The sequence below is a fragment of the Columba livia genome, chromosome 4 (assembly GCF_036013475.1).
Source record: "Columba livia isolate bColLiv1 breed racing homer chromosome 4, bColLiv1.pat.W.v2, whole genome shotgun sequence".
In the NCBI taxonomy this organism is placed as follows: domain Eukaryota; kingdom Metazoa; phylum Chordata; class Aves; order Columbiformes; family Columbidae; genus Columba; species Columba livia.
This window is the reverse complement of record NC_088605.1, coordinates 31,297,354-31,441,532: the sequence shown is the minus strand read 5'-3', so window position 1 is coordinate 31,441,532 and position 144,179 is coordinate 31,297,354. Positions and strand designations below refer to the sequence as shown.

Here is a 144,179-nt window from a genome sequence, read left to right as displayed (position 1 = left end):
GCTTAAGCAACATGAATGAGACTGTTGTTTGATTTATATATCTTTAATATCTCCTGCATTTATCAGTTGTTATTTTAAATTAAATGGGATGGAATGCATCTACATTCAGGGTGAATTCAGAGTTTATTTGAGCTATCACAACCAACATATGATTGGATCTTGTAGGAATTTATTGTCAAACAAGTGTATAAAATTTTAAATTTTGTAGAGATTAAGAGGAGACAGATTAAGAGGAGATATCAAATCTGAAAAGAACTAATTTTCTTCTCAAATGAGAGCAATAGGCCTGGAAACTCTTTTTTTTTTTTTTTTTTTTTTTTTTTTTTTTTTTAATAGTCCATCTGACATTTTGAGTAGAGCTTCACAAACTTGGCTTATACATCTAATCTCCAGCCTCTATCAACATCAACTTATGTAAGATCAAAATGTGAGAGTAGACAGCAACACAAAATGATAGGGTAGATGCCCTGAGCCAGCTCCTCGTCATGTTTAATATATAGTATTTTTTAAATTGCTCATCTTTGGATTTCAGTCCTGATTTCCATATATTGCCATATGATCTCACTGTTATCACCTACACTACTAAGGTCTGTATCAGAAAGGAGAGGTGGGATCCTTCTGTTCAGGTATTGATCTTCTTCCAGAAAGAAGGATACTTTGCATATGAAATTGTTCCATATTTCCATATCTTGCATTTATGCAATTGTTAATTATTTCCTGTGACAAGTGCAAAGAAAAGTGTTCTATTGAATTATTTTCCAGAGCACTTTTTCTGGCTTATCAACATCATTTTTTATTTCCAGTTTTGCACTCCAGAAGTACTTTCAGCGTGGGATAATTTTTCAAAGTAACAGATGATAAAATCTGAATATATAATTTATTATCCAAATATTAATAAAAAATAGTAAATGATATTTAGACCAAAAATGGATCAAATCAACTCTCTCTGTATGTCTTTTCAGATAAATGAATACATAATAATTGTACAACCTTTTTACAAGATGATTGACTGTTTAAAAGTAGATTCATGCAGTTGTTATACTCATTGCCTATGGAAATACAGCATGTGAATGCATAAAAAATCTTGCATATATAAAGATATCCCTCATCTGTTGTCTCTGTTCCATATTGGGTCAGGAAATCAGGCTGGGCTCACCTCAGCTATTTTGTATGTCTGAGGAAGGATCTCTCTTTAAGAAGCAGTGGTACTTTGAGGGTATCAGCCATTGCTTTGGAGGCTCAGGAGAATCTGTCAGGATCCCAGACTCCTTATTCACACTTTCAGTGATGTGTAATCTGATCTGTCCCTCATCCATCACCTTTCCCCATTGATTCCACCCCCCTCAAAAAAAAATTGGTGGTGGCTATTATTATACTTGTAGCTTCTCTTTAAACTGCTTACACAAGTAGCATTTTTTTTCTCCTAAAAGAGACTTGTCTGTAAATCTATCTGCCCTTTTGTGGACTAATGAAATCTTTCAAATCCTCTTTAGACTCTTCTCTGTGAGTTTGTTGAAGGCAATAACCTCAGGATTCAGAAGTGAATTTCATTAAGCTCTAGGAACCTGAAGCTATCTTGACTTTATTTAGGCATTCTATTTTCTGTTATTTTTCTACCTGTTGTCACAGCCAGGCTGAAGCTGGCAGCTAGGTTTTGCTGGTCTCAGAGGACATGACACATACGAGACAACCAAGCAATCAGGCCCAGTCAGCATCAGTTTATGAAAGGCAGGTCCTGTTTGACCAATCTAATCTCCTTCTGTGACAAGGTAACCCATCCAGTACATGAGGCAAAGGCTGTGGTTGTTGAGTATGTAGACTTCAACAAAGGCTTTGACACTGTTTCCCACAGCATTCTCCTGGAGAAGCTGGCAGCTCATGGCTGGATGGGTGTAGTCTGCAATGGATAAAGAACTGGCTGTAGGGCCAGACCCGAAGAGTTGTGGTGAATGGAGTTAAATCCAGTTGGTGGCCAGTCATGGGTGATGTTCCCCAGCGCTCAGTATCGGTGCCAGTTCTGATTAATCTCTTTATCAATGATCTAGGTGAGGGCATTGAGTGCATCCTTAGTAAGTTTGCAGACAACACGAAGTTGGGTTGGGAGTGTTGATCTATTTGAGGGTAGGAAGGCTCTACAGAGGGATCTGGACCGACTGGATCATTGGGCTGAGGCCAGTTATATGCGGTTTAACAAGGTCAAGTACCAGGTCCTGCACCTGAGTCACAACAACCCCATGGAGCACTTCAGGCTGACAGAAGAGTAACTGGAAAGTTGCCTGGCAGAAAAGGATCTGGGGCTGTTGATTGACAGCTGGCTGAGTATGAGCCAGCAGTGTGCCCAGGTGGACAAAAAGGCCAACAGCATCATGCCTTGTATCAGGGATGGTATGGCCAGCAGGACTAGAGAAGTGATTGTGCCACTGTATTTGGCCCTGGTGGAGCCCCACCTTGAATATTGTGTCCAGTTTTGGGCCTTTCATCATAAGAAAGACATTGAGGTAAGAGAGAGAGTGCAGAGGAGGGTGACAAAGCTGGTGAGGGGCCTGGACCACAAGGCTTATGAAAAGCGGCTGAGGGAGCTGGGGCTGTTTAGCCTGGAGAGAGGGAGGCTGAGGGAAGATCTTATTGCTCTTTACAACTATTTGGAAGGAGGCTGTAGCATGGAGGGTGTTGGTCTCTTCTCCCAAGTAGCAAGTGATAGGACAAGATGAAATGGCCTCAGGTTGCACCAGGGAAGGTTCAGATTGGATATTAGGAAAAAAATTCTTCATGGAAAGGGTTGTCAAGCATTGGAACAGGCTGCCCAGGGAAGTGGTAGAGTCACCATCCCTGGAGGTGTCTGAATGGCATTTAGACAAAGTTCTTAAGGACATGGTTTAGTGCTAGAGTTAGGTTATGGTTGGACTCAATGATCCTGAGAGTCTCTTCCAACCAAAATGATTCTATGATTCTATGACTATCCATTCTCTGTACCTCTCTCCCCACTCCAGCATGTGCACGGTTTTAATAGCAAAGCAGAACTGGAGATGAAAAAGATCATCTATTTTATCTTTCTGTAGATCAGAGGCATGTCATTTAGTGACCCTGATCTGGAGTTCTGTGTTTCATCAAGAGGTAATGTGACAGTGACGAACAGTTTGAGTACTGATACTCCTAGAGGTGTGTGTTATCTGGAGAGGTATTGGATCATGCATTGAAGCTTGGCCACCTACTCAACCTTCCCTTTGTACTGGTGAGCGGAAGTTGGAAGCTACCAAGATGTGGGAAGAGAATGAACTTCTTCTCTGTGCAATAAAGTAAGCACATTTCAGGTATTTAAAATCCATATAAATGACTACTTTGATATCTCTATTGCCTGGTGTAGCTCTACATCTTCTCAAGCATGGGAAAAATGTATTTTTCACTTAGTGGATTACTGTTTCTTATATGTTTTTCCTGTACTTTTTCAACTTCAAAAGCATGGGAACATAAGCAAAAACAATAATTTCATACCAGAAAATGTTAAACACTGAGATTAAAGGCTTTAAAATGTTTAAAGTTACCAACCATCTGCATAATTCTTATCTGTAAAATTGGAAGAGATGTGCACTGAGTGCACTTTTTAGCTATCTTTGTGCAGAGTTTGCCTAATAGGATACTGCATTCATAGGGTGCTCATCCTCCAAATGTCCAGCATATAGTTCACTTATAGGCATTTTAAAATTGGAAGCCATAAATAACATAATGGCTGTCAAGAATATGAAATGTAATTTCAGCTGAAATTTCAGTTATTATAACTCCAGGAGTGGTGTTAAGGCCTGTTGAAATATAGAAAACAGTCAGAAAGCTCAGATTAAAATTCTAGGAGGACTAAGAAGAGAAATGTTCTGAAAATAGAGCTGGAGGTTTAGTATAAAGTCTTGAGATTTATCCATTTTTAATACAGTGTATGAGCAATGAAAAGTTCATAAGGAAACAATAAGCTTTTTTTCCAGCTGGAGACTCCTTGGAGTGAACTGCTGGTGAGCCTCTAAATATTATTGATGCTCGGAATGAGGAATGTGCTCTAACACTGAGAGGTACCATTGGGACCGGAAAAAATGGCTTGGAAAGGCTTTTGCTGTAAGTGCTGTTTCTGATCTAGTGTGTGCTCCTGCTGGATCCAGGAGGACATGGAGGACTGGAGATCACAGAAGCTTAAACAAACCAAATGTTGGTATCTCTAGCACTCTGCTTATGTGATTGTCGTTTTTTTTTTTTTTTTTTGCCTCTCTCTCTCTCCTAAACTCCCATGAAATTCCAAAGAGACAGAATTAAAAATTAATGCTAAAACTGTGAAAAGAAATACAGGTCATAGATTTGTAGCTTATGTACAGTAATAACTTTTCAAGACTACTTTTTTCTCCTTTATAGAATAAATATTTTCAAAAACCACAGAGTTCAGAAGAGAAACTTAATGGGAGGAACAACAGTTAATTAAGACCATGAGAGAAAATGACTAATACAATATATGAAATTAACTTTGAGGTGGGCTACAAACAAAGGCACATTATGCTATTACCTGAATTGATTTTTTTCATAAAAAAAAAAGGTGTGTAGAGGGGTTAGTCAATGAGTCGTTTTTTGACTGTGCACTGTCTTTTCAGAAAATAACAGAAAACAGTAATTTTACAAGAAAATTACTGTTATATTCTTCCTTTCTTTTGGGCTCTCAAGGACTAATTTCTATGTATCTGTCTTGTAAAAGTATTAAAAAAAATCCTAATGCTTATTACATTCATAACCTCCCTGCCCTCCTACTCTTGAAAACAACATGATTTTGTTATTCTTACTATTTTCTAGGGATTTTCAGTGGAATTCCAACAGTAGAAGAAATTAAGTACTCACTAGATATTCCTTTCTTGACAACAGATTTCCACATTGTCGGTGTGTATTGGAAGACCTTGCGTTACTGCATCTAGTCTTTCTGAAAGTAATTTCACAAAACAAATACCACTTCTATTCATCAATTTCTAGGGCACACACCATCAAAATGCATAGAAAGGCTAGGGTCTCCTGACTTATGCCAGGTTATGCAAAAAACTACTGCAGAGACTAGAAGATGATAGCAGCAGTATCAGTCAAAGTGTGAAACAAAGGATCATTAAGGAAATCATTTACAGAAATGGGCATCTCTAGTCTATTACCCACAAATTGCTGCCAGGCACTCAATAGCTCTCTGTGAAAAAGAAGGCAAATCACTCACATGGATTTTTAGGAACAATTCATCTACAGTTCTTTAACAAAATTAGTCAAACCAAGAAGGCTGTGCTGCTTAAGATGAAAGATGAAAAAGACTCAATCTTGCTTTCTCTTTTGTCTCCCATTAGATTTTTTTTTTTTCTACACGCAAAATGTCCAGTTTTATGGGACAATCTGTTTACATTTCTACCCAATGCTTTTTCCACTTCCTCCAAAAAGAAATCTCGCATAGTTTTGGTATACTTAGCTATATAATATTTTTTGTTGTAGGGGGAAAATATTTAGATAGACACAAGGTACATGTAGTTTTTGAATACAATTAGTCTTTCACATTTGACCTGCTTCTCAAACTGTACTAATCTGTTCTCTTAACTTGTGAATAAAAAGTTTAGATATGGCTTATGCCTTGCTGAAATGGCGTAAAGAGAACTGTGACTGTGGTTCAGCTTAATGAAATTGAAATAGGTATAATGTGTCGGATGCTCGTAAAGCCTACTTGAGTCTGGTGTTTGATTTCTAATATGTAGCTGCAAAATGTTTTTTTTCCAAAATTTGATACTTGTTTATTTTTTCTTTTTCTTACAGGTCAATACAAAGGGAACCCCATTTTTAATATCTTTTAAATAAACTCACTCATCGGGAAAATTCATAGAAATAGCTTCACTAACCTGGGAAAAAGAAATTGAGGAAACCACTCATTTTTGTATCCAGTTTTGTATGTAAACAATAAAATTCCTATTACTGTACCTGGAAGACTCAATTCATGCTGCAAGTGTCTAGCAATTGTGGTTTTCAGCTCAAGTAGATAATGCTTACTCAGATAACTTACTGGATGATATTCATGGAACTTATAGTAAGTATTTCCTGGATTCACAAATTTTAATATTTGTACCACACCTAATACATATGTGAAGAAAGCTCATAAATCACAACAACAGAGGAAAGAAGAATTTCTAAGCGTTCATAGTCTGTGGGAGTTTTTTCAGGCATTGTGTGTGTCAGAGATCATCAAATTTTCTGAAGGTTTTCTCAGAAAAATGCATGTGTGAACATCATTCTGTGTGTACTCAAGAATTTAGTCTTTCTGGGCTATGCATGTTCTGTGCCCAAAGCTTCCTAGTCTTTAATGAATTTGATGTCACAAACTTGTCTGACCTGCTCTAAATAAGCATATCAACTGTACTGTGTGTACTAGTACACATATCTATACAAGTGCTGAAATCAACACATTAACTGTACAGTTGATGTGCTTAGAAAGAGGTATGTATAGATGAGCTGAAAAATTTCACTAAATTTAGCATTTAGACACTGAGTGGTGCAATAGGAGTAGCTTTGTGCTCTGCTGTCTCTCCTTCAATAGTTCCTCAAACAACTAACTCAACAGTCAGAGGGTAGCTGGACATACTGAAACAATGCTATGTTTATTTTATTATTTTTTTTTCTGCTCATTGTCTCATTCTCTTGTCTCCCTTACCCTCTATTTTTTTTTTTTTTTTTTAGTTTTGTTTTATTGTCATTCACTGTTTTGTCTGCTATGTCCCAACAGCATTTGAGTACTTATTCCATGGTCTTAGAGAAGACTTCACTTAAATTTATTTGACTCCAAAGTGACTATATTAATCCCCCCCTCAAATTTATCTCAGAGTCTTTGAACAAACTATTTATGTGTTTTTTTTTTTTTCCTAGATTTTCTTCTCAAATTTATAAATCTGTTTCAGCATAGTTTCTGAACTAAGCTAAACAAAAACACAGGCTATCCCATGGAAGAGAAAGCACCGGGTGATCTGAGAAAATAAAACAAAACCAGGAAAGTATCTGAGGAAAAACCCACTACATCACAAGCGTAGGAAAACAATTGTTTTCTATTGAAAACAATATTACTACATTCTTTTGTTCTGGTAGTACATTTCATCAAGACTAATATAATTTAAAAAAAACCCAAAAATGTTCTGAGTAAATGTCAGGAACACAGCATCTGGATTAGAGTCACCACAGAGAACCATGATTAGAAACACCAGTGCATCATTTAATGCTGCTGCAATATGGTGGACAGCATATTTCACATTCACTTTGTTTTGAAATGGTTGGAAAAATACAAAAGATTTCACTTCCCAAACCACGGGTATATAAAGAGATTAATAATAATCTTTCTTCATCAAGCTAAGACAACATAATTCCATCAGATCTTTTGAAAACCTGGAAACAAATTATTTACCTGTTTTGTCTTTACAGGCATCTAATAACTGTTTGGCTTGAATCTTGTCAAAGAAATGTATGAAATTAGACAAAGTCTCTTAACTGTATTTTTTCTCTTTTTTTTCTTCCTAGGGAATACTCTGACTTCTTCGAGTCTTGTTTACTCTAGTCTGTCCAGGCTAAAGCTGTAGGTGAATTAACTTTGCAATCTAGTCAGGTCTCCAAAAGTTAGGAAGAGAAGGATGAATGCACTGTCTGTTTTTCCTGGAAAACCAGGGATTATTGTTGTACCCCATGAAACAGAGCTCTGTACTTATAAAAGCTATTACAGCTTAGCATGTGTTTAATGGCCCCAGACACATCTGTGATTTTCACTACCCATTTAAATCAGTTCAGGATCAGACATGCTCTGGGATGAGTGTCATCTGTATTTTTGTACTTACGTAGTATGAACGTTAAGCAGTCTGCATCCTTTCTATGCTCGCATTTTGAAATATTTTCCTCTTTACATCTTTTAAAATAACCATTGCCAGTGCCTATCGTTGGGGCTTGTGAAAATATTGACTCAATCATGTATGATTTCCTCCAGCCATTTTCTGATGTTTCATGTTCCAGAGGTTTTAAATGAAGCCTCTTGATATTTCTGTCCAGTGACAATTTGTACAAATAATTTTGTCAATCTGGTTTTCTGCATCTTTTATTATGTCAGTATTACCTACTTTCCTACGCTTGTGATGTAGTGGGTTTTTCCTCAGATACTTTCCTGGTTTTGTTTTATTTTCTCAGATCACCCAATGCTTTCTCTTCCATGGGATAGCCTGTGTTTTTGTTTAGCTTATCTCCAGATCCCAGAATGTATCAATACATTTATCATGAACATTGAAATTATCTTGATTTTGAAAAATGGTTGTTCTACTGATGTCAGTAAATCTCTATGTCAATGTAAGGTAGAGTAGAATGAAATACTTTTTTTTTTTTTTGTGGTAGTGAGATAGAATATTCTGTTTATTCGTTATTTCCATCTATATGACAGTTCTAACCATTGCAAAATAAAGTATTTCAAGGAAGTAACTGATCTTAGTTACTTCTATTGATTATTTCTAACTGTGCACTGAACACTTAAATACATAGCAGGCTAACAAAGTGACTGTTTAATTCAAAATTTGGAGAATACATTTCTAAATATCTTATTCTGAATGTCAGTGACTACTCCAATGGATATTTAAGGATTTCATTGTCATGAGTGGATGTGTGAAACTGTTTGCAATTAGGTTGCTCTTACAGCATTTGAATAGGTGATAAAATACATAGTGTTGTTGTATTTGTGAAGATTGAGGACACAGGCAAAACAAAGTCTGCAGGGAAAGGTACCTCTGACTGCACATCTCATCAACCATATTGTGTTTCTTTATTCTGGGTATACCTACTGGACAGAAAAAAATCTAAGAAAATTATTTTGCTAGCATCACTAATCAGCTCTCAAGAGAGACTTATATTTAAAGCCTCAAAAATTATTTGGTAACAAACTTACCAGCTGTAAATTTAAATGAGCAAAATGCTTTGCACTGATAAATTAATGCCTTTTTTTTTTTTTTTTTTTAATAAAGCATAACTATTAACTTGTTAAAAGTAATAACAATCCATGAAGGCTCATTGAGCCCTTACATGAAGGAAGAAATGTATTTGAATTCTCCTTGGGTAATTTGAAACAGTCCAGTAAAATTCACAGTCAGGTTATCTACAGATCCAAATACTTTTTCACAGTATTGAAGCAGAATGTCAGTGCATTAAAGATGACTTGATGTTGCATCCACTGTATCCTTGCATATTTAAAATAGAAGAATAAGCTTTTCTTCCAGCCTGCATTTGTTTGACTACATTTTCTGGACCTTCAATATTATGATAGGGTTGTTAGGAAATATATGATAGGGTTGTTAGGAAATATTCTCCAATACTCGAACTTAGAGTATGGCTGTTATCAGAGTAAAATGTGGTAAAAACAGTATTGTAATGTTACCATGTTCTGCATTTTGGTGTTCATTAAAATGAAATACTCATTCAGTCAGCAGGCAGTAGTTAAATTCTGTTTCCTGCTAAACTTGTGTTTCCTACTAAGCCCTGAATACTCCATGGGCTAAATGTGTTTTCAATGCTTCCTGATATTGTATGTTTCTGACACTAGTTCTTTAAAATAACCTTTGAAAGGTGGATGAATTCCACAACATATCTGAAGTAATGGTACAAGCGTTGTTAGTGCTCAAGGTTTATAAATGATGAGTTGCTCTTTTGTGAGGCTTACATACAGTCCAGCAATGGTAGGTCTGCATGGAGTTTTTGAGAAATGTGTGTTAAAAATAGAAAAATACATTTTAGTAGTTCATTGCCTGTTTAAAATAGGGAAACATATTACAGCTTCTGCTGATGAATATGGGTAGCGCATAAAATGTCAGATATCCAGACCATTACACAGTCCAAATGAACTTACCTTCCTTGAACTAATTTATTGAGAGGGGCACATTTATTTTACTATTCTGTATTTTGTGGCGTAATCAGTTTAAAAAAAAAAATAAAATATCTGCAGTCATTGCAGCTCTTTGGCATGTAACACAGATAATAGAAACCAATTGACAAAAAGATGTGCATCAAGTCTTAGCCACCAAGTAATTTTTCTCAATTATTTTCTTGGCAAGATAAATATGTTTTTCTATGCAAAACTTGATCTTGTATTTAATTATCCCTGTAGATACATTACATCGATAAGGTTTTAATTAAGAAGTTGTCTGGTTATCTCTTCAGCAATCTGTTTTGAAATAGGATTGTAACTGCTAGGTAATAAAGACTCTGTTTGTGATATTTCAACTCTAATTTAAAGTAAATTTTCCTGTTCCCATCTTTAGCCTTCTCATCTCCCAGAAGTTGCCACCAGAAAGCTTATGACAAGTTATTTTGACTTGTTAGTTTGGTAATGAACCTAAGGTCTTGGAGATTAGATTACAGCAACAGCATAAGTTGTTGGACTCATATATCCATAGATTTGTTAAATAATAAATGCATTGTAAAAATCCTCTCAGATTTTTCTTATTTGTGTAAAATAAGTAAGTGCAAGATATATTTTTACTATACTTAATATATAATTACATATAAATAATTTAAATTGTTTTTAAATTTCTTATTAAATCACCATAATATATGGGTAGAATATCAAGTTAAAATGTTGGTAACTTCTAATATATATATATATATATATATATTTAATCAGTAGTGTCATATACAAAGAATGCTACGAGGATTTTACAGTAAAAATAAATGTATTCTTTCTTTTGGTAATCAGTCCTTATGTGCTCTGAACCACAGTAAATAGCAGTGAATAAAAATGAAGGCCATCTCTTTCTCAGAACAATCTGAAAAGTGATCTGAGATGCCCAAACCAATGATGAAGTTCTGAGGCAGTCAATAGTGTTAAAACTACCAAGCACATGAATTGCATATCCTTTTTGAATCTCTATTTATTTATACCTCAGAGGGTGATCTGCAATGCTCTTATAAATTCTGTTATCAGCAGTACTAACAATACATCACGCTGATGGAGTTCCAGCTTAAATGCTTGAATTTATACTTCAAGTTGTGACTTCATTTAGGATAAGTTATAACCCAAGTAATTGCCTCTTCTCTTTGACATCATTTTTTAAACTCTAAATTAAAATGCTTATCTTCTTTTAAATGAACTAACACTTGGTTGGGTAAATTTTTTTTAAAATGTTTTTGTGCTGCTGAAAGATGGTGAATTCAGGCAGAAGTTTTTAAAAATCAACTTCGTTATTGTTCCTTCAGTCATCTACTGCTCAATATAATTTGCTTTTTGCTGCCAACAGCAGTATTTCTGTGTTTATTTAGTCACTGTTCCTAGGAAAGCCTTACTCTCTGAAACCTTTTTTAACATATAAACTTTACAAGGCAAGACAGATTGTTACAAGGGAGTTCATCAGCTACTGTAATTTTTCTGTAGTTCCCTGGTATCAGATCAGTGTAGCAATTATTCAAAGTCAGCACAAAGCAGAGTTGTGGCTCTACGTACACACCTGTATTGATTTAGGAGTGTGTGAGCCCCAGGGCAATAAAGCAAATCTATATATTTAGCTAATGAAGTATATAAAATAGGCATCAAAAGAGATGTTCCTACATTCTAATGACGCTTCTCATCCACCATCCATCACAACTGTATGCAAACTGCTTTTCTTCTCATTTTTTTTACTCCAAACCTTTGCAGAGATTATTTATTTGTTGTATGAGAAGAAAAAACTATTTCTTTGCAATGGACAGTTTCTTATAGTAATCACCAACAGTTAGAGCACAACTACGCGGCTTCTTATGGCAGCATGTCAGAAGGTGGAACTGTTTCTTAATTCTTCTTGCGCATTTTATTTGCTGCCTGATGTTGCTGTACCTCAGGATATGTTTCAGTTACTAATGGAAACACTGACAAAACTGGACTAAATTATCCTAACTCACGTTGTCTACAGCAGTCTCTTAAAATTATGCATTGAATTGCTTATCATATGTCTTATGCTTTGGAGGAAGTTTATATATATTGCTCTAATTAACATTGATCTTGTTTCTGATGTACTGAGCTCTCTGTGGAGTTTATAGTCTCTTGAGCTCTGTCCAGGGAATTAGAGGTGCACATAGTCCAATTAAATATTTAATCAAAGCCTTAAGAATGTACTTTCTCCTAATTCACTTGCTACAAATTGGAGTTTAGTCTTTACCTGAACAAGAGAATATGGAAAAAAATACTGTGAAAGAGAATGACAGTATCTTTTCTGATATGTATTCCCTGAGTACCTGTGATCTAAGGATAGAATCAAGACAGAGGTTTAAGTCTTCAATTACAGATTTCCCTCCTATATAAATGTAGTCAGCATAAATTGTGGAAGAACCAAATGTGAGTCAGTACCACTATATGCAATAATACATATATATGTAAAAAGATCTCTATTGCTTTGAAGTGTGTGCTGACTTGTGCTTATATGGCGCAGAAACATGCATGCAGAGACGGAAACACAGGGAAATCAATGAGCTGTCCTCTGTCAGCTTGATGGGTGCTGGTGCTAGGATTTGGAATGATGAGAAGTAATACATTAAGACAAGTGAGGTATAAATATTTTTGTTAAGTGGGTTTCTGTTATTAAGTGTCAAAGAAAAGGCTCAGAATTAGTACATGGAACTTATTTTTCACTACATAATTTCTGATTAATTGCACAAAGCCAACATTTATTTCCAGTCACATATGTACAAGTATACTGCAGGCTATGCAGGAATAGAAGGAATATTGCAGTGACCTAGGCATACCTCTAAATGCAGCTATATCACTTCAATAATGAGGATTGTGTCCATGTTACCACTATGAATTCTCATTTCTGTGGCTATTCATTCAGCACAATGGAAAACAGGTTAAGAAAAGACTGAAAAGTGCTGAACATTACTAGTGAACTTTAAGTTGCACATTGCTTATAAAGAGAACTCTGCATTCTGTGGTAGGTATCAAGGCTTCTTAAGCAGTGAGTGAGTGTGGGGGTCAGTTAGATGCCATGGGATGTAAAACAAAACAGTCAGTATGATGAAAAGGATAATGTCTAACATGCTAAATAGGAGGGAAAAAATGATGCAAGATGCATTGTATAACTTTTTGGGCATCCAGCTTCACGATGAAAGGAGTTAGCTCAGATTTTTCAGGGCAGACCCTTCTCCAGGATTTGTGCACCAAGACCCTTTACAAACCTTGATTATCCAGGTGATGTGTGTGCATCCTTTCTTTTATACCTTGTTGTGAAGTTTGCATTCTTTTTTGTTTTAGCTTCCACATATTCTTTGCCTGACAATGTTCAAGCCAGCCTTTCATAACCACCATAGTTTAGTCTGTTCTGGAAAGTGAGAACTTCTAGTTTTTTAGTTACTTCCACTAAAGCTGTTCAGTTTTGCATACAATAACAAGACAACTGCTGAATTGAAGGGAAAGCTTGGGTCACTAAGTACAGATCTCCTGGGTTGTAGCCACAGCCACCTCACACTATCACTTGAAGTCGTTCAGCCTCTGTCTCAAATCTGATCAAGGTTTTGAATCTAAAACCTCCTGCAAATGTTCTAGCACCTCACTTGTCTGATGCTTGCAAAGTAATAAACATCTAACCAAAGTATATTTTGCTGAATTCAACAAAGCATAGGAAGTGAAGAGTAGATCTTTAGCTGTGCTGTGTTTAAGGCTTGGACTTCTATAGGAGTGCACTAGTATACTTTGAATAGGCCAGGTCTGAGGGCCATAGGGTAGATCTGGTTTTGGGATCTCAGAGGCATTTGGTGTGAAACTGATATGAAGCTTCTCAGTGCTAACTGTTCTAAGATGCTGCTGGATGTGATGCAAATATATGTGGAGGTGAGACACATTGAACTCAAGCAGTCCTGAGAAACCTGCTCTGACTGACCCTGCTTGAACTGGGGGGTTGTTCTCAAGATGTTCTCGAGAGGTCCCTTCCAATCTAAATGATTTTGTGATTCTTCCTTCTAAAAAAAGCAGGAAGGCATTTTGTCAACATGTATTTTAGAGTGGGATGAATCTTGCCCTAAAGAGACCTGCCTCAGAATTCCTGCAAATACTAGATTAGCTATCTAATTCTGAGAAAATACCATGTCAGGAAGCATGCTGATTAAATGGAATTGTTTGAGGGACTGTGGTTTTTTAGATTTTAGTACTTAAGTTTTGTTTTGTGAAGGAAGAGATCTTATTCTTTAGGAGTGTGTTATTCTGAAGGCAGAATAAATTGGAGCTTCTATTATTTCTGCATAGTGAAAAACAGTTTTGGTTCTTCTACTGTACTTTTAACTCAGTGATTTTTATTTTAAAATATTTTACTGGCTGCTACTTTGTAATATATACTATAGGCCTTAGGTAACTGAAGGATGAAGAGAAAATGATTTATTAGACTGAAAAATATTCCTAGTATACAAAGGCAACCAGATGATTTAAATAAGTGTATGATGTTACTTAGGAGGCAAACTTTCATTTTATATGTAAGGATAGCAAAAGATCCATTATAGAGTTGTGGGTTAATGAAGTATATGCGAATCATTCTATTACTAGTCTGCAACTCAGTAGACCACTCAGTCCTCACTAAAGGTAACATTACAGTGGTAAAGGCAGAAATGAGACAAATAGACAGAGGAAAGATTGACTCATGTCTTCAGTTCATTTTTTAATCAAACTTTGAACAATGCCTTACCTTACTGATAAAAATTACCAACTCTTTCTCTGGTGGGAATATTAAAATCTATGCTTTCTTTAGTTCCAGTATTCTTTCCACATTCAATGATCTTAGGTTGCAATGATGACATGATGAATATAATACATTAACTAACAATAAAACAGGTACATACTATCTATGTGGAATGTTAGCTGATGTCAGAAACATGGTGTCTGATAGACTTTTTTTTGGTGTGTGCATGTGTGCGGTGTGGTGTGTTTTTTGTTTTTTTTTTTTTTTTTTTTTTATTTGACTCTCAGATAGTTAACAGTACCTTAATGTGTGCTTTTAAGTAATAGAAAAGGAACAAGAGAACAGACAAACTGTCACTATGAGTCTTACTTCTTGTATAAGCCTCCTCTCTTCAGCTTATCTTTCCAAACTTTCTTACCCTGGCAGATATACAGATGATGTTAAACCTGGTCATGAAGATTAATCAAATTTGATGATTTCTCAACCCTGTAACAGAGATTCTGAAAGATTAGGAAGGTGATGCCAAGATGGATATGCATGAATTGATTCAAATAGAAATGCTTATTATGAGAAACTTCACCAAAACACCTGTGAACCATAGTCTACCTTCATGTCATAAAGTTCAAAGTAATTGTAAACTTGTACATGATGCCTGAAAAATGAGAACTGTAAGTGAATACACAGTGCTTTTAGTGATTTTGCTATCCAGTTCTTCATAGCTGTTGATATCAGGTTTTACTATGACCTAGTTAAAGATAACAGAGGAGTAATTTTCTTTAGTGATTTTTTAAAATTATTTTTTAATTCAAGTGTTAGCATCTATCCTTTGCTGTACCCAACATGCAAACTTAACAGATGTTGAAAAAAATGAAACACAATACACAAGCAATCCCACATGACGACATTCAAATATTAAAATACAGTTTGTAAGATACAGAAAATGATATTAATAAATCAGGACAATAAAATATATCACACTCCAAGACTGAATGGAAACCCTGAAGTGTTAATTGCTCATGTCTAAGAACAGGAGAGCAAAGGTAAGGAAAAGAAACTGATAAGGCTAGAAATAGCGATGGACTGTTATAAGGGGTCTAAGTATTTAGAGGTTCATCAGGTCCTTAAAAAGGAACATGCCTCATATTTCAGAGGTGACTTTGAAGTAAAGCCAAGTAGAAACATTTTCTAGCAAGTAATATGGAGTATACATTTGTACTTGCACTTACTATTGTTATTGTTATTTTTCTGGTTTGGGGGTCTTTTTTATAGTTAGATGACTGCACATTTTGGAAGCAATTTGTTAGAACTGAAAGGAGCAGGAAGTATCATTAAAATGCCTTTAGCAAACCACACACAGCAGGTGAGGATAATCCATCCATCCATTCATCATTTCAATACCATGTCTAATGGTATTGTCTAGCTCTTCAAGCTGTTTGACAAGCAAACAATATATCAGCTTCTCAGCCTAGGCACTTTCAAAGCAAATTTTCTAACCCCATAAGCAATATCCACAGTGGAAAATCACCAGATTCAGTAACATTTCTGTTGTGATTTTGAGGTAACAAGACTTGCAGAAAGAAACTAGAAATGTATTTTAGCTGATATTTTGCATGCAGTCGTTTTAAGAGGACCTCTTCATATGTATTTTTTTTCCTTCACAATTTTCTCAAGAAAATAGCACCTAAAAAGTAAATGAGAGTGTCATTGTTTTGCTTATAGTTGAGAAATTACTTATTTTTGGGTTTGTTTTCCAAAGCATTGGGAGAGAGCAAATGTTTGTTTCCTCTGAAGAACAATGACATGGTTTTACTGAAAGAATCAATTAAAAACCACAAAGGCTACTGCATTGGTCTAAACTGTCTGCTGGTATTGATTTTTGAGAGGAGATGAGCCTTACAAGTGCTAGGTAATCGTGTCAATTATACTGATAAGGAGAGCAGTACAGTGTCTTGGTCATATGATCAGGAGAAATCATGGGCTACCAGAATCATCACAGTAAGGCTTTACCTTTATTAAACTTTCAATCATTGTCTTAATAACAGCTTTGTAGATTCATTTTTAAACCTATTAACCTTTTTTTCCTAGCTTCTTATAACTAAAAGCTGGTTACTTAGTGACTAGCATATAGAGAATTTAGATGTGCATAACCTGTTTCTGCAACTTTCATCCTTCTCTCAGGGAGAGGAAATAGGATCCTTTTGCAATCTTAATGAGTGAAATGTGCATGGTCTTATGTGCCACTGTAAGTGAACTGATTTTGCGCACTGAAACTTTTGCTCAGCTAGAGGTGAGGTCCATCCTCAATTCTGTCTAGCAATTTCCTGCACTTGTGAAAGAAACCCGTGAAATCACATCAGTTTATTGCAGAAAACAGGGCTTAAAACTGAGACCTTGCTCAAAGGCAGGTTGAACTGTATTTGTGATAGGTATTTGTCCAACTTCCTCCTGAAAAATATCCAGTGATGCAGATTCCACAGTCTCTTCCAGTATGTAATTTGTCTTACTACTGAAAAGCATTTTCTTAGTATTGAAAAGGTTTAAATATCCAACTAAACCTTCCTCCCTACAGTTTAATGGAAGTTTCTCTACTGATTTCTCATGCTTGCATATCTGAAAACCACTATCACGTTTTTAATCTTCGAAGAGAGCTTAGTCTTCTGTAACTAGAATTTCAAAACTCTTTCAGTCTGTTTTCATAGGTTATATATTCTACAGCATTGATCATCCTCACCACTCATCTGTGCTACCACCACTTGATTTGTATCCTTCAGTTTCTGTGGCCAGACTCAAAATTTTGTTAGCCTATGCTTATAAGCCTTCAGCTGAATAGCAGGAGTGTTATTTTACTCTTTAAAATGGTGTTTCTATTTGTATGTACGTGTTTTAGCAGCCTGACGTTCTTGATTCATGCTCACATTATGATTCACTGTATCTCCCTTGCATCCACAGGGTGTGGAATTTAGCCTCAATCCTTAGTAAACCGCGTCTTTTTCTAGGTACCTTCTCTCTCCCAGTGTATTGTCTGGTTTGAATCCTAATTAATCCTGTTGTCTGCTGTGCTTGCTGCTGCTTTCAGCTTGCAAATTTAATGCATGTACTCTTCCATTCAAATCATTAAAGAAGATGTTGAATAGTACCTGAAGCAGGACAGACCCCTGAAAAACCTTGCTTTGTGTATTTCTCCATTTGACAGTGAAATAGTTATGACTCTTCCTGGGAAATATTTTTATTCCATTTATTTTACCCCATCTTGTTTTATGAGCATGTTATGTTAAACAAATGTCAAAAACCTGGATAAAGCCAAAATACCTTCTTCCTGTTACATTTGCCCCTCTACCAAATCCTCCAGCTCTCCTGCAGAAATAAGTGACATCAGTTTAACAGATTTTATCTTTGATAGTGAGCATCTCTCTTTTCTTTCTAGTACTTACAAATGATTTTTAGATTTTTTTGGACAGTATTTTCTCAAGAAATTATATTTAACTGGTCTATAATTCTTTTGCTCTTACCCACTTTTGCTGCATTTTAAGGATAGTCCAAATAATTTTCTGGTCTTCTGGAGCCCTTTTGCCCTTTACTAGTTCTCAAAAATAAAACTGAGATTGACTCCTCCAGTTCTTAGTGTTGTAGGCTGAATTTCATCAGCACTTCGTAATCAACTGAGAATCGCTTGCCGGTTCTATCCCTTTTATAACCTGCTTCTTGCTCACAACTGATGCTAGTTGTCAGCAGATTCAATCTTTAACAGATATTTGCTGGAAGATTTTGCATTCTTGGTGGTGTCTGTCAATTACATTTGCTTCTAATTTCATTTCCTGTTTGCTATTGATGTGTTTGTGGAATATTTTTCCTGCTACCTTTTTTGTCTCTTGTCTTTTGTAGCTGATTTTGTGTAATAGCTTGTGACTCTTTTTCTCTTACAGTAGAGAGCAAGCTTTATTCAGAGATTTGTACTTCTCCTCTAGTCTGCATTCAGACTACAGAGTCCTCTGGTTGTGTGGTGCAGGCTTCCTGATGAGACATCACTCCAGCAGCTGGAGAAGCTGTTAGTCTCACCAGAGGGCACAGTATCTTGGCATTCAGCCCTTCAGTGCAGTAGAGTCCCGGTGGGGCTTACCTGACTGCAATGGAGAAGAAAAACATTTATAGCAGAAAAGACTGTTTTTTTGTTGTTGTTGTTGTTGTTTCTACACATAGAAAAAACAGAAAGAAAATGAAATAAGAAAATAAATTTAGTGAGAAAATGGATGCTTGCATTTAATTGATCCCACTGAATCATTTTGTTTAGTTATTTAGAAATCTTCACGTATTGATTCCTCCCAGGTAATAATTTAGCAATAAACATTAACTCTTCAGTACATGAATAGTAGTGTACTCTCTGTTTTCCAAGCTGGGTAATTCTGAGTAGCCACATTAATATTTCTGAAACTGTATGAGAAATCAATTTTGAAAAAGGGATGAAAAAATTGTATCTTTTATGACCTCTTTCTAAGATATTTTTCAACTGTATGGATTCCATTCAGTGACTTTGAATTAGTTGACAATATATAGCTTTATTTGCACTAATTTATGGTTTGAAAATCTTAGCATGAAATTATGAATACAGTTTACTTCTTCAATATGAGTAAATGTTTATGCTTTCAGTATTGAGATACATTTGTTATGTTAAATAAATATATTTAATAAGCACAACAGTCATTTAATCACTGAATAAATACAGAAATATTTTCAATACCCAGCTCATAAAAATGTAGCTAGAAAAAGAAGTGCATAGTGAAACAAAAGCTTGGTGCTTTAAAATTCACCAGTATGAAATCCTCAAGATATAATCTTTATTTGTTATATCATTCCTGTGGATTTATGAACCCTGAAGTTAGATAGTTTTAGTCTTTATGTATTACCTGAATGCAAAATTGGTCAAAGTTGACCTGTTTGTTGTAGAAGCTAAAGTAATGGAAGAAGAAAAAAAGACTAAATCTGACATGTATGAGTACTGCTGTTTTTTCGTACTGTTGAAAGCTGTATTGCTTGTAACAGTACCTAATACTGAAGTATTTTTCACATTTCATCTGTCATCAAAGCAATTATATTCTTGACTTTTTCCAGTGCTTCAGCCAACAGAACATTCTCCCAAGAGAGATGGATTTGCTTTGAGGACCATCAGAAAATTCAGTGCTTATTTGACAAGACTTTGTAAATACATACAGTCCTGGAACTGAGAATTTTTTCATATCACAGAATATCAACTTAAAACATTAAGGAGAGACACGAGAGGAAAAGAGTTCATGGAGGCAGTGTTTGCTTGCAGCTGAAACGTCCAGAGCAGTGATAGCTTTGGGTAGCAACTCTTTAAGTCACCCCTGTCTATATCACTGACAATTCTGCCAGGGAGATCTCACTCCCAGTTTGCTGGTAGTGAAGACATTGCAATGCAGCTTTACTCTTGCCACAAGCCCTGTGGAGACTCTAGTGCAAATTCAACCTACTGCTTGTCTTTGGAGGCAAACAGGGAGTTCTCTGTTCTCTGTCACTGCTGAGCGCTTATCTTCAAATTGCCTCCTGGTGGTAATTGCAGCAGACACGTGGTGCTTGAGAGTGCACTGAGGAGGGATGGGCTGTTGCTTCTGCCCCCTTCACCATAGTGGAAGTAGAATGTTGGAAGTGGCATAGAAATTACATGAATGTTTTCAGCCTTGTGTTGCTAGTGTTGCCCTTGCTGCTTTGCCAAAAGCACTAACGCTCATTTCTTCTCAGAGGTGTACAGCCAAAGTGACAAACATGGCTGCTTAAGATTTGTGTTAAGAAAAAACGAAATGTTTACTGTATAGTTTAAGTAATGTGGATAAAGCAGAGAGGAATTGGTCCTTAGTAAAGAGTTACACTATAAAGCAATGAGATTCAACAGGAATTTTTATCAAACCATCACGAAATTGCTTTGTAAAATATATATGTTTCTGTTTTATTGCTTTCTGGCCTCTATCATCAGAATATCTTCCAAGCATCTACTCAAAGTATGGCTACTAAGGTAGCTTTAATGTGTGTGGCTTCAGTACTTGCAGAAGAACCAACGTCTCAGAACTGTGATTTCATTCACTGCAATGCAAAATTTATAGTAGCTGCCTCCTGGTCTCCTTTCTCTGCAGCTTCTGGACAGTATAAAGAGTGGATGTGCCAGCCTACCAGCTGGGGCATGTGTGTGTGTGTGCATGAAAAAACTATTATAAAGGAAGTGGTGAGAACATGAAGTCTTCAGTTGTGATTGTGGAGATTTTATTTCTTATTTTATTCTTTTGTCTGGATCAAGTAAATTGTATTTTACTGACAGGTTGTAGTGTGTGTGGTTTGTTTGTGTGGTGTTTTTTTTTTTTTTTCTAAATCCAAAATTTGGGTATTTGGTACTTAAAAGAAATAAAGATATGATGGACCCTCCCCCCCCCCCCTTTTTTTTTTTCCTGGACTGTATACTTGTCTGACAAATAGGAAAATTAAAAGATGAATCTGGAAGTAATGCTAAAAGAGCAGCACAAAAACTACATAGTAATTAAATTTTATTTGGATCCTTAGGGCAAAGTAGACACAAGTGCGTTTTGTTCTGTGCTTTAACTTACACATTCCACCTCTGTAATTGCTTAAATCCTATGAAAAGTACTTTTTAAAATGAGGAGCTAGAAATGATTATCACTTCCTCTCCTGAATAGAGTTTTGTTAAAAAGAACAGAAGGGGAAAAAAACCTGAACCCAACTCCTCACCAAGTTTAATTTCTTGTGTCCCTACTGCTCATTGCCAGTACGGCTACTGTTCAGGCTGTATTTTAAGCCTGTGCCTGCAGACCTGCCATTCAAATTTAGCATTTACCAATGGTTACTGCAGAGTGGTATCTCAGATTCCTTCTGAGTTTTCCTATGCTTATCTCAAATACCTCTCAGCATGAGTAAATTATAACTTTTAATGTTGAAACTAGAGTTCAGCTTGAAAGGTGAAGCTGGCAATTTATATGGAAGTTGCTTAGTAATTTTTGTGTTTTCCGATTGGCTTAGGCTATTTCACATCATCAAACAGGACAATCTTTCTCTGTAGAATTAATTTTGAGAGACTTTTGAAGAGACATGAGATGTATTTTAGCTGAGCTGTCTTATCCAGCTTGGAAAAAAGAACAGCTCTCTGTTTATTTAAATCTGGTCATCTATTTGAACATGATCTGCTTTTGTTATCTGCTGCAGTTCTCATGAGGACATTTAATTTATTAATAAATGTAAGTATTTTCATTATCTTCTGATTTTCATATTGAAAATGTTTGTTTTGCTGAAAATTGAATTTTCCTGCTCATGGAATGGATTGAGGAAAGCTGTATAGTGTGCTGATGAAGGGAGATGTTAAGACTATAAATCTGGAAAAAGGTTAAGCCTTCTTCATATTCCTCTACTTTGACTTCAGACGGAAACAGTTTTGGATTGCAGTAAGGTCCATGCTGTCATTCTCTTCAGTTTTGTGGCTGCATTATATCTTTTTTTTTTTTGGTAGCGTGAGGCAAAGGTCAAGAGCCTCTTTATTTGACAAGTTTATCTTGAGATTTTATCTAAGCACAACTATATGCATCCCTGATACTGTCATGCAATTAAGAAAGAATTTTAAATTGCTAAATGGTTTTAGGTTGTTATAAGGTGTGATGCTGTTGTGCCTTCACCTTCTGTCATGGCACTAAAGGGACAATGGCATAGCAAAGGTGGCTAAGTGGAGGCTTTTAGTAAGCAGATAGCTGTTTACCATAAAGTATATGTCCCAGCCAAAATAGACTCTTTCTAGGATACATTAACTCTCATGACTTCTAAGGGGAAGTCTGCAGCAATATTCCACTCTTTAAATTGTCTGTCCTTTTCGATGTTCTGACTCTGGTCTTAGCATAACGTTTTTCTCTAAAACTGTGCAGAATTACTGTGGTCTGATTCTTACGGATGTTGACTTTGAGCTGTATCTAATTTCAGATCAGTCCAGGCTGTGTTCCTGACAAAGGGATCTTCACTGAATTGGTCAAACTGTGCCATGTTCCAAACAGGAGAGATTGCAGAATGTTTTCCATTTGTGACCAGCTGTGTCCTCACTACCAGGAGACAAACGTGACAGAGAGCAACACCTCCTTTTCCTTTATGTCAAAGGGCTTTCTTAGCCCAGGAAGAGTTCTCTGGTCCTTTGTGGACTTCATATAAATTCTCCATGGCAAAGAGTCTCTAATATCTGTAGATATTTGGCTACATGTTGTGGCTTAGTGGTTATTTGTATCTTTACAAGCATAGGGGCTGTTTCACAAATGGTAGAGAAGTGCTTTCTAGAAATGGAGCCCCAAAGATGGGTTTGGTTTATTGACATATTTTTATTTTCCTTCTGCCATGTGCAGACCCTTTCCAAGTACAGAAGTACACTTTCATTTCAGAGAAATGTTCTTTCTTTCTGTACTGGAACAGATCAAAATGTTCAAAGTATCTCAGTAAAATGACAAAAACAAATAGCGCCTTTTATTTCCTGGTGATAAAGTGTGATCTAAACTAGGATCACCATTAAAAACACGTAATTAGTGCAACAATTAGAATTTAGAGCAACAGATGGCTTATTACTTAAAATCCTGTTTCACAAATCGGACTGGGAGTGTTAAAAGGCAGTAATCACCACACTTTAATGTTATTTGGCTGTAAAATCTGTTTAAAGTCACAATCTTGTTAACAGTATCTGGAGAGATGGTTATGAATTAAGAAAAGTGAAAGATCTGCGTATTGTGTTAAATATACATGCAATTGCTTCCTGTAGTCTAAACAGAGCATAGTATGTAGAATTACATGGTTAGAAGCAGGCTTGTTGCTCCATGTCTTCTCCAGTAACCCACAAGCTCCATCCATTATGAAATGTAGATCTGAAGAATTGCCTAACAAAATAGTCCTGGGGTTGAGCAGACAGATGGCACAAGACTAACAGAGAATGCATGGTGGCACTGCAGTGGTGGGGTTGATCCACCAGCCGCTGATCACCTCTCTTCCGAGGGACGCAGACTCCTGTGTCTTGGCCAAGCATGTCTGGAACATAGAAGACCCCAGTTTGCTTCCCTGCTCCAAAATAAGGTCATGTGTCCTTCTGATGAAGTGGCACTGCTAGCTCTGAAGTGTGCACGTGTACCTTTAGGCTTTCACGAGAACCTGTATCATGGACTGAAAAAGCTTCCTGATTTAGATGAGATGATTTTTTGTTTTTAATCTTTTCAATTTTTTTGATCAAATGTCATTAAAACCTAATATTCTTCTCCAGCTTCTTTTTGTCCTAACAGTATTCTTTACAAGAGCATAAAAATTACAAAACTGTTAATAGTCTCTCTAACAAGTAAAAAAAAACCCAAAGCTAGAAAATGCTGCAATTCTCTAATTCATCATAGGTGAAGCCATAAACTATCCATCAGAGCAGAGTTCAAGGAAAATCTGAAATTCAGCTTTTTGCAGCATGCACTTTACTCTTGAGTTAGGGGTCAGGGAGAAAAAATAAAATGAAATTGCAGTTGTATAACTTTTCCTCCCTATTTTGTGTTTTGAATTAAACTAGTTGGCTGTATGATTATAGAAACTGGACAGCAGTAACATTTTGGTTTGTTTTTATAGCCGCAAAAAAGAATATTTCAAGGTGCTCAGTGGGATAAGAAATATCTGAAACTCCTATGTGGAGAGAAAAATCTGTCTTTACAGATGAACTCAGAATTAATTCCACTCTGCTGCTTCTGTATAATGTTTTTGATTCTCAGAGGGCTGTATATGAGAAACAAAAGGCAGATCCTCACAATAAGTTTTTTCTTTTTTTTTTTTTTTTCCTCATTCCCCCCCCCGCCCCACTTCTCATTTTGGTGCCCAGCTGGTCTGCATTTCAGAAAGTGAAAGATGTAATGTGTTGAAACATGAACTAATTCTTCTCTAGGATTTGCTTAGCCAGGTCTGTCCACAAGGAATTGAACTGTCAGTAACCTAAAGTGCAGTTCAAACCACTGTGCAGACATTATACATCTTACTGTTGCTTTTTCAGCCAAGAGAGGCAGTGCTGAGTTCACTCCTACCTCTAGTTCCTACAGCAGGAAGTGTAAAACCAGGCAATAGGTTTTTGCCTTCATGCCTACTGGCTAAATGTTTCCAGGAGCACTGGAGTGGAGCAGCCATGAGGCTGGATAAGCCCTGGCTTGGGGGTGGTGGCAGCAGCAAAATACCTGTTGTCTACACCAGGTCCAGGAAAATCCGGGTGTTTGCCACTGCTTACTTGGGGAGAAGGGTAAGAGGAGTAGATCAGTGATCATTCTTCAGTGAACTTTTAATCCCGTGTTCTGGCTTCTGTCATTCCCAGTCCTCCTCATCCCTCTCTAGTGGTGGTGGCAGAAGCAAGCCCAGTCTCCTAACTTTTGGCTCTTCTCATCTTAGTTTCAGCCTCTCATTCCTGGGGTAACATTATGACACTGCAAGTAAATCTCACTAGCTTTGGCTCAGCGTTTCCTGCATTATAATGCAAGGTTCTTATTGGACTTGCAGTATGAGCGAAGAAATTTTTTTCCTGTTAACTTCACTTTCTCTGTTGTGTAAGATCAATATTGGCTATTCGTACTGACTTTGCTGTGGGTCTGTGCAAAGTATTTTATATGCCTCATGGAAAGACTGGAACTTAGATCTCATCTAAGCATAAAAATAAATTTATTTTAAAAAGACCACTACCAATAAATAAAGCATTGGTCAATTACTGAAGAAAATTTTGTTTAAAATGGAGTAAAATAATTGGTTCTAACATTGGTGAAGCAGCATTTTTATTGTTCTTGTGTGTTTTCTACAAAATCTTATATTGTGAAAAAATGTCAGCAGGTGTTTTATTGATAGAGAATCAGATGAAACCACAGACTTTTTTTTTTTTTTTTTTTTTTTTTCAGGTTAAAAACATATGGTGAGTGTAATTTAAATCCTATGGAAGTCTATTCACATATGGAGCCTGGCTTGATTTACAGGATGTATTCTGTAGCTGCTTTACAAATTTTGTACTCATTTTTCATGGTTAATAGCCATATGCTTCTACTGCATTTTAGGACTATGTGGGCTCCATCTGGTGGCTAATTGAACACCTGACATTCCTTGTTACTTGCTAATTAAGGAATCTTTGTAGACTAATCAATGACATACCTGACTGGTAGAATGTGAGTTCAAAAAGAAAGGAGGATAGCTTTTCAGAAATGTCTGACTAGTTATTTGACTCTTCAAAGGGGGTGGCACGAAGGCACAAGTGAATTCTTGCCTTTTAACTGATTTTCCAGGTAAAATTAGGAGTGACATGGTCTGGAGCAAAAGTTTTATGAGGAGCAGCTGAGGGATCTGGGATTGTTTAGTCTGGAGAATAAGAGTCTCAGAGGGAGACCTTATCACTCTGTACCACCTGAAAGGAGTTGGTAGTGAGGTCGGTGCCAGTCTCCAGAGTAATGGGTGATAAGACAAGAGGAAATGAACTCAAGTTGCACCAGGGGAGGTTTAGATAGGATATTAGGAGAAATTTCTTCATGGAAAGGTGGTCAGGCTTTGGAACAGACTACCCAGGGAAGTAGTTGAGTCACCATCCCTGGAAGTGTTTAAAAGCTGTGTAGATGCAGTGCTTAGAGACACAGTTTAGTGATGAAATTGCCAGTGCTAGTTTAATGGTTGGCCTTGATGATCTTAAAGGCCTTTTCCAACCTAAATAATTCTATGATTCTACAATTCTATGGTGTCTGATCACAACAGAAGTATGTACCTAAAAAAAAATGAAATGCTTATTGGAAGGATAATGTTCTATAGAGTTAGTGAAATGTTCTGATTACAGAGGAAAAAATAAGAGTATATTTCATGAGCTTAGGATATATAAACTGAAGGGTGGTGTTAGATTTGGCCTGTTGTGAAATGTGAATGTCTATTGAATTCCAGCTGGTAAATGAAAATGGACATACCTATTTTTAATCTTGATTTTTTGTTCACAAGTTTCAACTAATTAATCTGACAGTAAAGCATGAGTTAAATTTATTGTTATTAATTATTATTTTATTAATTTTAAAGCCTATTGTCAAAATCAATAATGTAAAACGGTAGCCAAGTTATAACATAGACATTCATTAAAATGTAAAATATTAAGTATGAAATACACATTTGTTTTACAATGTTGAGATTTCCAGCATTCAGATGCTAGCAATCACCATGCTATATTTGTCAGTCTGACCCTGATTGTGAAGAATTTTCAAATCAGAATAAAAAAGACCTTGTCAGGGTTTGCTAGTACAGCTATCTCAACAGCATATAAAAGAAAAGCTGGAGTCAGTGTGGTGGAGGGCACAATAATTGCCTTCAGGTAACTTTTTACTGGAAATGTACTGAATGTTTATATGTTAAGGAGTGGCTTGTACCTTTGTCAGGAGTTTTCCATAGCTGGGAATTTTTCTTTCACTACCTGGCAGGACCAAGGGTTTATTTTACAGCTGTAATCTGTTGTCCAGTGTTGTACTGTTCCTGGTTGTGTTATGATTTAACTTCTGCCAAGGAACATAGAATAATTACTGCTATTTGATCTGTTCCCACTGGCCTAAGACTGTAGCTTGCTTTACGGACAGTGTTCTTAGTGAAATGGTAAGCTCTTTAAGGATGTTTCCTGTGGAGTTTTGGCTTTTTGGCTTGGGGGCAAGAGCGTAGTTTGACTTGAAAACTAGAGATTTGCTTGTCTCTCCTGTTGATACTACTATTTCACTTGAAAGAATACATTACTTATCGAACAGAGTGAAATTGTGAGAATGACCGTAATAGTATGGTTATATCACTCACCCTGGTGGTAAGACACCCAGATTCTTTGTTCTGAAGAATATTTATAGATATCTCTACAGCTTTGATAGATCTTGAGAAAGTTGTTTACTGCAGGATAGTCTAAAGGAATGATATTAAAATGTTCTTCTGGAGAGTGGAGGATAATATTAAACTGGATCTTTGTATATTTTACAAGAATTTAATTTTCATTCTCCAAGAGATTTTGAGAAGAAAAAAATCTAAAAAACTTTTCTTTTTGGATTTATCTTAGCTGATTTTTGTTATTTTTCAGTTTGGAAAACTGGTAAGATTTATATGCCTGTATCGTTAACTGTAAGTAGATATCCCTGTAAACAGGGTGCAGTCCATGTAGCAGGAGTACTCGGGGGACAAATTCCCAAAGTGACAAAATCTGTATCTGCAAGCACAAAACCAAAGCTTTGAACAGAGGCGAGCTGCAAGAAGAGGCCTGATGACATATGAGGACTAATATATCTATCACGCATATAAGCATGGTCCCAAAAGATCAATTATTTATCAGCTTTGCCTTACAAGACTATCAGTCATTAGACTAAGGAATAGCAGCTCTGTCTTTTAGACCAGCTGCATAACTGTTATCAACTTGACAGTGAAGACTGTAAAATAAAATAACAGGTATCTTTAGTCTCTTTGTGGGCATATATTTTCATTTTGATGTGTTCGGAATTTCAACACTTCACTTCAAGTATGCTTTTAAAAGTATTTAACATGCTAATTTGTATTCATACAGGTAAGCTGGTATTTACAAACTTTTTTGTAAAAAAGATGTAGAAAAGTGTTATTTTGATACAGGAATGGCACCATGCCTCAGAAATCATGGATGGTTTATTTGGTTGTCTCTGTGTAAGAAAGCATGCATTTGTCCTCATTCAACCCTCCCTCTGTCCCTCACTTTTCCCCCCTGCAGACATACACAGAAAGGTTGTTTCTATGGTAATGCGAAAAATAAATTAACAAACAGGAAGCACATATAGTTTCTGAACCGAGACATGCTCCCCTCTCACCTCAAATGAGAGATTCAAAACTTTATTCCTGTATGCAGATCTAGTTTACAAGAGAAACATCATCTTAAGGTTCTAATTTGTGTCCCTCATGTCTGTGTCACAGTCACTCACTTCTTATCTTGGTGGGGACTGCTCTGTTTTCAAGTAAAGATTCTTAATACTATGCATACAGTGCCCAGCACAGTGGGACCTCCTTGTTTTTTGATGGATACTGTTGCAGCCCAAATAGGAAATGGTTGTGAGAACACTTATTTTCTATGCAATCAGTTTGAATTTATAATCTTTTCAATGTTGGCTCATGCTATAGGGATTCAGCTAGACTTGAGAAAATATGGGATAATTCTTATGCAAATAATTCAATAAACTGCATATATTATTTACATAAATGTCCTGTTCAGTCTCGGGTATAATGTTTCAGACTTGTGACTGCATTCCTGAGTGGATGCTTAAAGAAAAAAAAAAAAAAACCTCACACTGACAAACCATTGGAATGAACAGAAATACAGTTAACTTTGGATCTCCATTTTCTGTACTTCTGTAATATAGTTAATGCTTTCTGAATCTCAATAGAAACTGTCCCTGCTGAGAGTGAAATTGGTGGCAAATGTAGAATACACAATGTATTTTTTTTCCTTGTTTTCCTTCTTTGCCGATGTGCAGAAATATTTAGCATAGATAAGAATAAAGTCTGGTTTATTTGATGCAGTTTTGTGATTGTTTGTGATGAAGGCACTAGTAGAAAAATGTGACAGGAAGTGTTTTATTTATCCTGTTTATGATGATATTTCACAATCATGATTCTTAAATATAAAAAAAAATCAGTCTTTGTATGCTAAGGAAATATGTACTTGTGTAAGGTACATAAAGATACCACAAATCAATTATGCTTAATTTAAAGTATATCTGTCATGAAAACTGAATTTATGATCCTCCTCCAACCCCCTAAGAGACCTGAGATTTGTTAAACGAGCACTAATCTTTGGCTTTTTGAAAGTGATGTGCTTATCAGATGCTTCCACTTTTCAGGTGTTCAGCTTGAAGGACTCTGTAGAGCCAGGTGTGACAGGGCTAGATGTTCAGCATTCTCTGAAGGTGAGATTCACTAGATACTTTCAAATTGCTCACTGAATTGCTCAAAATGACTAGTCAGTTCTTAAATGTGATGGCCATGGCCTTGCAGTTTATTTGAATTTAGGCCAAATACCAGTAAGAAGTGAATGAAGTTTTTCTGAAAAAAAGTACGCCAATTCCTCTTTCAGTCTATCAAAGAACAATGCTGTAAAACCACTGAAGCTTGAGACTTTTTCATTTGGAAATAGGCTGGATCACTTGATGCAATCATGTAGGCACTTCATGCGTAGTAGGAAAGGCTTTCCTTCAAGAAGATTCAGGAAACTTAGGAAAACAATAAAATAAGAAAAAGAACTCAAATATCCTGGAGAGCACAGCAGGTAGATAGGTGCATAATGATGGTTAAGTTATCAAAAAAGCTTTCTACTTTAAATAGTAAATGCAACGGGTGTTTCCAAGACTTCCCTTAAGAGGATGGGGGATAAAATGAACTCAAAACACCAGGAAGGTAAACATTTTGCAAGATGTGAGAAACTGACACTGCTGTGATTTCTCAGCTGAATGTAATTCAAAGAAAATTAATCCTCTTTAGCTCTTACATCTTTTATGAAGCTTACAACAGCAGGAAGGAAAAAAAAAAAAAGATAATTTAAAAATTGATAAGCATTAAAACTGCAGACTGCAAATGAATATGGGTAATAGCAGCAGATGCTTTGTTTCTGGTCAAGAGTCAGTCAGTTCTGATCTCTGTCTTCTTTACTGTCTGTATCTTTCACAGGTAATTTGCACTTTAAATGTTCTTCCCTATTTAGAACCATTTAAATGGGACACACTAGCATTTTTTACATGAACAGCTAAAAAGGGTTATTAAGGATGTTTTTTTTCATGATTTCTTTACAGTTCCTCTTTTGTCTTTACTTAGCTGAACAGTGTTCAGCATTTTATGTACCTGCCTTGTGAGGCTGAACTTTGGAGGGAATGTCTGGTATTTTCCTTTCTGTAATCTTGATTAATTTCCTCTCACTTCCTTCTTTTCTCTTTAATTCCCACAGTTTTTCCATGGACAATGTTTTTTTAAAATCAGTTCCTATCTTGTCTTACTTTGCTAACCTTAAGCTTGCCATGAATGATCCAGACCTGTACAGATAAATTTCAGTTGATGTTGATGGGAATGTAACTGTAAATTGTACTCTGTAGCTGAATGCAGAATATTGTGCCATGTCAGATGTTAGATGTAGCTGGGGTAATACCTGCCCATGTAGGCATCCAGATTTAATTACTGAAACATGGTTTTAAGCTTAAGCTACATGTGTCTTAAATTCTCTGCTGGTTTGAAAAGCAGCAACCATTTTCCTTAACAGGGAAGAGGTTTGTGACCCATTTGCCACTGGTGGTCCTCTGATTGCCCTGCCCTCTCCACTGGATGGTTTTCCCCTTGGGTTGTTCAGGTGTTTTTTGGGTGCTGAATCAGGTACAGATTATTCTTCTGTAACTGCAGTAGCCCTGGAGAACAGCATTCCTCAGGAATGACATCCACAGATGTATGAGTGTGAGAGGAAGGAGTTTTTTGAACACTTTAGCTTTTTCTATTTATTTTTTTCTAGTGGAAAAAAGAAAGGGAAACATTTGTTCTCTCTTTTCCACACTAAACTCAAGACTTCTTTAGTTCCAGTTACTGTGTTCTGATTGCTGTATGAAACTTACTTTCCAAATTTATTCTTAAATAAATTGCTATGGATACTCCCATGCTATTTAAATGAGCTTTTTCTTAGACCTCTTGACTTGGGAGTATGTAACATTAACTACGTTACAGAAATGTTGTTTTTGTCTCTCATCAATACCAAGTTTCTCAGTGTAGAGATTGGATCGATTGCAAATGAACATGTTAAGGCAAACATACCTCCCTGCTCAACTACCTCGTGATGTGGAACAAAAAGTTTAAAGAGTGAAATAACTAATTTTTAAGTATTCTGTATATTTGTTGCTTTTTAAACCACAAAAATATGGGCAGAGGTATTACCGTTATAAAATAGAGGCAAGTACCCAAGTCTAAGCTCTATAAAATTGCTAACTGATGAAATTGTTATGTCAATACCAGAATGTGGATTCAGAATAGCTTGTGAGAGTTACAGAACAGTGGACTTTACTTCAGCTCAGAGACTAGGAGAAGATGGTGACCAGGTCTTTCCACAAAAATTTGAAACCCTGAAACCTGAACTGGTTTTCAGTGTGTGCATTCACTGATATAACTGCAATAAGAAAAGGTTGCTTGAGCAAGAGTAAAGACATAATGTAATTTCCATGGTGAAATTTCCTATATTTTTAATGAGCCAATCTTTAAAACAAATAGCAGTCCTACTGAGTGTTTGTATATCAGAGCACCAGAGAATTAAACTGCAATTATAGAATGTGTGAAAATTTAGATTGTGACATAACTGTGCAGCATTATTGGAATATATTTAGATATTCTAAGTTATACCAGCTAAAGAATCTACCAGCATTCTAGAAGACTAAGAGAAAATTTTCTTTACAGTATGAAGAAGATATTATATGAAGAACTACTTTACTCCCCTTAACAAGTATCAAGCGAAATGACAACAGCACATCTGATATATTTTGATTTTTAGATATTTTTCTTAAAGGTTGAAAGTATCCATTTATGTCTTAAGTATGGAAAGCTGGGAAGAACAATTTTACTTACTAAAACATTTTATTTATGGAGGGATGTATATGACAGAGATGAGGACATGTTGCCTTAGGTATTTTAGGTCTGTAGGTGTCACCATCACGTTACGGCTTGGGTGGAAGAACAGACCCATTGTGTATATTTGCTTTCCTAGCTCAACATTTTCTTAGATAAATTAATAATTCAGTATCTCCAGGAAATAAAAGGCTCCCTCTTCAGATTCTACTATGATTTAGATTAAAGGCTCAATCCAGGGTCTTAATTTTTCACGTTAAAAGAAAAGTGGGATTATTGGCCTTTTGCCTACTCTCAAGTCTATTAGTGGTTTAATATTTCTCTTGAGGTTGGCTTATGGATACAGACAATGGAATAAGTAATTCTTTCAGTTGGCACTAGCACTAGGTGTGCTTCTAGCCTGATGGCCAAGATGGCTTTTTTGCCCCCTTCTCTCTTGAAAGGGCCATTTTGATAGGCACTGTTAGTTGCTGACTTTCTGGCTTCTGTAAGAATGGCTATATTCTGCCTCCCAAAGCTCTGGGACAAAAAAAAATGCCCAAATAGGGAATTTGTTATCTTCTGAAGTATTTGATGAAGTTCACATGTGAAATTCTGTTTCATCTTAATTTTATTTTATTTGATTTTGAGCTGAGCAAGCCTCGCAAAGTTGGATGGGGAAGAAAAGAGGACAATAATTTAAGTAGTGTTTTAAAGAAGGTGGCGTAAATTAAGGCAGCGGGATGCTCATGGCTCTGTTGTTTTCAGTGATTGTTACCATTTGTGGCAAAAAGAAATGTTGTATTACAGGAAGATAAACACATAAAAGATTAACAAGGTATAAATTTCTGAAGGCTATCTGACATGCAATGTTCATGAAATAAATGAGTTTTGAAAGCTATAGCTGGGTATCTGGAGTGTAGGTGTCCATGTCTATATAGCTGAGATGTGCAATTGCAACAGCCTAATTGTTTTGAGCTTTTAAAGTCAAAATTACAGCTTGCTTGAAATTTCGGCTTTGATTATTAACAACTGCAGAACCATAAACTGTATGGGCTTGAAAGGAAAAATTGAGTTAATTTGCATTTTGAAAGAAAATATTCAGCTATGTGTTTAAACTATGTAGATACCTTAGTCCCAGTCCCACACCCACTTGATGTGATTAACAGGGCACAGACCTGATGTAAATTGTGAACACCCTTACCATGAAGGGTGCCACCTCAGAGGCTTAGGGATCTTTTTTGAAACAGTTGTATAGGTAAGCTCTTCAAAAACATGAAAACTCTTAATTTTTATTATATTGTACAATTATTATATAATAGTACATATTATTGTATGTGAGAGGTTTTCTATTCCAGTATATTTCTATTAAATCTTTCAATTTTCTACTCAAGTTCTACTTGACTGTGAATATTTGTCTCTCCATATAGAACTGGTGTGGTCAAAATGGAATTAAAAATATTGTCAAATGTTTTTGAAACATTTTATTAAATGTTTGAGATTATGCTCTGTTATTCCCACTCTATGAGAAAAATAAGACCTTTTAATAAAATATACCTCATCACAAAGATATTTTATAGAGTGATTAGACGTCCAACTAAATTTCATGTTAATTCATATTAACATGAGTTAAAGATAAATTTTCAGTAGAGTAATATAGAATAACTTTTCAGTTCTTTGAAAGGTTTTTCAGGTTCAACAAGTTTGAGGATAGTTAAGTAGTAGGAACATGGTTGCTAATGTAAAATGGATAAGAAAATACTTTTTTTTAAAGACCATGTCTTTAACTGCTTGGGCTAGGAACCAACTAGTAATGTGTCAGATCCTTAATGATATTTTTAAAAGTTCTATAATTCTTTGTTTTCTTCAGGGTTGCACAAACGTACTCTGAGACTTTGATCTAAGTGGTATCACAAGTTTTCTCTAACAGGCCTGTTGAACAATATTATTGGCTATTAAAAATATCTTTTCTCTTTGATTCTCTGACTCTAGCTTTTGAATCTATGAATGGTAGAACTAATTTTGTTCTTGTCCTGCTATCGGTAACTGCAATAACTGGATGTACTATGCATAGTGCAGGACAAGGAGGCAGGGAGATGAGGGTGGGAGTGAGGAAACCTAGTGCTAATATTGTCTTCACATGTTCCCAGTCCTGTATGAAATCAAAACCAATGTACATATTAAAATAGCTTTAGTCTGACTTATACTCTATGAATAGTGTTATTTCAATACAAATTCTTCCTGCAGTGCCATTTTCTCTGGCACCTGCTGCTAATTAAAGATTATTGGAGAGACCTCCCTTGAGACAGTGCATGGATTTAATCTCATTTTGAAAAAGTTTATAGAAATCTAAGGAGTGTTTTGTAACTTATTGTATGTGTATTGGATGTTCGTTGACCTTTGCACATTTAAAATGTTTCACATAGTTGTCTCTGCTTGACTAGGTGATTTTTCAGTCATGTATTTAAGTAGATAGGTATTGTCATTTTGAAGTGCAATGGCCCTATTATCCTTTAATTCTTCATAAGGAGAAACAGTTGTCTCTTCTTTCAAACAAATGTTCCTTATGTGATGAAAGAAACAGAAACACATCAGGTAAGTTATTCACAATGGCAAGGTCATAGTAAGTTGTAAGACAAAATGCATGGTTCTTGGAAGAATAGAGAGTTTCATTTAAACTATGATATGCAATGAAGAAACCCCATTTTTTTACAGAATAGCAACTTGTTATGGTGCATGCAGAAAGTTAAGCCAAATGCTAGATAAGTTTCAAACAAAGAAATGATAAATGACTGTGGTATGAAAGTGGGAGAGCTAAGATAAGAAAAACAAAAAGGATGGACTTGATGTACAAAGTAATTTTTTTCCATTTTGGAAGAACTGAACACTGGGGTGAAATACAAAAAAAGGTAGAGAAAACTATAGATGAGCAGATGTAGTAAATTTAAACTTTGAGATCTGTTCATGGACTATCTCTGGAAGATGAATTTCACGCTTCAAATTTTATATACATTTTGCATTCTTATCTAAAGCACAGATTATAAGTGAAATGAAAAATAATGAATTTAAATAACACTTAACTGGGCCACTGATATTTCTTATTCATTGATTTGATTTCCACAATCTTTATAGAGCTTTTAATCTGGCAAATCTCTCACTAACTTTACAATTGTCTTTCTTTAGAATCTCACAAGCTGAATTGTCATAATTCTTAATGCAGTGGCTTAGACAAAGTTCATTAATTTATTTATTTTACTGATGTCTTCATTAATTGACTTTTTTTTTTTTTCCTGGTCAACTGAAGTCAGGTCTGTGAGGCTTCTCTGAGGTTTCATTATGGCTGAGAATAATTAGGAATTCTTTAGTAGGTAACATGAGTGTAAGAAATTTTGTTTTTCAGTGTTTTGCATTTTGACATTCGCTTAAACTAGCTTGAACATCTGCTGCCTGACTAGATAATATTTTGAATTCACTTTGCTAGGAGAGACACTGTCTTTACACAAATACAGGTAACTGAGGAACAACAGTTGAATGTAGCCAAGAGGTACAGAATGAAAGGAAATGTCTTCCATTTGTTGTTCATGATACATTGAAAAGTATGTTCTATAATTCTCTTTATAAAAAAAGATTGTTCTTAACATTGTGTCTGTCTGATTGCTGTGGATATGTTAGTTTATGGGACTGTTTAATGGAAATATACAGCACTCAGCATCTCAGTGAGGTATGTGCCTGAATCCATGAAGAATATTTTTAAGGTGAAACATATTAATGTAAGGGATTTTTTAAAGTTATGGCATAGTTTTGATTCACACAGAAAATTTTAAGAAAATTATAATTGTCTTTGATCTTCTTATTTTTAAACTAGTATTTCTTCTGTGTTGCCTTGCTCCCAAGGAGAATGCATGTGTGATATCTGAAATTAATTGCTTTAATAGGGTTTGAATTACAGTCCTCTCAAAAATTCATTATATATGATGCACGTGTTTGTGTCATTACATTTGGTGGACCAAATCTTGTGTACAAAGGAGTTAAAGCTGGTAATGGATTCACAGTTAAATTATCGGAGTAACATTCAAGTATGTTAGCTCTGCTTCTAGTTAAGGTGATAAGAACCAACATATTTCCATCTTGAATTTTATTATCACAACTTTTGTTGAAAATAATGTTTTCTAGTGATGTCCTGAGAACAGTAACATATGTTAGTTTATTCTAATATTTTAAAACATACTACAAAATTTTGTAATGTTCAACTTTTTGTAATGTTCAACTGCACCATGTTTTGAGCCTTAACATTCTTATTTACTTCAGCTTATTAGCAACTTTTGAAAGTAAATTTGCTCTGTTTTCACCAGTAGCCTAACGATCAGAGCAAATCATTTTGACTAGTGAAACTGCAATGTACTGTAGTTTTGAACAGATAGGAATATTTTTTTGAATCTGACATGTTAACAGACTGCAGAAGTTTAATAAGAATGTCACAATCAGTGAGTAATATTCTACTCTAACTGCAACATTCTGGAGTATATTACATAAAATTTCAAATTTATGCTTTATCACATATGGCATCCCGACTTGATTAATTTTCTTAGGGCATAGTGTATTAACTGGATAAGAAGAACCTAGGAAGATTTAAAGATAGTGTTATAAATGAAAGCATCTGCCATGATCAGCACTGGCTCTGAATTCTATAATTACTCGTGATTTAATAAAAAAATTTCATAACTTCAGTGGTGCAAAATTTTCCTTATAGTTTGTGTGTATGATTTTATTTGCTATGTGAAATTGTTGGGGCTAAAAAAGACAAAACAGATGAGATTAATTTTTGGGTGCATTTTGTCTGCATGTAATAATTCTGCTAATAGTTCACTATTTCAAAGAGATTTAGACAACCTACAGAGGAGATTTTAGCAAGGGAATAAGCCTTGTACAAAGTATCCACAATTCACGCTTAATTTACTGAATTTAGTGACTTAGTTTGAGGTTCAAAGTTACACAAGACAGAGTGCATCTTGTGTCATTCTCATTTTGATAAGAAATCATCTGACATTTTGAGAAATGATCTGCTCCGTAATCATAATCAGAATATATAAAAGCTCTGTGATATGGAATTGTTTTCTTATTCAAACTGGACTCCTATTCACAAGCTATTAACTGAGCTGTGAATTTCAGCTGATAAAGTCAGGCTGGGGTTTTTTTCATGAACTTGTCTTGAAGTATTGTAGTAAGCCATATCGGCAGGATGTTCAGGTGCACAGAATGTGAATTATCTTGGGAAAATGTGAATAAAATGAATAGCATTATTGTCCCTGTAATAAATGTTTTCCAAGGGTGATTCAGGCATTTGATTTTCTTAGGAGGTGGTGTTTAATATTGTTGTTATCTTGGAGAGTATAGTTACAGTATATCTGTGCACATCAGTCAATATAAACAGAGAACATATAATCACAGAATCATTTACTTTGGAAAAGACCTTTAAGATCACAGATTCCATCTCTTCACTTAACACTGCCAAGTCCACCACTAAACTATATCCCTAAGCACCACATCTACACATCTTTTAAACACATTCAGGGATGGTGATTTAACCACTTCACTGAGTAGCCTGTTCCAATGCCTGACAACCCTTTCCACGAAGAAATTTTTACTAATATCCAATCTAAACTGCCCCTGGCACAGCTTGAGGATGTTTCTTCTTGTTCTATCACTTTCTACTTGAGAGAAGAGATCAACACCCACCTCCATACAACCTCCTTTTTTAGGTAGTTGTAGAGAGTGGTAAGGTGTCCCATCAACCTCCTTTTCTCAAGGCTAAACAACCCCAGGTCCCTACGCTGCTTCTCATAAGGCTTGTTCTCTAGAACTTTCAACAGCTTCATTGCTGTTCTCTGAACTCTCTCCAGAATCTCAATGTTTTTCTTGTATTGAGGGTCCCAAAACTGAACACAGTATTGGAGGTGCGGTCTCACCAGTACTGAGAACAGGGGGATGATCACTGCCCTTTTCCTGCTGGTCACACTATTTCTGATACAAGCCATGGTGCTGTTGGTTTTTTTGGCTACCTGGGTACACTGCTAGCTCATGTTCAGATGGCTACTGACCAGCACCTCCAGGTCCTTTTCATTCAGGCACCTTTCCAGCCACTCTTCCTCAAGCCTGTAGGGGTTGTTATGATGCAAGTGAAGGACCCAACACTTAGCCTTGTTGAACCTCATACAATTTGCTTTGGCCCAATGATTCAGCCTGTTCAGATCCCTTGGTAGAGCTTTCCTACCCTTGAGCAGATCAACACTCCAACCCAACTTGGTGTAATCTGTAAGCTTACTGAGGGTGCACTCACTCCCCTCGTCCAGATTGTTGGTAAAGAAATTAAACAGAACTGGCCCCAGCAGAGTGTCTGGTATAAAGCTGAGATTTGAATCGACAGCTATTTGAGGCAGTCAAAGTAACTCCCAAGTTCAGCACAGTTTGAATCAGCTGCTTGCTTCCTCAAATATTTTGCCAGTGTTAAATATTTGCATAATCCAATGCAGTGCCCAAGTTACAGATTTGAAGGCCAGTTCAATACTCAGAGGTATAGGGCAATGGGAAATGTTAGACGATGCTGCACATCAGTAAAGATACAGGTGCTCCTTTGGCTTCCTGAATGTCACTGGGAGGATGAGATAACACTCCATCCCAAGGAGTTTCATTGAATCTCTGTGTTAGAAAGCAGCCACTCTATGTTCATTCTTCATCCTCACAGTCCTTCTGGAGATGCCATACTGTTTTCTAGAATTGTGAGGAATTTGTCTTTATAGTTCACTCTTGCATGGGTACCTTCACAATTGGGAAGTGATCTTCTATATACATGTGTCTGAACAGAGACCATCATTTGAATAACTGTCTATATTCTTTCATTTCCTTGCTTTCAGGTCACTTAAAAATTCCTATATTAATGTCATATTAGGTGATATCTTTCTAATGTCTTACTACTTTTTAAAATGCAGATCATGATGTGAAACATTAGCAGATTGTTGCGGTTGCAAGCAAACCTATCAAAGGAATTTTGGCAATGAACAAATTATTCAAAAAACTGTTTATTATTAATATGGACTTAATATATTTTTTCTAAGAACATAGGTAAGAATTAGCTTTAGCATTATGAAACTATTTTAACTGATGAGGTCTTCTTAGAAACAGTGTTAAAACTACAAGGCTGTATCAGCTGAATGAAGGAGTCAATCATCCATCAGTCTTTTGCTGATTTGACAAGAAATAATGCTGAATAGGTGGTGTAAGTAATACCCACTGTGAGTCAGAAGGACAATTACACAATTTATATGATCTAAATAAAGGAAATATAATGGCTCCTTAAACTGGAAAAATTGCTTTAGAGTCAGTGTGTGAAATTAACTTGTTAGATAGATGTATCCATTCCACTTTTGAAAGATCTAGTTTAACATCAATATATATTAAAAAAAGTTTCATATACAATTTCAAATTTCATATACATTTCAATCAATGATAAAATGAAAATATTTTCAAAGACATCAAAGATAAGCTTGATTTTTTTTTTCCCCAAATGTAGCTAAAATGTTCGCCAGCCTTCTGAAAGAAGACACTGAAGTGGTCTTCCAGCTTTCCTTATTCACTTTAAAGCAGAGATTCTTCAAGGCACAGTATAGGTCTGTGTACCCTGTTGAGGTACCTATAGAAAGGTGTGATTAAAAAAGGGAAATTGTGGTAGATTCCTATTACTTGGTAAAAGATTTTGCTTTCAATAACTTCAGTTTTTAAATGTCAAAAATTCTTCTTTCTTTCTTCTCCACAATTTGGAGCACACCAATCAAACTTAGCTGTACTCCTTTAACAGGATTGCTCTTCTGTTCCTTGTATCTGGCACACAGTTGTGAACCTTCATGCTGTTCACTTTTATCTGGTGTTTGTCAGATTAACTTTTGTACCTGGTGGTTTGTTGAATTATTTTCTGTCTCTCATCAGATTTGTTCTTTGGAAAGCATTAATATTTAATATGGTACACATACTGTTCCTATATAATAATTCTTCTAGAGGCATCTAAGTTTTTTTTTATTTATTCCAAGTAGATCTGTAGAAATCTCTGGTGAACAATGTCAGGGCTCTTCTAGGTCAACAATTTGCGAAGAGTCTTTCAAAACTCAATACAGATGTTTTATTTCCTTGTTGGTCTGAAGATGATAATTGGAAGAACTTCTGTGCTTTATATTTTTCTTGCTCAAAAATTATTTGGATTCTACAGAATAAATTGAATACACCATCAATTTACCTCCGTGATGTCCATTATGACTAAGAACTATAATGGATGATTGCTATTTTTAAAATTTTCCTGGGAACTAGAGATGTATCATTAGCCATTAAATGGTGAGAGCAATAGTATATCACTAATTCACTCAGATTTCTGGAGCAGTCTACGCAATACCACATGGAAATGTTTTAAAAATACCACTGAATTAAAATAATTGCAAATATCACTTTATATAGAATCAGACTAGGGGAATATTATCTATCAGTAGCAAATGTGATTATGACACATCAAGGGCAGATTTATGAGGCAAAAAGGGGAAATTTGGACACAGTAGAATTTTGAAATTATTTAAGAAGACAAATTTGACTATTGAAAAGACAGGACTACATACTCACCAAAGAAAAATGTTGCTAAGAGGCCCTTCCAATCTATCTAATGTTCCAATTTCCAACGTTGGAATTAGAAACTGTAAAGAATATAGAAAAATTACAAAAAGGGATATTAAATGGAAATTCATTTATATAAATCTTGCTGTAAGAATGGAGTATGGATGACCAAAGTTGATGGGACTATAGTAAAGAAGAAAAAAGTAAAAGAAAACAGGAACTCTAAGCATATGAATTAAAAAACCCAACCCAAACACCAAACCCAGACTCACAGTACCTTATCAGCAATTTTTTATGTTACTTATAAGAAATAAATGGTCGAATTATAAATGTAGTTATAAGAAAATACCATCAAGCAACTATTCTATTCTGCTTTTTTTGGTGACCACATCTTTATCACGTGAAGATGATGAAATTTTTCCCATTTCCAACCAAAAGATATGTAAAAAAAAGTAAATAAAGCTGTTCCTATATAATTCAGCATTCTGAAGAGTATGGGTTTACACTGTAGGAAAAGCATTTCCATAGCTATGCATTTCTTCCAATATAGAAGGAATAGTGAGTTTTAAAGGGCTAGTAAGTCCAGCTTGGAAAGATATCACCAGAATGAATGGCTGTTAATAGGTAAGTGACCCAAATTTATGTTAGACATTGCTTATGGAAGAACGATTAAGCAGCAGAATGAAGTATCAAGGAAAATATTGGACCTTACATTTTATTTATTCAAATCTGAACTGGATTCTTTTTTTTTCTGGAATGTAAGTCAGCTGAGGACAAGTTAAGCTTCAGTGAAATACAAATTACTGATTTCAGTAGCTGAGGCAAGCAGGTAAGATTCTTGAGTATCAAGTTTTGGTGACTCTCATAGTGTTTTTGTGACAGAGAAAAAAAGAATTGGCTTGATGTTTTCAGTCTTCCTGTGTGTCATTTATTGAATCTCTGTATTTTCTTTAGTATCAGATACAATTTAAAAGGTGATTTAGACACATTTACTGATACATCTCTTAGGTTTCTTTTTTTTCCAGTACAACCGTGTGAGCATTGTGCTTTACAAGCTGCTGTAGGTAAAGCATAGAACAGACAAGCATTCTGTGACACTCCTCAGACACTTTGGTTGTCCTGCAGTTTGTATGCAGGGCAGCACAACGGCTTAATGTGCAAATCCGATGTGGTTTTCCAGGCCTCCCTAATATCAACACTGCAGGATTGATTAGTATCTCTAATTTTAACAGAGCTGTTATCCAGTTGCTCATACAAAGCCAAAATATTCCTTTCAAAATAATGCATTCATTATCTTTGGTGTCCATTGATGTCCTAGATGCTAATAAAACTGCTGTTCTGCTCATGCAGATGACAAAGTGTTGTCTGTAGGGTGTTAAGCAAGCCCACCAAACATCAAAAAAGGCTTGTTGTGTTTCCAGAGGCTTTGGATCCATGCAGTAACAGGAAAAGAGGTCCAGTTCAACAAGACCTTGCACTTAGTGATTTCACACTAGGCTCTACAGTATTTATCTAAGAACTGCTAATTATAACTACTGGTGTAATATTGCCTGAGGTTTTTAAAACATAGTTTGGAAGAAATCTGAAATTTACACAGCATAAAAGGAAAACAAATCATTCTCCCCTCCTTCAGTTCTCCAATTCTGTACAAATTGTCTAACCAACAATACATCATTTCTCCTTGGTGTGAATTTAAGAAACAAACAATTGCAGGTCCTATAGAAAACTCATCAATTAAGATTTCAGAGAATAGTCCAATGTACTTCTGCAGTTTGACGAAGTAAGGAACTGCTTTCAATCTTCAATTATGTGGGCAGTCCTTATTCCCATGACTAATGTCAGTGAATTCAATGAATTGCTGAGCCAAATGTTATTTTAGTACGGAAGTATCATGTAGTAAAAGGCTCCGGAAAACGTATCACTAACTGAGGGACTGAAACTCTGCTATGTTGTGAACCAAAGATCCTACTAGCTGCAAAATGCATCAGCAATAAATAAGGTTTGAGGATGTAATTTATTTGATCCCTTTCTGTCATGTGTTATTGGAGTCTTTTGTTTTATGCTGCTGGTGTTTTGAAATTGTAGCAGATGATTATCATTACAGTGCATCCCAAAACATGTGTTACTGAATATCTATAAATTTCTCTTCTAATGTATTTCTACCGCCGCCATTATCATTGCAAAGATCTTAGTGTCAGTTTAGTTAATTGTAGAAGCTGAATGATGATGTCTATCTTCCAGTGAAGCAGAAGAAAATATGCGCTTGCATGCTGCTATTATTCAAATTGAATTTTCAAGCTGAACAGTAGAAAGTATGTAGTTCACAGCATTTTACATATGAGTTTAAACAAGGTGCTGAACTGTGACATCCAGAACAAAAAAAATTGTGTGACCAGGTTTCCTGAGCTTGTCATCTGAAATGCACTGGGCATTCTGAGACTATAAAGTGATGCAATATTATAACCAACGCTTTCATAGTGTCAGATTTTTTTTTCGGTCTTTGAAGTTATTTCTTGATGCACTGATGAACTCCTAATTTAGTCAATGTTGTGAAGGGAGCATGCCCAGTAGATTTTTCTGCCTTGCAGCATTAACCACCTATGTTGGTTTTCATGCTATTCTCTCACTGTTTTTTGCTTTCTTTCACAAGCACTGTGCACTGAAGGAATTAAAAGTAACTTTTAGATGTTATCTGTTATTTTTGTCCTGATTTTATACAGTCAGGCTTTATCTAAACTATGCGAGGAAATAAAATATTTTCTTTAGATTTGTGATATCTTTTGGATACCTTAAAGGGTTGTGATAAGTCTTCCTCTCCTTTTGGTCAAATCCAGAACTTGGTAGTGTTACTTTCAAATTATTTATCTCACAAACCAGCACTTCTTGAACACCATCTCCATACTGTATTCAAAATCTTGCTTTTCTCAGCTTTTTTTCATGTGGTTGGTAGTCTTCTACGAACAGGGACTTAAGTAATGCCAAAACACATATTCACACTGCGTTCTTTTTTTCAAGAGCGACCTGCCAGTAGATGCTACTTCTAGCTGGATCGGAAGAGAGAAACAATTATTTGCATGTTGGTGAAGAGAATACCTGAGGTAGTGGCTCTACATATACTAAGATAAAAATGCTAAGAAGACACTTATTCTCTGAGAGTAAGAGTTACTCTTACACAGTTCAAAACAGGTTGTATTTAATTCAGTTTTCTTGAAAAATAAAGAGTGAATCATCAATTCTGGATTGTAAACGTTGTTTATGATTTGATATTCTTAATCCCTGAAAATTATTCTAAGCAGCAAAACAAAAATACTATTTAGAAAGCTAGCTAAAAATCCATGAAAATTAATTCCTATTTTATTTTATTTTATTTTATTTTATTTTATTTTATTTTATTTTATTTTATTTTATTTTATTTTTTCTGTATCTTTAGTCCATTCATCCAGTTTCTGCAGCTGAAAAATTTTCAGTGTGTCAGCATGAAGACAAGTGTTGATTTAAGTATGTGTTCAGCTTGTACGTTGCTTGCTTGAAAACATAAACCTTGATCTTGCTTACACGTTAACCTCATTCATGACTGAGGTTTTTGCTAGTCAGAAGGGTCTCTTTTTGTAAGTTCATCACACTGGGAAGACAAAACTGGAGAGGTGGCTGATGTATGCAAGGGTACTCATTTGTATTTGCATTTTCCTAATTAACTAATCCTAATAAGGTAGGAGGAGGTACCTTCTTCCTGTCAAGACTAGCACAAGTGTAACATTTTTTTCAGTTTGTAAATGACAGAAGCATTTTGAGACTTTATTTTGATTGCCAGTTAGTTTTTGTGACAGTAATGGGACACTTACTGACTGACACCTTCAGAAGACCACCTTCATACCTTTGAACAATGTAAACTATTTTTCAATTGGGTGAACTCAGTGCGCTTTGGTATGCTGAAAGATTTTGCACTATTGCCTCTACAGCATTTTTTACTGTCATAGCTACAACTCAAAAGAGATGCTCAAACTAAAGCTTCCTCTTCATGGAAGAGAGGGTGTTTTTTAAAAGCCATTCTCCTTCGAAGCAGTTTGTGACTCTTTTACATCATTTGTTAGCGACAGGATTTGTCAGCCTGTTCTGTGTAGCTCACCATCTTGGACATGTGTTTCTGGAGAAGATGAAGGTTGTAATGACACTTTTAGTGATGATTTAGTTTATTTATTTAGGATGTGGCTGGTGATAGGTTTAAGTAATTCAGTGTAACAGCTAGCTACGTTGGGGTTTTTGTTGTTGTTGTTGTTGTTGTTTTTCTTTGTTGTTGTTTTGTTTTGTTTTGTTTGTTTAAATTGCTGCTGAATTTCTGGAACAGTACTAATTTTCCTAAGTAAAATGTACTTCCTTATTGAAATAAATAAAAATAAAAATAAATCCCCCCATCCCATTATGGAAGTGCAGGGTACACATATCTTAAGAGTGTAGAGACCAAGGATATATTGCATATACTAAACAAAACTAACATGGAAATTCCCCCATATATAAGTTGAGTGCAGATCTGATCAGATTCACATCTAAAGTTAGGGTATAAACACTGGAAGGTTATCTGTATGTGGTAACAAAACCTCTCCTACTATTGTACTCTAATCTGCTCCTGGAGAAGTAGCTGCTGGGTTGTTACTGCTTCTGAAGTAATTTATGCTATGTATAAATACTGTATAAATTATGCAGGGTAATGAAGTCCTCTCCTGGCTCCAGAATAAGTTATGAAACTTTTACACCTTTTTACCTTTGATATAACTCCAGTAGTCATCACTCATAGAAAGAAGATGCTTCAAAACAATGATGGAAGTTAGCCTTGGTTCGTTTATTTGCTCGTCTTTTTTCTGTTTGTTTGTTTCTTTAGAAAATGAGTAGCCCTGAAGTGTCTCTGAAAGCAAACCTAAGTGGATCATGCTTTCTGACAGCTGGCAGTTTATAATCAGAAATATTGTTCTTTGATGATGTATTCAATGTAATGCGTTATCCAAATGCTGTCTCCTTAGTGACATACTGCTGTAATGCATCATACTGTCATAATACATCAAAGCCTTCCTCACTTTGATGATGTCATATAACCATCAATGTGTTTTTGTGAACAAAAGAACAATGAGTCTATGTTAAAGTAGATGTGTAATTCCACTGTTTATGAACTGCCTGCAGATGCAGATGACACACAGTTACTACATATCTAATTTTTATTTGAAAAACAAGCTGCATAGTACTGTCAGTGGCTTTTAAAATTTATTTAAAAGTTTTGATCAAACTGCATTGACACGATGATTGGTACATCTACTCCTACTCCTTTTTTAACATGTCAGGTTTCTGTAAAATGCTGTTTGCCCCAGAGCTGGCCTAGATGTACTGCTGCATTGGGCTGTGCCAGTCCGCATTTTTTCAGTTACTTTGTTCTACACTCTGTAAGCTTATGAGAAAATTGTGCTTACCTTAAAGTGAACATATTGTATATTTCATACTTTCTCCTGTGTTCTTACAGTAATCATAACTGGATAATTGCTGCTCCTTAGACACAGTGTTGTAAGAGATGCAATCACATAAAATCTGTTAAGTGATTCTGTAATTATGTTACATTTATTGCCTTCACTGAGATGTAATATGAATATGCACAATCTTACTTTCCTTGATTAACTGTTTGACCAATATTGTTTCATAATCAATAGCTAAATTGAGAATAACTGGAATATTTTAAAAGACAATGGACAATATATTCTTCTTTTGGAAATCAGTATTCCAGTGGAGTAGTGGAGGAAAATGGGATTACAAGGTTGTAATGGGTAACTAGATGTACGTTGCTGTGCAGCTAAAGAAAAAGAAGTGAAAATATATGATAGGGTAGAGAATTTAAAACACGTTTGCTAAAGCAATCTATCATCACAGCATGGTTTCTGAAAAAAAAAAAATAGTAATAAAAAAGAACTAAACAAAACCAACATACCTTTTTATGAGGAAAAATAAGAAGAGGAGAGAAAGAAACTGCTCTTATCACTGAACCCATGTCTGAGTTTCTGTGAGAAGCTTGGGTCTGGGTTTTGTAAAGCTCTTAAATTGTTTAGAAGTTCCTGAATTAGACATTCCCTCTTTTTATTACTAATGAACTGTTCAGTCTGAAGTCTATCGGTACAAAAAGCAATTAGAGGACATGTTCTGGCAAGCTTTGGTGTTCTGTTTCCACTGGTCTGTGCTAACTTACCTCTGCTGACCTCTGTTGCCACGAGGAATCAGAATTAGAAAGAATAAAGTAGTATTTTAAGAAAATACTAATATAAGAAGGGGTACGTTTTATTGCATAACTTCCTGATTTTGGATTTAAAATTCAGTGTGCTGTAGTCTAATAGTATTACCTATGAGCAAGTCAAAGTCAAATCGGTGGTGCTTGGAACACTTTCTACAGCATACATGGAATTCATATGTGGAAATAGTAAAATAGGTAAAAAAGGGATGTTGGCACATCATAGATGTTGCCTGTTTAATATTTATACAGGACAAGGTCCTGGGTCTAAAAAAGATTCTTTTGGTAATTTTTCCTAGCTAAGGTGATGACTGTCCTGCTTTGCTTCATGTTTGTGAAATACTGTTTGCTGTTATTCATTAAAATGGTGTATATAGTCTTAGTGTGCTTTTTAAGACATTTTTTCTAGATTTATATCTGAAATAATTAGCTTGAATTTAGACTATTTCTATGATATCTGAAGCATGATATTCTTAATCTAGTATAATCATGACATTTGAAACAATGCAGAAAGTCTTTTACCAAGCAGTTTGCACTATTATTAAGGATAATACTTGCCACATGTAGCCAATTCCAAAAATCCCACTTTCAGTCACTGGTGATCTATATAAAAGGATTATTAAATGAACCATAGAATTGACACTTACTTTAGTGCTCTGTTTACACCAAAAGAAACATAAAAGAGGTGAGGCAATAGTGGCATTTTTTATAATCTATAGCACTTGTAATTGGCTTTAATTTCATTCAGGTTAAAACCATTATTTTAGTTGCACAAGTGTTACACCTGTATTTCTCATTTCTTTACTCAGTAACTGAGACTGTGATTTGTATCCAATTAAACTTGGTCTCTAATACCTAAAGATGTTTGAGTTTTGTTTGGATTATTATGTATCATGTCATTGGAACAATCTTGTGGAACTCACCTACTTTGAGACTTTATCAAGTTTTCAACAGTGGGGAGAGAAGACAAATGGATTCCATTTTTCACTCAGTGAAGATCATGTTATATTTCTTGTATTTTCTTTTTAAGCTTCCTGGTGGATATGGAGTAAAATAATTAATTTAATTTAATTTGTCTTCTAAGCCTTGTTCCTATGTATAAGTTTCTGTCATCATGTCCTTAAGGTTCAGCTGCTTTTCTCATTGATCTCTTCCACTCCATATATTTAAACAATCTTATATTGTTTCCCTTCATTTCTAGAACAATACTGTACTCACTGACAGTTTTACTTTCCTAATGAGAATTTAGAGAGTTTCTGCTTGGCTTCATCCTTGTCTCTTTAAAATTATGTATACTTAATTCTGTCATTCACTGTTGTGTAACAGAAGATATGCTGAGTCTCAGTAGGACTTCAGTGGTTATAAAATCCGATTGATCTTAAATTGATCTGATTGATCTTAAATACTTTATTGCTACACACATCCTGAAAGAGAACACATTCTCTGTTAAATCCTCTATTTTTTTTTTTCAAAATCCATATTAGTAATTTAATTAGCTTAACCAATTCTTTTCGTTAATGTCAATATCTTTCCAATATTACCTCTCTCAAATTTTAGTGATTGTTTTGTGTGCGTGTGCATCAAAAAATAGATGTATTTATTCAGCTATGTAACTTAGTAGTGTTTCTGAGCTCCAGTTATTGGAAAATGAAAGATAGTTAATGGACAATGTAAAAACATAAAGCTCAAGTACTTCTACAATAAAGGTCATATTGTGGAACAGCTATCTGCAAGCCAGTGAGCTATTTAAATTGTGTTTAATAGTAAATAATCAGATCACGTGGAGAATAGGGTATCACATACAGCTTCTGAAAGCTGCACAGTTTTAACCTTGAACTCAAAGTCAGGAAAACAGCTGTTCTGCTTGATCTCTGTTGTTCAGAAGCAGAAACATGGAAAGAAAACTTCATTATAATTTGTTCATCATATTGGTGATTAGCAATGATATAACCTGAACATCTAACAGGTTCACTATGTCTAAATAAGGAAAAGTTTGGATATTCACTCCTCAGGCTTCTAATTCCCTTTCAGGCTTTTTCCTAGAATGTACTGTCTGTGGGCAGAATACTGTCACAGTCAGTTCTTGCAGCAGACTTAATGTTCCTCAGTGTGGTCAAACGGTGGACATAAGAACTCGCCACCATTGTTTAAAACAGTCTCTAGAGATGAACTCCCTTTCCATAGGGGCCATAAACAGCTAGAGTATGAAAAGGAAAGAGCATATATACTTCTCCTTAAAATTCTCCCAAAGTCTGTCAATTTTATGAGTGGGAATTTCTGGGTCTGTGAGAGGTTACGTGGTGCAATTAGTAAGCCAGGTCATTTATCCTTGAGTTAGGTTCAGTTCCGGGTTTTTTTAAATGTTTATTCTGTCTGTTTGCACCATAGCATCTTTCACAGCTGTTTCAGATTTAGGCAGATCTCTGCTAATTTTTCTGTCTTTGTTCTGTTCTCCAGCTTCCACCTTTCCCTTAAAAGTGAAAAGGACCAGCATCAGAAGCTCCCTAGAAGCTTTCATAGTTAATATCACTGTAAATAATTAATTTAGCTTTCCTACAATCATTTTGTGCTTTCTGAGTGTGTTTTAATATCCTGGTTGCTAGCTGACCCTACAGATTCCCTGACTAGTTTCTTATTTGTGATGTATCGAAGGGATTCGTTTTGATTCCTCTAGAATAGTTACTTCCTAAATTGTCTTTTAACCATTCTCACCATGTTTTTACATTTCCTCTGCTGCATTTCATGATTTTCTGTTATCTTCATTTGCATGCAACCGCCGCACTTGCATCCTGCAACTTTCGTAATCCTGATATTCTCCTTCATTTAGCCTTTACTGAAGCCTTTTTCTAGTAAGTGAAATGCGCAGACACTGTGCTTCCACATGGTGTCCTTCAGTCACCTCTACACTGCTTCTCAGGGTTTAATTTTTCTAACTCCCCCTTAATCTAATTTTTATGATCTTCCTTATTTTCCATGGTTTCCCTTTTTGAAGATTAGCACATTTGGTCTTCGCTCCTAGAATCTGCTGCATGTAAGATTTTGTGATCACTGTTACAAAGCTGGCACTTTTAAATCACAGATTTGAAAGTGCTATGAGATTTTTAACTCAATTCCACATATCATGTAGATCCAAGTCAAGACTCACTAACCAGATCTTCTTTGATACAATCCTCAATAATATTTACAGGTTTTGTCTCTGCATGATGACGTCTTGACATGATATTTGTCCAGATTACAGAACAGTGGAAATTACTTGGCAGAATTTATTTCCCTTGGTGCCTCAGTGATTTTTCTAATCATATTGCCTATAGTGTGTGTGTGACATGGATGGTTCACTGATGATACAAACCTTGTATCATGTTTTTCAAATTTAGGCTTAGAATTTTACGCCATGCAGATTTTATGTTAGTTGATCAGTTGGTTAATTTGTTAGTTTGTTGTGATACTAAACTTCCTTTCAGACAGAGTATTACTGTTCCTATAGTTCAGGTTACTCTGTCTTTCCCGTATATTTTGTATTCTGTTCTCATACAGTTACATTGATTGTCTGACTTCCACGAGCTTCTGACATGTCTGGTATATTAAGATCTTAATTTGGATCACACATTCCAATTTCTCCATCTTATTTCTTAGGTTTCCAGCATTTACAAAGTGCCAGACATACTATTGATTAGTTACATTTCTTGGTACCCTTTTAAAATGGCAATCTGTTTGTTTCCTATTTCCATATTTGATTATTTCTATCCCCTGACCTACTGTCTTCATCTTTACAAATGTTATCTTAAACCCTGTGTAGTTCTGTGCCTGTCAGCTTTCCCTCACTCCTCAGTGTAAAGATCACTGTCAGCCCTGTTTATTTTAAGCATCAGCACCTTGGTTCCTTACAGCTGAGTTTGGATCCTTTCCTTATGTCCAGAAGTGCCCTCAGTTCCCGAAAAATGGAATAACCCTCCTTCTTACAAGTTCTGAAACTACATCTCCATCGCTGTTTCTGGGCATGTGTGTATACTAAAAACACTCTAGAGATGCTAGCAGAGACCCTGGTTGTCTTTCCCTGAACTCTTTATTTTATGTCTGAAATTTGGCTCTTACCTATTTGATTAATATACATGGAGAAAACAGGCTCTCCTCAGTGTTTCCAGGCTGGTTCATTTTGAGGTCTGTACCTTCTTGCCTAGTAGGTATATTTTCCTCTCTGGGCTTAGAAAACTCAGAAACCTATTTGCCTGAGAAAGGTGTCTTACATCAAAGCAAAGTCTTTTCTGCTTCCAGAAGACTCTTCTCAGTGCTGAGTGTTATCTGGCAGAAACGCCTGTGCCTCATGTTTGTTCCCTCTCTGGTAGCCTCTAATGTTTTTGAGATCTCCTCTGAACATTTTTACTTCTCCATTCCCTTCCTGAGCAAAGCTGCACCTGCCAGTTGGACCCGGTCAGCTCTGCTGCCTGGACACTGCTCAGGCTGAGGCTCAAGGGATTTCCACAGTCCTCTGGCTCTGCCCAAGTTCTTTCACATTGAACAGGACTGAACTTCTCCCGCTGGGGACCATGTGGAGCCTGTACCATTCATTTGTGCACAAATGCCCTTTTCCTGGATAAGGTAGGCATCTCTTATGATACTTGACACAGTAACCTGCATGCTTCATCCTACTGATGTTTTTCTTAGAATGGATGCAAAAGCATTTCTCAAAGCTGTCTTCCATCTTCAGTAGTTTTGTTCACTTGTCCTCCTGATATTCTCCTTTAGACTGGAAGCTGCAGAACGATTGGACTCCTACTACCTGTCACTGAACTCCTATTGCAGTGAAAATGCTATTTACTTGGACATTTTATTTAGTCCCGGGTCTCTGCTCATCCACTGAAGTTATCTTTGCTTCAGAGATGTACAGACTGCTTTTGTTCTGGACAAAGGAGAATTTATACTGACAGTTAATTGCAGGCTTTGCATATGATTGTACGGTACAGTAACTTATTTAAGGGCAGATTTTCATTATATGAATGCCATTTGCACAGCTTGTCTTCTTGCTCCACCTTATATGCTAAAGTCTTACTCAACAGTTGATCGGTGCATGGCAATCTTGCATGTGACACTGCTGTAGAATTGAGGAGAAAAATAACATTTGAATTCATAATAGAAAGCAAAGTAACATAATGGGATAAGTTGCAGGACATTTTGAGTCCCAACAACTTTTGCTCCACTTTTTTTCTTTACATTTGAAGATCGTCACCGTCTTCAAGTTTTCTTTTCACTTGCAAGACGTGTTTGAAACTCAGAATCTATTATATAATCATGTTTCTTTCTGTTCAAATAAGTGGGTTTTAGTAGTACCAGTTATTTGTAGAGTTTTAAATGTACACATTTATTTGCATACACTTTCTAAGTCTTCAATGCAGGTTTCTTACATGTCTAAGCAAATTAGGGGTTATTACACACCATAAGAATAGCATATGTGCATACTAATTCCTGTTCTGAGTATCACGTCCATTTATGCACAAACAACTGGAGGATATCTGCCTCGTTGCGGAGTATCTGCATGATACAATTTTGCACCTACATAACAGCAAAAAGCAAGAAATTTCCAATTTGCTATCTTTTTTGACAAATATGCATACACATAAAAGCCTCTATAAGGTGCAACAATGGATATTGAATACAATGTAAGCTTTTGCTTTCACTGCGTGAATATGTTTTAATTAATAATGCAACCCACTGGTAGCTGTGATGCCCAGTTACATTTATTTTTGTGTCAACACATACTTGCCTACTGTAATGTTACCGTCTCATAAAAATCTTTGTTAGAAACATCACATAGGTCCTTGTAATATACCACGTATTGTCAGAGTTTGTATTTGAAGGACGACAGAAAGAATCTTATTACTGCAGTCATAGGTTTGCTGTTGTATTTGTTTGTTTATTTTTAAGATGTCTCTCTCTGTCCTGCTCAGCATTGTCATTGTCAGCTGGCAGAACTGCTCATTCTGACAGTCATCAGCAACAGGTAGCCAGGTTGGTTTCAACAGATTTTTTTTTTTGTTTTTTATTTTTTTATTTCTTATTTTTTTATAATTGGAAAAGCCTTTTGACAAAATACTGATGAGGAGACATATCTCCCAGCCCCATTGCTTCTGTCGCAAACATTATGCACAAGCAATCAAATTAATTATCTGTTTGCAACATTATTTTAACTAACTCATAAACCAAAAGAAAAAAACACACAATTTCTAAATTCTCTTAGATATAGTATGTGACTTTGAAATCTTTGACATTTAAAAATACATTAAAAATCCCTAAATCCTATTCAACTTATACCAAGTGATTAACATCTATGCTAATTAAATTGACATAATAGTAATATACTCCTTGGTAGCATAGTAATGAAAATAATACAGTTTCTGTTGGCCGGTTCTCCCAGTATTGCACAACTGAAGAAAATTTAATTTTCAAAAGGAAATCCTAGTCTACTAAATCGTGCAGTTACAAGAATTCTCTCCTAATGACTGCAGATAGAGGAATAGTCACTTGGATCTTTTATATTTGGGCACATTCACATCAACATGAACTTTCTTCAGAGATACGTCTCTGTAATATAGGAGTGACTATGCTTAAATTCATGCTGCTTTGCTTTTGCTTTTTTTTTTTTTTTTAATTTATTTTCCTATCAAGAATAAATGAATGAATAGGAACCATAAGGGCTGTTTTGGAAAGCAAATACTCTGTTTTCATAGTGAAGCTTTATGCAAATATTGATGAACAGTCATCTTGTATGTAGCATAGAGAGGGACAGAGATTGATGTCCCAAGTCCTTTCCAGCATCTGACTGACAGAACTGGGCACCATAAAGAAGTGCAATTATCTGTCTTGATTAGGATGTGCAAATTAAGTGGAGATAGCTACAGTGTGTCCTCATTCTTTATAGTCTGCCTCACTAGAGCTGGAAGGCAGGTGCATCCTGTTTCTAAAAGAAAAATTTGCTTCCAGAGTTGTTTCTTGAGTCTCTCTTTTGAATTTACTCTGCACTTCATCTATTGTCTAGTGATGCCCTTTTCAATATCTGTTGCAGTATAAAACAGGGTCAGAGTTACTGATTATCCAAACCTGAATTCAGAATGGCCTTTCTGATGTCATTTTAAGTTTCGACACTTCAACAAACTTCAGTTTTTAACAATACAATTGGAAACTCATCAAGCTAATGCAGAAGACAAACTACATATTGGATTGCATCAGTGACAAACCCCTTAATTTAATGGCAGAACTGACTCAGATTTTTGTACATGCCGATTTTTAAGCGCAATTTGCTGAAAGATTTTAAATGTATCCCTTCTGCCAGAATTGTCTACACTAGGTTTTATGTTGTCTTCCAATACATACATAAAAGTGATATCTGCCAAGGAGCTCATAGGTTATAATAGATTATCTCAATTTTCTGCTTCTTTTCTTGTGAGTGTTGCCACATGCATGTTGGCAGTCAAAGCTCTTTGAAAGAGAAAATAAAACAAATTCTTGATGTGTCTGGTCATCAGCACTTGGCATTAGCAGCACCACTTCTGTAACCTTTTCAGTTGCTTCATTCGCCTGAAAAATCTGAAAGTTACGAAGCATCATTGAAAGATTAAAACCTTACAACTGGGATTTCTTTACCGATTTTTTAGAAGGAGAGCTTTCCACAAACCTTGTTATTTACTGAATAAATCTACAAAAGACACTTCAGCACACGGATATTTAAAGTAATCTTAATTATCCCAGTGTTCATTTGTGACAGCAAAGAGATGCTACAGGGATAAAAATGGAAGCAGCGTCTGGGGTGATGAGAAAGAAAGGAGAAAGAATTAGGGTCTAAAACCTTCTGACACACCCAAATCCTAATCACTTTTTAGTCACAGCTTATCATCCTTCCAACTGCTCTAAATTAGTCACCATTTGCAGAAGGTAGAACAGGCTTCACTCTACACTCTAAAGGAAAAGTGAAATAATTAACATGTTGAACTTGGCTGCTGGATAGCCTGATGCTACCATATAGTTCTGGAGTTGCAGAGCCCTTTATACAATTCACTCCATGAGGCACTCTGAAAAATAAGAGAGATAAAAAAAATAGCTGACAAAACCAATGGCAATTGATTGAAGATACTTAACTTTTTATACTCACTTTTGGTTTTGTTTAATAGGAACTGCTTTTTCAATCTAAGACTATTGCTTATGTTGTAACAGAAATTACTTCTATTCTGAAGGAAAGGAAAAGCCCAGTAAGCTGTGTTTCATTTAAATGAAATTGTCTTTCTCTTGCAACTACAGTCTGGTACACTGTGAATTTCATTTGACAACAGAGGACAAGAGAAGAGCGAATCTGAGTTTAGTCTTTATTCTAAGTTTATTCTAACTTGTTTTCCTTACTGACTCTTATTGACTCTCACCAGTTCAGGAGAAAACTTGTTGTAGTGTCCTTCCTATTAGGGTCTTGTGTAGGAGCACAACAGTTTGGAGATATTGGTTTCTCTGGAAATAAAAAAGCTGTCTCCCACAGCCTCTTCCACACCAAGCGTAGCCTTTCTTTCCTGTTTCTGCAGCCTCCTTTCAACTACCACTATTTCAAATGTTACCATTTTCCATGCTATTTATTTGTATGTTTATTTGTCTATTGGAAAAGACTGTCTGAAGGTATAAGTGATGCTTTCAAGATAAGCCAAGAATTGTTATTGTTTTGGATTAATTTCAGTTTTCTGTGTGTGCTGACAAGGAAGGAGAGAGGGGAAGCTGTAACTTTAAACAGTTGATACAGGTTACTTGAAAGGAAAATACATTTGAACGAGATTCTTATATATTATAATGGACTTGGAATTTATTTTCTCGGGAGGAAGTTACAGGAACATGTCCATGGATGGCGTCCCAATCCTAAATCAGAAAGTTGAAACATTTTTTTCTTTTTTTTTTTAATTTGGAAAAAAAATCTGAATTTTGTAGGGCTATGCGATTTAGAAGGGAAGGCTAAGATATCTGTAGTGGTAAACACATAACATGGTACAACATAAACTTCGTTTTGTATCTATTCTCTCAAAACAGTTTTAAAATATAAGTTGATCAAAAGAAGACTTAATTTTGCTGATGAAGACAGGGAAAGACTACATTTTATGTCATATTCGGGGAGAAAAAAAGGATTTTAATACGTTTATGATTTTACTTGCAGCCTTAACATTTATACTTGTAACTTTGGAGAAATGTGTTGCATAGTAACTTTTTCCTTAGCATAGAGCTGTGGATTAAAAAAAAAAAAAAAAAAAAAGAGGAGGAGAAGAAATGTTATAATAAAAATAAATTTAAAATTAAATAATATAAAAATTCCATGCCTGGAACTGTTTGTCTAGGCTGTGTCAAAAACCTGTTTCTTGATCCGAGGCGTACTAACTTGAGGAAATATCTTTACTTTTCCTAGGCCTTTGTATCAAATGTTCCAGGAGGTTGATTCTCTGCAGACTTCTAGTAACTCCACAAGAAAGGGCTACAGATAGTAGCCTGTGATAAGTTACTTTCTAGAAGTGTAAAATAAAGTACGAGCTCATTCACTAAGGCAAAACAAGTGGCATCTGCACTTTACATTCTCGAGTTTCATATACTGACCTCCAAATCTGTCCCTTAATTGTCAGAATAGCAATGGAGAGAAATTTATTTCTGTGAGAACTGACAATTTAGCATTTTCTCAAGAACTCAAGTCACTTCAAAATATATTTTATTGTATGCTTAAGAATAGATATTTAACAGCTCTTTTATTTATATCCTGGCCAAAATGTCAAGGGCTACACCAAAATTGTATTTTTCTAACTAACTTGCTACGGTAAATATCAAAAATCTGATGCCTGGTTTTTAAGAATATTGTAGTGAATTTTTCTTCAAGAGTTTTTCATTGTGTAACATATTTTGTTGCTTTTTACTCTCACTTCAATTGACTTCAGTGATGGTAAATAGAATAACCCTTGATATTTTAAAAAATCGTATTAGTCATGTTCAAAATTCTGAGACTCATCAACTGAAGAACAAAATTGGAATAAAACAAAAATAATTACATTTTTTGTATGGAAGATTTCATCCAGGAAGAAAACTACTCTTAAAGAAGAGCTCACACCATTTGACTTAAGTGTGATTTGTTATGCTTTCTTGTTCCTAAAGTTAATAGTCACCATTTAATTTATGTATATATATTTCTGTCTATATTTTTTTGATTTTAAAAAATCATATGAGTTTAGCTCCAGCACACTTTTGCATGAACTGTGTGGTGTTGAGTAATTTATAAAACATTTTCTAAAACCTGGAAGCAGACTACCAAAGCAAATAATTGCTGTTAATGAAATTCATTATATTAATTTATTAATCAATTAATCAATATAAAAATACTTGTATTTCAGCCTAGAGCTTGGCATGATAGAACTATGAGGCAAGATTGCTAATGAGAGCAGCATTTATCAACAGGAACATTAAAATCTCATTTAAAATGTAAGCTCTTGCCTTTGTATCATCTGTTCTTTTTCCTAAAGCATCACTCTTCTCATTTATTATTCACCTTTTCAGTGTTCAAATACTCAGTAGTTTCAGGTCCTATTTTTCATGTTTTCTCTTGATATTTTTCAGACATTTGGTGCTACAGTATCTTGGATCATTTAATGCATTAAATCCTCTTTCCTCAAAAAACCAAACTATTGTAGGAAGAATATTTCATTCTTTTTTATTCACTAATTACCTTTGCAGAAACCATTTTGAAGATGACATATTTTACCTTATTGGCTACTCCTTCATTTGATATATTTTCCTGTTCTTTATCTTTAATTTAAACAGTGATTTCTCTTGGTGTGTTGTGTTTTTTTTTTTTTTTTTCCTCCATTCACTACTTTGAAGTATATAGCACCGTATTTGGCTTTTCAAAACATGTTTCCAAGTTTCCAATGTTTTTAAAAACAAATCCAAACTCCATAGCACTCCTTTCTTACTAGACTCTGATGCATCTTGTTTGCAAATTAAAATTTATTGTATGAACATCCAGCAACCTTCTCTAACTTCTTTTCTATATATTCCTTTTGTTTTCCGCCCCCCCCACCCCCCGTCTTTTGTCTTCTTGATGGCCACATTTTTTGACATTGAAACATAAGCTAAATAATGCTGCCTAAATAGTTTAACTTGTCTCCATCCTCTACAATTTGGCCAGAACAAAAGACTTGGTGCAGTTGGGTTGCGCAACTTTCTCCTTGCTCTTTCTTTACTCACTATAACTTGGTAAGATGGATCCTTTCTTCCCATCTATATATCTGTTTTCCTCTTGAACACATACTCTTTGAGCTTTCTTCATGGAAAGGGTTGTGAAGCATTGGCACAGCTTGCCCAGGAACGTGGTTGAGTCACCGTCACTGGAGGTGTTTAAAAGACATATAGATGAGGTTCTTAGGGACATGGTTTAGTGCCAGAGTTAGGTTAAGGGTTGGACTTGATGATATTAAAGGTTTCTTCCAACTGAAATGATTCTATGATTTTGCTTGTACCTTAAAGTCAGAGCTAGGAAATTATGCAAAGGCTGCTTTCCTCTTTGCTGCCTAGCTGTACCCTGTTGGACAAAACTAGAGTGTTCAGTACTGTTAGAAAAACTCTTAACAGTCGATCATACACACAGTCTTAATCTTCAGTTTTCTTCTTACCTCTGTGAAACAGGAAGGAAAAAAAGCCACCGCAAACCCTTTATACATTTCACTTAAAGCAGTAGAAATATTGCCTATAGATTATTTCAAAGTAAAAGACAGGTTGCACGGTTCAAATGAAAGGGAATAAAGTGAAGAAGTGTTTAGTGACTGATTATTTAAAAAACACAGGAAAAATGAGTGAAATAAATGAATGTTCAGATGTTAGGAACTGTCAAGTTCAGTATGTAAGCCTGAGCTGTGTGCAATAAAATAAAATAATGCAGTGACATATTTTCCTTCCTACATGCTTGAAATTTTCCCATAAGGAATTTTAGTGTGAGTGTTTTCTCAGTTCCTTTCTTCCCCCTGCATTTATTGTTCTTTGCCAATGATTTAAATAATGACTCCCTTTCCCAAATTCTGGAATTTTAAAGACATCACAGTATGTATTAAGATAGCAATGTGAAAAGTTATAGATATATGTATGAATTCCATTTCAATAAGAGAATAAATCAGTGAGTCACACAAATAGAAATCAAGAAGGATGGAAAAATAAGTCAGGCAAACATCCTTCATTAAACTGTTATGATGTAACACGAAAAACCTGGTATAGATTAATTTACTCTTTCCTTCTGTTAATCAATTATTTCCTCTATTTTAAGAAGTCATTTCTTGATATAAGCCTAAAACAGGTTCCATTGTCTGAACTATAGATTTATTCCTTATCTTTCAATTTTAGGATGTAGGTGATACACTGCTATATAAAACTTTACAACTAGTAAGAAAATAATTCAGTATAAAATCCATTAGAAAGAAATGGCTTTATACAGAACATGCAACTATCCCTCATTCGTGATACCTACAAGGCTACTGGGCAGAATACTTAACTCAAATCTCCTCAGGTCATTTTCTTTAATACTAACCCACAGCTATGAACATGTGTTATTAGAGAAATGAAGTAATGGAAAATCACCCTGATGTGAAAATGTAATAGAAATCATAAGTGAATGGGCTTACTTGGGGCATTTGCATAACAAAGCAATGCACTGTTGAAAGCTAGCAATAATTCAGCTCCTGTAAGGCTCATAGATTACCTGGATTTTGGTTCAATTCATAGTATCTGACTAAACAGGTTTCAGTTTCAATTGCTGCTGAGATTTGTCACTGGAAAATGAGTTGCAAACATGGTGTGAATTTATAGAATGTCTTATCCAGAATATGATAAACACTAGAACTAGGAAGATCTTATTAATTTGTTGGTAATTTCAGTTGCTATGCTAAAATAATTTTTAAATCTCTATGAACAGATTTGAATAACTAATCAAAGCTAATATGTTATCCTTTAGCACATGAATGATTTTCAAAAGCAAATTTATTTAAAAAAATACTTAAAGTACTCTAAGAAGTATTGAGAAGTTTAAATGGATTTTGAGAACTTCAGTAACTCTTATGTACTGGATCCAAACAACATGAAAACATATCACATTTTTATAGTGTAAATGTACAAGCTATCCTAGTTTTCTTCTTCATCTGAAGAAGAGATTTGTTTTTCTTGAAAGGTGATTGAAAAAAAAGATGAGAGCAAATTATTACTTGCCACAGTAATGTCTGTAAAAAATCAGCTCAGTCATAGAGAAAAAGATGAAGTTGGTGAACTATAGATAAAAAATCTCAAACCAATTTCCAGTCACATTATGATTCTCAAAATGTCATCATAAAGTGACAATGCTACCTCAAAAACATAACTAAAGACATAAATAAGATTTATCAACTTTGTTGGCCAGTGACCTTAAGATATTTAATAAATTAATTGCATAACATTATGTATATTCTTGTACAAAACTAAATTAAAAACCTAGTGAGTGACCTGACATTATAACTCCTTGTCCAGTGGGTTTGAGATGCTTGGAAAATGCAGTGTAGAGTGAGTTACATACAGAAAAATGTATAGTAAAACTGAACTTGGAACCTGAGGAAATTGCATTTTACTTGTCTGGGAAATGAGTTTTCAGAGACTTGTTTAATAACTTTTACCATTTAAGGTAAAATGAAGGCACTCATGACAGAGTTAATAATTATGGGAAACTACAGCTTCTCATAACACACTTTCAAAGCAACTCAATGAAAAGCTTTTCATGATTTATGGTGATACTGTTAAAATTATTAGCTAAAATGGATCATGCTGTTTTCTACCAGATTTTACCAAACTTGGATAGATGGAGTGGTTTCCTGCTTTAGTGATGCCTACACTCAAGATTCGAGAACAAAGGCAGAAAACTTTGCAATGATACAGTTATACACCTGTTCAACTCAAATGGACATTTTTAAGGAATGGAAAAATCAAACATCAGGCCCTACTATCCTACTCTGATAGTGAAAGAGAGACATGAGAGATGGATATGTGATATTGTTCAAGGTGCCTTGCAAAATCATCCTTCTGCTCCTTTATTTGGCACTCTCGCATAGAATGTGTCCCTTGTTCTGCAGTAAGTCTCACAGGTAAGGGATCTAATACTGAACTATTAAAATCAGTGAGTGTTTTGATTTCTGCTTCACTGAGACCAGGATCAAGTTAAAAATTATTACAGAAATCATGCAGTGAGCCTCTGAATGCAGTCAGTGGCTGCTCTCAAAAACAAATCAATTGCTGGGAAGAAAAGATGAGTTAATGTGCACAGCAGAGTCCAGTTGAAGACATACCAGCTGGAAAGAAAAAAGCATCATGGGCAGAAATGCAACATATTGGTATTCCTTTAACATTTTGGGCTATGAAATGGTCTTAACATAATTATGGAAACAAACTCTCCTTTATGAGCTATGGAAAGTGAGGCTGACTGAAGAGATCACGGATTTTAAAATTCTGATTTTAGTGTGGGAATCAAGAACTGGCAACTGTGACTGCAGCTATGTGAATAGTTCATTTTCAGGCAAATTCTAGGCAACTTCCAGATTCCTATTTCTCATGAATCATCTGACGATAGCAAAAAAACCCCACCCCTCTTCTGCTTGACTTATGAAGTAAAATAGTTACTGAAGTTGCTGTTGTTTTTGTGAAATAGCTACTAAAATTGCTGTTGTTTTTAAGTAACATAACGTTGGACCTGGAAAAATTATAGAAGAGAACTATTAGATCACTATCCAAGTCTATAAGACTGTTGATTGCGATAAGCCCCAGCATTAATGTGGAGGAACAGAGAGTAAGAAATGTTCTTTTCTCTTTAACTTTTATATTTCTGGAACATGTCTGAAAAACAAACCGGTTTTGAAATCCATCCAGAAAACCCAAGCCACTTGCTTTAGTATTCTTGAGAATATTGTTGGCCAGAGGGTAAGATAGCTTTGCCTATCTCTTGAATTAGATTGCACATACTATGATTTAAAAAAATACAGTGAAATTAATCTGTCCAAGAGTTACTTTATGTAATCTCTACATTTATGTGCTTTGTGCAACTTGGAAGAAAAATATACACACCAAATGTTAGGTAAATGGTTTAGTCATTTTGAAATGCTGAAAAATTGGTGTCTGACCTTTAGAATGCTTAGCTTTATTCTGCCTTTTTTTCTCCTTACTTTTACCACAAAGATTTTGTGAAGCCAGGATAGTATAATAACTTTTTCTGCATTCATTACAATATGTTGTCTTGTTAAAGAACTATTGAAGTGCCTATAAAGCAGGCATTGTAATATGTTGTACTATTCTCTTGATTATCAAGTCACTATTGCATCAGATTGCATTGTACCAGGCTTATTTTGGAAATGGATCCTGTGTTCCGTAATTATTATTATTATTATTGTACATGTTTCTAAAGCTTTTGTTCAACATGTTAGAACTGAATATATTAATCACTAGATGGTTATGCAGTTAATTTCTGATCATTACTGTGTGATATAAATCCAGAATAGCATCTTTTACTACTTTCTGACTAGCAAATAGCATACCAATATTTTTCCTATGGTGTTCAGACTACTGTAATGCTCATTTGATCTGTCATAATAGCTCTTCCGTAGTAATATTGTTGAGCTGTTCCCAGACAAATGATGCCCTCATTTAAATGCAGGAGTTCATAGAAAGGGTCTTAATGGTCTTGATGGTCCTATGCAGATTCTAGAACACTAACAATGTCCTTGAAGTACTGGGGAAGCTCATGAAAATTCTGGCTCTGTGCCACTCCATTGCAATACATTGGATTTTTGAATATGGCTCTGAAAGTGTCTTGGCTTCTAGGTTTGGGACTTTGTTGACACAGAGATAGCTTTAAAGGAATAAGCAGTTGTATTTGGTCCTCAAATGTATATTTACAGTAGACAATTTGGTTATTTTTGCATGCTATGCTTTTGTCCTGATCAGACCAGAAGCTTAATATTGTTGTAAACATTGTAATTTCAGACACTAATATTCATTTAGATCTGCAAAACAAACTGTGCCTGAGAAAGCACAAAATGCTTATCATGAGAATAAAGATCTAGCAGCTTCACCAGAAAACTGAGGTTGTGTTGTTTTGTTTTGGTTTTGTTTGTTTTGTTCTCTAGGACTGAAAGCAGCTGAAGACCATTTCAGTATCTAAGCTAATTTAGACAAGTCTCAAAGAAGAGAACACAAGCTTGTGGCACCAGCAGTAATCTGCTTCTAAAGTTAGTATCTTATTGGCCTTGGATTTGGCAATGTAATGTGTGTTAATGTTTGTGCCATCTATTTGCTACTACAGTAAGCAGGGAAATTGGTAGAAGCTGGAGTTCTACTAAATGCACTGACAGACCATATTGTGGCGTTGCCTGCCACTTCCTTGCACTAAGAAAGTGCTGCCTGCTTATTTTCAGATCATGGGAAATGATAATAGCCCAGGAAACAAGACCATGGTCAAGAAGAGTCTGAGAAGATGAAAGGGAAGGAACATAATGAAAAATCTACCTAAAGCATAGAAAAGCACCAGTTGTGGGGAAAACCATCACATCTCCTTGGATACTTTCATACTTTCACATTCTGCTCTCCCTTCAGGAACTGCTGGTTTGGTATTGCATGAACAGGAGGGATCCTGGACAACAGGTATATGCATGCAGGACAGTATGAGATTTTTATATTTGACCCTTTTTTGTATCTAAATGTTGGTTTCAGTTATAGCCAAACAAATTAACAACCCTGCTACTAAATTTCAAATTAGTAGTCAGTTTCAGTCTCTCCTGAAAAATCAGCCTTTCTGCAGTTTTACAGCTTTGCTATGGCAAATGACTCACTAATGGTTTCTGAAGTGTCATTAAAATGTGGGAGGAACTGCAAGATTACTTTGCATCCTAGGTAAGACAAAACCTGCTATAATGCACTAAAGGATACCTCTTTTGCCATCTGTGCAGCCTGACACTTCTGTGCAGTCTGATGCTTCATATGGCTAATTTTTCTGCAGTGAAGTGTGTAAACAGTTGAGTTAAATTCTGTTCAATGCCTGAGCTTCTATTCCATGTGATGTTATTTCCCTATCAGATTATCTCTGTACTTTTAGATTGTATAAATTTATCAAAAAGGACAATGGAAAGACATTTTGTACAGAGGGTATTTGGTATGCAACAGTAATCTTATGCAGACTAAATGCTGCATAATTCAAATTATATGTTTAGTCACAGGATGTTTCTGATTCAGATGAACAGAATGCAATGTACTTATAATGCTAAACAACTGACAGACATTGTAGACATTATCTGAATTGCAGAGTAAGACGGAAAATATATGAGATTGAGAGGTGAAAAAATAGTTGATATACAACAATCCTTAGAAGAGGGACTGACACAATTATTGTCTGCTCCAAAGGCTAGCTAAACAGAGTCTAATGCAAGGAAATAATAATTTCATTAAAGCTATAAATTGGCTTATGCTCTTTCAGTGAGGACAGGACAAGTTTGTGCCATGGAAGGATATGTTTTTTTTGTGACACTGGCAGATCCCACATGCTTGTCTCTATGCAAAAGCACTATCTTCTGTGGCAACAGTTTGTGGGTTTAAAATATCCTATATACTACTTCTGATAGCTGCATACTTCGAATGTTAATTTTATTCTACCCTTAGCATTATTTTCAAACAAATCCTGGAAAGTGTACTGTCTGCCTTAAGAGACCTATAGTTACAATCTAAAGAAACCAATGAAAAACAAAGAGAAAAACAAAAAGATAGAAGGCAAATAATCCAGTGAATAGTTTATTTTGGCTAACATGAGTAAGTTTTAGGAAAAGCCCCAACAAACAGAATGTGAAAAGACAGTATAAAATGTCCACAGGCTTGCTTTGTGTTTCCTGACCTTCGTGGGTTTTTTTTGTTGTTTGTTTGTTTGGTCGTTTTTTTTTTTTTTTGTTTTGGTTGTTGTTGTGGTTTTTTGTTTGTTTGTTTGTTTGTTTTTCCAGTTTACAAGATTTTGGAAGAATAAAACTATTGCTGAAGTTTTGTTTGGGAAATTATACTTTAGACCCAGTTGATTGACTAAGATTTGGACCCACTGTATTCTTTGGGGTTGGAAATAGAAAGAGATGCTTCTATTTTTGGTGATTTTCTAATTTTAACTTTTTAAAAAAAAGTTGTTTCCCTGAAGAATTGAATGAAAGAAGGCTTTGCCACTGCCTTCACTTCCAAATATTCTTTAGCCATTACATTTTTGACAGGTACTTGGACATATTTTTTTTTTCTATTTGACTTCCATTTTCTTCTAGGACACATCATGCCTATTGATTTCTGTGCAGTTTCTTTTGGCTTTCTCTCATCTCCATCCAGCAACACCAAGCAAATACTCTCTGGCTGCTCATGTCCCATTTGAAGTGAAGACTGCTACAGTTTGCATTGTTTCCTTCTACAAAGAGTTGAACTGTTATAAATATTGAGAAAATGAATTGCTGGCCACTGAATTGCTATATGAATTCATAAACTGCCTTCACATAATGCTTTTGCAACCTCTAGGTTTACTTGTCTTGTGTGAATCTATATCAGGCCTGAATATATTATTACAAAAAAAGTAATTATTTTGGGGTATTCCTTATGTCTGCCACATCTTTTTAATCCATTGACCATGAGGCATAGCTAATGTTGTTCTTCTTATTTGTTTTAGAAAAGTAGAGGTTTGGGTTTTTTTTGTTCCCAAATATCCTTATTCCATTTATTTCAAGCTTTCTCCAGAAAGCTCCTGATGTATAAGACCAATTGCTTCTGCTCCAAAGCCATTTACACTGGTCTGAGGGGCCTCAAGGGCATGATGCACAGATTGCTGTAAATCCTCACCTTTGCAAGAATCAGAAAGTTTGCAACAGTTTCTATATAAAAGAAACCTCAGAACAATGTTGAACATTTGAGATCAGACAACTGATTTTCATCATGTTAAGAAAGAAGTTATGAGTGGAGAAGTCAGAAAAAATAGTTGTTGTCTCTGTTAACATAGTCTTGGGTGGCTACTGGGTCCTTAATTTATTGGCAAATCTGTCTCTGTGTGTCTAAAGTTGGTCACAAGTCATTGCTTATTTATATTTTACATTTGAAAGAGTCAAGGGGAAACAAATTTCTGACATAGAGATTATTGATATGGCGCAACGGCAGCATCTACGCTACTCTAAATAGCCCTGTGGTGCAGCAAGCAGAGTGCACATTGCTAACTTTGAATGGTGTTAAAAGGTTGCTTTTTTTCTGATACACCTTGCATGAGCATCTTGTGGACTAGATGTTTGTGATCACTTTATCATGGCACTTGAATGAAAGCCAAGATGAGGTGGTTCAAATAAATTTCATTAATCTATTCTATCCAAGAGGCAATTAAGTGTTTGTCAGAAGTTCTCTACTGATTTTTCATTGTAGTATTCCAAGTTAAGGAGAAGTTGATTTTAAAAACAGTTGGCAGAGACTATCAAAGTAACATCGTCAGTTGCAACAGATGTCTTTCTAAATGATGGGTGTTACGGAGGTCACCTTGTTTAACCTAAGGTTTCATAATTCTTTTTTTGGACTAAATAAGAAAAGCTGTTTCTTTGAGAGTGAATCCAAAACCTACTGAGGGAAAACAATTGTTTTTTGATGAATTGTAATCTCTTGATTCAGTGTTTTACAGGAATCATATAAGGAAAAGAATAGTATGGAACTCCATGAAATTATCATGACAGCTGAAATCAAAATAGCAATAGCTTTGAAAAATATGTTTTAGAAAATGTTTTTTTTTTCTTTTTGGAGCTGTATGAACATACTGAGTGAAACGCAGAGTTTCATGATTTTCAGTATGTAATCAGTGAACTATTTTAATTTGACACATTCGCATTTGACACCCTCATTCTTGTTTGCAGAGAGATGACTTCTAATTAGAGACTGTCTAATTAAACAGCCTAATTAGCATTAAGGTTTCGGCAAGGATTGTACAGTTTTTATAGTGTGTTTATTTTTGCCAAGTCACAGATGACTTTTTATTCTTCTTTCATGATCCTAAGGTTGTGAGCAAAACCACTGGAAATCTATAAGAAAATAAGAGGGGAAAATGCACCATTTTTGGCCTTCCTGGAACTTAGGGTTTTACAATTCAGTGCAGTCCGAGACAAGAACCACAAATTTATGAAGATCAGATCTTTCCTCTGAACTCAGAGGTGTTTTCTCTGGACATGGGACTCCAGACTCCTAAGATAAAGTGTCTCACTCATGAGACAATCTCATGAGTTCCATCTGAACTTCCAGGTCTTTTGGACTGGTTGTATGCATCTGTGTACCTGGAGAGCTCTGCGAGGCAGAAGAAACACTGATAAGAAATTTGGGTCTCCTTTTTCCTTGCTTGTGGGAGATGGGGAAATCACTCCTTGAGATGAGAGGAGCCACTGCCTGGACGTGCTCAGACAGCAGAGAGGAGATGCAACTCCGACCGTGGGTCTGAGCCTGGTCAGGGCCCCACGGGCTGCAGCTGCTGTGCACAGCTCCGTGCTCCCACCAGATTTAGTCAAAGGGTGCTAAGGGTCCCCAGGGTTTCACTGTGCTACAGCAGGTAGCAGGCACTTTCGTGACAAGGAACCTTTCTTCACTCTGCTTAGGTGTTTCTAAATTACCTCGTGCAAAGCCTTAGGCACAACTGTGTCTGTCATCAGTACTGAAAAAAGAATAAGGTAACAATCTGCTTACAACAATCTGCTATTCCTGACAGTAGGTCGTTATTTTATATTCTTATTTGTAAAATGTCTGAGAGCATTGTGTTATTTTTCATAGCAAAAAGTGTCGTGAAGCATGTTTATCTGGTTTGCTTAACATTATCTCAGAGCTTAATATTAACTCAGAGTTTGAACAGAACAGTGGATTTTCAAATATGGAGACCTGCATATGCAATTACTTTGACACAGGCAAAAAGAAAAATATTATCCCAGGTCCCGATCCTGCTTCACATTTGAACACAGAATAAAGTACTTTTGTTTAAGCATAAAGTACAAATGTTTACCTTGCAGCCTTGTATAATTTTAATTAAAACATAAAGTCATGCATTTGAACCACTATTGAGTTCTGCCTCTGAGTCATATAAAATGAAATCTCAAAATTAAAATTTCTCTGAATAGTAGTTTGTTTTGCTCTACTGCTAATCTTAATAAACACACTGCAGGTTAGTCCCATTTATACTTTTCTGTTTGATCTTCATAAAACTCATTCTGTAATCAGTTTTGGTCATGTTTCAGGACCTAACTAATTCTGATTAGCATTACAGTCCAATACAATAAAAGTAGTTTAATCAGAAATTGCAAATGAACCTCAACCAAATCTAGTATAATCAGCTCTTTTGCTGACATCGCTTCAGCAGGAGGATTGTCAAGCACAGCATGAATTAGCTGTATGTATGAATGGCTTTAGGACATGTTTGATACTGATTTAGAGGAGAATTTGCATAAACAGCAGTTAAAACTTAATTAAAAGTAAAAACCCTGTAGTATGCTTCTAAGGGTGAGCAATTTTTTGCTAAATTTAATGATGAGGAAGTCTGTCCTCAACTAATCCTTTCCACTTTCTCAGTCTGTCATAAGCACAGGCTCTTGCATTGGTTGTGTATACAGTTGTTATAGGTTCTAATCATTACAATACATTTACAGTGAGTCTAATCAGTAAATGTCCGTGGTTCAGCACTTCATTACTTTTTTTTTTAATTTTAGGGTTGACAAGTTTGCTTTGGCATAGAGCATCTTCTAATTAAAAATTAATTAGCACTGATGACCCATTACTAGAATCATATGTTTTATGATACTCAGGAGCCTAGCTGAGTAATAGTAGGCAGAAATTTTAGTTTATTTAACATATCAAACTTAAAAACAAACAAACTGAATGCTAAGCGTTAAAGAAACCTAACAAACTGGAATGATAAGCTATTTTGAAAACTTCAATAAAGAGTCTGGTTAACAAATTGTATTCAAATAATAAGGACAAAAATTTGGCTTAGGTGCTAGCCTATTGAAACTATTTCCTTTGCCTTTCTCCCTGTTGATCTAAAGAAAAAAATATTCATTCATTAGAAATATGAATGTTTTGGTTAGATTTATTTATGCATCTGTCTGGAGCCTTGACTTTGGCCTGCCAGAGCAAAATATCTGAAAGTTAAATACTGTCTGCAGCTAAAATCTTGTGACAATGACAAAATTTCCAAAATCCTTGGTAAACCTAAGTGTAGGTTAACCTTAATGAATCGAGCTGAGCTCAATATACAGGCAAGGATCCCTTTCAGAGTCTAACATTCTCCATGGAGTTGACAGAGGAAGGAAAGCAGAATGTCTACCAAGCAATATGCTGCTTATACTTATTTAAAACACTAATGACAGTCCATGCAACTTGGACCAAAATCCGCCATTCAAATTGTCGAAGCTTCCCATGGTACTGTCATTATAATTCCAAAAAATCACAGCAGAAAAAGAAATAGAATTTTAGTTTTGACAACGTTTTAATGAGATGAGAGGAAAACACTTTAAATTGAGAAGGATGTTCTCCCTACAGATAAGAAAATTAATAAACAGATATTTTAACAAGAACTCTAAAATACAGTATTTACTAATAAGCAGCCTTTTCCAAAGAGAATATAGTTTAATTATTTTTATAACACAATCTCTACTGAAGGTATTCTACACACATTTAAGCAGAAAAAGTTCCAGCTGTGCAGATGAATATCAAAATTTACACAAATGAAAATCCAGAATTGAATTAAAGAGCTGCCCATGGATGGTACAATAAAATGATTAGGCGATTGCATAATTAAATAAGGCCAAAAAAGAAACAACTTCCTTCTGCAGATCTACAAGCTTATAACATCAAATATTGTTCTAACTAATTTACCTGAATAAAAACAAAAGCGATAAAAGGAGGAGAAGTATGCCAAAGCATATTGGAATAATGGTAAGTTCTTTAGTTTTTCTTTCTGGTTACTTTCTCTCGATGCTGAAACAAGTTACAGGGTTAGGATTTGTTCTCAGTCAGTTCTCCTCACTTTGCCTTTATTTAGTTTTGTGAAGCAGAAGTAGCATGTAGTTCGGTGCCAACTGAGAAGAGTGTCTGTGAAGAAGTTGGATAGATTAATTTTATTCCTGTATTATTATAAAAGTGGCCTGTATCACTAGTTAATAAGCATTGAGACCTATGTAATATAAATTGCAACCCAGTAGGTTCTTTTGCCAGGGGGGTTAATATGGCTGTATATTATTCTTCTTCAGTCTTTGCCATTACACTTGATCTCCTAGGCAGATAATAGTAGAAAAACACAAGTGCTGCTTTTTTTTTCCTGTCTCCTTTGGTCTCCAACATAACTAAAATGAACAAAAAAACCCAGAGAAAATAAATCCTCAAATAAAGTCATATGTTTGTATGAGGACCACAAAAAAATGAAGTCTCTGTATTAGTAGCACAGAGTATATATAACATATATATATATAAAGAATTTGAAAACTGCATTTATGCAAAGATTTTCATTTGACTTGCAAAATTTATCGTGTGATTCTTTTAGTAGCTCTTGCCTTTAATCTTTTCTCTCTTGGTATGTTTGATTGGTTATGTATGTTGTATCTTTCTGTTCTAATACAATCTTTTGACTCAGTTAAATTCAGTATCCTGTAAGTCTTGAAAATACAGCTGTTGTAGGAGCTTAGTAACCACAATATTTTTCATTTTAAAACAAGAAAATAGGTTGATTTGCACATCTTTTTGGATGCTTCCTCATAACTTTTATGTATATATGTTTATTTGCTATAAATACTCATCAGAAAAGTAAGCATAATTATATCTACTATCCGGAGAGAAGTACATATAGAAACTTCAGTATGAATTTCACGGTTAGTTCTCCACTCAGCACGCAGAGATGTCAAAACAGCAATACTAATTAAAAGTAGAACGTTGCTATGCTCTTTTGACCTAAAATATTAACTGGAATTTAGGGTCTAGCATGTTATTTGAATCAGGCAAGAGTGATGTTGAAATCTTTGTTCTTTCATTTATTCTGGGTTTGTGGTAAGATATTTTTTCTGGAGTCTGATTCTTCAGTGCTTCTCCTTGCTTTCTCTTAAGCTTTTTCTCATGGCCCATACCACCAGAGCTTTTGTACTTGTACTTTGGTTTTCTTGCTGTTTTCTGTAAGCTTTTTACCTTGTTCTTACAAATCATCTAGTGAAATACCTACACCCACATACAACCTACAAATACTTTTTTTTGTTAACCAAGCTATGGGCTTTTCAGGTGGGAGTGGGGTGGAGAGGGAGAATAGAAAGACGGGGGATAAACCTGTTGTGCCAGCTATCAATGATACCAAAAAGAGGCTAATTCTTTCTCTTTTATACTGGATGAAGAACAGCTGGTAAGCCTCTTGCTTTCCACATCCACATTTTCAATGAAGTTTGAAACAACCAAAAGTAGTATCAGCAGCTATGCTATTAACATAATATAGAGTGCAACTTGTTGTAATGTGGTACAGAAAGAAAATAAAACAATTGGGTACTGATTCACTCATCCACTTAAGCTATTAAAATGGAAGGTTGTAATTTTTTTTTTTTTTTCTCTTTTAATTTCATTCTCTAGATAATGGAACTTTGGACTTAGTTCCTTCTCTGTTATATAATGCAGTCCAGTCTCTTTGAAGTTTGAAACATTTCTTGATAATAACAGTGAACAGATAATTTTCCTTTTTGTTTCTATAGTATTTATAACTCGATGTTTTTACCTCACTCTGAATCTTCTTGTCATGTTTATTCTAAAGCAGAAGAACTGATACTCTGTCAGATAATCAACACTGCTTCATTTAATGTACCATCGTATGATTCTGAAGAAAAGGTTTGCTGTAATTGTTTAAGTCAGTAACTTTACCCAACTTAGAAATGACTTCTTAAACATTGTGATTTACTAATTTTTGGAAACTCAAAATTTTCTGTGTAGTGGTGAATAACCTATTCAGTTTTTTAGTATTTTGTTTTAATCACAGTTTAAGAATATTTTCAATTAGAATTTAAAAAAATCTATTATGTATTTATATGTATATAAGATATTCATACAAGCATGTCCTTAACCTGAAATTTTCCTGAATGCCCTTTTTTTTTTCCTCCAGCTAGTTTTACTGAAAAGCTATTTGAAATTTTTATGACCATAAGAAAATAAATTTCTTTCAATCAGAGAGGTCAGGGTAGCTATGGAAATATTCTTTTATGATCATTACGTAAATTATTTGATATTGATAATCACTACATGTTCCTAGAGTAACTTGTCTTTAAAGACAGAACCCAGAATAAAGCGTATTCTTATTACAGGCATGAGTCTCTGAAAGATTAATGAAACAAGATGAAACAAAACAATTTGGATTTTTTTGGTGTATTTTATGTTATGATAATTGTTTTATAAGTTTGCAGCAGGAGAAGTGTTCTAATATTATTATAGGTTTATTTACAGAATTCTGTGAATATATGACAGTATTAGTTATTTGTACAAACATATGAAAATGGAATGGAGGCTGTTACAGGCATGGTCCTCAGCAAGTAGACAGCTACTTGTGGACCCTACAAGGTGAGGTTTCATGAGAGCGGAGCAGAGGGGCAGAATCACCTCCCTGGACCTGCTGGTCAAGCTTTTCTTGATGGCCAGGATACAATTGGCTTTCTGGGCTGCAAGTGGACATTGCCAGGTCAGGTTAAGCTTCTTATCAACCAACAGCCCCAAGTCCTTCTCCACATGGCTGCTCTCGATCCATTCTCCATCTAGCCTGTCTTTGTGCTTGGAATTTCACTGACCCAGGTGTAGGACCTTATCATGGGCCTCAGGAGGTTCGCTTGGGCCCAACTCTTAAGCCTGTCAAGGTCCCTCTGAATGGCATCCCTTCCCTCCAGCATGTTGACCATACCATACACTACTTATCTGATATTTTAAGGAGTGAAGAACTTTATGAAAAATATTGATCTAAATTGCAATCCTTACATCAGAAGCAGCACTGTATGGTTCTTCTCGTAGGTTTAGAACACCAGATAAAATACAGCTTTCAGAATTGTGCTGATAGGACCATATGAGAATTGAGATACTTGCAGAGCAGTTTGTTCAAGGGTCGCTTGATTATTATTTTTTTTTTAATCATGCCAAAAGCTCTTAAGATGGTACATCTATTAGATACTTTTAATAGATAACTTATTTGAAAATCTGAATAAAATCCATGAAAGTGCTGTCATATACAATGGATAATTTTTCTTTCCTACTTCTGACCACTATATTTAGAAAATATAATAATTATATTTTTAAATGTTTGAGAATATTGTGGGTTACTTGTTTATAACTTGAGAAGTATATTCTAAAAACACCTTTAGTTTCTCTTCTACAGATTTACAATGTCATAATAAATGCATGCAGTCATCAAAAGGGAAGCTTGAGGAAGATTAGTATATTATTACAAACTTGCCATTCCTGAGGAAAAGTACAAATGCCTAAGGCTTTTTTTTTTTTTTTTTTTTTTTAGTTAAATTTATTGTTGACTTATCCATTTTAATGTGGATATTCTGTTTGGATTTGTTAAATGAGGTCCACTGAGGAAAAAACATTTAAAACATAAAACATAAAAACATTTAAAGAACCATGAATTGTCTAAAACAGATCAATAATATACATCACTGCAATTCTTTTGTGCTGACCACTTAAATCCAGAGGAAAACAGAGAAAATAACTTTTGGCTTGATTGAATAAAAGGCCCTGGTAGTTGTTTTGTTATAAACTGCCTGCATATTTATGCAGAGATCTGAGTGTAAATATACATTAGGATGGTTTATTGAGGCCAATATTGTAAACTGACCTCTTAGAAAACCTTTTTATTAAAACAGTCTCCTGACAAAGTTGTATGTGATTAGATAATTTATGCATATTTTAATTTAATTAATCATCTGAAAACAGCAATTTGAAGCTCAGAACAGGGATTTGCTATTAATCTAATCAGGTGGCAAGTGAATGTATAAAGTCCATAAATTTCCTGGAAAGGTGGTTGATTATTGCAGCAGACTGAATTATTTATGGGAAATGGGGTATCTGGTGAATTCACCTGTGTTTTTTTTTTTTAAATTTATTTTCAAGTTGATACCAACTGTTATGAATTTCTCATTTCCATGTACCTATTGAGCATATTAAGGTACCAGTCAAGCATGAACCTATGTACCCTACTTTATGTTCTTTAATAATCCAAGGGGACACCTGTTTTATTACCCTACTGAATGCGGACTTCACTAGTTGAAGAAGCCATCACTGATTTACTTAATCACATATTTAATTACTTGGCCAAACACTGACATTTTCAAAGAGTATGAAGGCCTTGGAGGCTGATACAGGCATTCATACTGCACCATGAAATTCTACATAGTACACAGAAGTGAGCTAGACATCCCCAAGGTGCTACGACTGTGGAGCTCCATGCTCCATTATGCAGAGTTGTGACAGCACTAGTCCCTTTCCTAGGTATTACACCAGGCTTGGAACCAACACAACTACTTTGCTGTTTCCCTGCTGTTATTGTTTTGTTATCAGTTTCCACAATCTCCCCTCATACATAGTACATGAGCAGAAAGACATTGGTGATTAACGCAATGTACAGCAAAAAGCTTCTTTGGGCAGATTCAGCTCTCAGTTAATGTGAATGAACTTGTCTCCATCGCATGGTCTCAAAGCATCTCAGAACATTTTTTTCTTACTTTACCCAAACAAGGATGTGTGTCTCTTTTGCCTCTACATTCTTCTTATTATCTACTTGCTGAACTAGTAGGAATTGCTTTATCTAAACAGGACATAATACCTTCAGTTTGAGATATATTACATAAATATAGGGTTTTTTTGTTTGCATATGAATTTTATTCACCATGCGAGAGAACATGAACCCTCATGCTTTTATCTGCACCAGGTACTTACCCTAATTTTTAGTTGTTCCTCTAGAACACAAAAATATGTTAACTCTGGCAGGCTTGGGTTCACAAAGGACACACATTTATTAGCAGCACCAAAATACAGAGCAGAGGAGTCTAAGGCATACAGCTTCATTGTTTTTTGGGCCAAAACAAGATTATACAAGTTTACACAGATAACTGTAGAAGTTTCTTCCATTTTAAAATCAAAGTGGTGCTGAACTTTAAAATCTTCCTCAGAGATTCTAGAGCATACAACTAAAAAGAAGATAACTTTTCTGAAATGGGACTCACTAAGGTCATCGCACAATTGTGCCCTTAAGGAAAGAGAGTTGTCCACCATCCCTTCATGCAAGATACAGAGGAACTTCCACACCAACTGTCTTTATCTTGACTTCAGTAAAGCATTTGATGACAGAGTCTCCCACAGCATCCTCACAGCTAAACTGAAGAAGTGCGATCTGGATGATCAGGTAGTGAGGTGGACTGTGAACTGGCTGAAGGAAAAAAGCCAGAGAGTCGTGGTCAATGGGGCGGAATCTAGATGGAGGCCTGTATCTAGTGGAGTGCCTCAAGGGTCAGTACTGGTGTGATAGAGTGTACAATCAGCAAGTTTGCTGATGACAGCAAGCTGGGAGGAGTGGCTGACATGCCAGAAGGCTGTGCTGCCATCCAGCGAGACCTGGACAGGCTGGAGAGTTGGGTGGGGAAAAATTTAATAAAATATAACAAGGGAAAGTGCAGAGTCTCACATCTGGGTAGGACCAATCCCAGGTTCCAGTATAAGTTGGGGAATGTCTTATTAGAGGGCAGTGTAGGGGAAAGGGACCTGGGTGTCCTGGTGGACAGCAAGATGACCATAAGCCAGCAGTGTGGACTTGTGGCCAGGAAGGCCAATGGCATCCTGGGGTGTATTAGAAGTGGGGTGTTTAGTAGGTCGAGAGAGTTTCTCCTTCCCCTCTACTCTGCCCTGGCGAGACCACAGCTGGAATATTGTGTCTAGTTCTGGGCCCCTCAGTCCAAGAAGGACAGGGAGCTGCTGGAGAGAGTCCAGTGCAGGGCAACAAAGATGATTAAGGGAGTGGAACATCTCCCTTATGAGGAAAGGCTGAGGGAGCTGGGTCTCTTTAGCTTGGAGAAGAGGAGGCTGAGGGGTGACCTCATTAATGTTTATAAATATATAAAGGGTGAGTGTCACGAGGATGGAGCCAGGCTCTTCTCGGTGACAACCAGTGATAGGACAAGGGGTAATGGGTTCAAACTGGAACACAATTTGAGAAGAAACTTCTTCTCAGTGAGGGTAGCAGAACACTTGGAACAGGCTGCCTGGGGGGGTTGTGGAGTCTCCTCTGGAGACATTCAAAACCCGCCTGGACACCTTCCCATGTAACCTCATCTAAGTGTTCCTGCTCTGGCAGGGCCATTGGACTAGATGATCTTTTGAGGTCCCTTCCAATCCCTAACATTCTGTGATTCTGTGATCTAACCAAGCATATCTTGCCTGCAGTAAGTATACATTCAGCAGAACTAAACTCTCAGTACAGTTAGTGAAGGTAACACACTCAGTATTATTTCAGATAATGGGGACTGTAATAATTTGAACAGCCTCCTAATTAGGAATTTATTAGGATACAATGAAATTTATAATCTCTGAATTTACTGTCTCATATGATATTTTGGCTCTGCTAATAATTTTTAATTGTATAATAAGTAATTTTGCTGGCAGAAAAAGAAATATGTTGCTTAAAAAGCATCTCGCACAACACAGAAAAATAAGGGACTTTTAAATATAGAGGTTAAAAGATCCTAAAGGATTAATGTTTTAACAGAATTTAAAGAATCTTATTTGGAGAAACTGTTATAAATCTTGATGCTAAGCATTTTATGTAGCTTTGATTACAGCTGGCGTAAGAAAAATCTTGTTTTTAAATGCAGCTAAATTTTTTGTCTTCAAAGAAACAAAAAAATAAAGATTGAGTCACAGTCTTGCAGTATAGAAAAAGTGATGATAGCACAACAGATAATCTTTGTATAGAATTATTGCCCTTGGACTCGAACTTTTATGAATTTTCATAAATAAATTTATCTTTCTGAATTATTGAAAATGATTTACTGAATTTCATTTAAATGTAGTCTCTAAAATTATTCGCTATCTTTATTAATGCCAGACCACCAGTACAATTTTGATGATTATACTGATCTGACTAGTGTAAATCTTCAATACGACAGTTATTTTAACATAGGAATAGAGGCTTAAAACACTTACAGAGGAAAAGGCTAGATATATCTATGTTTTTCCATTTATTTACCATTCACTTTTCACCATGGTCATTAATTATGGATAAAATGACCATAACTACTTTTTTGTACACCTAGCTCTACCTTGTTACTGGCTTCCAGTGCTTCATGCTAGGATGAGGAAGTTTAACTCAACCAAGTTGGTTAATGATTCCTATAGTTCAGGGAACTGTGCTGGAACACATGATCCTTTTCAAGGACTGTAAATGCAACTCTTAGGACCCTGATACATACTACAATGTTATTTCTTAACTGGTGTCATGATGTCAAAAGGATGACTTGTATAATCTGGGTAGTACAGAAAATGGACCTTTTTTTGTAGCTTCTATACCTGAAATGGGGAATTAAAGATTAGAAGAATTTTTTTTTTTTTTTTTTCATTTTATTCTGTCATACAAATTCTTTCATAACCTTAATGTTGAAGTCAGATTTTTCCAGGTGTGTATATTTTGAGATTTAATATAATCTTGCTGACCCTTTTTTTCTTCCTATAGAAGAATTAAAAAGATTATTTTCTTCCTTTATCACATAGCCAATACAGCATATGAATTTCCTATGTAGCCTAATAGAAAGTACACAGTAACAGCATTATGTTTTCTTTTATTATAATTTATCCATCTACACATTCACAATAATGTTTTGTTTGCATTTTTTTTTACTGCTACTGTGCTTTGTGTTGTTGGTTCAAATGATTTTCCATAATAACCTTCAAATTGCTTTCCTGATCAGTGTGCTAAATTATTGGGCCATTTGCCACATATTGTATAGCTTGTTTCCTTGCTCCAAGCCTAATTATTTTGTATCTTTCTGTACAACAAAACGCCTTCACCATCTGCTATGCTGTTCATGTAAACAATAAAAATCTGACTTAGTTAGTACCATCCAACATTATTTGTTCTACCTTCTAATCCTTGTATCATCTGAAATGTTGAATTTATGTTGAATAGATTAAGGCACCAAGAGAGCACCAAAGTCCTAAAACCAGACTGTCCCCTCCCCACCACTCCCTCCCCTTATTCTTATCATTTTGAACTAGGTTTCTTATCATTATCATAATGTACTTGTTGCATAAACCTTAATCTGAACTATTACTCTCTGGGTTAAAATCCTAGGAACTGTGTTTTGTGTGTCTGAGTGTGTGGTTATTTATCATGATAATAATATCATCAAATATCAGTGTAAGACAACTGTGAATGGGTCCTCCTCCTTTCTTTTGACATCCTTTTCCTCTCCAATATTTTACATCAAGACAGTAAAGATTAAAACTGTTTATGTCCCTTGTTTGCATATTTGCTCAAGTGTGTATTATATATGACTGTAATAGTATAGTAAGGGTGTTTCTTAAGATACCTTGACTTCATTCAATGGGTATATTTTAAATATTCTGCTAAATTAATCTATTTTAATAGTTATATTTATTCAATATCATGTATGTTTTGCAGACATAAGTAATATTTTAAAATATTTATTCTCAAAATCACATAGGATGTAAATACAAACTAGATCTTGTACTAGTCTGAACTTTCCAGGTATCATTTCAGATATTAGAGCAAGCAATTTAGTATATTCCAAGTAGACTGTGACACTTTCCGAATTACATTAGAAAGAACAGACTTTTACATTCTCATGCAAATACGCTGAAGAAGACAGATGTGATAATGTCATCCTGTGGTGCTTATAGATGAAGTGGAAATCGTGTCACTAATGAACTTAATCTGTCACCAACTTATGTTTCTTTACACACCTTGTGCTGTTCCAGTAAGGCAAAAACATCTACTCTCTTTCTTTGTTGATGGGTGTAGGCCTATAGTTCACTTTGCCTGAGAAAGGGAAGCCTTATTTTGTGTGGATTTGGTAAGAGAATTTTCGTGTTATGGAGTCAGGTAGCCCTTGCTTATGTCCTGTCTTCTAGGTCTGCCTGTTCTATAACCCAGAGCAACAGTTTGCCATTTTATTTCTGAAATGACTTAAAATTTGAGGGGTTGTTACATATTGATGAAGTTACACCTGAAGTTGTTATACAGGGATTTAGAAATGCTTAAAGTTTCTCACTAAGTGATTTTATCTACTGCTTAACTGTTTTTAACTCTATTGAAAACAGGTAATTGTGTATTTTTCATCAACCCAATGCCTTGTCACTGACATAATCAGTTCCCCCTCTGGTTTACTTTTCTCTGCCTTGTTCTGAATTACATCTTTATATGATGACAAAATGTAGTTGTTTAGGTATCTCACATTCAAAGTTAAAGAAACAAAAAAGCAATAATACTTCAAAATCTGCCATTGGCAGATCTAAAAGTTGATACATTGTAAAAGATGCCAAGTTGAAGAGAGAGGACAAGCAGTTACAATGTTAAATTTAATGAATCTAGTACAAAAAAGAAGTTGCTGTCTAACTGAGCAGTGCCACTGGAAAAGGCAAATTACTTTTAACCAATATAACGAAGAACTCAGTGTGCTCAAACAGAGATAAGACAACAGAGATTAAAATTAATAGATAAGAATTATGTTTTATTGGATGATAAAACATCTACTTAAAGTGATAGATGTGTGGCAGAAGAGAGAATGAGGTGTGCACAAAATACAAGAGAATTACCAGCTGCAGAAGAAGAGAGATTTGATCTGGCTACCAGTCCTGCAACCTTTTGTCACCAACAAATGACATAGGAATATTATTTCATTTTCATTTAATTCAAGGCGTATGAAGAATGAATCACTTAAGGCGTTAAACCAGGGGCCCTAAAAGGAGATCTGCAGATTACTCCAGCAAATTAACTGAGCACATTCTAATTTTAAGCTATGGAATAGTCTAAGGAAATATAGAATATTATTGTGCCTAAGAATAATATGCCTGAGAGCTTTGCAGGTTTGTGGGGTAAGTCAGCATTTTACCGGGAAAAAGCCAGTATTTCAAAGAACTCCGCCTGATTCCTGCTTCCTCCTGCCCCCGTGTTTTAGACTACTCTACAGAATGAAATGCCATAGCAAGAAGCAAAAATCTGAAAGAAAGTTGCACTGTTTTTAAGAATAAAGACTTATTTTCCTTAGGAGGAAGGGAACAGATGTTGCCTTTGGTTCTGTAGATCACAGGATTTTTAGATCTGGGTGCTCCTTTATGTCCACTAATCTCTAACATGATAGTCCTGTTCATGGCTCTGTCCTGTGCCTCCTGAATATTTAATAATTATTATAATGACATAAAATAGAAACTGATTCTTTTAAGTTTTAGCAAAATGTTATCAGAACTCAATGGCAATGGGCAAATTATTAGTTGTAGTACTAGTATACTCTCATCGTACCAAGGGTAATTTGCTGATAGACATATTTGAATGACATTTCATATTGATTCTTTGCTAACAGTGAAGTTTTCTACTGATGTAGAGCAATGCTTTTGCTCACATTTGCCTGTGGGGTCAAAATAACACTGATGGCTCTATTTGTGATCATTGACAGCACTTTATGAGTTACCAGTAACTTCTGCACATCCTCAACAGGACAACATAAAGCCACTTACAAAGTAGGATAACTCGTGCAGAGGGGATTCCTGTGAGTTTCTTTCCATGGGGCAGTACTTTGAGAAAAGGCCTGCTTTTTAATAAATACCTGAGGCAGAAACATATTCTTCAGAAAATCATGATGTTATTATTCTGCTTCTCCTTAAATGCTGTTTTTTTCCCTTGATGTTTTCATTGATTAAACCCCTTGTATGGTAAGACATCTTACTCAAACCTTTCCTTTTTTTTTTTTTTTTTTTTTTTTTTCTTAGGGGTGGAACTTATCACAAGGGTAAGTTGTATGTGATATGAAATGTTCCATTTCTTCACCTTTTGATACCTGGCCAAAACAATGAAATGCTATTTCTGAATATATATGAATATGTTTCTAATATTCTCCAGGGCTATCTCTGTTGAAACTCAGTGCTACCTGAAAGTTGACGTAGTAAGGTTGAGATCTTTTTCAGATCCTACCCCAGCTTTTTAAAGTACTTTGAGATGGGAGGTGATATTGATTCAGGCAAGTGAAGAAATACACATAGTAGCAAACCGCTCCAGTAAATGGGCCTATGTTTTTGCTGAAAGGGCTAAATTTATACTTTCAAATTTAAGAATGATATAACCCATAAATTTAAATTGATGACCTTATTGTGGAGATCCAATGCATTAGTATGACTCATTAAAGACAGTGGTACTGGAGTTACTGTCGCAGGGGAGTATTTTAGGGTTCTGCTTGCTGCAGAACAATGTTTAGATTTCTTAAAGAGAAGTGTAACCTTAAAGAGTTCAGTGGCAGGTTTGCTCTATTATTTACTACATGGGGGAGATATACCAAACCAGATATCGCTTACCATCTTTCCAGGTGCATGTATTCATTTACGAAGCAAATCCTCAGGTGTCTTCTCTCTCTGAGGACTATTCATTCAGGGGCTGTGTTTTGAAGTTCCAGAGGCAAACTCTCAGGCGACGTGTATATCCCTCATGATACAAATGTTCAGGGTTCTTCTTACCCTGATAACTGTTCACTCCGGAGCCTGTACTTAGAGCTCCAAAGGCAAACTTTCAGGAGAGGCCCATAATTGCATGCAAAGTAAACTTTCAGGAAGCAAAATTTTCAGGAAAAATATTTAATGGAGTAAAATAACAAAAGGGCTGGCTCAAGCTGGGTACCTACACCGAGGTCCACTCAAGCATAGAAAACTACAAACTTTTGTATCTTTACAGACTATTCACACCAAGACTCAGTCCAATAGCAATATTTCACCACCAGGTCCTTTGCTCTCCATTGGACCCTTTTTTTAGGACTCCACATGGGCCCTTGTTTTGCTCAGTTTAGACATTGTTTTTGGTACATATCCTTGAAGGTGCTGTTTTGTCTGGATAAATTCTTTCTTCTCAGTGAAGTGCAAAAATAGGGCCCACTTTCCAGACATCTATGATGTCTCTGTGTTAGCCTTGGATCATTGTTTTCCCAGTCAGCCCCATTTTTCCCATCAAATTGCAAGCTAGACTTTATCTTGCAGGCATTTAGCGTAGTCTTCAGTTACTTTTGGTAAATACAAGCAGGACCTTACAGCTTAAAATTTTAGCAAATCTAATCTACTAAGTAACATTAATCACAGAGTATGTTAAAAATCATAAAACCTTATATCTCTAAAAAATCCATTACATTTGGTGTGCACCTACTTAAGCTGAATGATCAATATTGAACTTCAATTGGGCTCATCCACTGACCTGTGAGTAGTAAAATCATTGCCCTACAGCTCACTTATTTAACAACGAAAGCTCAAAGTGGGCTCATCCAGGCTGCCATATTTATAGAATTAAGTGGTTGACTCCTAGTCAAATTGCAATCAGTGGGAAAGGCCTTCATGAGACTCCCTGCACTCACAAGCCACCAGTGTTCAGTATGCCATTCTGCTTCCCTGTGGGTCTCCTGGAAGGAATTCTTGGCCTGGCTGAAGCTCAGGCCCTCACCTCCTCTGGAGCCTGGACCAAACTGCCGCTGGTTTGGCTGTGGGGTAATTGAGTGCACCCACCACAGTTACATTGCAATCTTCATGTCAACTGTGTAAGCAAAAATAAACAAGATGGTTCTCCTAAAATTAGATTTTTCTACAGTTTAAATAAATCTGTTTTTAAGTTTTTATTTTTTTTCTGCAGGGAAAACACCAAAGCTGTCTAAATCATGTATGATAAATATAAGGGAATTGGTACACTCAAAAACCAAAACACTGAGCAACATACAACACTGTTCAACAAATGAAGTAATAGGATTGTGAGAAAACAGAAAACAAAATTCACGTGCAGAGATATTTCAGAAATAGTGAAACATTTGCCTTTTGAAACTAGTCAAGTACAATAAAAGAGATTACTTCATAACAGTTCCAAGCATATCCCGTAACTTTGAAGCAGGAAAAGCAAAAGGCCATTTTATGAAAATTGTTAGGTATCCTGTGTAATAACCTGTTTGGGTCAGAGGCACTTCTAATTTCCTGGAAGTGAATGCTTTTGTGAATAGTGAGCCTTCTACAGAAGTTTTGAGAAAATTCATGAAGTATTAAAAGGATGAAATAGCAACCTTCTGTGTCTGCTGGTCCAGAAGAGTTGCTTTAACAAATCACAGTGTGCAAGTGATATGTGGGAATTGCATTTTGATTATACTGTAGTATCAAGATAAAATATGACACCAGAGATGAGGCAAAGCGTAAGTGCCACCTACCTAAAGTAGAAAACAACCTGGAGTTTCTAGAATATATGACCTGTCAGTTTCTGTGCAACTTTAGTCTGAAGGTTCAGCTTCAAAAACTGCAAAACATTTTGTCTCTTTCATCACTGTGTTTGAGTGGGTAAATCTCTATCATCTTGGATGTTCTTTGCTTGTTTGTTCCTTCACTTACAGTTGCTTCTGAAGAAAAATCATTAGTTGTCAAATGTGCCTGGGACTCTCCAATTTTCAGGTCACTGTTTATTCCACAGTACTTATCTGTTCCCTGTTTACTCAGAATCTCTTCAACAGCTCCCCCAACAGATGTAGATTTTGGAACTTGACCAAAAAATCAATACTCTGCCAGCTCTGTAGCACAGATTTCTCCAAACTGCTTTGTCTTTTTCACTACTTTGGGAACTGTTTGTGGCAGATCATTGGCTTCAGTTTCTGAGTCCCTTTTTTGGAACCCATACAGTCCTAAACCTACATTCAGAACAGTGGCCACATTTTATCAGCTCATCTTCCAGATTTGTGGGAGGGATCATCGGTTCTCTCCAGTGACTTCAGCTTACTGTAGTGCTTAAGACCATTTGAGATGGTGCAGCCTCAACAAATGAGAAAAGGAGAAAGTTTTTAGCAAATCAGCTGTAGGATAGGTGGAAGGGTTTGACCTTGATGAGACAGGCCTGTGTCCTTGAGAAGCAGAATGAGCAAGTTTTGGGAAAGCAACAGCAAGAAACAGGATGTGGTCCCAGAGTTGCAGCACTGCATGGACAAAGGACTTTAATCAATACAGTAATAGAAGAATATGCATGATTACAAGGCTTTACCCTATCAGCAAAGCGCTGATAGCGTGTGGACAGCAGATAGAGCTATAAAGCATTTTGCGTAAATAAAGGTCTTTGGTCTGTGCCCTGCCAGAGTCTGTGTCTTCATCCTCCACAATCAGCCGATGTGTCCCAGACCAGAGAATTCAGGCATTGACAGGGAGTTTCAAATATCAGGACTAGGACTGTGACAGTATCCTGAGAGCATACCCAGGAGATGCTATGCCTTGATAATTTCTTACCTTTTTGTTTCATTTTTAGTTTGATTAAGTATTTTTTTAATCAGTATTATATTATTAGAACTGCCAACAGCTTTCTCTATATTGGGAAAAATTACTTAGTAGAGTGAAAATATAGCTGCTATTCATCTCTGAAATGTAGACATTCATATTTTTAATTAGATAAATTATGAAAGCATCAAAATTTTTATTTATATTTTAAATTATGTAATATAGTTCTGATTTTTTCAGTCAATATATTTCCAGGATTTGACATGAATTTCCCAAATGTCCTTATCCTGGTAACACAACTCAGAAATTTCTGTTTTCACAACACCAAATGTTACTTCAAGGTTTAAAACTATACAGTGCTAACGTGCTAGGCCACATTAATACATTAGACTTTGAAAGCATATTTGTTTCATTTACATGCATGTAAGAGATTCACTGAGTTAGGTGACAGAATGGCAATCCCTTTCTCAAAGTGCACAATGATTTTCAGAAGGAAGCCTCTCTTCTTTAGAACTTAATGCTAGCAACTGCTAGTTAAACCTTGTGCTCCTTTCTACAGACCATATCTGAGGCTGGTACTCCATAGACATAAGTCTGTAAGTGCCTTAGTTATCTCCATGGTCACTATAAATTTATCATATATGGTCCTGAGAGAAAGAACTACTGAGTGCTTCCATTATTCCTGGCTATCTTTGTTCTTTACAGACTCAGAGGGGAAAAGGATACCACGTTTTTCTTGTGGACATGTTATGTTACTTTGCTGCATATGTTATGTTCTTTCTGCTACTCTTGTTATATTTGAAAGATTTATGTTGGAGTTCTCCAGTAAAGGACAGAGAAGACGTTCCAGAAGATATGCGTGATCAATATGCAAAATTATAATTGTTTAAATACTCTAGCTTCTGGTGCAGTGAAATGAAATTCCCACTTAGGCCATAAAACCAGTTCTGTACTATATTTAGTTGAGCAAAACATGTCAAAAAATTCATTTACAAAAAATATCCTTTCATAGACTCATAAATACTGCAGAAGCAAGAGAGTTATTGTTTACTTAGGGGAAATTTGATAAAGGCTTACATGTAAAGTGGAAATGACTAAATACTCTTCATGATCTATAAAATTCCTCTTTCATCTGCCCCAATCTGCAGATTGTTCTTCACATATGGCTCAAAAAACACAAAGTAATCTATTTTTAATTCAGAAATAACCTGCTGTCTCCTACCAAAAATTCTTCTACAGCAGTTGTTTTAGAGTAGTGTGTTCTACATGTTTTAAGTCATTGTAAGGGATACATTCATGTTGCTTTCAAATGTGCATGTAGGGCAATTAGAAATAAGAGTGATCACTAGGGAGACTTTTAAAAATAATATTTACAGTTACAAGGACATTTTAGGAAAAAATTATATTCATGGTAATACTGCTTGGAAAATTCTATTTGTTTTTACTTTTTGCTTTATTCTAGTCTTTAACAAGTTGTTTTGGTTTTGTTTTTGTTTTTGTTTTTTTTTTTTTCCAGTACAAAGAAAACAAACTGCTTCACAATTCATGCAAAAAACAAGTTTGATAGATGACTGAGTAGAATTTAGATTAGTATATGCATTTTTGTGGTAACAAATGTTTCCTAACAACATTCTAATACTTTAGGAACTTCTTTTTTCTCAGCCAAGAAACAAAATGACAATTTTGTTTCTGTAGATAAAATTTGAATTATGCTATATATGTTTAATAATTAATGTGTTTTTTATAATAGTTGCTTGGAATAATTCAAATGCAATATGAGATCCATACGTGATTTTTGTTACAATTGAATGATTCAGTAATATGTACCTTGTCAGTAATATGCAGAATTTACTGATATTTAGAATTGCTTTTGCTCAGCCTGATTTTATGTTTACAAAGCCTCAGTGGTAAAATAAACATGAAAAAACATCTGTGCAAATAAATTCAGTATCACTAAATGACTTACTCTCAAATGACACCAGAAAGAAGGCTCATGGGAAAATGTTAACAAACAGTAATGTCACATCACAGCTTTTATAACTTTGTCTCAGCATGCATGCCACAGAGGAAGCTGTCTGCTAGTTTCATTAAATTATTTGGAAGTTGCTTTGTGTTATGCGCTAGGGTACATTTTCAGGAAATATTATGTTGTTGTTAAACTTGAAAACAGTTTTTATTGATTCAGCTGGTCTACAATGTGTTAGTTTTAGGGAATGGTGAGCCATGAGAAACACTGGAATTCCTGTACCTTACTAACCTGACTCCATCAGTTCTTCCACACAAATGATGTGCAGCTAAACCAGCTGTCAGTCTAAAACCTTCATTTGGAATGAAAAAAGAAATGTTGAGAAGAAGGATGGAATGTTGTAAATTTAAGGACAAAATGCAGCCTGTTAATTTTGTTGATATTAATTCTAAAACTATCCTTTCATTTTTATTTAAGACTTTGTGTTAACACAGAACCTTTCATATCTCATGCTTTTAGTGTGAATCTTTGAATAATTAATTCCTTTTTGTAATTTATCATCTGCTATTCTTGATCTCAGATCTGCAATTGCAGATATTTGATGTCTTCTAATGTCTGCTGAATTTACACTGAAGTGGAGCTTTTGTCTTGCATGATTTTACTGAGAAGACTTAGTCTTTCTGAGTGTGTCTTTCAAACTCATTTCACTTTTAATCTATTCAGAAACTCTGAAATCCTTCTGAGTAGGAATGGCAAAAATGTTTTTACTTTCTCGAAGTTTAGACTTGTTGTCTAAAAACACAAATATCGTGTAGCAAATAAAAGAAATCACAATGAGGACTGATTTTTCTAGCTCCTTTACTATATCTTCCTACATAATAAGTTTTCCACAGAAAAAAATATTAACTAAAACACTTGTGTCAAGAAAACTTCAGTTCCTGTTCTGTGTCTTCTGATGAAAACTGTGTTGCCTTTAAAACAAGAAGGATAATTTAACTCTGCCAAATCTTCTTGATGAACATATTGAATATCCATTGTAGAACTATTAAATTAGGGTCATCTAATGTTAGACAAATCACATATGCCAACGCATGCAGCTTCTCAACCTCACTACTCTATGAGAGGTGTGTACTGTATAATACATATCCTATGTAATTTTCAGGAGCATTTCAGCTGAGTGTTTAAAGTATGTCTGATATGTGATGGTAGAGGCCACAGTTGCTGGGACTATTGAGCTTGCCAGATAACCTTAAATGGTGTTTTGATTATGTTTTGAGGAACTGGGCTACTAGACTTTTGACATCCATAAAATCCGCAGGATTTCATCTCGAACAGAAATCCAGTGTGTTGTAAGCACAGGCAGCGTGTGTTCTGATACAATTACATAAACAATTGCTTTGCAGAATTGGCAGCAATATTTGATTTGCACTAGGAAGCAACTGAAGTGCACCAGAGTGTGGAACACTCATATTCCATTATTTATTTGAATGCTAAATAACACTGAAGCAACTTTGCAAACTCCAGTGTTGGGTAAGAAAAATCTTGAAGCATTAATAACTTTCCTGTTGTAGCTGTAGAATCAGTGTAATTGCAAAACTATGGAGGCATTATCAAAGGGCTGAATAAACTCATGCATGGTATTAACACAGTAATGTATTATAAGGAAAAAGTAAACAAATCTTGCATTTCAAATCATGAAATGATGATTAAAAGGCACCACTGGGTAGATGCACAAGGAGTTGGATACTTCCATCCCTCTTCATTTCAGCCTATTCACTAGAATTGAAGACAATGTGTTAACTTGAAAAAAAAAACACGAGTATTTTACCATGGCTTCTATCTACTGTGCAACTCTATAGCAGCACAAGAAAGTCCAAAGCGTCTTATAGACAGCTCTTCTGTATTGCTTGACTTTATCTTATTTCAAGACTCCGCTCATCTGTGTAGCCAGGGTAGTGCTTTGCTGAAGAAGTTTTATCCCATATGGACTCTGTGTGCTCTTGAATTGTAAAGGTACAGAAAAGATTAATTTTATTTTTTCATTAATTTTTGACATAAGATTGACTTTCAGTACAGCTTAGAAAATGAAATGAAAATATTCTTTAAGATTTTTCTATCATGAAAGATTTATTACAAAATCAGTTAATTTGTGGTAGTCATCTTCATTAGTATAAGCATGTCTTTCATGTAAACAGACTCGACCTTTCCTGCAGATATGAATAACAAAAATAACAAATACAACCCTGATCTTGGATATATCTAAAACTCTCACTAGAAATAATTCTGCAAAATGGACTTCCCACCTTCAGCCTCACCAGCTCCTGAAGCTTGGGGGAGGCTGTACAACACTTCAGCCTTTCTTTGCGGGTTGGAACTGCCTTGTCACATATTGAGGAGCTGGACTGTGCTAAAATTTATGGTATGTTTTTCAACTTCTCTTGTCTTGAATCTTCATTTTAGACAACCTTTTAGTGCCATATTTTTTCATTTGGTTTAGTTCAAGTGCTTTGTTTATGATTATTGAATTAGCCTTACAATAAAGCATAACCTGTTCAGTTATGGGAATATAGGTGCAATCTCAATTCTTCTGCTCGTAAAAGGCAAAGCTATGTTTATACTTTCATTATAGTCAAATACTCATGTGTCTTTATCATTTTCAACTGTAATAGCTGTTAAAACTGTTTCCCTGAGCTGCATTAGCTTGTGCTGCTGTACCTTTTTTGGACCACTTGCCATGAACATTTCTTGAGTGACAAGGCACTTTACTGAAGTCTAATAGATTGCTCTATACATGTGCAAGGTCATGTATAGACTTCTTTTCATTTGGAAACAAATAAAAAGAGTGTACTTTGGAAGTGTGCAAGAAATGAAGTTAGCATCATGTCTCTGTAAATTTAGATTCCCCAAATTTGAGTGCAATCACTTGCCCCAGTAAAGAACAAATATTATAAAATATTATAAAATGCCTTGTAAAATGACATGGTTGCATTTTCTATACAATATAAATATAAATATAAATATAAATATAAATATAAATATAAATATAAATATAAATATAAATATAAATATAAATATAAATATAAATAGTGTGTAACAGTCTTAAGCAGTCCTCTAAGAATTGTTTGTTGTTTGTTTTCCTTGAATAGTAAAATGTCTTTTGACCTTAATCTTCTCTTAAAAATCTTCTTTTATTTGAGAAGCATTTATAATGTTTTTCTTCTCCATATGGCTAGGTAAGAAAAGTTATAGTACCTCTTCCTGAAGTAAGAATTCACTTAATGAGTAGTCTAATTCCACTTTAAAGAATTAATCTGCTTGGTATCCCTTAGAAATATGAGACTGGTTATCTGCACACTCATAGGCAGGCTAGTTGAGGTGCACACCATCTGTTGTCCAAAGAGCTAGAGTGCACTGGCTTCAGTGTTGTGATTAGGACTCAGGAATTTGGACCCTTCTAGCTTACGTATAAGGCCATTGCTAACAATTCCGTACTACAAGCATGATGATGTTTCTGTCTTCTGCCTCATTAAAAGGAGGTGATCAGTAGTTTAAAGAGAAAAAAACTTCGCTGCATATCGTCACTTGTATTTCCTGTCATAAATGATAAGCAAATATTGCACAGGGGTTGTTATTCAACATTCCACATTCCACAAGTAGCTGAGAAAAAGCAGCACCATTGCATTAGAGGAAAGCAGATGAGATCATTTCTGCATGCTTGCAAATTTGTGTTTTGCCTGTCTTTAGGGGGAGTCTGGAATCATCTAACATGGAAATGGTGTTTAAAGAAGGAGATGTATTGCATGAGAAAAAAATGAAAAACTGAAATAGTCCAAGATCCATGGAAAAAGTTACTTGACAAGTACATATGCAAGCTTTTGGGTATTTTATGTAGCAGGGGCTCATTAAAGACACAATAAATTTACCTACTTTTTATTGTGAGATTATGATCTGGTGGCAGTTACAGAGACATGGTGGGACAGCTTACATGACTGAAATGTGGTCACGGATGGCTATGTCCTTTTCAGGAAAGACAGGCCAGCCAAGCCTGGTGATGGAGTTGCTCTTTATGTGAGAGAGCAACTACAATGTATAGAGTACTGTTCAGGGGCGGATGAGGAGTGAGTTGAGAGTCTATGGGTAAGAGTTAAGGGGCAGGCTAGCAGGAGTGATACTGTTGTGGATGTCTATTACAGGCCACCAGATCAGGGTGAGAAAGTTGATGAGGCCTTCTACAGGTAGATGAGAGCAGCCTCACAGTCACAGGCCCCGGTTGTTGAGGAGGATTTTAACTTCCCTGATGTTTGCTGGAAGGACTACTTGGCCAGCCAGCCACAGTCTAGGAGGTTCCTCCAGTGCCTCAATGATAACTTTCTGAGGTAAATAGTGGAGGAAACGACTAGGAGAGGTGCACTGCTGGACCTCATCCTCACTAACAATGAGGGTCTGGTTGAAGCAGTAGAGTTGAGGGCTGTCTTGATTGCAGTGACCATGAAAAGACAGAGTTCAAGATCTCGTGTGGCAGGAACTGAATAACTAGCAGAATTGCAACCCAGGACTTCAGCAGGGCAAACATTGGCCTTTTCAAACAAATGCTGGGGGAAATCCCATGGGCAAGGCTGCTTGAAGGTAAAGGGGCCCAAGCTAGTTGGCTAGTGTTCAGGGACTGCTTCTACCAGACTCAAGATCAGAGCATCCCGACACATAGGAAGTCAAGGAAGGGAACCGGGAGACCTGCAAGGTTAAACAGGGAACTGCTGGGCAAGCTCAAGTGGAAGAGGAGAGTTTATAGATCATGGAAGGAGGGGCTGGCCACTTGAGAAGGATATAAAGCTGTTGTCAGGGAATGTAGGGAAATAACTAGGAAAGCTAAGGCTTCCTTAGAATTAAACCTGGTGAGAGGAGTCAAGTACAACAGAAAGAGCATGGCAGATTAAACTAACACCAGAGGCAATGTAGGCCCACTGATGAATGAGGTGGGTGCCCTGGTGACAGAAGATACAGAGAAGGCAGAGTTACTGAATGCCTTCCTTGTCTATGTCTACTCTGCTGGAGGCTGTCCTGAGGAGCCCTGAACTCCTGAGGCCCCAGAAGAAGTCAGGACAATGGAGGAGTTTGCCTCTGTTGATGAGGACTGGGTTAGGGAGCAATTAAGCAATCTGGACATCCACAAATCCATGGGTCCAGATGGGATGCGTCCGTGAGTGCTGAGGGAGCTGGCTGAGGTCATTGCTAGATCACTCTCCATCATCTTTGCCAAGTCTTAGGAAATGGGAGAGGTGCCTGAGGACTGGAGGAAAGCAAATGTCACTCCAGTCTTCAAAAAAGCTAAGAAGGAGGACCCAGATAGCTATAGACAGCCTTACCTCCATCCCCAGGAAAGTGATGGAACAGCTTATCCTTGGTGCCATCTCAAGGAATATCAAGGATAAGAGGGTCATTAGGGGCAGTCAACATAGCTTCACCAAGGGGAAGTCATGCTTGACCAACCTCATAGCCTTTTATGAAGACATAATAGATGGATAGATGATGGCAGAGCGGTTGATGTGGTCTACCTTGACTTCAGTAAAGCATTTGACACAGTCTCACACAGCATCCTTACAGCTAAACTGAGGAAGTGTGGTCTGGATGATCAGGCAGTGAGGTGGACTGTGAACTGGATGAAGGAAAGAAGCCAGAGAGTCGTGGTCAATGGGGTGGAGTGTAGTTAGAGGCCTGTATCTAGTGGAGTGCCTCAAGGGTCAGTACTGGCACCAGTATTATTCAATATATTCATCAATGATTTGGATGAGGGAATGGAGTGTACAATCAGCAAGTTTGCTGATGACAGCAAGCTGGGAGGAGTGGCTGACACGCCAGAAGGCTGTGCTGCCATCCAGAGAGACCTGGACAGGCTGGAGAGTTGGGTGGGGAAAAATTTAATGAAATATAACAAGGGAAAGTGCAGAGTCTCACATCTGGGTAGGACCAATCCCAGGTTCCAGTATAAGTTGGGGAATGTCCTATTAGAGGGCAGTGTAGGGGAAAGGGACCTGGGTGTCCTGGTGGACAGCAAGATGACCATAAGCCAGCAGTGTGGACTTGTGGCCAGGAAGACAAATGGCATCCTGGGGTGTATTAGAAGTGGGGTGTTTAGTAGGTCGAGAGAGGTTCTCCTTCCCCTCTACTCTGCCCTGGCGAGACCACAGCTGGAATATTGTGTCTAGTTCTGGGCCCCTCAGTCCAAGAAGGACAGGGAACTGCTGGAGAGAGTCCAGTGCAGGGCAACAAAGATGATTAAGGGAGTGGAACATCTCCCTTATGAGGAATGGCTGAGGGAGCTGCGTCTCTTTAGCTTGGAGGAGACTGAGAGGTGACCTTATTAATGTTTACAAATATATAAAGGGTGAGTGTCATGGGGATGGAGCCAGGCTCTTGGTGACAACCAACAGTAGGACAAGGGGTTATGGGTTCAAACTGGAACACAAGAGATTCCACTTAAATTTGAGAAGAAACTTCTTCTCAGTGAGGGTGACAGAACACTGGAAGTGGAGTCCCCTCTAGAGACATTCAAAACCCGCCTGGACATATTACTGTGTAACCTCATCTAGGTGTTCCTGCTCCAGCAAGGCTATTGGACTAGATGATCTTTTGAGGTCCCTTCCAATCCCTAACATTCTGTGATTCTGTGATACTTCATTCACCTAATTGTTTCTTTGTTGCTCATAGTAAGGTATTGGTTGCAATTATGGAGCAGTGCCTCTTTTATCAATTATTTTTTGTAGAGCAAATTCAATGACTTAAAAAAGACACTTTATGCAACCCTAAAATATTATTGGAAATGCATTCAAATATCTTATGTCACTTTTAGTTATAAGTGATACAGATCTTTTAAATGTAAAAGTAACATTCTTATTACAGAAGCTTCTTCCTAAGTAGGCCACAAAAGACTTCTGCTTCATATCTGTAACATATTAATAATACAGCAGTTTTAATTTGCTATTATGCACAAGGAGGTTAGGTCACACATTTCAATATTAAGTTGGAAGAAGCCCATTTAAAGCTAGAGGTCACTTTCATATTTTAATAAAATTATTTTTTTCAGGGTCAAGCTTTTAGCAGAATATTATTATTTTTTGGTAATTACTGTAGAGCTTCATGAATATTTATTTTCCACTGGTTACATTAATATTGTGAAAACTGATGTTTTCTCTCATAATGTGGAATGAGATAACTACTGTGGATGTTACCAGATATGAAACCAGATTTATGGTTTCAAATAGATGCCTAGATGCGGAATAGCATATGTAGACAAAAATTGTTTCATAAAAACTTTCATTTTACTGAGGCACTGCTTTGGTAACACTTTACAAATATAACTGACTAGAGGATACCTGATTTGTAAATAAAGTAGGACATGTAAATGTGAACTGAAAACCAACAGACTTTCAAATCTTACAAGGTATGCAGTAAAAACACATACATACAGTGGTCTGTAGGAAGAAATAGCTGTCATTAAATTTCAATTTGTATTGATCAAAATTTCAGAAGGATCATTAAATTGTTTTTCTTTCTTATATTCAGAAAAAAAAATGTATTAACAGCCCTCAAAGAACAAGATCACATCTTTATTTGCAGAAGGAAAGGGTCACAAGACACAGTAACTAGTCCTGCCTCCTTCACAGTCATCTTCAGAGCTGAGGAAATACTGCAAGGTTCTGCTAGCCAGGCAGGTCTCATCTTCATGGATTGATTTTCTGTGGAATTAGAATTATGATGAGAGATTCAGTTTTTAACTTTCTTTTTCTTTTTGGCTCCTAAATGTTAGATATTGATATCTGAAGTTCATCTGTAGGAGTTATTTTTCTCTTTGTGTCTTTCTAATAGAAAATATAGTCAAGAAATATCCATTCTATAACTGACAATATGCACAATGTTATCTTAACCCGGAAATGCTGTTTGGTGGTGGTGGTGGTGGGTTTTTGTTTGTTTGGGGTTTGTTTTGTTTTGTTTATTTTTAAATTTATGGGGGTATATTTAACCCTTGTTATTATATCGTATTAAAGAAAATCATTAAATAAATCACCCTTGTTTTAGAAAATATCCCTGCTTAGGTCTGCCTATGAGCATTAATTTGACTTTAGATGTATTACTGAGAATAGGGAAACCTCTAAATTGCTGTATTCCTCAACTGTGCCCTACTGTAAAATATTATTAGATGTCATCAGCACTGCCTGATATAAGAAGTAAATCTGTAAATTATGGTTGGTCTATGATTGTTATGAATAGTAAATCAATCAAAAAGTTTTTTGATTGACTAAATGAATTATTAATAATATAATTTTAACTGTCTGATGTATTTTCTCTCCTAAGTTGCAGATCTTTAAATATTAGGTACCTGAATCACCCACCAAACTTCAAAAAGCATTCTTGAGGTTAATGAACTAGTGGAATATCTTTCTGTGTTTTTATGAAAAGTGAAATACTTTCAACTAGTATAAAATAATGACTCTGGAGTATGCAATCTTTTAGATACAGGGCAAGGGTAAAGGAAATGAAAATGGAAATGTAAGTTTTGTCCAGCATGAACTAAAGGATCTTAGAGATGATATGAAGGATACATCAACATCTCAGGGCATCAATGATTCAGTGTTGAGGTCCATTCAATCTGTAGTCATTTTCCTGGGGTTATACTTTTGTAATTTTAGTCAAATACTACAAGATAAATCTTAGTATAATTACGTTTTATGATTACTAGCTTGTCAACTTTTGTCTTTTCAGTGGAAAAAAAAATACTTTTGATAACAAATATTTCTCTTTTAATACTTTATTTAAATCCTTAATTAAGGCACTTCTTTCTTACCTTTATCAACTGCTAAAAGCCTCAGATACTCTTATCTGTGCTATTTCTTATTTATGTATTGCTCTTGAATAATGATTTTACATCTTAACTAAGGAGGAGAAAGACAGAATTATTTAATGCATTAAACCTTAATATATTAGATTTAATTTTATATCATTGAATGTTACCTTCCTTAAGAGGTATTTTAGGGAAGATGTATTTTAGAACAGAATCACGGGATCATAGGCTCATTCAGATTGGAAAAGACCTTTAGGATCATCCAGTCCAACCATCAGCCTAGAACTTGCCAATCATGTCCCTAAGCACCACATCTATGTGTCTTTTAAACACCTCCAGGGACAGTAACTTAACCACTTCCCTGGGCATCTACATTTTTGGTAATTATTTCATTAATTGTTCCTATAATTTCTAATCCGAGTTGTTCTCAAATGTGTGTAGTAAAAGTGCCACAATCCCCCTTTGTACTGTAGGCCATGCCATTATTCAATTACTTACACTGTTAGTAACATTTTCCTAATATCTATCTGAACTTTCTTAGCCTAAAGATATTGTTCTTCAACTGTCATTTCTTGAGACTGTGACTGAGACTTTTATCATGTAAACTGTCACTGTGGGGGTATTTGTAGACTGTTGAAAATATATAATATTCCCTTAGTATTCACGCTTCTAAAGTATACAAATTCAGCTCCTTCAGTCTCCCATTATAGGATTTATCCTCCAGCTTTTGTGTCAGCCTCACTGCCTCTGTAATTTCCCCATTTTTTTTTTCTATTTTCTTAGTACTTTTTTTGGGTGGATAGCAATGTATAAACAAAGAGATTGGTAACCTATACCCTAGCCTGACAGAAAAATGCTAGGACTAAGTTAAGGCAGTAAATAAATACTTAGATATTCCAAAGGATGCTTTCCTGTCCTGTTTCCCATCAATCTAATTCATGAGAACTTATTTACACACATTTCTGTATTTTATTAAAGTTTTGTCTTGAAATGTTGTTTCAGTTTTATAAATGCTACACAGAAGTTTGAAAGTACCTTTGATGATGCTAAAGTGGCTCTTCATCATAATAAATATCTCTTTAACCACAGTAGTAATTGGAAGCACTTTCAGATTATTCTGCTGCTGGGAAGTTGAATTGATCTGATATATTGTATCTTTCATGTTTCATTAATGTTTTTAAAATGTATCAGAAGAGTGTGTAAGTTCTGCATTTATATAAGAAAATACAAAAGTAAGACAAAACGTGTTGAGATTTTTTAAAGTACTTCAGCTTTAAACAAAATGTAGATGTTACGTATTATTTAACTTTGGCAAATTTTATGCATATTTTATGCTGTTCCTCCAAAAAAGAAAGAGCTGTTGGAGTTTTACTTCTTTTTTGTGTTTCCAATGTTAACTGTGTTTGGCCTCTGTCTACTTAAGTCTCATCCACAATCTATTCAAAACCTCCAAAATGCAACAGTTAATGTTCTGATGCATACGCATACAAGAGCACAGAGTATAAAATGGAGAATGGAAAAGCACAGTAATGTTTATTGTGGAAGTGTAAACCTAGGAACATATTTGCAGACTTGAATTTTTTCATGGACTCAACAGTAACTTTCCCTGGATATCCATTAAATATATTTATGTAGCGAAATCACATGTGGTGTGCACTATTAGCAATGCTGCTACTGGATATGGTACTTCCAGTGCTGGGTTAAGTGCAAGTTTCTAAAAACATTACTTTGGGAAAAAAAAAAACAAACAACAAACAAAAAAAACAAACCAAAACCAAAACCAAATAACAACAACAACAACAACAAAAATCAACCAAAAATAAACCCCAAGTCTCTGCATGATCTCGTCTCAGAACCTAGAAGCAGTTCAGATCCAGTTTTGAGAGAGTTACCAGGGTAACTGCAGAGTCATATGCCCAAGCACAGCTTGCCTATGCTCCACTACAGAGGGACAGTTGGCATGCAGTGCACAGGGGAAAGGAAACAGGAGCTTGTGGAATAGCCTCTGGCTGCTGAGGTCGAAGGATATTAAGAATGAAAGTATTATTGAAATTAAATAATCTGACCTACGCAATGCAGGCTTTTCCACTTTTCTGAATTAAACTCTTGTTTTGAATCCAATAGTGCTGTTGAAAGAGTGATCTTGTAAATGAAGAATCCATCCTTTGCCACTCTGATAGAAAGACTTCTTGCATAAATGTTCTACTGATCTTGATTTTAAAATTTTGAGGGGAAAATAGATTTGTCATTGATAAACTGTTTTACTGGTAAATTACGCTTACACACTTCTTTTTTCTTATTGCTAATCTGAATGTTATTACTTTCTGGTTACAGATGCTGGATTTTGTGGCACCTTCCCCCAGCCCAATTAACTATTATGCTAAACAAATTGAACTGTTTCCTTACGTTATTATTATTTTCTTTACCTCTGATCATTCCTACTGCTTCTCTCGGAAAAAAATGTGCTACGTGAAGGTATTATTTGTAACATAGTTTAGTTTCTGTTTCAGTGGTGGCAAACCCTGGAAGTGTTAAGGGCAATACCACAGGCCTCACCATATAAAGCTGCATTGGATTTGTTTGTTTTTCTGATAGGCCAGTCTAAGGGCAGAAGTCTGATCAGCTTGCAAGGTCATCATTCCAGAAATTTTCACCCTGACTCTTTTCTGAACATTGCATGTGCTCACAAGCAAATGACTTGAGCATCACCAGGTTTTCATAGAGCATCAAAAGACATCCACACAGCCACACTAGTGTCGTTTAGTATAGACACCCACACATTGAATGGATGGATTGAATGTAGTTTAGGATGTACAGCTATTTAATAACAAAATTCTGTTTCTGACTCTTTAGGTCCTTTCAAATGGTTAAGTTGTAGACAGAATATTGTTTTGCAAGTACTGTTCTGTAGAAGAGGAAGTTAACTATCCTGATTATAATATTGTGTCCTTATGTTAGCATTTGAGTGCCTAAATTAAACTGGTATTTGACAATTCCTCTGGGCCTTCATAGAGGCTCCATGTTCACTTCTCTCCTGCTTGCAGAGAACTCTGAATTAATTCTCAATATGTGTTGTCAGGATAGCTGTCCTTTTTTTGCTCATGGATTATATTTTTTTTTTTTTTGTAACTCCAGAATAAAATTTATGCACAAAGGACAAGCTAGTGAATTCAACATTGTAAACAGACTATTTCAATTACTTCCCATTAAAATTCAGGAGGCAATGTAATGAATTTTCTGTGAGAACATACACCTACTGACATTAGACTAGATTTGGATTTGTATGCAGAGGAAAAATAGGTCTGAAGATTTTAATGGTGGGAATCTGGTGGAATTAAATCTTCAAGTTTCAGAATGTGAAAACTATGTGAAGAGGCAAGGTTTTGGTCAGGATGAGCTGTATCACGACTATTGCCATGGTCGTATGGTAGGAAAAAAAAGCAGAGAAGGAAGAAAAACAAATGCACATTATCTTCTCTGCTAATATTTTAATTTGCGTCTCCTAAGTATTGGAGCCTACACGCATCAAGCAGCTGGATGCTGTGACTTTCCAGCTGGGTCTTTAACACATCCAAAATATGACATACAGATTGTTAAAGAATGCTCTTTATTTAGTAATTTCCACTGCATCCAGCTTCTATCATAGTTTTTGTACTGTAAGTAAAAGTAGCAGATATACATTTTGTGAATGTTCCCTAACATATATATGCATATACAAGTGCATGAGCAAGGTATCAGATGGAGCTGTCTTAGAATGCCTTTTTCCTGATCCTATGAAACTAAAATGTTTCATCCTATGAAACTAAAAATGTTTCATAAGTTTCCAGGAGCTACTAGCTATTTTTAAGTGGTAGGCTTGCAAAATCAGGGTCCAGAGACATGATTTAAAATACATGTTGAAAAACTCAGAACCAGTTCCTTTTTAAATATGTATGTATTATAACTTGTTATTGCATAATATGGGCAGAGGATCTTGAAAATTATATCTTCTCTGAATTTTGCCTGAGCAACTCAGCAATTACAGGAAGGTTTTAAATAAATAAACAGTTCATCTTATCTTTGATATTTTTTTAATGTGGGTGCTGATGTTCTGGTCATTTTCAAGACAGAATTAATCTGGGTGAATGATAACACAGCAGCAAAAGACTCAGTGAACCTGTGTCTTGCTATACATCGATTTGCCTATTATGAATTTAATACCACAACAGTACCAATAAATGATTAAATTGATATACAAGTTAACTTCTGAACTGGGTAGTAAGAGTAGTTAAGACTAAAATGCATTGTATCCTTAGTAAGAACCTGTTCTAAATATAATTTTCTTTTTGAAACTATTGGAAGTAGAAGTAATAATAATCTGAAGTATTGTTTAAAGATGGTGTATACTGTGCCAGTGGTATACCTAAATTGTTTCCTTGCTTATTAAAAAAAGTCAAACTGAGCCAGCTGAAGGAGAAGGAGAACTCTTCTTAATGGCCTCACCTGTAAAAATGAGGGAAATGGTATACGTACAAAGACCCGATCAAAAGTTACAGACATTCTATAGTTAAAAAAGTATTTGGAAACACATCTGTTCAGACAAACGCTCTGTTTTCTGTTCTACCTAATGATCAAAGCACTGACATCAAACACAGCCCTGGGGCACAGCTTTCATTTAACAATACCTGAATGATCCTCAAGCAATCGATGTAACACTTGTGAATGTAATGGGTGAAGACCAACAACAGTCATTCACAGTATGTTTTTAACTTAAGTCTCCTGTTGGAACTTGAAAATATTCAAAGACACACTCTAATTAATTGAAAGGTCAAACCATGACCTCCAGTATCTCTTGCAGTCATTTAACAGGGTGCAGGTTCAGATCATATAATATATTATTATTGGATTTATTGCTTTCTATGACCTGAATGATAGGCTGGAAAATACATTAACATTGCAGTTGAAGGTGATCGTTTCTGCTTCCTAGCTGTAAACCAATGTGAGCATGCAAGGTCCTTAATAGTTTGGCTTCAGAAAAAGGCGTTAAGTATTAAACCAAAGTTGTATATAAAACATAGGGTACAGGTAGAAATCTGAAGATACTTTACTCCCTATTATAAAATGAGAGCCACCAATAATGATGAGCAAGAGTAATATCACTAACTTGTCAATTCTGGTGATATTGGTTTAACTATCTCTGTATCTTTCCTCCTAATTGTTTTTGGATCATTGGCTTGTTTACATTTACTGTACACAGTAGACCTCATGATTTACAGCCAGTAGAAAGTGCATCATTGCAGAATTGTCCTTCAGACCAAAGTAAAAGCACATTTTGCTTGACATGAATGGGCATTTAGCTCTTAAAAACATCAGTTTATGAACTAGACTCTGTTCAAATCTTTGCTTCCATAATCTGTTACCTACAAAGCCTGGAAAAAGTAGATCCATGGTAAGATTTACTGATGAAAAATGAGAAAACACCAGAAAAAGGACTGATGAACTTAGCGAGATAATATTTTAATTACTACCAATTTTTATTTTTATACAAGTAAGAACTTAGTCACAGACTGTGGAATTGCTGTTACACCGGTGTAAATGACATCCGAATCATACTTGCTTGGTGCTGGTTGCTAACTCTTATAGGTCCCATGAGAAGTTACATTTATTGGTTCTCTAAATCTGGATGACTGTACAATAACAAATATTTCTTCAAACCTTCTACAGTTCCTACAGAATCTTGAGAAATATTTTAATTTTACAGCTTCCTATTGAGAATCAACTGCCACAGGATATAACATGTAATATTGGGTTTTTATAATTTCAGGAATTTTTTTAGTAGCCTGTGCAAAAGAATAAAATTTCACCAAAACAAAGGGAAGTCCTTTAACCTTCACGGTAAAGAGACTTGATCTATGTGAATACTTGTGACTTTGACTTCATTATATCTTCTTTGAAATCACTCCTAGCTACCATAAAATACCTGTTTGAAAAAGGACATTGAGCAAAGATAATAATAATACTAAGAAAAAACTTATATCTCACAATATATATACAGCTGATGCAATCCACTCACTTGTTGTTAAACAGGACTGATGTGTCTTAATTAATTTTTTCATCTTTTACTGATATTACAAATACAGCTGTGCCTGCATCAGCATTTTGATGGTTGAGTCTGGTCATAGATGTTGTGTTATTGGTGTTTCTCAGCAAACTTAGATAGATTGATTTCTTTTGTCTTTTCTACCCTATTTTTAAACTTTTCTTTAGGGAAAAGGCAGTCCAAGCCAGGGGGTGGCTTAGTTTATGTTCTGTCTGGCTTTGAAAAGTTGCCATTGTGGAGATCTGTCATGACAACTACTATACACCTAAAAAACTTTTGGCAGGAGGTAGTGGGGTTTCCTACTGATGTTGTATGATGGAGGAATTTAGTTAGCCCTTGGGAAAAATCAGAGGAAAAATGGATCTCAAGAGGGAGTCACAGGTGACAATGAGTCTCAAGCTGAAAAGGTGAAGAGAGAAAAAAAAAAAAAAAAGCCATGGTTATAGCAAATATGTTATTGAAAAATAAACCAGTGAGAACTAGTTAGAGAATGGCAATCTTTCTTCAGTGAAACATGAGACATGGATTTTGACTGGGGTATTACTGTAAATATGTCTATTTATTTGACCCACTTTCCTCTATTTGACTTTGCAAGGGAACATATTTATGTTCTTACATATAATGTAGCTTCACAAAGTTATTGCAATGTCTACAATAATATGACAGCCAACTCTCAGTGGGCAGAATTGTATTTTTATGCAGTTTTGGGTCAACCTCTTGTCATTGAGACACTTATGATTTTCCTTTAAGTGCACCTGAATGTGTAGATATTGGCCACTGAGTAGTGAAAAAAAAAATTACCTCTTTGGTATCTTATATAAAATATTTTTTGCTAGGATGCATAGAGAGAATTTAAAGGGGCACCTTGTAAATAATGTCTCAGATAAGTTGATTATTATGATCATCTCTAATGGCTGCTTCTTAGCTTAACTTAACTTTCCTTTCCCAGAGAACTATGCCAATGTGATTTTCATTTTTTCTATAGAACAGTTAAAGCTATTTGAATGAAGGGATGGCGATATTACACTGCATGGTAACTAGAGCAGGCTGGCATTTTTTTTGGATCTAAATTTTGCTCTTTTTTAAGCAAAAATTAATATTACCCAATATATATATCTCACAGTAATTTCCCTGAAGACTTTTTTGAGACAAATATTTCATAATTACCAATCTAAAAGTTAATTCTAGAATGTCTAAGAGTACCCTCAGGAGAAGGATAAAACAGACCAAAAAATGAGACTGGAAAAGCTTAAGTCCTACCCCTCCACTTCCTACTGTTCTCTTAAAAGAAAGCAAAATTGTTCAGTGATTTTAAAATCAAGGGATGCCTGTTTCTACATCTCCCCTCACCCCAGGGGAAGGAAATGCTCACATTAATTCAATTGTTGTCATTTCTTATGTTTTACACTGGAGCTGGGAGAGGTTGAGAGTATCTGAGCATCTTCAGTGATAGATTCTGACATTTCTGACTTCTAGCCAAGAAGATTTAGAAAGAAGTCACTGCGATCTGTGTGACAGAGCAGACTGTACATTGCACAAAGTGCATGTACCAAATCTTTTTCCATGTGAGACTTAATATGAGACATGACTGGAGGGCAGGAACATATGGCTGCTCCATGAAGTCATTTATAGGAGGCACTTCTTCTCCCTTGCACATCTGTGGCACTATCAGATGGTCTTTTTTTTGTCTAATTTACTCAGACAGAAAAATTCATTGCCTGTATAATATGACCCAACTAAGTCTTTCTAGTTCCCAGAAGAGCAAGCTCCGACACTATGTATGACAAGCAAAAGAAGAGTAGACTATTTTACCCCCGGATAATACTATGATGTTTCTAGCAGAATTGCCCATTGAGGATAACCAGCTTAGTAAAAATTATCACAAACCAAAGAGAATTTTTTTCAAAAAGAATTTCTGTTTGTAAGTGAACACCAATCAACACACCCTTTCCTTTAATTCCTGTCACCTTTGAAAAGATATAATAATTGTAAAATACAATTCAAATTGCAAAATGAGAATGCAAAATATTGCATTATAATTACAATGTATTTCTTTAAATTCACATATTATTTCACAGGTACGTCTGGCTTTTTTTTTTTTTTAGTGAGGGATGATCAGTGAAATCAGACCTTTACTCTTACAAATGAATTATTTTCTTTTGGTTCCAGTGTAGGCATTTGAACTTTCTACAAATAAATGAAACATCTTCTCCCACCAGAAGTTTGAATTCCAGTGGATTGTTCAAAAAAATCTGTTTATGGTAAGTGAAAATATGACCTCTGAGATTCAACATGTGACTATACAAACTCTTTTGTCCAGAGAAGGTTTATCAAGAACTGAATTAGTATGAAAATCATGGCCAAAACCTTTTCTCAGATTAGGGAGAATGAAGAATAAAAGCTAAATTTCAGACTTTTCCAAAGGAAGAAGTAGTTTCTTCTCCTTAATCTTTTCCTTTCTTTTCTAAATACAAACACATTTAAAAAATCATTCTAACCATTAGCGCTGCTCATATGCAGGTGTAAACTTTCCTGCTCATGGCTCATCAGCCAAGATTTATCAGAGACAGTGTCCTTTATGTTTTGGTAAGATAGCAACCTTCTTTAGCCTGTAAGGGTTAAAATATTAATAGTTACCTGTATTCTGTGCCTGTAAGAGTTTAGAATCTGCAAGATACATTTCTGATCTGCCCTGTTCTTGTGATTTTACCTACCTTTAATTTGCTTGATTTAAAAGTTATTTTTCCTGTCTGTATTTCTGCTGAGACTCCCTGGTACATGGCAAAATATGTGATCCTCAGTGTTCTGCTCACCATAATAAAATTCTTTCCAATAAATAAACTCTGTTAGGTGTCCCTTGTTGAGCAAGTAAATCTCCACTTCCAGCTATAGGATTTCCTTTGAACAAGAAAAGAAGTTATTATAGAATTCTTCCCCACTCGCCAACAGTTTCTGCAATGCAAACCAAATGGCCTGGCATGACAGAACAATCTTCCTATATATCTAATAATTACATTTGTAAACAGACTCCAGTGGTCATAGCTATGAATTGCTGGGTCATATCTGTGAGCATGTTTGCAATCCCTTTCTGCCATCTGGGAAATTAAGACCATGAGAGATATCTGTGTCATATCCACACTGGGAAATTTGCAGCTAGATCTTTCAGGACAGCATTTGGACTGAATAGTCCAAAGGACTGGAGGGAGGGAAAGAATTTTGCTGCACTACAGTGTGAGAACTACTGTGCAAATGCAGGCTTTTTGTAAGTATTTGTTTTATTATGTAGCCCACCCCCCCTCATTCCATGGTCTTTCAGGAAAGTCAAAATTTGTCTGCATAATTTAGAAAACAATCCTGCTAGTACTGTAAACAGTGTTTTTATTTTTCATGTAATTTGAAATGCTTTAAGTGCAATAACAGTTAATGAAGAATGCTACACTTGGTGTTGTAAAGAGCTATCACTTGTGGCAGACGGACCTCCCCATCCCCCAAAAGCATCAGAAACTTCTAGACCAATAGACCACTATGGTCATGCACACACCCCTTGGTTGACAGACAAGGCCCTTGACAAATGAAATGCCTTGGAGCAGTGGGTGTATAGTGGAGTACTTCTTAGACTGGCACACCATCTATGGAAGGTTCCTTGAGCACTGAAACACCTTGTCTTACTGGTAACCAATCTTCTGGGTACTCTTGAGTGACCTCACTTTTTGTGAGAGGGGAGATATGCATCATTCTAGAATCATCACTCTAGAATTTTTGGATCCTTTGAGTCTGAATTGACTGTGTAGTAATTGAACGCCTAACCAGTATTTGAATCTGTGTTTTATAATGTTGTTGGAGTGTTGAGTAATTTTGGATAAACCCCATTTCTAGTTGGTTCTTCACTAAATAGTTTTGGTTAGAATAAAGTCTGTTTGGAGCTTATTGCTTGTCTAAATTGATTTTTGGGGTGCTTCCATGACATCAATGCATTAATGTTTACATAATCAAAACACGAATCAGTGCATTTTGAAAAGATATTTGGAATGTAGTTAAAAAATTATAGGAATCTCTACAAGAGGACAAAATGTTTAATCTTGCCTCATGGAGACAAAAAAAAAAAGTAACCTGGTGAAAGAAGTGCTTTAACCTTGGGAAGGACTTATTTTTATATTTGCATGAGAATCCAGTAAAATTATGCCATGTGTAATATTATTGATCATAGAAAGCTCTCAGGTGCAATTAAATTTTGTGTGCCAGTTGAATTGGCATGTACAGAAAACATATGTGGCCCAAAGATGTATGGTTCCTTTTTGTGGCTTTTAGTTCCTGCTCCCCAAAACAAGTACATGTTTTGTTAATTTATGAGTTTGCTTTAAATTGCCTCTGATGTCTTGTTTGTTTCCTAACAACAGACAGACTGAGATACAATATGAATTCCTGGAGTGTAAACTGACCTCACGCATCCAAAGAGAGCATGAAACTTCACAGCTTAACTTTGGCTTTGGGCATTGTAATGACTGAAAGCCAGATACTCCATGGTGCAAATTAATTTTCCTCGTCTGACTTCAGTGACTTGCACAAATTTACAGCAGCTGAACATATGACCTTACACTCAGAGCCAATTGCCCATAAGAGATACAGACAGCTCTGTGAAATGAAAAGAATTTAGATTTTTCAGTTCTTCTCCTGACATTTTTTCTCATTCATTTCCTTTTTGCCTCCTGATGCCTTTGGGAATGAGGCAAGAGGAATGGCATTTAAGCTTGGTTCAGTGAAACTGCAGACTACAGTGGTATATTAGATTAATATATTATGACTCTGTAGCTTTTATGTATATATTATCCTTGTACTACAGGGCTAAATTATGCCCACATATCCCTGCACGCATATTCTCAATTTGCATTGCAGATGCATACCTCTATGTGAAAACAAAATATGATTTTTAGAATATTTTGCTAGTATCTGTTAATTTTTTCTATATACCAGTGATCCCAATTCATCTGCAAATTTAGCGACATTTTCTTTATTTTAATATATGGTGGCACCATGGCTAATAAACTGAAGATATGACTTATTTTTACATTTTCTGTTTTTTAAATCAATTTTGTACTCATTCAACTGTGCAAGTATGGAAATTATCTTCCATTACGTTATACATATTTTACAGATGTTTGTACAGCAACTTTAGACAGGGACAAGCTGTTAGGACGCATGACAAGCCAGAGTATTTTTCCCCATCTGTATTCAAAGGACTTCAGCAAATCAATGCTTGTATCCTTCTTTCTAAGGAATGCTTCTTGTCAGTTGAGGTAAATGTGTTTTATCCAGATACTTTCTTCTGATTCTGAGGGAACAGATGTTCTGCCTCTGTTTAGAGCCTGTGTAAGAGCAAAGACTGATGAAAATTGTCTGTGAAGTAGCAGCAGCATTAAACAAGCTTTTCCAAAGTATATTGTTAGAGCTCTTAGTAAGTCATATATCTATATTCCTTTAAAAGCAGACTTCTGAAAGACTGATTACCTTTCCTTATCATGGTACTAGATAAATGTCTTTTGGCTAGATTCCTGTGCTGAGTTTTTAATTTAACTATTTTGCTAATAACATTTAATTTACTTATCTAGCTCACTGAAAAGAGGAATCAGTTGTCAGTAAAATGTGGTGATATTTTTGTTTTTATTCAAAGGATGTTTCTTTTACAGTATCTCAGTTAAAAAAATCAATTTGATTAAAAACAGAATTCCTGAAATCAACCATACCTGTTTCTTCCCACTGAGTACATCCTCAAGATAACTACCATCTAACAGTCTTAGCATTTTATAAACAAGACCAAAATGCCATAGCATGTCTCTATAGAAAGCAATAAACAGAAAGGCATGTTACAATATATGATGAGTTAGAGCTAAGCAGTCCTCACCCAGCCTCTTTGTGGAACTGATTGTGGTTCCGCATGGTAATAACTAATTAACAGTTTCATGCCAGGTTCTCTTAAAGGTCTAATTCTTCGTAATATCTTTTTCCAATCACAGGAAAACAACGTTAGCAAAATGTTGGCTGTCAATATTATTGTAATGCTGAATTTCACACACATGTGAACAAGCTATTGAGAAGCAGGGAATATTCATTCAGCCTCTGAGCAGCTCTGTGCTACTGAGTCCCCTGTAGGTATGAAATATCTGCACCATAGTTGCTAGGAGACAGTAAGACTATTATTCCTCGCTGCAACACTGCAACACAACCTGGGTCTATCTCACTTAGGGCATCCCTGTACTCTGGGCAAATCCTGCATGGAAACTCCATAAAGCAGTAAAACAATTTCAGCAAGGTACTGGGTCTCAGCTAAGTAAGTCCTGCATGGACGGTGTAAAAATACAAGTTAGCAATGGGAAGCAGAAGAAAAGAAAAATTTCCTTCATCTTCCTCAAAATTACCCAACTATCTTAGGTTTGTCAGTTTCTTAATATTCTCCAAACACATAAATTTTCAGTATCCAAAGGTATTTTATTAAACTCCCTATTAAAAAGGTAGTGTTCTTATTCTTGTTTGTGTGTTCTTAGTCCTTTTTCTTCAAGAGTTTGCCATTTTCAAAATGACAGGTTTCTTATTGCAGCTCTAGCATCTTTTATGAAAGAAAATCAGATTTTAATTCATCCCAATCATGTATAAAATGCAGCATATGTTTCTAGTGAAATATTGATATGATTATTGCTGCTGAAAGTCTCAAATTGCCCATGATTTTGGTTTCTCTAGGAAAAGTAAATTTGCTGTTAAGATAACAGAATGGGACTCAGCAGGATCATAGGTTTTATGGAAAGAGTTACACTGGAGATCTCTTAAAATTTCTTTCATAGCACTGCACATTGCATTTCTTCAAGTGATTCTGAAATACACCCATAACTTTTGAAATATCTGGAACATGAGTGTAAGTTTATTCTTGATTCTGCCATATACCTTTTGCCATTTATTTCACATGTTTGCACTTTGGTTGCCTCATCTGTGTATAATGGAATAATAATATTTCCTCTTGTACAGAGCAGAAATTTATTCATGGCTGAGATTTTTTTAGATGCCACGGAGACTGAAAGTATCTAAGACAAAAAGTGAGAGATTCCCTACTAAGTGGTAGTGGTTGTTGGAAGACAGAGGACAGAAAAGCAGTTCCAAACTCTTTCTGGTACTTTGAGGCCACAAAAAGTTTGCTCCTTGAATTTTTGCAACCCTTTAGGAAACATAATTTATCAGTAGAACACAAATGTTTCCTTAAATCTCGAAAATTCAATTTAGAATGTAGGATTTAAGAGTATTTTTATCTACCTTCATGCAGAATCAAGCTGAAGGTACTCTGAGTGCACAAGCAGTGATTTACTATCTAATCAAGATGTATGGCTTAGATTTATTATGGCTGTTTCAGAGGCTTGGTTCTTCTGGCATAAAGCTAGGTGAAGGCCTTGTTGAAGTTGAGTGAATTGCTCCTGTGAAGGAGACAGGAAGTGAAATTAGGTTTTCCAACAAGCAGGCAGACAAAAATGCTTTATGGTGTGCTCATGCCTCACTTATATGACTCAGCAATAACCAGATGGTGACATCATATCATGTGTCATTCTGTTTCAAAACTAGCTGAATTGAGAACTACATCCATGTTTAGCAAACTCTGCAAGACCAGGGCAGACTCCTGTAGGGAGGAGTACAGATATCTGACTTACACTGTTATGGGAACATCGTACTTTCGGGACCCCTGAAAATCAGGGCTAATCACAGTGCCCCACACACTGTCATTTGTAAATTTCAAAACACTTTAAAGGCATCAGTGCTGACTGATTTACCTAATGAGAGACAGCATTTTGGATTTGTTCTCGTGATGCTGAGGGCGTAAGAAAGGAGTCCATTAATCATTCTGCGTGTTTGTTGTGGTGTGTGTGCTGCACTTTTTTTTTTTTTGAATATGAGTACTCTAGATTTACATAAAAATCTTGTCCAACATAAAATACCTAACTGATTTATGAGTGAACTTTCAGAGGAGATGGAAATATACTTTCTGATGTATGAAAGAAGTTATTTCCATTGTGGAAACCACATTGGGTAAGTATTGCAGGTTCTGTTTCACAGGTTGCCCAGAAAACTCTTTTGGCTTTGGGCTATTTAGCAGCCCCACTGCAAGTTCTGTAAAATATCAGCAATGGTGAAAATTTTTGGAGCCCTTTGGGAAATTAGGCAAAAGACCGTCTTCAAATATCTTTTGGAAGGAAGTGGGCATCTAACTCTTTCAAATTCAGGATTCATTTTCAAGTACAGTAAAAACAGAAATCAAGTTAACTTTCTTACTCATAGAAGAAAAAAATATTCTCTATATTACTGTGGCTTTAAAGCCAGAAGACAGAGAGATTACAGTGAGACAGCAAGAGAGTTTAATTTACTTCATCTGCATGAAGCACCCTCTTTATTTACTGTACAAAACTCAAGAGTTTCAAGATGTGCAGTCAGCTATGTAATGCAACAGATTGGTCAAATTTAAGTGCATTATAATAATAGTTTAAGTGGATTATGAAGAACCAAATCTAAACAGAAGATATACATTTAATCTGCAGATCACAGGTTGTAAGACCTACACAGAAATAAATGGAATTCCTTTGTTTCAGCACTGCTCAAATGAGTGAAACTTAATATTGAGGTTGTCCCACTTCAGAGACTATAGTAAAGTATTAAGGCTAAGTTACTACTAGTCTTCCCCACATTTAAAAGGCAGTAGGTAAGTCTTACTGTGAAGCTGAGGTCTTAATTTTGTGACTTTTTCTCAAGAAATTTTTTTCAAATAGGGGAATCACTTTTCCTAATATTCTATGTCTACCTTACAAATAACTAAGAATGGACTATTTATGCAGAAATTTTTGCCACTCATAACAAACTCATCTCTGTGTAGAAACCACTTTTAGTCTATATGTTGTCCTATTGATAGGATACATTCTAAAATATTAGGAGTATACCTGGAAAGTATCAAAATGATTTATGTTAATAAAATATTGACTGTGTACACATGATGATCAGACTGTTTTTCTATGTCTGAAAAACAATATAACTAGATAGGATTTTCTCTATTACAGTAGGAGAGATATAATTAAAATCCACCAGAAGAAATGCATCTTGGGCTGGCCTGTATTGCCACAGGGAAGAAGTTCCAAAAGAAAATCCATTTGCTGAACTATGCTGTTCTGTAGCAGAAAAATCCCCAAACCAGCATTCATTGCGTGGGAAGATTCATGGTGCAGGCCCATTACTGCTTTATTTTTTACAGATAATGTATTCTGTTCCTCACATAAAAATTATCTCTATGTTTGCATCTGCAGTCTCACCTTTATTATCAAGTTGCGGTCAGAAAGGAAAAACAATTTATATAAACAGGTACTTTTACTTCCTGGGACTTGATTACAAGTAGCTCTTTCAACGCTTATCCTCACTGAAAATGCTTCAGGTTTCATGAGGTTGCTTTTCAACTTTATAGACAAAATTCTCTAGGCTTTCTCATTGGAGAAATAAGGATATTGAATGGTGTTACACAACAATTGTTCTAATGCAACTGTGGTGTTCTCTTTGTCAACAAGAAACTTAACTTATTTTCCATTTTAATGTCAACATTTTTTGTCTATGTCCTTCAAATGCTATAAGACAAGGAAGTTAAACAAACAAATTGCAAAATAGGGTATTACCACTAGGAAATACTTTTCAGGTCCTTTAATTAAATATTGATGCTGCGCCTCATTATTGTAACTACAGTTAGGCCAAACTAGGCTTCTTTGATCTCAGTTTCTTCACTATTTGAATATAAAATATATCTTTCAGTTGTCCGACTTTTGTATTCATTTGACCCATTGTGGCACAGGTGCACATTGTAGCACAGTTGTTTTCTTAGTATCTGTTGGAAGAGAGTGATAAAAAAAAATTCCTTGACATCCAGATTCCTGTTGACATAACTGAAGCCAAGACTGAGCCTCATGGAACAACTACAAGAATTACAAGAAAACAAAATAGTTGGTTTTGTTTGCTGAAGGACATAATATGGATTGATACTGGCCATTTTAGTTCCTGAAGACGAGGTAAGTTTAGCAATAACTAAATTAACTCTGACTTCAACAAGCACTAATTTGTGTTCTGTCACTGATAAACCACAAAGCATGTGTGAAGAGCATGCCTTTGAATGCATACCACATGGTGGTGAGAATCATCCCACAAAAAGTGTTGTGTGTACAACTTTTGACAGTAGTTTTTGTGGTAGTGATAATAATACAGGTTACAGATATGAAAGAGTTTTGCTTTAAAAACTTTAAAAGCCGGTTTTCAGCAGTAAGATGGAAGCATATTTGGTTAGCACCATTAGGTAGGATGAAATATAATCATAAAAGGTCAAAAACCAGTACATTACAGGTCAAGGAATGTGAGAAATATGTTAATTTGTGATCTCATGTGAAATTAGAAATAGTCATACTTTAAATAAAGAAAATTGTGAACAACCCTGTATACCAAATGGCCTGACAAGTTAGCAACATTGCAGCCTGCTTGACAGTTCCAGTAATCAATATTTGCATTAATTTCCTAGCTTTAAAATGCACAAAGTAGTCTGAGATGAAGGAGGTTCTCAGAGCAAACAAAGTTATTAAACCTCTGCATATGTGAGACAAACCCCTACAGGCCATTGGTTGATGAGGAACCTTGAGGGAAAAATCTCTTTGACAATATATATGGTCTTTCTTGTAGAAACTTGTAACTGAGTTGGTTATAATCTTTTTCTGTCTTCTAGGCCATTTCAACCACTTAACACTTGCAAATCCATTTTGAAGGTATATATCTTACAATGTATTTTCCCTATTTTCTCTATTTACCCTTCAGAAAACATTCACCTTATTGTAGTATATAAATCATCATCTATAGATAACAGACCATTTTAATGTAATAACTGGTAACAAGATTCGGAAGTTTGGGATTTGCCATTTGTGGCTAACCAATGTTTGATAATAAATGACCATGTTATAAATGTGTAGAGGAGTTTAAGTTGTGTAGCTGTTTCTGGGTCCTTAAGATGGAGTCAGATACAGCAGAACTCTGATGAAAAAAACAGCTATCTAAGTATTGTCATCTGATCACAAAAATGGACATTTGGGTGGATGACTGGTATAATAATTTCATTAGGCTTTCTGGAAATTTCTGGAGCTGCTGAAGCTGCAATTCAGAATATGGAATTTATGACTGTTTACCACTGAAATCTAAGATGGGTATCATAAGTCATGTGAAAACTGGTTTACATATGGTGTGTAATCTTTTGCTACTAAGATACTGGGAAAATACCTTGAGAAAGCAATCAGGTAACTTAAATAATAAAGAAGAGATGCTAGACTCATAAATAAACACTGATGAACAAAAGAGTTTCCTGTTTTGCTTTTCTGAAAAGTGTTCTTCCTCCATCAAAGTGCTTCTGTAGTAAATCTAACCCTTTAGGCATTTAATCATTTTATGTGGGTGTCTCGTAAATGTCTGTAGCTCACACTGGAAGCCAAGTGATCTTACAGTAAATATCATGGCAATAAGATGATGAATCTTTGTGTCTTGTTAAAATGATGACTTGGATTACTTGATTATCACTAAGGAAAGGCATTTTACAAAAAGCCAGGGTGCTGAGAATATTAGTATTTACAAAATAAAGAAGAGCAGGTAAAATACCTATCAACCTGTCCTTAGGCCCTATACAAATTCAAATATAAATACATACGTTGTAGCAAAGTGCAAACACTCCTATTCGTCATTTTTCATCCCAGCACATTCCTGTCTTTCTCTAAAATAGCATTGGAATAAAGAATTTGCCTAAATGAAAATAAAGTATATGCAGTGAAAAACAATTACTTTATAAAATACAGGTATACAATAAATAGTGTAAAATGGGCAAAAAAATTCTTAGGTAAACTATAACTGTGGGAAATGGAGTATCAGTAGTTTAAAAGTGTTTGAATATCTGAATCATCAAATCTTAGCAAATGTATTAGTCATTTACTATGTTAATGAACTGTTTAAACAGCTGTATAGTTTAAGAGAAAAAAATAAGCATTTTCAAAATGTGAGAACTACTGTTAGATATTAAAGGTTTAGTATGTACTCAGGCTCTCATTGCTAGTCAAATACTTTTTCATGTGCACTACTTTTGTGACAGTCATGAAGTTTTCAGGATTTATGTTTTAACTGAAAAACAGGCTCCCTAGTGAGTAATGCAGTCTCCTACCAGTCATGATGAGCAAGCTACGATCACTTTATAAAGGATTAGGCCTGAGTTATAAATTAAGTACTTTGGGCTACAGTCTTCCAGTGTGTGCTAGCTTCAGAGGTTTGCTTCAGGCTCCTTACTCTAAGGAAGTTGTTAGAAAACATCAGAATGAGGTTCACTTTTGGGAGGGGGAAAAAATAAAATAGCAAGATAGTATGCCTGTGGAAAAATCTATTTAAAAGAAGTAAAAAAAGATGATTCAAACCTGGCAGTGCTAACAGAAAACAAATATGATGACTTTGCATTGTTGAACAGCAGCCAAAAGACCAATATGAACTTAGGCTGTTTACAGAAGATAGGCATTCAGCTAGACATCAGGAGACCTGATCTGTGCGGTCTGTCTCTGAGCTGCTGACCTCGGGCAAGTCATTTGTCATAAGTGTATTTTCTTTCCCATCTTTAAAACTGGAACAAAATGTTCTTTAATGCTCTAAGAAAACTTGGAATTGGATAAAGTTTGTATGTAGCTCCTCAGGTCAACTGACAGTACCAGCTACAACAGGTTACTCGGCTGTATTTTTTGTTCTTTAAAAAAAGTTGAATAAGGAGAAGGAAAGCTTTGACAGAGAACCCAAACCTGTTTATCACCCATACTCAGATGGTTATCTAAACCTAACATCATTTTCAGCTCTATGCTATAATCCTTGCTTGTAGAAAATTTCTACCTATATATTGCTCATATTTTTCAGTACAAGCTTATAATTTTCAATTATTCTCACTTCTGTTTCCTTACTATTCCTCCTGAGTCACAAAGACATCTTTAAGAATGGTAGGGTATCTGTCTGCTCTGACGTGTGATCCTTCACAAGCTGCAGGTGGATCTCTGCTCCACTGTGGACCTTCAGGGGGACAGCTGGCCTTACCATGGTCTACACTATGGGCTGCAGGGGAATCTCCACTCCAACACTTGGAGCACCTTCTCTTCTCCTTCTTCACTGATCTTGCTGGCTGCAGAGTTGTTTCACGTATTCTCACTCCTCTCTTCTAGCTGCTGTTGCACAGCAGTTTTTTTCCACTTCTTTTTCTGGCTGGCATTGGCTCTGTCCAACACAGGGAAGCTTCTAGCAGCTCCTCACAGAAGCCACCCTGGAGACCCCCTGCTACCAAAACCTTGCCACGCAAACCTAATACTCAGGGTACTAGCTGATGTGTGCCTCTAAGGTAAAAACTTGTTCTATCAGTATTTCAGCAAGTGAGTCATTCCACCAAATGACAAATTTATCTTGTTGGATGATTTTCAAATGGACAGTTGTTGAATCTTAATGTGTGGTCCAAGATAGTCATGGTGATATCAGGAAAACTCATATTGTTAATATAACAGAGCTAGGCAATCATCAACAGGACAAGTATTTCAAAAAGATGACTAGAGGAAGATGATGGGATGACAATGAATCAAAAGTTAACATATCCTTGATATTGTCTTTATGAATGCCTTTTCATAGGTCAGTGTCAGTTACTTAACTGATGCATGATGCAATTTGCTCATCAGATGAAGAGTTAATGCAAAGTTGGGTGTCACCATCAGCCACCAAGCACTTGCAACACACTGGCTGAAAGTGTTACCCTGCAAACTTTGCTTGATCTGGGTATTGAAAGCAGCTGTCAGCAAGCTGCTAGAGGCTATTTTATGTATCAGTTACATTTAACAAGTCGCTGAGAGGTAGGCGAATGACACATTGCAAAGATATTCTCAAGAGAGTTGGGCAGCAGCATCTTCTCAACACAAAAGACAAAGATCATCTTTTGACGTCAATCGATATTCTCTGTGAACTCAAAGCTCCAGCTAAACTGGAACAGTGAACAGCACAGGCAGTGTCAAAAACTGTCCTGTCTTTGTGAGGACTGTGATACACTGTGACATCTGTGAAGACTGGACTAATTTTTCATCAATAGTTACACTCCAATCTGCTGTATTATTGGAAAAAATGTACAGACACATTTCAAGTTTTTTTTTTTTGAGAAAATATTATATATGTGTGAAGTATCATTACACTGAATTAATGAAAGTTGAAAAGTTCTTTGTAAATGGGATGATTTCCTCGAGAATATCCTTGCAGTGTTTCAATTTACATAGAATTTGCTCTAAAAAAACCAAATTTCTAGATCTTACTCAGTGAGGTAAGTGTTAGCTTTCTTTCAAAAGCTGAGACACAAAAAGGATAAAATGATTTCCACGGGGCTGAAATTTATCATGTATAAGGAAAGTTACTGTTTCTTTGGTTCTTCTTTAAAGCAGAAGAAGTTTTCTGTGGAGTTTAATATTCTATAGTGTTCTTTCCATTTAACTGCTCTTCAGTATGCAATAAACAATATTGTTTCTAAATGCAATGACTGAACTGTAATTGCATTAGCAATTGAACCATAACTACCCTAGTATTTATGCAAGATCCTTTGGAACCAAAAAATGAAAAGTTACAATCTTGGGTAGCTACTTTTGGAATGATTGCTTACAATCTAAACCACTGTTAATCTTCAAAACAGTGCATAACTCCAAAATATTCAAACCTGTCAAAATATCATTATTGTGCCAATGTTTTATTTCATTTCAGGATCAGTAAGTGTGCAAAAGCACATTAGAAGTAACCCTTCAATAGAAAAATCTGGCATCTCTCTTTCCCTTTTTTGTCTCTGTTCTTCAAATGATAGAGATGGTGTTTTACTCAGTAGGGGGAAGTGGTGAGAATAGGTTTCTTAGCTGCATATATGTATAGTTATACTTATGTTGCTAAGTTCATACTGTAATATTGATGATATGTGCCAAGAGCTGAACACAGGCTCCAAAGTTAAATTGTTTAGCCTGAGATAAATACATAGCCAGAGGACAGGGCGTAAATGCGTTATTATCCAGAAAACGGGGAATCCCTGACTTCCAGTAAGTTATTGCTAAGGTGTATGACAAGATGATGGAACAAAACCTTGTCATCCGTTACCACTTATTTTATTTTATAAGTTATTCAGACATCTGTGTTGTGATTTCAGTTTGTGTATTAAGCTAGTTTTGTACTGAGTTCCTTGCTACTGTGGAAGCCAAGAAGTCTGGGAACCAAAGGAGATGAAGAGGATCAAGCAAAGTATGCACTGAAGGGTTTCAGAGAACAACACATTTTGGCATTGTTTTAATTGTCTGTCTTAGGCAGAATTAATCACATCAAATGTAATAGAAGTTCAATACAGTAAAAGGTTTAGTTAGAAATTAGGTTTTAACATTAATATACTCCATGTATTTATTATAATATGTACAAATAATACAAGGTTAGCTCTTTTTTCCTAAACACTAGGTGAACACCTAGAAGAAGATAGTTTCTATTTTGAAGATCTTTTCACAGGACACAAAATGCAAATGGTGGATATATAAAATGCTGTTACATATACTGTGTAATAAATGCTGTGAAAAGCAGACTGTGGTAATGTTATGGGGTCTTTTCTTTTTTTTTCCCTTTGGTAAGAATTGATTAGGAGGACATCTAGCGAATAGTAGAGAGTATATAGAAGAGGAGGAGAGGTAAGGACATACAGAGAGAAAAGTGAAGAAATGGAAGCATGAATATGAAGGAGAGTGTGGAAACGAAGTGAAAAGAGATGAAAAGGTATGGAGCATAACTGAAGTACCCAGCCCACCAGTAACTGGTGGAGAAAAGCCAGTCAAAGCTGATGACATTTTCACTCACTTAATAACAGCCTTTGAAGCTACAGTAATAATCTTAATTTCTTCTCCCCAGAGATTTTTTTCTAGATGATTTGCTGGGTGAGAGCACATCACATTTAATCTAACATCTCCTGAGGGAACTATTCCAGTGCTTTCCTGTGCCCACAGATTTTGAAGTTAGGGATTACTTTGGATAGTTGCACTTTACTGGCTGGCAGCTAATATTAATTTCATACCTTGTGTCTTATCCTACCTTGTTCTGTTTTTTATTCTGTGTGGAAGATTGGCTATTTGCAGTGCATAATGTTTTCAAATTTTACCATGTCTCTCTTCATACATTATTCACCAATAATATTCTGATTGTATAAATATGTTTGTTTTGGGACTTACTCACTCAACACTTGTATACAAACATATCAGGCTATGTGTTATTCATGAACTATTTGTTTTGATTTTAAGTCCTGTGTCTTTGTAGCACAATTGCAGTGAATGCTCTGTATTATTATTGCTTCCCCTTCTGTTCATAATAGGTTAAACTCAATTTCTTGCTGTCCACATGGAGAATTGTGAACTAGGCACACAGCAATTGCAAGGCTATTCTTTTTCTGGCAAGAGAAATAAAATAACCTATTTTTTAAAATGGAAAAGGTTCTCCACAATGTCAAATTAAATTCATAGTTTTTATTCAAATGAATGCAAATAAGCATGTTTTCACAGTATTTACTTATGGAATAGAATTGATAAATGTGCTCTAAGGAGAAAATGGTGTTATAACTTAGCCATGGACATGAGGACTGTATCTCGAGTAAAAGTAATAACTGTGGTTTCACTGTCCTGCCATTGTTGGCTGTATTGGAAAAATACTGGAATCTACTGTCCTCTTTGCAAAGGCTGTCCACCCTCCCATAGAACATGGCAGTGGAGCACAGGTTTTTACAGACTGAGGGAGGATGGTAGCAGCCAGGGAAGTTGCTGTTTTACTAATCCATAAGCAAAATAAGTATTTGTCTTACCCTAGTTCTGAATTTTTGTCTGAGAACCTGATCTGCAACTGAGACAAACCCTGAGAATTTTACTCTCTTCCATTAACCTGCTTGTCTTTTTTATCAGGAGGAAGTCTTAGATTCATGTTAAAATAGAATGAATGGCTCAATATGGAGTAATTTTAAAATCCATGACATCTATTTCTAAATTACTTGGCTGATCTATTTTGCATGGAAAAAGCTGAATAGAGACTGAACAAAGACAGTCTTGTGAAGGAAAATAGGGGAACAGGCTTTTTAACTGACTACAACCTGAAGTGAAACATGCCAAAAAAAGTAAAGTTACTTGGGAAACTGAACAAATAAGAGCACAGACTTGATTTGTGAAACTTTCCAGGTTGCAGAAAAGTAACATTAAAAAAAAAGATTCCACAAAGAAAGGCATAACTTATGTATTGGTTGGAACTTACAGGCAAATTAAAAATAGGCAGAAATATCCCATGAGAAGGGTGATGAAGTATTTTAACAAACTACCAATAAAAATGATTAATTCCGTGTCTTTTCTAAATCAAAACCAGAAATTACATTTCTGCTACATCCACTTTGTTGACTCCAGTACAGATGGATGTATATCTTTGCCTGCATTGCAAAAGAGGTCATGTTACGTGATTTTCTAGCTTCAAAATCAATTCCGCTGTTGTATAGGTGTTCCAATAGGATGAACAGAGGGGAAAGGGAACAACCCTGATGTACCTGTGCATCCATGACAGCTCCAATATCTTTTATTACTTCTTCAGCAGGCAGAAGATTGCTCTGCAACCACTTCTCTCCTCTTGCTGCTCTGGGAAGTCTCTCTCTCCTGACCTGTAGGAGAATTTGCCATTTGAGCTGCTTGCGGAAATCGCATCGGGCTCATCCAGCCTCACAAGTATTGCCAGCCCTGAGAGGGATTTGTGTAGAGACACATCGCATGTATCTGTGGCTGACTTTATTTATGGAATAGATAATAGAGAGCAGGCTACACTAACAAGCCTTTTTGTGACAGGTAACCTCTGGATCTCTGAGAATATTTTTATTGACATACTGCCTGCATGATGTATTGTAATCTCTTCCCTTAAGCTGCCCTTTCACATGTGAAGTAGTGGCAGGCTTCACACAAATACAATTAGTATGTATGTAATAGGTTTGCCATATTTAGAATATATGAAAGCTAGCTGGCATATAATTTTATTTAATTGAACTGAACCCATTAATTTTCTGCAATGGAATTCCAATTTACAGCAAATATATCAAGTGACAGACAGACTTTTAGAAAGAGGTTAAGACAAACAGTTTTTCAACAGACGGGTGAATGCTGGTAATATGAGAAATTGCCATTTATTTAAGAAACACGAGCCTTCAAAAATCCCTTTGTGATATCTTGCCTCCATTTTGCTGTGGTATGAATGTGACAGTAAATATTAGCACAGGGTAATATCAAAATGCAACTCACAGAATCAATATATGACAACTATAACGGTTGCTAGAGACATGTTAGAATCAAATTGCTACTGTTAATAGCAGCTTCATGACTTAAAACAGATGTTTTAATTGTGCAGATTGGTTAGGCTCCTTCCAAACAGCTGTTGAGGTCACTGGCCAGTGCTCTTGGTGAAATCTGTCCATGTGCTAAGCTTCCCTGCAGACCGTTGCACAGTCACCTTTAAATCGAGGAACAAAAGGGATTTTAAACAGAGAACTTCTGCCAAGTCTCTGCTTCTGTGTGAATTTCATTTAAAATTATTATAAATGTACATTTTAGTATTACAAATCAAACCTCTGCATTTTCTGATACTTTCAAATTGTTACATTCTAGACATTTATTCCACCTGTGGATTTATACAGTTAAACAGGAAACTGCTGTAAAGTTGAATAAATCATAGAATCATAGAATGCTAGGGATTGGAAGGGACCTCGAAAGATCATCTAGTCCAATCCCCCTGCTGGAGCAGGAACACTTAGATGAGGCTACACAGGAACGTGTCCAGGCGGGTTTTGAATGTCTCCAGAGTAGGAGACTCCACAACCTCCCTGGGCAGCCTGTTCCAGTAGTCTGTTACCCTCACTGAGAAGAAGTTTCTTCTCAAATTTAAGTGGAACCTCTTATGTTCCAGTTTAAACACATTACCCCTTGTCCTACCATTGTTTGTCACCGAGAAGAGACTCGTGACACTCACCCTCTGTATATTTATAAACACTAATGAGGTCACCTCTCAGTCTCCTCCAAACTAAAGAGACCCAGCTCCCTCAGTCTTTCCTCATAAGGGAGATGCTCCATTCCCTTAATCATCTTTGTTGCCCTACGCTGGACTCTCTCCAGCAGTTCCCTGTCCTTCTTGAACTGAGGAGCCTAGAACTGGACACAATATTCCAGGTGTGGTCTCACCAGGGCATAGTAGAGGAGAAGGAAAACCTCTCTCAACCTACTAAACACCCCCCTTCTAATACACCCCAGGATGCCATTGGCCCTCTTGGCCACAAGGGCACAGTGCTGGCTCATGGTCATCCTGCTGTCCACCAGGATCCCCAGGTCCCTCTACCCTACACTGCTCTCTAATGGATCGTTCCCCAACTTATACTGGAACCTGGGATTGTTCCTGCTCAGATGCAATACTCTACATTTGCCCTTGTTATATTTCATTAAATTTTTCCCCGCCCAGCTCTCCAGTGTGTCCAGGTCCCACCGGATGGCAGCACAGCCTTCTGGCGTGTCAGCCACTCCTCCCAGCTTGCTGTCATCAGCAAACTTGCTGATAGTACACTCTATTCCCTCATGCAAGTCATTGATGAATATATTGAACAGTACTGGCCCCAGCATCGACCCTTGAGGTGCTCCACTAGATACAAGCCTCCAACCGGACTCTGCCCCATTGACCATGACTCTCTGGCTTCTTTCCTTCATCCAGTTCGCAGTCCACCTCACTACCTGATCATCCAGGTCACACTTCCTCAGTTTAGCTATGAGAATGCTGTGGGAAACTGTGTCAAATGTTTTACTGAAGTCAAGGTAGACCACATCCACCACCCTGCCATCATCTATCCAATGTGTGCACCTTGTTGATGCATTACACAAACAACTAATTGCAATTATATAAACCAAAACTGAAAACCAAAGAGAAAAGTCTGTCTGAATGTTTGTCTCTAGAGAAAACTTACAAAGTATTAACCATGCATTTTTTAAATCATTTTACACGCTCACTGCTTCTACTCATAGATGGTGGTTACAACTGTATGTTAGGATAGACAAGAAGCACAAAAATTAGACTATGGTGAAAGAAAGAGCTAAAGGGCTGACATTCTGCAATCAAGTAATTTGATCAGCTGCTATCTGGATGTCTTTGCTATCTTAGAATATCAGACATATAATACTAAATATGTTGTTAAAGATGAATTGCAGTGATTCTAATTCTAATTAGAATTAGATTCCAATTCTGAAATGTGGTTCTTATGCTAAATTTTTAATTTTATTTTTGGTTTAGTGAAATGCACATATAAATTACACTGGGTGAAGTACAGACAGTCCTGGGAACATAGATCAGAACATATCAGCCCCCTTTCTAGTTTATCTTCCCAAATTCAATACACTTTTTTCCTAGCTATATGACATTGCATTTGACATTGACGCATGTTCCTTGAAAATATAACAAAATAAGTGCTTTTTGATTTTTTATTTTTTACTAATACTTGAAAATTCTTCGGGTTTTGCCTGCTATTCAGCTCAATGTTGAAAATTTCCTAAAAGAAAATTTTTGCAGTTAAAAGCATTTAGCCCAAAGACACTTTATGACAGGGGTGTCAAACTAATTTTCATTGGGGGGCCACATTAGCTCTGCGGTTGCCTTCAAAGGGCCAAATGCAATTTTAGGACTGCATAAATGCAGGAGTAGTCACATTTACTCCTACATTGAAGGCAATTGTGAGGTGGATGTGGCCCCCAGTGAAGATGAGTTTGACACCCCTGCTTTAAGACATTGATGCTCAAGCAGTAAGACTCGAATGAGCTAAATAAAAAACTGAGTGCGGTGATGACCCAATTACAATAAGGTGTATAATTGATAAGCAGGAAAAATTACACCTTTGCTTGCAACTTCTTTGCTCCTAACCTCTACACCTCCCCCTCAAAATAAGGAAAGAAAGTGAAAGCATCAAGATTGATGTTACTTTGTGATGTCATACAGATTTGTGGCAAATCCATACCAAACTTGTTTTAAAATAGCAAGAGTTTATAAACTGATTTTGAAGCGTAACAGGATGACATAAATCACCGACTTAATTCTTTCATGAAATATCTTTTAAAGTCTGCTTTATAACAATATAAATCAATTTCAGAGCATCAATAAGGCAATGCAAAGCATGTACTCTGACTACAGTCCTGCTTCTGGGGTAGCTGAAGACACAACCTCTCAACATTCAGACAGCATATCTCCTCATTGTAATTCATTGTCATGCTTCAGTCTTTAGTTTCAAAAGCTAAAACGACAATGAATTAACCTAACCTGCTCTGCTATGGACTACTCCTAAAAAGCAGACTAAAGAATGGCTTTTGCCAAGATTTACTTTTTCCATTAGGCTCTGCCAGGAATATGCAAGCTATGTTCATGGAGTATTAGAAAAACTAAAATTAATTGAGTAAGGTAGTAAAAAATGTTGTTGATATTATGGTAGCTGCATTGTTATATTTGAGGAAATGAAGGTTCTTGTAGTAAAAAGAATGATATGTGATAAGCTGCATAATGACAATATAGCAAGGTCATCCTCTGTTACACAGAGAGACAATAGGCTGTGATAGATTATTTCAATATATGAGCATACCATGTTCATCTTGTAATATTAAAAACTGAAAAGATTTGAGTTATTTTGAGACATACTTATTTACAGGTAAAAACATAAGTTGAAGTGTTCTGTCATAACATCAAGAAAGAAATAATTTAACTTTTAAAACAAAACTCTCCTTTTAAGCCTAAGCCTGTATTGGTTTTTTGAAGGCCTGCTTCAGTTGTACCTTGATGGGTTTCTGGTAATTGTCTCACTATCTTGCTGCTTAAGCTGGTTAACATTTTTTCATTTAATTTAATTTTTTTTTTGCTAGTAGCATTTTTCCTGTTGCTTTGCAACTATCTGTAATATGATATACCTACAACAATGGGCAACTTTCTTCCATGTCTACCTACTTTTTCTCTACTAAACAGTCAGCCAGTCCATATGCCTTAGCATCATTACTTCTTTCCATCCTATGAGATCAAAAGCACAGGAAAAATTTTTCTCCTCTCTTTAAGATGAGCATTTGCTGATTTGTTACTGCCTGCAGAGCTTTACATGAGTACCTCTTTCTTTTGTTTATGTTCCCAGCAGAAAAGATAGCTGATAGGATTTGAGTAGGGGTGTGTATGCGGGGTGTTATATGCTACACTTTGATTAGCTATATACTTCTGTGTTTTCCTGCTTATTACTTAGAGTAATAACTTTGTGAGGCTACATATGCTTACACACTCATCTTTTAGTCTATTAGGTAGTTCAGGTTTTTGCCTCTGAAGCCTTCTAGAGTATGATCATAATTCTAGACCAATGTCCCACTGCCAAATTTTTTTTCTCTATAAATTTAGGTAAGCATGACACAACTCCAGCAATGTGCCTGTCTGAATTCAGAAAACTAGTAAAGAACCCACTGTGGTATAGTGCTGATATGACCAGGAACATGCTGGATGACTCATCGTGGCAAACTCTGATATGACGTTGCACCCTGCTTCAGTGAAAGCTTCAAAAGATTTGGTGGTTTTCATGGAGTGTCTGCAGCACTGGCTTCACCTTGATTGTTTAATTATCACTGCTCCATTGCAGCCTGGAGACTTTGCTGAAGCTCCAGAGATTAAATTAGCCTTGTGTTTTTTTTCTTAAAATAGGTAGAGAAACTTTGCTATTCTGTTCAGGCTCCAAATTTCTCCTAACAACATGGCAGAGCAATATAGGGACAAATACCACAGAGTTCAAGACAGGTTATGTTGTTATTTTTTCACACAGTAGCAATTACTGAGAATGAAATGAAAACAAGGAACATAGGCAGTTGACAAGTTGGGTCCAAACTAGTCCTAGAATAATGAGCTTGATGTGGGAAATACTTTATTAAATAACAGAGCATTTCTTACCCTGTAAGTTAGAATTGATCACTGTGATGATTCCTACAGACTTTAAAATCTATTAATTCAATTTAAATTAATTACAGGTACCTATCCAAGTTTGTAAGAAGTCAACTTGCTACCTCCATAGTGAAGAAAACCTATAGTAATTAGTGAGGATGAATCTGTACAGCATTCTGCATATTTAGTGTGATTATATGCATTTAATAATTATTCTGTAAGAACCTCAGATAATGGAAAATTGCATGACTATTTCTGAATTCAATGCTATGCAGTTTTCTGTTAAATTTTACTGGATTGCTCTAAAAAAGATCTGAAAAAGCTACAGATTTCTTAGAACTACCACAGGTTTTGATCTGGCATGATATTTGCTTCATTAAAGGAAGTATTAATTTTTTTTCTTCAACTAGTACTATATACTGTGTGTGTAAATGTAATTTTACTATATAGTGTATATTTTGCATATGTTGGGGCCTTGATATGCAGGCTTGAAGTCTTCTTACAGATATAGAACTGAAGAAATACATTTGGGAGCATCTCTAGATAGGAGAATGAAGAACAAATACCTGTCTGTAGTCCACAAAAGGACTAATGAAAATCAGCATGAATCATTTTAGAAATGTGTGCAGTCTCTGATTTTTCTAGATAACATTGCACATAGGCTGTGCTATGTGATGATAAAGTTCATTACTTGTAGGTATGTTGTACCTAGGAAAAATATACCTGCCCATTAAAATGCTCAATCGATACACAATAGAAAAACAGTAAGTAGTAAAAGTGCATAAATCAATGTCTGAACAACTAATTAAAAATACACAGAAGGCAGCTGTGCTTTGATTCCTTAAGGACTGGATATGAGGGCTGGGTTTTTTTGATTCTTGAAGGTTTTGAGAACTGGGCTGTCATACAGCATTGCGATCAGCACTACATGGTGTTTTGCTAGCTGCCTGACATGCTGCCTGAGTACCAAAGAAATCTGACTGCTGCATCAGGTTCTGAACCAAATTAATGGTTAATTCTGTGAACCTCGGCCCCTTCTGGTGGGAGAAGCAGATTTTGGAGTAGTCAATAGTAATGTGTCCATAAAAAAAATGAAGAACCCCCTAAAACTGAAAGTAGTTGGTCCAGTTCGTGGAATGATGGTACTTTCCTGTTATAATAAATTGACCCGGGTCATACGTAATAAAAATAATATTTGCTACAACTATTTAGTCCTTCAGTACTTGGTATCATTAAAGGTGTATGAGTAGTTTACTGAGTAAGCCAATGCCAAAAGTTAAAAGTTATGCTTTAGGACTTTGGAGGTCATGCATGTTGATCAGAAGAGCCTCTTCAGTGGATTGGACCATTACCAGGAATGATATTTTCTACTTGAATACAATACAAATTAGTCTTTAATCTGATTTTTTTTTTTTTTTTTGGTTCAATACCTGCAGCATACACTGATTTTGAAATCTATATAGTAAAGAGTGCCTCTATATTTATTAAATTGATCATATTGTTTTCTTCTTAATCAGAATGAAACTTGAGTCTGCAGCAAAACTGATATGCCGGAAGAAGTGGATGGTTTTGTTTTATGCGTTATCTTTCCTAGGAAACTGTATATTCGCTTGCTTGCTGATAACGCAAATTAATTAGGAGCAGGCTTTTTAAGTAGATAGGGTTTTTTTTTCTCTTCATTATATTTTAATAAAAAGTTTTAGAGTTTCCTTTTAATATAGTAGGGATGGATCCTACGGTTGCCACAGTATTAGATTTTATGTCTGAAATTATGCAGAAACTGATTTAAGATGTGATGAAGCCTCTTCAACTTACAGTCATCTAGTGTACACTGTGGTAAATTTTGACCTTGTCAGGTGAAGACAGATGAATTATGATCCAGCCTCTGTGAGAAATGATATGCTGACCATATTAGATTAATTTCCTGTAAACTTCACCATTTTGCATTACCAAACCTTGTAAATGTCATCTTTATCCATCATCATGCAATATTTTGATGCTACTTTTAGAGCAGTTCTCATTTCATTTTCAGCTTTTCTAAAGAGTTCTATTTCACTGTTAAATTATGCTTTTTAAGCTAAATATTTTTATCAGTATTTTTGTCTAAGTCTGCATAGCAGTCCTTAAAAAGTTAATGAATGTGGCTTAGTTTCCCTGTAAATTACTTGACAGCACTTCTCTTTGAGAAACACTGGATTACTTATTTCTTTTCTTCACATTTGCTGTGAAGGAAAAAAAGGAATGTCTGTATCCTTTTTGTAATTAAAGGAAGGAATGGAATAAGGAAATTCAAAGATTTAATCTCATATTCAATCTTCTTTCTACCTAGCTGCCTTTCTGTCCTTAACTTAATGCACAACATTACATTCTAATGAGGAAAACTTAGATCTGTGAAGGAAAAATAGAGTAACTTATGGAACTCTGAAAATCCAAGGATCTAAATTAAAAAGAAATCTGAGGCCCGAAGATAGGCCTTTAAGTCTGTACTCAAAGTGCTTCCTTTTCTTCTGTGAAAACTATATGTAGACAGTACTGATGAGCAGGGCTTTCTTACCTGATAAATTACATTGACTTAGCCAATCAAAGGCACAAAAGAAATATCGTATTTCTCAGGGCTTATATGAGGTGGAAATTCTGGTCTGTCTCCTTAAATCCTACAGCTATTAACACTCTCAGGAAATTGTGTTCCTAATGAGAATGCAATGTTGCAGTTGAAGCTAATTTATATTACTTATTTATCTTCCTAAGCTGGACTCGGGAGATGGATTTTATTCCCTTTGTTCTTATTCTACTAGTTAATGATTTTTATTTATTTGTCCTGGAATATCCATTTAATATCTCGTTTCGTGTAAACCATTTAAATGTGATGGTTTGGATTTTTTTAGTCCTGTTTATCTATTCAGCTCCTCATATTCAAAGTCAAGAATGCAAAGGTGTTGCCTTTAAATGAGTTTGTTTCAACTCTTAAGCTTTTTATTGTGTCTATCCACGGATACAGTGAGTATGAACTGTTGATTTGCTACTTCAATATTTCAATAAAAACGTCTTTTGGAATATGTTGGTCAAATTGCTTAACCTTTAAACAAACTTTATCCAAAATAAACTTTTCTGTTTGATGTGTGTTTCTTTTTTCTTTTAAAAGCTTTTCATTTAATGTTTATTAAAATGTGAAAAGTATGGTAATTCATTCAGAAGAAATGTTCCAAAGTTTATTTTTGTTTCAATTCATACTTTTAACCTACTCTTGTGGGATTAACCATTGTTTAACTATCCAGACCGTATGAATATGGGCCACATTCCTCTCATGTTTTCTGTTGGTAACAATGGCAAGCACCTCTCTGCTCATCTGAGCTACTTTATGTCAATATTTGTTTTTTTTTAATCCACTCATACATTTTCTAGTGTAGATCCAATCTGTTCTGTGCTCTTTCTTGTCCAGTTACTTACACATTATTTGACACCACTGCTACACATTGTAATAAGAGATAAAGAATAATAAGAAAAGACTGTATATCTGTGACAACAATGTATGTGATGCCTTTGATCACAATGTTTTTGTGGCTGAAATCATACTGGCAAGGTAAAAGAGTCGTGACATGTAAAAAAACACCACCACCAAAATTCAGAAAAAGATTGAGAAGGAAAATGAATCTGTTTTGATAAAGTATATATTAATGTATTTATTTTTTTTCAATTTTTCTCCTTCTATGCCCTTCTTTATTATTATTTTTGTTCACTTCTAAATGGGTAGTTCTTATTTTCTGTGTGCTTTATCCAGAAGAGGGAGCCATGGGCATGTACACTTAAACTGTATACTGCAAAATCACAGGCATTAACAATAAACTTGATGTTTATGTGAGACTTATGATGCACTTCTTCTTCAAACTAATGGTTGCTAGGTCACTTATGGCCAACATATTGTAACCTAGCAGGGAACACTGGGACAGTGTTCAAACAACCTTGTCAGGACACTGTAAACATCTGATGTTCATGGCAGTCCAAGAAATCATTACTGTACTGTTACAGTGGTGAATTTAGCATGTATAAGTAGTGCATTTGATATAATTTCCATTTCTCTGATGTTGAATTAACTTCATTATTTATTAGTGTGGTCAAGGTTTTGCTTTAAATCACACACTTTTTTTTTTTTTTTTTTTTTTTTTACATTATAAGTGTGTGATTAGAAATACTTCTGAAATGAAAACATTTTAGCTACACTGTATAGGCAGGGCAGTCATACTGTGAGAAAACTATGTGCTCTCTATTTTATAGGTCAACAGTAAATCCAGGAATATGTTAATTTGTAGAGATTTTCTGGCATATTCCACTTTTAAGATCAACACTTCAGAGGAAACGAAGGGTGATATCTAGGAGTCAGCGTAGAGGCTGAGCACCATGAAGGAACTTCCTATTTAACTGTCTTGAAATTCACGATCCTGGAGTTCAGTGTTGCTTAAAAGAAACTTTTGTTAATCTCTGGAGACCATGGTGGAGATACTGTTCATACATGAGTAGTCCTCATCTCCTTTCCTCTGTCCACCTGAAGAGATTCCAACAGGCAGGCATATTTCCTGAAACCTAGGACTTCTCATAAGATGCACTGCTACTACCAGTGGTTTGACAGTCTGTGATAGGTATAGAAAAGTACAGTAAAAGTATGTGAGCTCCACTGTTTATAATTATGTGGTTATAAATATATATAAATATATAAATATATGTGGTTATACAGGTCCCTGATCAGTTTCTGCTTAGATGTGCATTCGTCTTTAGATTTACATCTGCATCAAGCTTAACAGTGCTGTTTGAATAGTTTTTCAATATATTTTAAAGACTTCAATCCACTGATTTAAAATCATTGCTTTTCCTGGTGGACATTAGATATCAACAGGCAATGGGATGTGCATGGGTACTCCTTGCTTCCTGAAGCATTTCTGACTCAGACCATTATGGGTATTTGCAACCTGAGCCAAAACCAGTGGCTGCTTCTGTAGTACTGTGGCAACATTTTGGGCAAGAAGAACCAGCTGACTCTACGAAGTCTTTGCATACAGATCACATCATACATCAGAGCAGCTTCCCTTTTGAAAAAGCATGATTTGAAGCCTGATAGAGAAGCTGACCAATGTGGTTAAAGGCAAAGGGGTGGCAGTACCTCTGTCACCTCTGAGATTTACTCAGCAGGGCTTGCTTGCTAGTACTTTGATGCATACTTCAAATTCCCATCTACAGTGATAACCATGGTTACTAACAATGCTAATGTGTATAAAAAAATTTCCAGCCATCGATCTTGATTTATACTGCCCTCTTGGTTGTTGCATCAGGTAAAAAGGCTATTGAAACTACTGTACAGAAGAGAAGAAAGGAAACCTCTACTATTGTAAGCCTGGAAACTAGCAATAGTCTACAATGAGCAGATCTGAGATAGAATGTTTAAAATGCCAAAACATTTTTGGAAACATTAGGGAGAATCTCAGTATTTCTGTGTTTCTGACTCCATTCACCTTCATTGCCTATGTGAAAATGTTGAAAGTGAATTTTTTAAAGCACAGTGCCTGCTTTAATGCTTTGCCAAGTTTCAGTGTTGTCTATGTTCAACCAATGCGTCCTGTGAAGTACTTGCCCCCTGCATCTTGCATTGTTGTTATGGGGACTGTACGGACAGGCAGACGGTTACTAGACCATATATCCTAGCAAATGGTTTCTATTTAAGTTTGTAAAATGCTCTCAGAAACCATATATCTTAATTAGGCAAACCACTTTTAAAATTCATCCTTATGCAAATAAAAACGTATGCATGCTCTGAATTCTCCTGATTTCCTGATGCTGAATGACTACACAACCTCCTTCATCAGAAATGTTTTCTGAAGCAGAATGCTATTAAAGGTCCTATTTTACTCTGTGACCAGCTTATAACTGAAAGTCTAGATGTGAGAGCAGCAGCACAGAACAAAAGCTTCAAAGACTAATTCTGATTTTGTATTAATGTATTCATAATGTGGAAATAATTGTTTGTTAGGAGTTGTGTGGAGTATGGAGTCTGGTAACATTCAAAATAGTAACAGATTTGAAAGTCTATCAAGTCTCTAGATATCATAAGATGATTTCCGAATGGCTAGCTATTTTCTTTACTTAGCAGTAAATGAATAAAAACCCCCTATTATTATGATATATGAAGTAGCAGAGGGGAAATCCATTTCCAGCTTCTTCTAGATATGTTCAATCCTTTAGAAAATCTATATAACAGTCTCTGTCTGAAATGATTAAAAAATCAATAGCACACTTCTTTTTTGAGAATTGTGTTTTGATAACCTTTCTACAAGTACTGTTCTGGACATCCTTCACCACTTGCTTGGATGCATTATCTGTAATTGTCTTTTAATAGACTGAGACTAAATTATTAGAGAAGAATTGCATCAGCAGGGAGTAAGGGTTGTCAGATACCACTGAAATATAATACATCAAATACTGTTGTGTACAGCCTTATCTCATAGGCTGTTTGTTTGTAGGAGACTTTTTTTTTTTTACCCTTGTAACCTATTCTTGTTCAGAACAGGTAAAATAATGAATGAAAAGATGCATGCAGCTCCATAGAATTAATTAATCAATGGCAACAACAACATATTGGATAAAAAGTTCATGACCTGAAAAACAGATACTGCAAAGTTTCTTTTTAGCAGAGCGTATGGTGGTTGTGGTGTTTTTTTTTTTTTTTTTTGTAGTTGTTTTGTTTGTTTGTTTGTTTGTTTGCACAACCAAAGACAAAGTTCAGTAGAAAAGCTTAGAGAGGTTTGCTTTGGCACCACAAGTTATTTATGGTGTTCCTCCAAGTACTTTTCTACTTCATTGGGGAAACATTTGAGCAATAGTTAGACAAGGCTTTGACAAGTTCTCAAATGCCTGGATTTTATCTCTGGCTAAGCAATTTATTTACTTTGTCATTAGAGCAAGCATTCAACAGTTTTATGCATTGAGTGTCTTGTCACCTACATAAAGATATTGACAATTAACAGCTACATGTAGGTTGACATTTATTAATTATCGGGGGCATTTGGGTAGTATTTTGGTATCCATCACCATGTCTTGTTTTATATAGTTTATTTAAGTTATTTTAATGATAGGTTTTAGTAACTGCCTCAAAAAATAATCAGAAGAAGAGCTGGTACCCCATGTTTACAGTCAGGAAAAGGTAATTGTGCTTTATGATTAACGTACTTTGAAGAAAGGAGCAGTGCCACAGGCCAAATAAGTGGCTGGCCATTAGAAAAGTAATCCTCTTCTATATGTCAGTACTGACTAAGTCAAGGGTCACCTATACAGTAGAGGATTTTAGCAGGAATCTGAGCATGAGAGAGAGGAAACCCAGCCTTCATCTGCGAGATATTTTACATGTAGAGTTAATGTGCTGAAGAGCAGAGAGTGGCAGTGAGGGGCAGCTGCCCACCCTGTGACAAGGAATCTTTTTTTCTTTATGGGCAGAAGGGCTCAGAATAAGAAAATATGTGTGATGGAGGAGCAAAAATGCATAAGATCAAAGTAATTTATTCTTTAGACAAAATAGGAGAGAATATCTGCTTTGCAGTGTAGGGAACGTGGTAGGAATGAGATAGTTCTGTCTCCCAGGCAGTAGCAAGATCATTTTCTCTACTGACACAAGAAGCTAAGCTTTCCTCTTACTGCTCCGTCATGTGCTTGCATGCTTCGGGACAGATATGAAATTTACCTTGCCACTACTTTATATGGGTGTACTAGTGGGAAAGCCGCTGCATAACATCACCATTGTCCAATGCACCTATGCACAGGGTAGAATTTAGCAGCTACGTGAGTTTATTTTAGGCCTCCAGCAATTTTTATTTTTTTTTTTTTTTATTGTGTGGCTCACTACACTGTGCTTTACTGATGATATTCTCCACAAATGTTTCCTCTTAGTACTCAAACTGTTCTTGATTTTTAGGAAAGAAATAACATGAGAAAAGATTTCTTGCACAGACATTGTGTCTGTGATAAACACAATAGAAAACAGAGTGGCTGATTCTTGAGGATTTTATCTGTGAGGAGGAAATCTAAATTTCAGAAGCTGATTTCTCAGGTGTTAAGGTACGAAGCTGAGGGAAAATACATATATTCTGATTTTTCAGAAAAAAAGTTTAGCTTAATATACTCACTACATTTTGCCAAGAGCTGCGAAATAATTGAATACTGTTTTGACTTTTCAGGGGCCAAGCTGTTTGTAACACCAAATGAATTATTAATAGAACTGAAAAAGAACAGACATGTTGTTTGATAGCTTCTTGAATGTTTTGTTTTCTTTTAAAATGAACTATTTGCAAAATCTTGAATGAAATAAGAGTTTTAGGTCTATTATTGCATAAAATACTGTGATTTCTCCCCAAAGGCAGGGGAGGTAATGTGGATTCTGCCATTGATATGAGTAGTTCTAGGACCTGTCTTTCTGAGCCTTTGAGAAATGAAAGTCAGGACTGTGCTTCTCTGAAGATTTTGGAAAAGCATAATAATTAAATATACCTTTCTTCTATTTAATTTAATAGGATAATAGTTTTTGAAAGGCATTAATGAGATTCTACGCTATGCTGAAATCAGTGGGAGTTCTGTGATTCACTGTCTTAGGGCCAAGATTTCATCAACTGTGAAATTCCCTAGATGTTGCTTTTGCAAGTGCTTTAAAGAAAAAGAAAACAAAACTGAAAACTGAATGACATAATTACTCACTGGAACATTAGGCCTGGTGAAAGCCACCTTGCAAAGCTGACAAAAAATATAATTGTTATTATTGTTTTTGAAAGACATTAAAAGATGTGTGCAGCATTTCTGTTTTCTCTGATTCTATAGAAAATCATGCTGAAAAATTAATTTTAGAAATCTGTTATTTATTTCAGTAAATTGGAAGTAACATACAGGAGGGAGGGAAAGGTTAATTTTTATCAGAAAAAAAGAAACAGTTACCAGCTATCCATATTATTCACATTGTCCCTGTACAATAAAACTTAGCTTGGAAACAAAAAAAAAAAACAAAACCACCAAAACAGCTTAGAGCTCACAAACAAGTTTTAAATAACCTTCAGAAATCTATAGTTTCTCTTTTTTCTAGATATAAGATTCAAGAATAATGGGAGAGATATTTAGTACAAGTTTGATTTATGTTTCCATTTATTTTACCAATAGAAAGGAGAGACTGAATCTTCAAATAGAATAAAATTTACAGTATTATGTCTGAGGTTAGTCCTGAAGCCAACTACTTTGAAAACTCTCTTTACTAGATATTGCCAGCTGATTTTGTTGCTGAAACTTCTGTGAATATTCCACTGCAGGCAGCAGTTAAAGACTTCACCCTGCAAGAACTATTTATAAAGAAATCTGCACTGAATTAATATATTTGAAATAGCTATGTTATTAATAGGCATTTGATGTTCTTATCCAAAGACAGAAATAAATTAGCCTTTTTGTCAAGTTCAAAGAAGTTCTATGTATCTTATGCATGGTGAGCTGCATTGAAATATATCTATTACTTTTAATAAATTGCTAGTTCACCGATTCCTTGAACTGTTCATGAATGTAGCTGCTCTGCGCAAGCTGGCATACTGTTTACATTTGGAGAGGAAACATCCACTAGAAGTTTTCTTAAGTAAAAGGCACAATCAATGATTAGTTATTGTAATTCCTTGTCTAACCTGCAACATGAGAACTGCAGATTGGAATGTTTGCTTCTAGAAGAGTACAAAAATTGGTCTGAGGAGCTCCAGACATGGAGAATGTACGGAAAGTGTTCTTTTTCTAGATATCTGTTCCACAAACTAATCACTTTCCTAAAATGTGTGCATTATTCCTAATCTGAATATGATTTGCTGTATTTAGCAAATAGCTTTCTCTTTTCAAAGAAGTCCACAAAGCAGCTGTTTAGATGTGATTCTTTGTTTAAAAGAACTGCAAGACTGAATTTAGATTTGGTACAAGAAGAGGAAATAAAATGGCAATTATTTGCATGAAAAGGGATTAAGAAAGATTATGTGGTCATTGCATTAATTTTGTGAAGATTTGCACAGATTAAAAATTGTGCCTATATTATTGCTCCCTTTTTATAAAAATTTCTATTTAAGTTAGTGTTTAAAGAAAGCATGACTGATGGTATAATCAACTACCAAAGAGAGGGTTGTTTTGTTACCTTGAGATTATAGATAGAAATGTAAAATAGGTCAAGAAGAAACAAGGTTGGAAATGTTTGAAAGTCTTAAAACATTCAAGATCCTAACAGTGAAGTGACTGCACCAACTTTATAAGGATGTTACTAGTGGGAGAATTCAAGTTGAGGATGGTTTGACCAAATCAGGAAGATTAAAAACAAGTTTTTGAGTGACCTTGGTGAGAACAAGGTGCATGTTACTGAAATAAAGTGCTAATATGGGAAGCTATTTGTCAAGCTTTGGGCATTTATTGCACTGTGATCTAGGAGAAAGAAGCAATGAAAAGGCAAAAATCAGATGGTGGTTACAACTGGTTTGTTGGAGTAATCTGTAACTCAGAGGTTGCAGGCCTGGGTAATGGGAGGCCATGGGAGGTGATGACAGAGGGAGATTAATGAGGGAGGTAAGTTGAAAACCAGGAAAGTTTTAAATGATGGCACTGTAATCACAATGAGATAGTTTGTTTTTCATGATGATGCAATGCTATTGACAGTGCATGGAAGTCTTTTAAATAAAATACCTTAATCCAAGCATTTTCAAGTGCTTTATTATAGCATTTTTGTTAGGGATACGGTAAAATTTTATATGATTCAATATCTTCCACACTGATCATCGAATTTTGGATTGACACAGTTGGAGACTGGACACATCAGGTGAATCTCCTATGTTGGCTTTTTGGATGAGTATGGGGCACTATAATAACATAGAATCAGAGAAGGTACCTTCTCTGAAAAGATAACATTTTATACAGTTGGAAAATATATCTGATAGAGGATATTTTATTATCTACATTTTATGTTGGTTAAGTGAGGACAGATAGAGGTAATGGCTTTGATTCAAAAAAATCACATAAGGATGCAAAGAATAGACACCTAAATGACTAGTCAAAACTGCCATGGACAAGTTTGTGAGAGACATGGAAAATGATCCCAGAATCTGAGAAGAGATACAGACCTTTTCCTCACTGATGTTAGAGGATTCAGAATTCATTTTCAACACATAAATAAAGAAGCAATTATTTCAGAAGAAAGGCCAGACTGATACTGTTCTAAATAAAATTTGAAAGTTTTGGAATTGCTTTCAGCCTTCCTGGCAGTAAATGAGCAAAGTGCTTATGCAAAGTGAAATTTGTTTAGGCGCCTTTGATTCCACAGCAGTAGATGGCTGTTGTCCCCTCAGCTGAACTGCCAGAACACTCCGTGAAAAAAACTCAGATCTTTTGGAGTACTGCTGTTTCTGTCTCTCTGGTTTTAGGTTTAACAAGGTTGGATATTTGACAAGATTCGCGATGTGGTACATAGCATGTTTTGATCAAGATTTGAGCAAACTACAAAGAGATGACTGCATATTTTATAGTTTTATATTTTTTGCAGGAGTTGCATTTATTTTAGTTATTATAATGCAGGAACTCACGATAGAAAACAGACAACTGGAGATCAGTTTATATAACCAAATCTACATGAGTCATAAGGACAGCTAAAGAATTTTTTCCAAACTGAGATCTGAAAGAATGTGATATAATCCTATAGGTAAATCCTATCTTGATTGCTGCCTGCATACAGAAATTCTACATACCTGTGAATAAGTAAGATTTATTATTTATCTTTTCTTTTGCAGAGTTTTGATGCACTGTTTATAATCTCAGTTTTCTGAGGTTTTCTTTTTTGTGGAATCATTTCTTTCTGCGAATATGCTTTAACTGGATTCGTATATTTAATGAAAACTTTCCCGTGAAATCAGGTCACCGATAGTAACTACACAACACTATTACTTTCCTGTTGCTGCTTGGTTAAAGTTATTAACATTATGCCTTGCTCTCTCTCATCATGTTACACTTTCTCACATTTATCAAAGAAGAGAAAAGCTGAAGACTATTGCACAGTTTATAAACACAGGCCAATATTTTGAATCTTGGTGCATTTGTTGAGACATCTAAACACATTATTTGAATGTAAAATGAAGCATCAAAAATTAGAAGTGCTGGTTAAATTAGCAAATTTCTTAAAAAGATATGATCTTTAGAAAAGGAAGCAAAGACCGAGACTCCACCCAGTGATGGTGAGTTTCCAGCAGTTAAGAATAGCACCACCATAGTGAGGGTGAAGGGTGCTGTACAGTTCACAACACAGGCCTACAGGCAATATAAGTGTTTATCTCAAAGCATGTAGCTTTGCATGAGCTGGGCTGCTGCTGCCCTTTCGGTTTCTGGCATCTTTTTCTTTTGAGTGTTTCCTGTATCAGGGCAAGCTATTGTTTCATTGAGAGCAGAATTACAGGATGCTATTACAGAAAAGAATGAATGGCTGGTGGAAAATATTTTCTGTAAATGATTACTGGGTTTTTTTTCAGCTGAGATTTCTAAGTTCAGAGAGTTGTCTGATTTCCTGAATTCCTTAAAAAATTCCAGCCAGAGAGAAAACTGACAGTGGTAGCTGATATTTGTCCCTATAAGACAAGGTATATGTACATCTGCACAAATTTTAAAAAATAAATATTAAGTGATAACTTTGATGATTATTAGGCAATGTTTATACCTGGAGCGATTATATAGTGAACTCAAAAGACTTAGGACTTGTGATACTGTCTAGTATTCATTGAATGTCTGCATTGCATACAGAGAAAGGTACAATCCGTGCTCCAAGGAGCTTTGCTGTCGTGTTCATGATTAATGATTGTGGCATTCATGTGGACTTGGGCAGCTCTCAGTTTCAGAGAGCTGTATTAGTAAGCCTGATACTTAGTGGGGGAAAAAAGAAATAAAAGCATTGACAGTAAGACTTGGAAGGTTCTTTGTTTTAGCTGAAGTTTTTAAAATCCATGTAATCCAAAATAATTTTTAACAGGAGGATTTTTGGGACTGGGTGAAGTGCTGCTGAATTCTTGATGAGAGATGCTAGATCATACACTTCTCTTTCATTTTTTCAGTTGTTATGGCAGTTATCTACTACTTGTGTCTGCTGCCTCGATCATCTGGGTGTGAAGAGAAAGTCCAGGGAATGCAATTTTAGTGATCTTACTCTGGCAGAAAATCCTTCGCCCCTCTGGAGAATCACATTCTTTTCTCAAGCCCAGATTTGGGCTAAGCCTCTTCCTCCTCTCTTTGGTCAGACAAGTTAATTGTACAGATGTCTGCAACTGGATAGATAGATTAAAATTAAACAGTATGTGATTGTTAATTTTAACAGTTTATTTGTCCAATTCTCTTATTTTCTTGGCACAGGCCAGACATTTATCAGTGAATGCATTTAAAACAAGTTATAAAAGATGCAGTCAAACAATGTATAAACCTCAGTGTTTTAAAATGACTTAGGGGTTCAGTAGTGACACCAAAGATTTCCTGCCCAGAAAACAGAAATGAGGTGTAATCTACTGCAGTCTCCATCACCTTAATTGAGCCTATTAGCTACTTCCAACAGCAATTATTAACAGTGACCAGTATATCTTCCATGGATTATTCTGTAACATTTCTCACAGTTATATCTGAAATATTTTGGTGTATAGTTATTTAAAAATAATCTGTGAAAATCACAGGAAAAAGAGAACATATGAATAGCTTGAATAAAATTCCAGTCTTGAGGGCAGGCATTTGCTACTGATCTTTTAGGAACAGGAATTTTGCACAAACCTCCTATGTCCTACTAACAATGGAAAACAGGATTCCACAGGATTTTTGTATTTTTTTGACAGGAATGTTTTGACTTTCAAACAGTCTTCAGGTCATTCTCAAGGTTTTTGTTTAGCTGGAATCAGACAGTTTCTGTTGTGGCAAGGCCAGTGAAGGATTACTTCTGCAAAGTTTCTTATTTCAGTATGGAAATTTAGGGTGTTACATCTTAATTACACCTGCATACATAATACCAAGTAGAAACAAATCAATGTAATTTAATTCAGAACAGCAGCTAAGGAAGTATCATGGAAATTATATTCAGACTGATCAAAATTTAAATGAAGAAAGGTATCAAGGCTCTCCATTCATGAAGCTCTTCTGAAGACAACTCAGACCTTTTTGCACTGAAAGTCTGAAAACTGATCTTAATGAATTTAATGAGAAACAGATTTCATTAAAAGAGACCAACCTTTAAAAATGTCTGTCAAACATGCTTTCCTTTAAAACCATTCAACAGATGTTTATGCAGTATAGTGAAGAATCTTTAATCATCAAGGAAGAGAGGTTGCAATCCTTCTCCCTTCATGTTCTAGGTGACACCAGGCATGGCACACCTCTGCCCTTTTTTTCAGGTTGGTTTGGACAGCCCAGAGTCTAGTCCAAATGAGGTTGTTTGCCTTGGTTGCTTTGGAGGGAAAAGAACAAGGCCAGAGGGTGGAGAATCTAAAAGCTGGAATAGGAAACAAATCAGTTTGGTTGCTGGAAGGGACTGATCACTTCCTGAATAGAACTGATGAGCTGCCAAGGACTGTCATAACGAAACATGCCAATGCCTCCTGGGGGACTGCGCTCCAGACTTCCCTCTCAACGTGCCTTTGAAGGAACTGTGAACAGATTGATGCCAGACAAATTGTTATTGCGACGTTGTTCCTCTCTTGGTGAAAATGCTGGAATTATTTATTAGAAATGGCCTAGGACTGCGATGTCTTTCTACTGTAAAATGTGGTGGTTTATTCTGTTTGAATCAACATTTTATGTATGCCTTGAATTGGCAAGACAGAGTGTGAGATTTTGCCCTAACTATCAATTAGTCAAACATAAAAAGCAGTTTAAGCAAAAGCAGTTGGCTAGGTACCATGAGCACTGGATAGAAGCATTTTTTCGTTGCTTAAATCAATATATTTTCTATCTAAAGACGCCTCATGAATTAATTTGCCCCAGAATGTCACTTTAGCTGAGCTATTTCAGTTTGTTAGAATCCTTTTTGTTACATCTGTAAGAAAAAAATAGTTTCAGATCATTTGTGCAAGTGCTGATAAAACTTCTCTGTCAGATTAACTTAGATATACTATTGGTGCAGTGTGTCATGTATTCTGGAGTTTTTTCTAGTTATTTTCCCCGGCTGTTTTTAGAATTCCTGCTGGTCCTGTCTTTTATTCCCTGGTGGCAGTGCATATATAGGCATTTTTTTCCTCCCCATATTTTTTTGTCAGTTTATAGTGAATTATTCTCCAGTTCAAAGTTTTTATAATTTAATGTAGACACCCATTTTACTTTCTTGAAGATACGGCCACGATGATGATAATTTAGATTGAAAGTTACCTTTAATTTGTTTACACACGTGTTTAGGCTAGTATTTTAGACAATAATAGAAATCTCAAGTAATATATTTGTTTGGAAAAGAATAATTTCACTGTATTTTGTACTTTTAAACATTGTTAAAGACTAAAAGGTGGGAGAAACTTCTATATTTGAATTATAAAGCATGCAAAATAAAGTAGATACTGAAGAGGCTTTATGTATAATGATCTAAAAACATGGCTTACTATTTGTCTCTTTCTTGTAGCCCAAGCACAAGCTTTGCATAGTCAGTATCAGAGACAGCATCTTCAGAGAATCAGTTGTTTAAACATGGCAAAAAAGTTTTAAAAACATTCTTCCATTGCAGACTCATTACTAATTCTACTATTACTAATCCATTACTAATTCTACTAATCCTATAACAATTGAATGTATCATCTCATTATAAGCACAAAGAACAAACCATTTAGTGTCTTTGCAATCAATGTCTAAGCTTACACCTTTAGATCAGGCCTGGATGACTTTTTTTTTTTTTTTTAAGACATAATTTAGAGATGAAGCTGAATATTCCATATTTTATTATTGATTTTCTTTTTATGTTAAATGTTGCATTTCTATTAATAGATTTAAATATAGGAAATGTGGAATTTCTTTTTGATTGCCTAGCCAAGAAAAGTGTATTATTTATTCTTTAAGGCTAACCTTATTTATCTAAGGGTTTTATTATTCTAAATATTTTTTGCTGTCTTTCCTGACTTGTTTACAGAATGAAAACTGATTTTATAATTTCCTATAGATGATACAGAAACAATTTGATATAGATATAGAAATATTTTAATGTTTCATTAAAATCTCTTGCTTTTGGGTCATTTTTTAGGAGTTGTCATTTCGTTTCAGAAAAATCCTGGCCATCTATAAATTTCTTCTGCCTCCTCTGACATAAGGCCATCTGACTGCCAGGTTTTAGTTGAATGCACTGCTGTAGTTTCCTGCCAGAAAAAAAAGCCTGCAGCATTTGCCAGTGTTGAAGACTCCTGAGATATGTTTCAGTCACTCAACCTTAGCTGTCTAGTGCCCTCTGAGGTGACCTGGGGTCCACTGCTGGGTCTCCAGCTACTCTTCCAAAAGGCAGTGAGTTTTCCATGGGTTCTGCACCGGATCTACTGACCTCATGCTGATGTTTCAGGATGTCCCACATGCCACTAGGTGCTTACAGGTGAGCAACTGAATCCATCTTTTATTTCAGTTTATGCTCCAAAAAGTGGAGTCTGGAACCCATAGTGATAGCGATATTGTGAATTTAAATAAATAAAAGGATTCTGTGTCACCTCAGTGATGAGTTCAACCATTTCCTCTCTATTTGCTGTTGTCTACCAGAATGACTGTAATTTCTGCACACTAACTGCAAGAAGTCATTCCTTCTATATACACAGAAAATTTGTTAGCCAAGCAAAATCAGCATCCAGGTGTCATAAAACAGAGCATTAGAGTTGCATTATAAGAATACAGATTAAATACAAACTTTTTTGATGCAAACTAACAAACACGCTTTTTATTTTATTCCTTTTCCTAGCACACTGACACAAATTTCGTTTCATTTTGCCTTAAATGATACTGAATTTTGATAAAGACAGCATTTTCCCTACAGACTATTGCCTGCTGAATTGGGAAACACATACTCATTCACATCGGTGATTTATGCTTGAATTTTTGAGTAAATAGCAATAATGTTGAGTTTGACTTCACTAGTGAGGAAGCTAGAGGTACTGATTAGTTATTAGCAGGTTATTCTAAATAAGCATGTAGATAAACCTTTAGAGGTTGTTTGTACTCTCTCTATATAACTCAAAACTTTGAGCAATGGAAAAGCCTTTTGTAAATGAACTCTGTGAAACAGAGTTGTTCAGGCATACCAGCCTGTGTGACAGACACTTTACTGTTGCATTTGTATTCTGTCAAATAATAGTTAAAAAAAGCCTGTCATTCATGCTTTTTCCTGAAGATAACAAATGTGAATAGACCCCGTTTTCCTTAGAGCACAGGGAACGCAGAGACTGCGCTTTTGGTGCAGGTATTTATTTGCTTGTCTACATAGAGACTAGACAAAAACATCTCTATTTTAAAACAGAAATAACTTTCAGAAGTCAAGAATGAAGAAGAAACGTAAAGCCTTGATGAGAGAGAAAAGGAATGTAGCCTCTTTTCAAGCAGGTCATGGCAATAAAACAGGCACAACAGACATGTTGAGTCCTGACAAAGAAATATATCATAATTACACAAGTTCAAGAAAATTTAAACTTTTTTTTTTTTTTTTTTTTTTTTACCTAAAAGAAACTTGCTTTCTCTTTTTCTTCTTCATGCTTTCAGTGACAAATGCAATTTAGTTGCTACAAATTTAAGGAATATGCAGGAATTTGCTTATCATTTTCAAATGGTATCTGGAAGATGGATACACTTCCATCTTCCAGAAGAAATGAAGTTGAAAAAAGTTAGTTGAATTCTTGGCAGAACAGTTTCTTCCCTTATGAGAAGAAATAACATTTCTGCTGTGGAAAAGCAGAATAAGATAAACATGTTCTCAAAATATAACATTAAGGAGCAGAAAATGTAAAGGAAATCACTGGCTGTCTTAAAGGACTGGGCATCCTAAACTACAGTAGCCTAAATTTCCTGGAAGATGGAATGGAATAAGAAAACATTTTTTTTGTTTGTTTGTTTTTTTTATTGTTTGTGGGGTTTGTTTGTTTGTTTGTTTGTTTGTTTGTTTTCTGTTTTCTTCTTTAAGGTAAGACTGGAAAATGAAAGCTGCAATACACCATGCTTTGGGAACCATGCCTAAATCAAAGTCAGACTAAAGACTTGGTTGGAGAACAAAAATCAGTTAGTTTCTCCATACTTGAGCATTTTGTTCCTGACGCACAAAGAGAGTATAGACTATTTATGAAATGACCTGTTCTTTTGAATTATTCTATCTGTTCCCTCTGATCCTCTGAATTAGTATCTGTCAGCTACTTACATGTTTTTGAGAGTTTACTTATACACTTGATGATGATCAAAGGATGAACTTTTCATTGTACTTAAGCTCATGAAGATGCAGATAAGCACCAATGAGAATTAGATATGAAGGTACATTTGAAAATCCCATTTGACAGCTGTTTTTAAGAGCTGTAAGTTCCCTTAAAAATCTAGTTATGTATACTTACGCTTATCCATGTTACTGAAATGGACTGTGAATCTGTATATATATAATGATTTTTTTTTCAGCTGATTTGTAGGCCTTTGAGAATAGATCAAAATCCACTTCAATTTTGCAGATAGACATTAAATAATTTTTTTATTATCCTCTTAGTATCAACTAGTAATTGGATAAGAGGGGAGGTATCCCATTCCTTTATTACCCTGGACAGAAGTGGAAAAGCAGTAAAGTGCTGAGAAAAATGGTACCAAGAGGGATTTAAACTGTAATAAAGATGTTTCTAATCCTGTTACTCATTCTCTGTTGTAGACAGACTGCTAAAAACAGGCTAGGGGTTTATTATACTATGGGAAGTGTATTATTCAAACATACAGAGCAACAGAATTGCACTGTAACCAAAAACTGGAATATTTCTTCTTTCCTACCCTTTATTTCTGTCTCCTGGTACCCTAAGAGGAGGGCAGAAGGCCAGACTGTGTATGCATCCTTTCATGTCCCTGCACCACAACTTTGAGCAGTGGCAGAGTGTCTGGAGCTACATTTTAGTCATGGTCTTCAGCAACTGAAATGTTCAGACCGTGTGATGAAGACCTGTGCTAACCATGGTCTCAGTTACAGCTCTTCACACCATGAGAGTTTCCATGTGCTTCATAACTATCCCAGTCTCCAAATGAATGTGCGATACCCAAATAACAGACTGACAGCTAGTAGGATGGGTTTTGTCTAGCTTTAAAGTTATACGAAGAGTTTTAGGCTCTTCATAAGTGGAGCTATTTCCTAACAGTGTGATTCTCTAGGAATCATGTTTTTTCCTCAAAGCTACATATTTGGATGTCATGTCCTTCCCGTGCCCAGCTGGCACAGGCCT

General features: G+C 35.7%; 1 long non-coding RNA gene across 2 annotated transcripts; it reads left to right on the top strand.

The window, feature by feature from the left end:
* The first annotated feature begins 51,370 nt into the window (after nt 1-51,370).
* Nucleotides 51,371-120,382, top strand: LOC110357848 (uncharacterized). Of its 2 annotated transcripts, none has more exons than XR_010472225.1 (5): nt 51,371-51,798; nt 61,047-61,349; nt 63,381-63,482; nt 63,669-63,894; nt 103,816-120,382. It is a non-coding gene; the product is annotated as an uncharacterized LOC110357848 (long non-coding RNA). The 2 variants fall into 2 exon arrangements; XR_010472226.1 differs by lacking the exon at nt 103,816-120,382 and adding an exon at nt 65,541-69,281.
* The last annotated feature ends 23,797 nt before the right edge of the window (nt 120,383-144,179 follow it).